Below are 144,179 nucleotides of genomic sequence, written 5' to 3'. Positions count from 1 at the left end.
TTGACTATCCATTCTTGGTGTCATAGGCAATCGAGATTTAGTAGAAGGGAATTAGGGTTAACAATACTAAACTGATTATTGAGTGACAACCTTGCGTTTTTTGTAATCCAAGTACTTAGTTCTCTTTTATCACATCCAAACGCATTTTCAGGAACTATATTTGTATAGTTCATCCCACAAGTAAACGTTAATTTTTTCAACATTGGAAACCTGAAATCGGGAGAGGGCATCTTTATTATATTGTTTAAAACTCGTTTATTGTTTTAGCTATTTTTGTTAATCAAAACCAAACAATCAACTCTTTGAATTTACTTTTGCACTTAGTTTAATATAGATTAATTACAAAGCTACTTAATAACGCATTTTCAAGAAACTCCTTGTGTTTGATACCCGCTTACCACTATCTAATTAGTTGTAATCGGTTTATTTTTGAGTGAGTCTTCGACCTCACGTCAAATTTTGGCGCCGTTGCCGGGGAGTAGTGCGCAACGTGTGTTAGTTTTTGTAGTTATTGTTTGTTATTTTTGGGTTTACACTGGTTGTGTTAGTGTGGAGGTACCTATAGGTGTATGCATACTAGAATATCTAACAGGTCATCACCACTAGTTATCGATCCTGAGATTGACATATCACTTTAGAGAAACCGAGTCCTACTTAGGGAGAACAAGCTTCTTGGTTTTCCAACTGCATCGAACAGCACCATGGAATCACCAGTTCCCACTTCGGGTCAAACATTACCATCCACACCTCCACCAGTTTCACCTACACCTATCACTACTAATATACCTATAGCATCAAGTGAATTGCCACCTCACACAACCGAACCCATCCCTGCTCAATATACCTACGTAACATCATCCACATTGCCATCTATTTCCAACCTTTTTCCTACCTTTGGTGCATCATCATCTCAACAAAACCAACCACTAACCTTTCAACAATCACAATCAAGTTACCAATATCAACCCCAACCTTTCATGCAACATTCAAGATCACAAAGTGGCGGATACGGATATGGGTTTGACAGTGAATTTGAGAGGTATGAAGTGGAAGGTTACTACATGGGAGGTGATGGAAGCAAAAGGGTAAATCCGGGAAATTTTGGTTATGGTCAATGGCAACAACCAGAACCGTTGCAAGAGTGTAATCGACAACAACCACCACCGGTTGTTGTTAATCACGTTCAACTGCCACCGATTATTCAACAACCACAAAGGCAACCTCAAGATCAACAGTTCCAACCACAGATGCCCCAACCCCAGTTTCAACAACAATTTGCGCAGCCAAGGCCCGTTTATAGGCAAATGGGTCAACCAAGAGTACCAATGGGGGTACCAAGAAGGCATGAAAGAGAGATGGTAAGGGGGATTGAAGCCCATTTCCGACCCATAATTACTAATAATCCGTCTTTGGTGGTTATTTCTCACAATCAACAAGGGAGGACATTTGAAGTAAGAACCAATTCCCTTCAAATCTTCCGAAGTACAAGGGTCTAGCAACGGAGGAACCTTATTTCCACTTGGAGGCATATGACTCCATTTGAAACACAATTGGGGGTCAAGGTTTTACATCGGATGAGGTGAAGTTGGATCTATTTCAGTTTTCATTGGAAGACAAGGCAAAGAGATGGTTTTACACTTTGCCTTCCGCGTCTATTTATACTTGGGCCAAAATGCAACAAAGATTTTTGGAAGAATTCTATACGGCCAAAGGACCAACGATGCGAGAACAAGTTTGAGAACTTTCCAACAACAATCGGGGGAAATGTTTCATGAAGCATTCGAGAGGTTCAATATGATGATCAAGAATTGTCCTCATCACGGTATTGCTTTATGGGAATTGTTGAATGCGTTTCATGAGGGTTTGAGTATGGAGGATGAACGGGATTTGAGGTAGATCATGAATGGTACATTTGGTACCAATTATGAACCGGATGATTGGGCATATTTGGAACAAATGGTGGTTACTTCAAAGATAATGGCCCAAACCGGACGAAGAGCAAGACCGGCAATTGGTAGACCTCAAGTGCAAGCCATGGAAGAAGGAAATGTACAAACCACTAATCAGGTAATTGATATTTGTACAAATTGTAACGAGTTGAGTCATGCTTCGGAGGTATGTGGTGTAGGTCAAGCACCGGTGGAGGAGGTTAATGCACTTCAAGGGGGAGGTGGTAGGAATTACAACATGAACTCCAACACCTACCACCCCGGGTTAAAAAATCACCCAAATTTTCGATATGGAAACCCGGCCACTCAATCCAACCCGAACTTTCAAGGAAATCAAGAAAATTATGTTCCTCGCCAACAATATAATAACCAAGGTAATTTTCATGGCGGGAATAATCAAGGGTTTCAAGGTCAAGGTGGTGGCGGTCAAAGTGGGTCAACAAGTCAAAATTCATCAAGTGGAAACGAAGTTATGGACATGTTGAAGTTGATGCAACAAGACATGCAACGAAGGAATCAACTTGATGAAGTGAGAATGCAAAAGAATGAAGTTAGAGATAAGGTCATCCAATAGCTGACCACACAAATTGGTCAACTCGCAAATGAAGTGTCAGACTTGAAGAAGAATAAGGGTCAATTGCCAAGCGACACAAAGGTAAATCCCTCTCATAACTCTTCTCGTAATGTTCCTATTAACCACGTTAGTGTTTTAAGAAGTGGTCAAGAATACAAAAAGGATTTGTCACTGGGTGTGGTTGATGGGGAAGTTGAGGATATTACGGGTAATGAAAGTGATGATGAAATAGTAACAAATAAACTCACTAAACATGTCACTTTTGAAAAACCGTTACAAAATCCGAGTCAAACTTCAAATTTAAAAAAAAAATACGGAAGTAGAACCAAATGCGGTTCCATTTCCCTCGGCTTTACTCGACCCGGGTAAGAAAAACATCATTTCAAGAAGGGGTCCTCAAAAAGAAGAGATGTGGGAAGTTTTTAAGCAAGTAAAGGTAAATTTACCTTTACTTGAGGCAATTAAACAAGTGCCCGCATATGCTAAGTTTTTAAAAGAATTATGCACTCAAAAGAGGCAACAAAAAGTGCCTCTACGAGTGGATTTAACTGAGCGGGTAAGTGCGGTTTTAAAAGGAGATTTTCCTCCTAAGCTTCAAGATCCGGGAACGCCCTAATTAACATTCAAGTAGGCGATTTTCAAATGTCTAAGGCGTTACTAGATCTTGGGGCCGGAGTAAGTATTCTTCCGGGGGGTTTATATGACCAATATGATTTTGGTCCTTTAAAACGAGTTGAGACAACGGTTTTGTTAGCCGATTTGTCCCATAAACTCCCCCGAGGAATTGTGCGGGATGTGATAGTAAAAGTTAAAGAATTTTACTATCCGGTTGAATTTTTGGTCTTAGACTACTCATCGGTTGATTCGACCCAACAACAAAATGTTATATTGGGTCGACCGTTTTTAAACACCGCTCATGCTATTATTGACTTTCGATCGGGTACGGTCGATCTGGCTTTTGGAAATCGGAAAATGAGATTAAACGTGTTCACTAACGGATCTAATTCTTTATGTGGTGATGAGTGTTTCATGGCAGATATTGTTGACATGTGTGAACTGCATGATTATGAGGAAGAAGCTTTGGAAGTATGTGTTTGTGATTTTTCTGAACAGGTACATCTTTGTGCATTGAGGATGGAAGAGAAAAATTAAGATGTGTTGGCAGTAAAAGAGGGACGACCAACATGGACTCATCAAATTGAAAGTCTTCCAGTTGTGATCGATTCGTGTACAAAACCATCATTGGAAAGCCCACCGAAATTGGAATTGAAGGATTTTCCTAGCCACTTGAAGTATGCGTTTATGGGGGATAATGGCACATTATCGTTCATTATTGCATCTAATTTGGAAGAGGCCCAAGAACAAGAATTGTTGAAGGTGTTGAAGACGAATAAAGCGGCCATAGGTTGGACAATTGCAGATTTAAAAGGCATTAGTCCATCTATAGTTATGCACAAAATCATCACCAATGAGGAGGCAAAACCAACCCGAGAGACTCAAAGAAGGTTGAATCCAAATTTGAGAGAAGTTGTGAAGAAAGAGGTTATAAAGTGGTTGGATGCGGGGATTATCTATCCCATCTCGAATAGCGCATGGGTAAGTCCTACACAGGTAGTACCGAAAAAAGCAGGTATACAGGTAATTGAAGATGAAAGCGGTGAACAAATCGCCACCCGACCGGTCACCAGGTGGCAAGTTTGCATTGATTATCGTAAATTAAATGCCGCTACATCTAAAGACCATTTTCCAATACATTTTATTGACCAAATTATTGAAAAATTATCGGGTCAAAAGTATTACTGTTTTTTGGATGGGTACTCGGGTTATAACCAAACTGCTATCCACCCGGATGACCAACACAAGACCACCTTCACCTGTCCGTATGGCTATTTTGCTTTTCGGCGAATTCCATTCGAATTGTGTAATGCCCCGGCCACATTCCAACGTTGTATGATGATTATTTTTTTGGATATGGTTGGGGATTCACTTGAGGTATTTATGGATGACTTTTCAATTTTTGGTCCAACTTTTGAAACTTGTCTCATTGAATTAGAAAAGGTTTTAAAAAGATGTGTTGAGACAAATTTAGTTCTAAGTTGGGAGAAAAGTCACTTCATGGTGCAAGAGGGTATCGTGTTGGGTCACGTGATTTCTGAAAGGGGAATGGAAGTGGATAAGGCAAAGGTCTGGGTAATATCAACTTTACCTCCTCCTAAAAACATTAAAGGGGTAAGGTCATTTTTGGGGCATGCGGGTTTTTATAGAAGATTTATTAAAGGCTTTAGTGTGATTACAAAACCTTAATGTAATTTGTTGTTAAAAGATGCTCCTTTTGATTTTACTAATGAGTGTTAGCAAGCATTTAATGTTTTGAAGGAATAATTGGTGAAAGCTCCCATTCTACAACCACCGGATTGGTCAAAGCCGTTTGAGATCATGTGTGATGCTAGTGATACTACTATCGTAGCGGTGTTGGGTCAACGAGTTGATAAAAAACCGGTGGTCAATTATTATGCGGGTAAAACATTATCCGAAGCGCAACTTAATTATACAACCACCGAAAAAGAATTGCTTGCGGTGGTGTATGCTTTGGATAAGTTTCGCTCGTATATTTGGGGGTGTAAGGTGATCGTTTATTCGGACCATAGTGCGGTTCGATATTTGATGGAGAAGAAGGATGCAAAAGCGCGGTTAATTCGATGGGTATTGCTTTTGCAAGAGTTTGATTTAGAGGTTCGGGATAAAAAGGGGAGTGAAAATGTAGTGGTGGATCACTTATCCCGAATTCCATTGGAGGGTGTTTATGACCCGATGGAGATAAATGAATGGTTTCCCAATGAACAATTGTTAGCCGTGTCAACTACACCATGGTATGCCCACTTTGTGAATTATTTAGCAACAGGGTCTATTCCAAGTCATTGGGTGAAGAAATGAAGACAACGGTTCATGACCCAAGTGAAACAATATATTTGGGATGAACTGAACTTGTTCAAGATTGGTTCGGATCAAATGATAAGGAGGTGTATTCCCGATTCTGAGGTATGGGAGATTTTGACTCATGCACATGCATCGGCGTGTGGGGTCATTTTAGTGGTCAAAAGATGGGCTACCGGGTGCTTAAATGTGGGTTTTATTGGCCCACCATTTTCAAAGATGCAAGTGAGTATGCCCGACATTGTTTGAATTGTCAAAAGTTGGGTAGTATCTCAAAACGGGATGAAATGCCATTGCAACCGATTTTGGTGTTATAGATTTTCCATGTATGGGGAATTGACTTTATGGGCCCGTTTCCAAACTCAAATGGATTTTTATATATCTTGGTTGCGGTTGATTATGTGTCTAAGTGGGTAGAAGCGGTAGCAACAAGAACCAATGACCATTCGGTAGTTTGCAAATTCGTTCAATCAAACATCTTTGCTCGGTTTGGTATCCCATGGGTTATTATTAGTGATGGAGGGTCGCATTTCAAGAATTTCAACTTTGGGAAACTTTTAAAAGGTACAATGTAAATCACCGAATTGCTACTCCTTATCATCCACAAACAAGTGGACAAGTTGAAGTGTCCAATTGCCAGATTAAAGAAATCTTGATGAAGACGGTGCAGGTCGATAGGAAGGATTGGTCATCTATGTTAAATGATGCCTTGTGGGCATATCGGACCGCCTACAAAACTCCTATTGGTACAACTCCTTATCGGTTAGTTTATGGGAAAGGGTTTCATTTACCAATGGAGTTGGCACATAGGGCATTTTGGGCAATCAAGAATGTTAATGTGGATTATAAGGAAGCAGGTGAATTGAGAAAGTTGAAGTTGAATGAGATTGAGGAAATCCGGGATGAAGCGTATGAATGTGCTTCCGCATACAAAGACAAGCTAAAAAAGGTCCATGATGCAAAGTTGAGAAAAAGGACTTTTGAAGTGGGTCAAAAGGTGTGGTTGTATAATTCAAGGTTAAAGTTGTTTTCGGGTAAGTTAAAGAGCAAGTGGATGGGCCCATATATCATCACAAAGGTGGGCCAGTTTGGCAATGTGGAGATAGAAGATGTTCAAGAACAAACGAAACAAGTGGTGAACGGTCAAAGGCTTAAACCTTACTTGGAAGAAAAGGACATCAATATGCTCGGTGTGGATACGGTGATTTACTTGTTAAGCTCACCAAATGATGAAACAAATTAAGAGGCCAAGGTATGTTGTATATTTTAGTATAGGTTAATTTAGTTTTTATTCCAATTGGTTTTCAAAATTACCTTTCTCGCTTTGGAGTTGTCCAAATCAAGTGTGGGGAAGTCTTTATGATTTTTTTACCGTATTGAGGGCAACTCGGGTTTTTCATAGGGGTAGGGTAATTTTAAATTTTAATTTGGTAAATAAGTTTTTAATCATTTTGGTTATTGTTGGTCCTTTTAATTTTGTTTTAAAAAAATTATAGTGAACCATGTACCACGGTGTAGACCGTGGCCCACGAGGGCCAACCGTAAGGCACGGTGATGGTTTGGACCACGGTACGGTCCCTTCTGATCGTTTTGAGACAATCACACCGTGAACCACGGTGTGGATCGTGGGCCACGGTCCACTTCGAGCCAACGACCAGATCTGACTCAACCGTGACCCATGGTTAAAACCGTGGGCCACGGTTCGGCGGCGACTGACGAGGGGAAGCCGTTTTTGGCTTAATAAACAATAAATAATCAAATTTTTAACCAAAAGTAAACCACATAATTCACCTACCTTCATTATTTTCACCAATTTTCATCTTCTTCTCCCTCACAATCATCTCTACAAACCCTAACCCCCAATTTCAAACATTCATAACTTCCTCATATCTCCACCAATTCAACCCGTTTTTTAGCCTATTTTGACTAGAATTTCACAAGGGTTTCGCTTATATCACTGCATTTGAAAGAATATCTTGTTTTGTTGGTCGATTTTGGACAATTAGGTCCGAAAATTTTGTGGGTTTTGGTTTAGTTTGAAGCTTTCTTCATCTTCATCTTCTACAACACCAAGGTATGGAATTTAATTTCATTATTGATGGTATATTGCAATGAAGTTGTAAGTTTGTCATGATTGTTTCTATGTACCCACTTGCTTGTTTGAGTAATTAGTATATGATTATATATTATGGTTGTGGATAGTAGATAAATGTTACGAACATATGATTGTTATATTGATTAATTGGAAATTATGTGTTGAAGCGAGTGTTGAAATTTTTGGTCAATTGATTAACAAGTGATTATCCACAACCATAGTAACAAGCAAGTGTGGGGAGGTGTATGTTGAATTAACTTGGTTTGTTTGGGTTGTTTGTTGTGTGTAGATGGGTAGAACCTCTGACAAGGGTAAGGGAAAGGCATCAACTTCTAGCGGTCGAGCAGCCCAATTAAAGAGGCAGAGAATGCAGGAAGAGCAAGCAAATGTGCAAGTACAAACAGTAAAACCCACGTGGAAAGGTGGGGGATTGTCAAATTACGCATTGGAATGGCAAGTGGAGCTGTTCATTGATAAAATGGTCACGTTGAATAAATGAATTGAAGGATATATGTGTGAGAAGGAGGTAACCGATCCCGGTTTTGAGGCCTTTGGGATAGTTGACAGATATAAGGAATTAGGATGGGAAGCGGCTCTGAAATTATTTGATGAAGAGAGCAAAACTTTGTATGATCGGGAAATTGAGTGGGTGTCTACATTAAGATGTCCCGCGTACAAAAAAGGTAATGACATGAAATTGATTGGGACGGTGGGAGGATAGGAAGGGGTAATGTCATTTGAAACATTTAATCAGATCGCACTTTTTGACACCAAACCAAGCAACTCATATTTGTATCCTTCTGCCAAAGATTTATTTGAATGTCCCGACAAGCATCCTCAATGGCACCACATGCTTGAAAAGGTTCTTAGAAGAGGTGGAGGTTCGGGTGATTAGATTAAGAGGAAGGATTCGAAGATTGAGGAACAGTTATTGATGTCCATTTGCTTGTATAATTTGATGCCTCGAAGGGGAGATATTTCGATAGTGCGGAACTGTGACATTCCTGTGATGTATGCGTTGATGTGTGCGACGCCCCTTATTTCTTACCGATATCTAGTCATGCATAATATTTGGATCAGCCGGGAAAGCAATAAGCGGAAGTTAATTCCGCATTGTCGAATGATCACAGCATTGCTAAAGAATCATGGTGTGATAACTGACGAGTCGGTGGGAATAAACAAGGTGTTCAAGGAGTTTAATTTGTTGGATTTACCGGGTTGGAAATACACACAAACCGATTGGCATCACGTGCTTGTGTGTGATAATTTGAGATGGAGAGTAATACGAGAGGAAGTTGAAGTGGAGGGAGATGATGAGATAGAACAAGTGGAAGAGGTAGGTGAGCCCGATTACATGGATGTGGGCGGGTGGCAGCAGTTCCCAACACGGGGGTTGGGATTATTCAGATGGTTATAACTCTTATTGTAATAATTGGGCCCATGTGGGGTCAATGAATGAGGTGGTGGAGAGGCATAGGCCTTCCACGTATGAAAATTGGTTGGATGAGTCGCGTGCATTATTTGACCATCAGACCTTCATGGGGGCCTATGCTGAACGGGCTGAAAAACAGAGGCACGACAGGTTGGAGATGTGGAACCGTGCCAATGCTTATGGGCGAGAACATGATATGAATATGAGATACTTGGATGATAGGAATGGGAGGATGCATGATCAATGGCATGCAGGTGAACCGGTTGTACCGGATCCACAAATTGTAGATTACACGACTCTACCTCCGTATGACGGTTCGGTACGCTATCCCAAACCACCTCTTCATCACTCCATGTGGATCAACCCGATGCAATCAATGGCACCACCACCACCACAAGAAGAAGAAGGAAGAAGAGGCGGCAATGGGGCGTTTAACTTTGGCCAGTTCTCAGATTTCATGACATCTATATTTGGGTTGGCCCATCCGCCTTACAAGTGATTGAGATTCATGATTCCAGGTGAACTCCATTCTATATATTATTGTATAAGTTATTATCTTTTGTGTTTTTATTTGTTTTTGGGTGGATGGGTGGTGGACAAAATACTTTTAATTAAGTATTATGGGTTGTGTTGAAAAGAAGGTTGTGTTTATGATGTAGTTTGTTTCATTTTTCTCAAAACCGTACATTGGGGACAATGTATCCCAAATGTGGGGATGAGGAAATTTTCGTTTGTTCTAAAAAAATTTGAAAATAAAAATCAAAGAAAAAATTTAAAAATCAGAAAAACTTAAAAAATATATATAAAAAAATGTGTGTTTAATGAAACCGGAAAGTGGTAAGATGGCGGGGTGAAGTTTTGGTCTCTTTTCATGGTCACAATTCCTTAAACAGCATGTGCCTAGTTGTTTTAAAAAAGAAGATTATGTAGTTTTCTAATCAAGGTTAGCATGCTTTTGATGTAATAACTTGCATAACACGTTCGATACACTTGAAAATTGAGAAAGCAAGGATTGGTGAAATGGGTGATATTCTCTGATAGAACTTGTACAATTAGTGCATTTTGAGATCTTAGCGTGGCATGAGTGCAAAAGTGATAGAGGCACTTAGGTTAAGCCTCGTCTGGATGAGCGAGAGTGTGGGTATTGGGGGTTGGGCCTCATACATTAGATATATGAGCGTGGATATGAGAGGGGCGGGGGGTTGGTTCCTTTAGAAAACTTTAATGGGCCTATTCTTTTATTCAATCAAACCCGGTGTTATATTGCGAAACGATCCGACTTAATAGGTTTCCATGTAATTGTTTTAGTATTTATCAATTAGATATGTTAAGCATTATGTTTATCTTACTTTAAAAAAAAGATTATATTGGAGTTTCAAAGTTTAAGTATACAATGTTCAGGTATTATATTAGTTCAAAAAAATGAAAAAAATGATGATGATGTTAGTGATGTATATAGTTGTTTATTTCTTTGTTTACTTAGTTAGTTTGTAATAAGTCGGATCGGATCGCCTGAGCTACTTTCAATATTCCCTTCCATACCCTTACACTTGGCCCCATTACAACCCGTTTTAAGACCTCTTGATTTGTATTCATGTCAAATGCATTTACATAGGTGGAGATTTGATGATTGTACAAGCGTATGCGAGGAGAATTGATTAATTATGAAATGTATGGATGATCCCCAAGAAAAGGTTAATGTGTAAATGTGTTATGTATAGGTAAAAACCAAAAGCATGTTAGGTATGGTTAGAAATCTATTATTTAAATGGAAAGTCAAGTGAACTAGTACAACCAATAAAAACAAGGGAATAGGGTATGACTTGGGACCTTAACTGAACCATATTTGTGGTAAGATTGGTGGATACAAGTATAATGTAATAGAAAGTTGGTGTTGAGATGTTGCTTGGGGGCAAGCAACGATTAAGTGTGGGAATGTGATGGGTGGTCCATTGGACAACCCTTAAGTGATTTAAGACCGTAATAATCATGTATTGAATTGATTTATCTTGTTGAATTAGATAACTACGGTGCTTTTGGTGAATTGTAGGTTCAAAGGAAGTTCCGGGGCTACTATGATATATATGAAGAAACCTAAGGAACCGGGTAGGCGAGAAAGGTCAAAAGAAGTGAAAACAAGAAGGCGGGGTTGAAGTCCACCGTGACCCACGGTTGAGACCGTGGGCCACGGTCCAATATAATCAAAATGGACAGAGGCCACCGTACCGTGGCCTATGTTCCACCGTGAAGACCACCGTGGCCCACGGTGGAGACCGTGGGCCACGGTCCAGCATCGCAAGATGTCCACCGTGACCCACGGTGTAGACCGTGGGCCACGGTTCAGGTCGTAACTGCCTATTTCTTTTGGTTTATTACTCGTTTTTGGGCTGCCTTTTCACATATCTTCCATTCTAAACAACCTAGGGACGAATTTTTGAGAGCAAGAACAATACTTTGGTGATTATAATCATTCGTTTGGGTTTATGATTCGTACGATTATATTAATAGATGTGATGATTAATCAAACGATGTGTGGCTAGTACTCTTTATGTTCTCTCCCGAATTGTAAGGTTTTTAATTGGATATTTGTTAATCATTTATGTTATTTGTGAGATAGTATTTTGATCTTATGATTATATTGCTATGGTAATTGTGAGTTTGTTTTGTAATTGTTAGTATGGTATAAATTCATGTTCTTGACTATCCGTTCTTGGTGCCATAGGCAATCGAGATTTAGTAGAAGAGAATTAGGGTTAACAATACTAAACTGATTATTGAGTGACAACCTTGCGTTTTTTGTAATCCAAGTACTTAGTCCTCTTTTATCACATCCAAATGCATTTTCACGAACTATATTTGTATAGTTCATCCCACAAGTAAACGTTAATTTTATCAACATTGGAAACCTGAAATCGGGAGAAGGCATTCTTTTTTATATTGTTTAAAACTCGTTTATTGTTTTAGCTATTTTTGTTAATCAAAACCAAACAACCAACTCTTTGAATTTACTTGTGCACTTAGTTTAATATAAATTAATTACAATGCTACTTAATAACGCATTTTCAACAAACTTCTTGTGTTCGATACCCGCTTACCACTATCTAATTAGTTGTAATCGGTTTATTTTTGAGTGAGTCTTCGACCTCACGTCAGTGGGTGAAATGATTTTCAAGTGATGCAAGACGCTACGAATGAATTCAAGAATAAATATAAGGGTGGATTTAAACACGTCGAAGCATGGGAGGTTATGAGAAAGCATCCTAAATGGCTTCAAATCCCATTGGTGGGTGAATCGTCTGATACAAACTCGGACAAAAGAAGACAGTCATTGGAAGTCGGTAACTATATCCCGAGCTCCACACCCGATGAGGATTTCAATTCTCATATGTCGAACCTCAATGATGATCCAATGCCTTCAAGATCAACCCGAAAACAAAGAAAAAATACAAGACGTCATGCAAAAACAGTTTCGTTAACACACTTGATTCCTACACATCATTGAGGAGCGAACAGCACAAGGAAGCCATGAAATGAAAAGGAAACAAGGAGAAAAAACTTTGCTCTTAATTAAGGAGCAATAGGTGACGGTGGCGGAGCATCGAGCGGTGGTGGCGCGACAAGAGTTTGACAACGACATGATGGCGTATAGGGAATCACACAAAGGTTTGTTTGGTACGCTATTGGAGTTAATTCTTAACCATAATCGTGAGAGAGCGGAAAAGTACATTGTTTGCCTTGTGATTTTTAGATTATTTTTTTTTTATGTTTGCGTTTGTGAATTATGTAATTTTTAATTTTAAAGGAAGTTTTTTTTTTGTGTTCAAATTATAAAAAATTAAAAAATAGGGTAGTTCGGTGACGTGTCGTCAGCCCTTAGGGTATATCAAAATAATTTAGGGTAAAAATGATGTGGTAGTGCATGATTGGTCGAGGCTTAGAGTAATTTGGATGCCCACAGGATACCACACCCTCCAGGCCTCCAACCTTAGGTCAGTCGGTATACACCCTCACACGAGTGTGGGGTCCGACGTGGGAGTTGATGTGGCCGGCACGCCTCTCTTGTGAGACCCCAAAACACAGCCCCACCCTTCTTCTTCTTGCGCGTGGCCGCATTCCACTGACTGTCGTCAGTCTCGTCACTTGCTTCTCTTTCTCTCTTTCCACCGTTGGCAACGGTCAAATTTAAAAAAAAAACAACAGTTTTTTATATTTTGAAATACATACATATTATTTCATCCATTCTAAAACCATTTTTTTATAACCAAAACAATATAATTTCAACCCAAAAATTCAAAATGAATTACTCTTCTTCGTCTGACGATACAAATTATTTTCTTCACGCAATGGAGTTTACAGCCAAACATGTTTTATTGAGTGATGAGCAAACATCGCCTCCGCTCAAAAGAAAAGCCCGGTTGAATCGAGATCGTAAAGCTGCACACGACCGTTTGGTAGGCGACTACTTTGCCGAAAACGCAACTTTCACAATCAAAGATTTTAGGAGGCGTTTCCGAATGAGTAAACAACTATTTCTAAGAATAGTTGAGGACATAGTGAGAACGGATCTGTGGTTTGAGTTATGTCCGGATGCGATAAGGAGAAGAGGTTTTACTCCTCTAAAAAGTGCACTACAACAATCCAGCATATGGCATACGACACAATTCATGATGCTTTGGACAAGTATATTCAGATGTCCGAAAGAACAGTACATGATAGTGTTTATAAGTTTACCAAAAATATTATTAAGTTATATAACAAGAAATATTTACGTAGCCCTACTTAGAGCGATATTCAAAAATTATATGAATGGCATGAAACAAAACATGGATTTCCTTATATGCTTGGCTATATTGATTGTATGAATTGGGAGTGGACAAATTGACCCAATGCCTGGCGCGGTTAGTATATGCAAGGTGATCATGCACACCCAACTATATCCTTACAAGCAGTTGCTTCACAAGATTTATGGATTTTGATGTCTTCTTTGGTGTTGTCGGTACAAATAATGATTTAACGGTCCTCCATCAGTCAGGCTTTTACAATAATATCATAAAATGTACGATGTTGAATTCAAGTTTTCATGTTTCAGGAATCGAATACAAGAACGACTATTATCTTGGTGGTGGGATATATCTGTCTTGGTCCATGTTTGTAAAATCCTACACGTGCTCACAAGATGATAAACGAATGAAATTGAAGGGGGGCGGCTCAAGAGGCGGCAAGAAAGGATATTGAAAGATGTTTTGGTGTCATAAAAAGAAAGTGGCACGTAGCTGACAACATGACATGAGCATGGGCGCCAAAAAAAATTAGGCAGATGATGTATGCAGTATGTATTTTACATAACATGATTATTGAAGACGAGGGACGTGCAATTTGCGAATACAATGGGGATGAAGACAACTTCCAATATTGATCGATAGATGAAGCACAAAGAGAGTATAACCGATTGGCTTTGGAAAATGAAGATACGCACGACGCGCTACGTTCAGAGTTTTGGTTGAACACATATGGTCTCTACCGCCTCCTTTCGACAGTGAAGACTGGATATTTTTCTAATTAAATTTTTTAATGATAATTTATTTCATAATTTTATTTCCAATGTTTAAATTATATATATATACACATATGTATATGTATATAAGTTACTAGCATATAGCCTGCGTATTGCGACGGGGACACAACGCAGATCCCAATCGGTAAGGGGTTCGGTTCGTTATGATACCAGCATTTATGATGTAAACATTTCTAGCTAATATTTTTAAATCAGACAAAAGTCAAAAAGAAATTTGTATAACATTATAAAAAAAAGGTAATCACAATTTATGTTTTTTAAGTTACTAACATCAATAGAATAGAATCTACTAGATTAAAAAAACTATATGTGTGATATACATGCAATGTTATACCAGTCAAATTAAGGTCACTCTCATATACATTTGAATAAAAAAAATACAACCCACGCTCTTAGGTTCGATATTTTTTTTATTTTTTTTTGGAAACTTTCAATCCTATGGTAAAAAATGCAACATGCATCAATAGTGATAAGATTTGATCTTTTTTTCGGTTTACTTATTCTATATGTTAAAAAATATGTCTTTGTAATAACCAAAGTTACGAAAAGAAAATCAGAAACTAATATAACCACCCATTTCAAATAACATAAAACCAAATCGTCAAGAAAATTGACATACATCTTTATTACAATAATGAAAATTTTATATATACATTTAATCAAGTTAAAGTATCAATATGGGGAAAAAATATTTGTTGAGGTTAAACACATATGGTTCATGTCAGCCCGCAAGTTCGTGTCGTGTTCGAGCACATAAATCTGTCACATTTTCAGTTTCGTGTTGGGTTTGTGTCAGGTCGGGCATGCCAGCATGCGAACACAACCATATATTGACAATAATTATATCACCTGTAACAAGAAAGGTTGTTACTTCTGTATTCCATTTTTCATTATGAAGTACCTAATATATCATTTGTTTATCTTGTCAATTTAATATATAGAAGATGTTAAATGTAATTCCACTGAAAAGTTAATACCTTTGCTTTAGGTGCAAGGGGTGAGATGAGAGATGTAGGTTCATTACCAGCATTGGATAACATTTAGTTGTTATGCATGTAGATAATGATAGTTTGCTCAAAATATTCGTTGCAGTTATACAATAATTAAAAAAAGCCAAAAAAAAAGAAAAAAAAATAGAAAAAAACCAAGCTAACAGACTTGATTAATCTGAAACCCAACCCCAATAAAAGCCAACCCGGTTCACCGTAAACCCTAATAACTCATTCTGAACTGAGTCGGTGTTTGGATCATTCATAGACCCCGAACCCGAATAACCAAAAACCTATAACATGTACCCAAAGTATGGTTACTTTTATCTTATATGTAAAGCTGAAAACTAACCTTTCCACAGATAACCTCAATTCAGAATCCTCCTTTGTTGCATACCGAATGAAGGCAAACACTCTTGGTCTATTAGCAATCTTATTCATCAGTAGCTTAGATTTACTGAAAACTCATACAATATTATTATTATGTTAATACTAACATATTCATCACAAATGTAAATATAATCATAAGTTATTATAATACCAATACATTGTCCATTTATCAACTTTAATTTGAGCCCATTAACAGTTATGATTTCGACATACCTAAAATCGACTATCCAAAAAACAAAACAGGTATATTATGACATTAGTTTTCCTTTACTTATATTATCTAAATAAACATTATGATATATAATAAAACTATTCTTATGCAAAAGTAAAATATACCTTTTTTGTGGACTCGTGTCACTGGCGTCACCGCCTTCTCCACAACTAACAACATTGTGATTGTAAAAGCAACCACATTTATCCAAATTGAACTTGTATTATGTAAAAATATAAAATGGCGTACTCACTCCACTTTGAGGATCAGCAAGCAAGGCAAAAGTAACATCACAAATGTTGCGCTACTTCTGCACGAGATGGTTCAACTCTGCACATACAAAAAAACATATTTTAACCAAACTAATCCAATTCAGCTTAAAAGAAGAAATACCTTGCACCTTGGCTGCAAAGATGTCAAACCCGTAGATTCACCAAATATCCATTTCAATGATCTGCATCATTATAATTATTTTGATATGATGCGTTAGTATAAGTGAGAGTTATGGGGATGCACGTAGTTCCCTTTTCTTTAGCTAAAACCAAAAAATCCTACTCGTCCTCTAAAAAACCTACAGTAACAATTGTATCTATTTTGCATCAAAATCAAAATTCAAACAAACATTGATGCTTAAAAGAATGAAAATAGACGAGATAATATATCTTGATTCTTAAACTCAGTCATACATATACGCTAAAGTTAAAATTTAGTATGACCTAAAGAAAGTACTTAGATTGTTCAACAACTCATTCCATCAAGTTAAAAGCCCTCAAAAAGTCAAAAGGCCTTGAAAAGAAAAACAAATTCACTACATACCATGTTACATATCCTACCAACTCCAATATGATCTAAAAGCTGATAAAATTGCAAACCAGAAAACAAAATTTCACAATATTATTTTGAAGTGTTTTGCTGCAGAAATCCTAGATGCAAATCAACAATCTGTGATCGGTTCAGTAGGAATCGAATTAAAAGAATGAACCTAACAAAAAAAACTTACCTAGGTATGATTAATAAACTTAACAAAGAACTTAGAAACTACCATCAATTAAAGGGAATTGATTAGGACTACACCATAGTATTGATTGTAATTAAAGATCGACAAACATCAATAGTAACATCATTGTGACCAAAATTGAGGAAACTGGATTGCTCTAGACATGCAAATCAAGGGTTACACATTCAATATCACATACATGGTTAGTTTCAGTCTTGGATTTGAGTCATTATCGTTTTTAGGACGTCACTATTTCTGGTTTATGCGTTCGTTTCTCTAAATATAATCTAATCCTATGTTGTTTTTACTTAAATTTTAACCACTAAAGTTAGTATCATATGTATAGATCTTCATAATGGTTTTTGACACAAACATATATTTTGATCATTCCACCTAAACAAACCCCATTAAATTCCTACAAAATTGGGTTAGGCATATTCACAAACAGTTGGTATCAATCAATCAATCATACCCAGTGGAGTCCCACCAATAATAAAACTATAAGTATGGTCTGAGAAGGGTGGGATATAGGCACACCGTACCTCTATCCAATGGGATAGAGATGTGACTTTCAGAGAGACCCTCAGCTCTTGACTACATATGTATGCGGCAATATAAAAGGAAATCAAAGTTCAACTATAGTATCATTGATAGTAGCACATAGTAAAATGATAATACTATATATATATATATAGAGAGAGAGAGAGAGAAAGAAAATACCATAATGGTGTATGACCAAAAATAAGGTAAATAAAGGCCCCTAAGGTATTCATTTCTCTCTAAAAATCCTTAACTTTAATTCTACTTCTCCAAGAATTCATATCCCTAACCATGTCCTCTGAGAGATTTAGGTCTATCAAATCATGCCTAATCCTCTCATCCCACGTCAATTTAGGTCGTCCTCTACCCCTCATCCCCTTTATAGTAATGTTTTCTACGGATCTAACCGGGTTCGTCGTCTGTCTTCTCTTCACATGTCCAAACCATCTCAATCTCCACTCTCTAATCTTGTCTGATATGTTAGCTACCCCTAATATCTCTCGAAACACAACGTTTCTTATTCAGTCTAACCTTGTGTGCCCACACATCCAGCGTAGCATTCTCATCTCTGCTACATTCATCTTCCGCATTTGTTCCTTCTTGATGACCCAACAATCTATTCCATATAGCATTGAAGGTCTAATTGCAACCCTATAAAATTTTCACTTTAGTTTAGTTGGGAAACTCTTGTCCCATAAAATACTTGTGGCTGCTTTCCATCTACACCATCCTATCTGAACTCGATGGGTCACGTCACTGTCTAATTCCCCATCGCTCTGAACAAATGATCCTAGATACTTAAACTTCGTTACCTGCGGAACCGCTTGCCCTTCAATGGTGATCTGGGCGTCCTCATTATCATTTACTCCACCTAAATCACAGTGGAGGTACTCCGTCTTAGAGCGACTAATCCGTAGACCTTTTGTCTATAAGGTTGTTCGCCACTCCTCTAACCTCCTGTTTAGGTCTTGTTTTCTCTCAGCAAGTAACACAATATCGTCTGCGAACATCATGCACCACGGGAGCGTCCCCTGAATCGACTTTGACAACTCATCCAAGACTACTGCAAAAAGAAACGGACTCAACGCTGACCCCTGGTGAAGTCCTAGCTCTACAGGGAAGAAATCAGTATCCCCCACGAGCGCACGGACTCTTGTTGCACTCCTGGTATACATATCCATAATTATCTCTATATATTTTCTCGGGACTCCTCTACCCTCCAAGCACTCCCATAGCACTTGTCGTGGCACGCTGTCGTAGGCCTTTTCTAGGTCAATAAACACCATATGCAGGTTACGCTTCTTCTCCCTATACTTTTCCATCAATCTTCTTAAAAGGTGTATTGCCTCTGTGGTGGAACACCCCCGCATGAAGCCAAATTGGTTCACCGTAACCTGAGTTTCTCGTCTAAGTCTAACCTCAATCACTCTTTCCCATAGCTTCATAGTATGGCTTAGTATTTTGATTCCTCGGTAGTTACCACAGCATTGGGCGTCGCCTTTGTTCTTATAGATAGGAAATACAACGCTGCTCCTCCACTGGTCTGGCATCTTACTATATTTGAGGATAATATTGAACAAAGTAGTTAGCCACATGACTTCTTCCTCTCCCAAACACTTCCACACCTTGATGGGTATGTTGTCTGTGCCAACCGCCTTAGCCCTTCCCATCCTCCTAAGTGCAGTCTGCACCTCTTCCCGAGTGATCCGTCGGCAATAGCAATTATTCGGTTGTTGTCGTTAGAAGGTTGTGTCGTCATATTCTTCTTGGAAAGCTCTCCCATTGTTAAAAAGATTGTGGAAGTAGGTTTGTCATATTAGCTTGATGTCCTGCTCCTTGACCAACACATGCCCATTTGTATCCTTTATGAACTTCACAAGCCCTAGATCTTGCCTTCTACGTTCCCTAGCTTTGGTAATCTTAAACATAGCATGTTCCCCCTCTTTTGTTTCTAAACGTTCATACATCCGTTTATAGGCCGTGTTCTTTGCTTCCACCACTGCATTCTTCACCTCTCTATTTTCCGTTTTGTAGGTCACCCTCAATTCCACTCGCTCCTAAAACATCGTTGTTTGTCCCTTATCTTGACTTGTACGGCCTCATTCCACCACCAAGACTCCTTATGGCCACCTCCATTTCCTGTTGTGACCCCGAGAGTCTCCTTTGCTACTTGAATGATCTTTGTCGCCATAGCCTCCCATATATGAGATGAGTCCCCATTTATTCGATTCAGCGTCTGCAGTATGAGTTTATCCTTAAACAGTGGGACATTTTCGTCCTTCAAATTTCCCCAACGAATTCTAGGTGTACATTTCCTCTCTCGAACAGTCAGCTTATTTCTGAAGCCTATATCTGCCACCAGTAGTCGATGTTGAGACACAACCGTCTCCCCAGGTATGACTTTGCAGTTATTCCACCAATGTCGGTCTCCTTGCCTCATCAAAAGGTAGTCAATTTGCGTGTCGCATCCGCCACTACTAAAAGAGATCAAACAGTTGGTATGCATTACAAACTGAATAGAAAATTACTTGCAAGCAATTCCATTAACCAACACAGAGAAGCTTGGATCTCTTCAAGTTTAGAAGCCATATGGAGTGGAAAATGGTAGAACTTCATATTGTAAGCTAAAAATAACTCAAAAACTTACCTTTGAATTTCGATTGGAACCCAGTTATTTCAATTATCATTGAAGGGAAGAAAATGATATTTCAATAAGCACATTAATTGAATGAAGGTTACAATCCTGGGGATGAACTGGAATAGAAGTCGCCTTGAATGCAATTTAATGTCGCCGGAGAGTCGGGTTTAATGTAGCCTGAGAGACTTGAAAGGTTGCAGCCGGTGAACTCATTAACTTTACAACTGTCTCCTGTGTAAGGGTTAAAAGACAATTTTGTCCATCTAATATGGTTTGTATGTAATATGGATATAGATAATAAGCAAAGAAAATGAAGAAATATCGAGAATTAAGCAAGTGGTGTATCCTTAGGCTACGCGCTATACACCAGTGGGAAACCCCCACTGGTTGACATGGACGTTGACATGGTACCCCTCAACCGAGCGGTCTCACTGAAGCACCCCTATTTTGGTCACATGTGACATGAGGGGATTGACCATGGTCATTCGGGTCATTCATCTAATGGTGGTGGTGCCAACCTTTTTAATGGCTTCATTTCATTTAAAAAAAATCTAATTTAAAAAAAATAATAAAAATGGAACTCCAAAAAAGTGGGGAACTGAGGAACACTCTTCCCAACCCTTGATCATATCCTCACATCCTTATGGTATACCCTCAATCACATACGTCACATTATATTTGTAAGGGAAAAAAACCCTCCAAAAAATAATTATAAAATTATAAAACAAAAAAAATGAAAAAATAAAAAAGTAAAAAAAACCAAAATGTTTATTTAGCATCCCCGTTCAAAAAAATACAAAAATAATAATAAAATCTTGGTTCAGCCCTTCGGGTTTATTTTAAATTTTAGGGGTTTAGGTATTTTCAGATGGTTGGGGGGCAAAATAACACTTTTTATTAACATTTTACTCGTAATGTAACAAATCTCATTAACATTTTACTTGTAAAACAACAGTTTTTTAAGATTTCACATGTAAAATAACACTTTTTATTAAATTTTACACGTAAAACAACAAATCTCATTAACATTCACATGTAAAACAATAGTTCTTTAAGATTTCACATGTAAAATAATACTTTTCATTAAAATTTTACACGTAAAACAATTAATCTCATTAACATTTTACATGTAAAACGGCTATTTTTAAGATTTGGAAAATTGAATTTTAATAATCCCAACTTAGTGCAGTTGGCCGATAATAATCCCAACTTTAAAAATAGCTGTCACTGGTCCAACTTTCACACTATTTATTTTCATTGGACCTCCGTTAAAAAAAATTAACGACGTTAAGTTTTTTTCAAATTTCAGATTGATATTTTGGGGCTTTTGATCAGAATAAGAATATGAATCGACTGATGTAAAACTTAACTCGAAATGACGTTTTAAACACTTTGATTTTTGTTAATTAAAAAGTTTAAGCATCGGAATTGAAGCATCCTTTAGTCGTTTGGACCACTGTTTGATGGTAAGTTTTACATCAATCGACTCATATCCTCATTATGATCAAAAGCCCTAAAATATTAATCTGAAATTTGAAAAAAAACTTAACGCCGTTAAGTTTTTTTTAACGGATGTCCAATGAAAACAAATAGTGTGAAAGTTGGGATCAGTGACAGCTATTTTCAAAGTTGGGATTATTATCGGCCAACTGCACTAAGTTCGGATTATTAAAATCCAATTTTCCTTAATATTTTACATGTAAAAATTAATACTTTACATGTAAAATAACAATTTTCATTAATATTTTACACGTAAAATAACATTTTTCATTAACATTTTACATGTAAAATAACAAATCTTATTAACATTTTACATGTAAAACAACAGTTTCTTAAGATTTTACATATAAAACAACATGTGTTGTTATAATTTGAATATAAATTCAATAGTTTTATATATATCTATATATGTTTAAGTTCATGAGAGAAATGATATTACTGCGAGAAATGCGAGAAATGAATATAAGCCTGTAACATCCTATTTTCGATTATAATAACAAATGAAGTTTCATTTATGTTATAATGTGTCGTTTATCGGTTTAGATAATAAACTATAAGAAGGCAGGCTTGGACTTAGAAGATGGAATAGGAGAATGGAATGGGCCTTAGGTACATGGGCTTAAGGGAGTATAAATACTCCTTAAACCCTAAACCTTTCCATTTTTATTCATCTCTACACCATAGCCTACACCATCAAAGACACACACTAACACCACCATAAATCCCGAGACAAGATCCGAATGCGAAAACCTGAGCTTGTTGGTGTTGGAACATCGTGACAAGCCAAACCAACATCAAGACTTGACTGTGTTCATAGTTTGACTCGTTTAAGGTACGTTTATGACTAGAACTTGTTCGTTTAGGATCGGATTTCGTCTAGAAATCATAGATCTATGTGTAAATGGTAAAAACGAATCCAAATCAACAAAACTTACTGAAATTGATTAACATTCGATAGGTTAATTGTTAACCTAAAAGAACCCGTAATATAGATGCATAAATCGCACCCTATAAACACGGATATATGGATGAATGGATGGTTGGGGTTTGTAGGCGAGGTGATTCCGAGTTCATTGATACCTAAATCATGATGGTTCGTTAAGGATCGAGGGTTTAATTGCAGATTTGATAAACGTTGACTGCGCGTGTATTGTTCATATCGATTTTGACTTTGACCTCTGAGTCAAAGTCTGGATAAAATTGATGCAATTCGTTAAGATAAGGTAACGAATTAGTTAACTAATTCGTCAGGACAAGATAACGAATCAGTTCCCCAGTTCGTTATGATCAGATAACGAATCAAGTGATTTGTTACTCACCAATTCGTTATATTAAGATAACGAATCAACTCACGTCAAGATAACGAATTAGGCTAACGAACTAGGGTAACGAATCAGGTGATTCGTTACTTGCCAATTCGTTATGATAAGATAACAAACCAGATGACGAATCAAGTCATGATAAGGTAACGAATCAGGCTTAATTCGTCATAGAGAATGAGTTAGCGAATTAATTAATAATTTAAAAATCCTAATGGAAAATTTGTAAAGACAGTTAATGAAAATAAAATTTTTCCAAGCTGACCTGGCAGCTTAACCCTAGCCAGGGGCTTTGCCCCTTGGACCCCGTTAGGGGCTGCCTCCCCTAGAACTAAGCTGCCAGGGGCGCTGCCCCCAGACCCCCGTTCGTTGAGGGTAACTAGAAATACGATATGGATAGTGATAGTAATTAATACGTGTAATTTTTATACAGTTAGTCGTGCACAGCTCAAGAAAGGAATAACCATAAACGTTAAACGTAACCACATTCAGGTGAGTTCTAGCCCCATTTCTATGTTATGTTTTCGGGGTTGTGTGCATACTCGATGTGATGTTAATACACTTACCTTAAAAGGTAAGTGTATGCCATGTATGATTTATGTGATAGTTATTATGTTATGAATGTGAATGAAAGCTTATCAGTACGTGAATGATCTTCGGATATTGCATGTATTGACAAGGGAGGTATGTATATGAAAGATGAATTCGTATGATATCTATATGCGTATAACATATGAGTATGTATAAATGATTAAAGAAAGTATATGTATGTTATGGCTATGTAAAGACGGAATGTACGAAGATGAAAAAGTAAGGGATCAGACCCTAATAATATCTAAGATAGAGAATAAAAGAGGGATCAAACCCTAATAATATCAGAGATAGACAAGAAAGGGATCAGACACTAATAATATCTGAGATAGACAAGAAATAGATCAGACCCTAATAATATATGAGATAGACAAGAAAGGGATCAGACCCTAATAATATCTGAGATAGACAAAGGAAAAAGGGATCAAACCCTAATAATATCTGAGATAGAATGGACAGTACTTATATAGTATGAAAGTATTAAATTATGAACGTATGTATGAAATTATGTAATGAAAGTAAATTAGTAAAGTAATTATTATGTATCTTCGGATGCATGATTGAAGATAAGTGTACGTATTGTATGATGTATGATTAACTAGAACTCACTCAGCGTAGCTGACTTTTAGTATGCACGCAGATGAGTAGAATGAGACAGTTGGCTTGAGCAGGGACACGTGGCAGAAGAATAAGAGTCTGGCATCTGAAGACTTGTGACGTTTTATAATTAATGTTTTAACTACTAAAAGACAAGAATGTTTTAAGACAAGTTATGGATTAATATGCTATGTATATTGAAAGTTTATATTCCGCGCAAAGTTTTATTTAACTCTGATGTTTAGAACTGTGTTTATGAGTAAATCCAACGTCCAATGTAGTGCACCGATAACGGGGCCTTACAGAGCCACTAGTTTTATTTTAGGTTTTAAATTATTAAAAATAAATGAAAAAGATATAAATGCAACAATAAATGCAATTTCTCTCTTCAATTAATAAAACTAATATAACCATAATAAATTTCTCTCTAATTAATATACCTAAATAATTTAACTATAATAATTAAAACGATAAAAACATTAATTTAGATCTATAATTTATTTACCTCATATTCATTTTATCTAACAAAAATACAATTTATTCATATAATACTATTTCTTAATATTAAAAAATCAATTTATTTCCACTAAATTTATTAGCATATGTCAACGTGTAATTTTTAACAATAAATATCAAAACATAATATCTCTTTTTTAATTAATTTACCTAGAAAAATTATTGTGATAAACAATAATAAAAAAAATATCATACAAATGTGTCCATTAAATATAAACAATAAATATACAATCTACACAAAATTATATAACCTACACTGTTTTGAGCAATAAAAACGTACAACATACTAAAAAACATACAACTTACATATGTAATTTGATGTCAACAATTATACAAACTACACAAAGATACACATATCCTAAACGTGTGTTATATGTTTTCCGTGTGTAGGTTATATGTTTTCTTATTCTTAGAACAATTGTTTGTTATATGTTTTGTGTAGGTTGTATATTTTTATTGAGATTTAATGCAAACATTTGTAAGATAGTTTTTTGTATTATTAATCACAATGTAACTACGTGTTGATGGATATTGATATATTGAGTTCGAAGATATTGGTTTTTGATAGAAAGAAATTTTAATGTATGAATAAATTGTATTTGTGTAGGATAAAGTTTTTGTGTATAGGTTATATGTATTTGTGTAGGATAATGTATGGTTTATTAGTTATATTAATTGAAAAGAGAGCATGCATTTATACTTTCTTGATTTATTTTCAAACATCTAAAACTTAAAATAAAAATAGTGGCTCATATTCATTTCTCGCATTTCTCACAATATTATCATTTCTCTCTTGAACCATCCCATATATATATATTAGAAACCAACCTACGATTATCTCACGGAATTTAGTGTTCATGAACATTAACAATTTATGTTTTTACGCGTGTACAAAGCAATGAGGGTTTTAAAGTGGTGGTTATAATATATTTATGCACTTTTCTTTTCTTGTTGTCTTTCCACCATCACGTGTACAAGAAAAGTCTCCCCCCCCCCCACCCCCCACCTAAAAAAACATAACCCCCAACCCGAAAAACCTAAAACCCCTAAAAACCTATCCATAAGAGCTAAACTAAACCCGAAGGCTAAACAGAGATTATTTTTTTATTTTATTTTTTTTTTGAATGGGGGGTGCTTAGATAAACATTTTTTTAAATTTTTTTTCGTTTTTTTTTTTGGTTTTATAATCTTTTTAATTATTTTTTTTTTATCTTTTTTGTGGGGTAATTTCCCCTTATAAAAATGATTTGATGTAGTGATTGATGATGTACCATAAGGATGTGGGGAAATGACAAGGGTGACAATGAACCTATATAAGTTATATCAAAAAAGAAAAGAAAATGAAGAATGATGTAGAATGAAGCAAGTGGTGTATCCTTAGGTTATGCGATATACACTAGTGGGAAACCCCAACTGGTTGACGTGGACGCTGACATGACACCCCTCACGTGAGGGGTCTCACTGGAACACCCCCTATTTTGGTCACGCGTGACCTAAGGGGAATGACCATGGTCATTCAGGTCTTGAGGTGAATTGTGTTCAACCTCTTTTTCTTTTTCTGGTTCTCCATCGTCATATTCCTCCTATTTAGACAAGTCTCTCAAGGCACTAATTTGTGGTTCATATTGGTCTACTTTATCACTTTGCACAAACTCTGTTCGGAAGTCTCCATCTTCAACATCTTCAGGTTTGATCATTCTTAATGGTACAGCATGTATATGCTCTTCATATTTCTTTTATTTATCACCTCCTTCATTTGTTTCCTGCCTTTTAGATTTTTTTTATCATCAAGAATATATTTACCATACCTTCCTCTTCCTGTCTTATATTACAAGTTCAACGGGACATTTTTTTCTTCTCTTCCAATTCTTTCAACCAAATTTGAAATTACATCTTCACATACCTTTTGAGTTATTTCTTCTCGAATTCTCTTTCCATCAAGATCAGGAACCAGTTGTTTTTTTTGTATCATCTTTATTGTTTGTTGTTTCAGTTGTTGTATCAACAGTATCTTCATTAATTTGTTCCCTTTCTTGAAATGTTTGAACAACTATTGCAAGGGATTTTTCTACTTCTTCATCATTCTTCAGTTTTAACAGAGTTTCAAGTATTTCTTGATCAACCTCCTCTTCACCATCTTGTCTCAACTGGTTTTGTGTCTCAATTTGTTCCATTATCACCCTTTGCTCATCTAACTCCTTCTCTGTCAACATGTGACTTACCACCTCTTTATCAATCATCTCATATAACATGTGATCATGTAATTTTTCTTTCAAAGCAGATTCATACTTATCAAGGATATGATCATTTGAGTTTGGGGTCTTTTTGTTCAAGGGGTGTAATTAGTTAAAGTTTGATGGGTTAATCGATGGTATAAAGAACTGATTATATGTATTAATCAAACGTACCATTTAAACACGATGTTTGGATGTTTGGAGGATTAGGGTTTGTAGGCGATGGGTATACGAGTTCAATGATACCGATTTCGTGTTATTTCATCAAGATTTGAAGGTTAATTGAAATCTGGTGTCTGTTGACTGATATTGTTCTTGACGATTTTGACTTTGACCATTGAGTCAACGAATGGATAATTCCATATATTCATTCATTATGGTAAAAAAATGGATGATCATTCGTTAAGCGGGCATAGCGAATAAGATACATTCGCGTATCTTTATAATGAATGAACCTCTCATTCGTCTTGCAGAATTAACGAATGGCATTCGTCATTTGTTATCCATACATTCGCCACGAGGAGACAGTGAATGGGACCATTCGTTATAGATGCATTCATGTGTTCTTGTAACGAATGAGTCTCTCATTCGTCTTATAGGAAGCACGAATGGCCTAAGTCATTCGTTATGCGCTCATTCGCCTCAAAACAAGCCATTCGTTATAACAAATGGAACCATTCGTCATAAAGAATGGGATAGCGAATAGTGCTTACCCAGAATAAATTATCTCTTAAATATTTAATGAGAATTGGTTTTGATGAAATTTTAGTAAAGGACCTTTAATGGAAATAAAATTTTTCCAAGCTGACTTGGCAGCTCGACCCTAGCCAGGGGCTCTGCCCCTTAAACCCTGCTAGGGGCTGCCACCCCTAGACCCCGCTGCGAGGGTCGCTGCCCCCGAACCCCGTAGCTAGGGGTTACCATAACTTAGAAGTATGATATAGTTAGAAGTAGTTAATTGATGCATGTAATTGTTGTACAGTTAGCCGCGCCCGGTTAAAGAGAGGAGTTACCATTGATTCGGAAAGGAACCGAACTCAGGTGAGTTTCTAGCCCCACTTCCTTGTTATGTTTTCAGGGTATGTGCATACTCAATGTGAATGTTAATACGCTTACCTTAAATGGTAAGTGTTTGCTATGATGATTGATGTGATAGTATGTATGAATGTTATGAATGAATGATTGTCGGTGCATGAACGATATTAGGATATTGCACGTATCTCCAAGAGAAAGTAATGTGAAGTATGCCTAGTATGAGATATGTATGTATGTATGTATGTATGTATGTATGTATGTATGTATGTATGTATGTATGTATGTATGTATGTATGTATGTATGAAAGTACGTAATGAAATGAGTATGTACGAAAGTATGATTATAATATAAAGGTGTGTATGGTTATGGGATTGTTGGAATGTAGGGTTACAAAAGGGAACATACCCTCATAATATCTGCGAATATAGGGAACAGACCCTAATAATATCTGCGAATGTAAATAACAGACCCTAATTATATATGCGAATGTAGGGAACAGACCCTAATAATATATGCGAATGTAGGGATCAGACCCTATTAATATCTACAAAGGTTATAGAGCGAAATGCTCTTTAAAACATATATGTATGAATGAAAGTATGTAAGTGTGTAAGGAAAGATGAAAATATGTATCTTCGGATACGTATTTATGTAAGTATGTGAATGTAATGTATGTTGCTTGATTAACTAGAACTCACTCAGCGTAGCTGACTTTTAGTATGCACGCAGGTGAATAGGTTGAGGCAGCTCGCTTGAATAAGGACACATGGCATTGGAACGAAGATACTGGCATCTCAAGGATAATGTTATGATGTCATTATGTTTTATGTTTAATTTGAAAGACGAAGGATGTTCAATTTGGAAAGATTTGAATGATTTTGTAATATATGTTTGAAGTTTATAATTCCGCGAAAAGATTTAATTAACTTTGATATTTAGAACTGTGTTAATGAGTAAATCCAACGTCCAATGTAGGGCACAGGGAACGGGGCCTTACATCTTGATCACCTTCCACTTCATTTATAATCAAGGTTTCTACATCATCAAAATCACCATAAAGAATTTCATGATCTGGAACATCTTCCATAATCACATCATCCTCCATAACTTCTTCTTCAATATTCTCCAGAACATCATTCTCAATCACAACCTCTTCATCAAAATTGCTATATTGATTTTAAATTAAATTCAAAGCATTTGATTTCTTACCCTCTTCTTCACTTTCCACATACATCATAATAATCATCTTCAATGAATTTTCAGTCTCATTTTCTGCACTACCATGAATATTCTCCCCATGTTTTGTTGCATCTGAGGTCTTCTCAATCTCAGCGTTTTGTGATTTTAGGGTTTGAGTTTCTTGTAATACCTTAGATAATGCTTCTTCTAGTTCTTTGTTTCTGGTCTTCAACTGTGAGTTTTCCATTAAAAGATCAAATTTTATGGTTAAAGGTGAGGAGATTTGGATGGTGATTGGGGTATTAAAAGGTTGAATGGTCCAGGTTCAGAGTTTGGGGAAATTGGGGATTGGATTGGATGGTCAGGGCTTTGGATAATTGGAGAGTGTTAGTGTGGTAATTGGTTTTGGGTTTTGGGTTTGGATTAGTAAGGTTTGGGTTTGGTTTGGAGATGATGGAGGTGAGGAATGATCAGTTTGTTCAAAGTCTTGTGAGTTGGATAGGGATTGGATGGGAGATTATGGTTGGTTGACTTGGGATGCTTTAAGATATTCAGAAATGTAAGGTTCATCATTTGTAGGTTCAGAAAGTGGATTAATGAATGGCACATGTATGTAAGGTTTATGGATTTGGTCATGTAATGGTGAGTATGGTGGTGAAAGAATATATGGCTCATGTACATGTATATGATCGTGGGAGTTTAGTGGTGTAATGTAATTCATTTGATGGATTCCTTGTTCAAGCACTTCATCATGAGCCACCTCTTTATTCAAATGTGCTTGCACATCAGCCACATTGTCATTCACATTCATTTTATCACCAGGTGCATCATCATCATTTTTATCATCATCACCTTCTTCATCTGAATCATCATCTTTGCTATTCTCATCACTTCTCATATATGGTTCTGGTGAAGCAGGATCCTCCATTATTTGAACATTGTCATTCAACAACCAAGGCAACACATCAAATTCAACTTTCTGATTAAATTGACTTGTGGAAACCAACCTACTAATTCTCCTACATTTGAGTCTTATAGAACATGAGTGACACCAGTAGTTGATAAATTTTGAAGTAACCCATTAAAAATAATCTGGAGAAATCGTGGGTACATCAAAAATTTATCATTCTCCCTTCTCCTTGAATCAATAACCTAGCCTTCAAAAATCATCCTTGAAAAGTTAAAAGTTTAATTGTAAACAATAGCCACTTTTGCAGTAGCTAGCTCTCTACTTAAAAGTGTCCACGTCCCTCTTCTCAAAGATAAGCTTTGAATCACATGGTGGATGAGAAATATGTATATTGACGGTAGGGGTGTGCATGGGTCAGTTTGGGGCGGTTTTAAGCCAAACCCATAACCATAACCGATATGTCGGTTAACGGATAACCATAACCATAACCGACCCGTTATGGCGGATATGGCTAATCGGTTTTGTAGGTTATGGCGAGTCGGCTATGGGTCGGTTAACCGTAACCAAAAAATGTAATTTAGATTAAAAGTTTGGTACCAATTATTATAAAATACAACCTGACATATTCTAACAATGTATATAATCGTTAATATTAATACCAAATATTCAAAAAAAAGAATGACATTATATAATCCAACAATGAAATTCAACTTAATTTGATAAAAATCGTTAAACCAAAAACATAAAAAATGATATAATCCAACAACATGCTTGGTGGAAGTTAATCTCAAGCATATTATTGGTTAAATAAATGGGTCGGTTCGGTTATGGCAGTTTTGGAATTAATTTTAACCAAAACCGACCCGTATTTGACGGTTTTAAAATTTCATTAAACCGACCCACCGGTTATGTCAGTTATCTGTTAAAATCGGTTCAGTTAAGTCGGTTATGATTCGGTTAAACGATTATAACGGTTAAGTTGCTCACCCCTAATTAAAGGAAACATGCCCTTTTGAAATTGGCCTCTATTTATGTTCCCTTGATAACCCATTGTTTCCTGAAAGATTTACGGTAATCTTTGTTGAGAATATGACAACTATTCAGCAAAGTCATCATTCAGCTGTAATCTCGTTCGGATTGTGTGCTCAGTTATTCCAATTTCTTGTCCAAGAACTTTGGCCTCAATCTGTTGCCCGTTTTCATCATCAACGTATTGAGCAGAACCCCAGAAATCAGTATGATTATTTCTGTAAAGAATGGGGTTTTCTGTGAGGGAAAATCTGAGATTTGACCAATTCAACCAATTTATCATAAGCACACATATTATGCTTAGGCTCAAATTTATACGCCGTTTTTTTGCACAGTCGCAAACAGACACATTCAAAAATAAAGATTAGTCATTTGAATAGATATTTGAACATGCATGTAACAATAATCGAAGAAGAAAAGTTGAAAAGATAGTCTTTATGAACTTGTTCTTCGACAATTGTAAACCTACACATCAAACAGAGACATTAGGAAAATTGCAAATTAAAGTCCTAAACCCAGTTAGTGAGTGTCGGAAATCATTAACTTAAAGCTTATCAAGTCGGAATTGCAAAGAAAGATAATAATTAGAGCGATTGTTAGAGCAACGGTTCAATGTCTAGGGCACAAGCAGAGTGAATATAATAGTGAAAAGTGGGAAAAGTGATTGAAAATTTTCTATGTCCCCCTTTTATACTATTCCCTTTGGGTTTGAAAGTTAGTTTTAAATGCATTTTCTCATTTTGTGCAAGAATACTGCCAAAAACCTTTTCAAATTTCAAACACAAAGTCTGCTCGAGCAAGCTATTGAACCGAGTTTGCTCGTTATCAAGTATACTCGAGAAAAAAGTGTACTCGCTTTAATTAATGGTTAGAGAAATAAACTAAGTGAAAATAATGAAAGTAGTATACTCGAAAATACAAGGATACTCGAGAAGCTAATCACAATTATTACAACTAAGTATAAGTTTTCAAGCTACTACTTTACTCGAGATCAATTGGCCCAAGTGTTTCAAGAAGAGGGTGCATGTGGTTCGTGGGGTGAGTGGTTGAAGTCTGAATTAGGGTCCAGTCGGTCAACATAAGCTTCTCGAATCATTGTCAAGCCAAACTGCTGTTGGGGTTGTTTCATGATGGGTACAGGCGGATGAAGTTGCGAGTAATAAGCTTGTTTTGATTTGGAAATCCCGCCGGGTGCTTTCTGTTTCAATTTTGGCATATTCAAAATAGGGGTGGTAGAAATACATGAAATTAAAAACAATTTTCGGCACCACCTGTATCAAAATCCAAGTTTCGCCATTATTTGGGTATAAGGTTGACTCGGGTTTTCAAACTAAAAGAGTTTGTGGTATAATGATAATAGTATTAGCTTGTTAGATAGGCCTTTGTTCTTTTCAAATAGTGAGAGATTGAGTCCCAATAGCTTAAAAAACAAAAAAAAAACAAAAAAAAAGGTATAAGAGCATTCACATCAAATCCCATATCTTCAAATCCAAAATTACAATAAAAATTACTACATTTTCTCTCTCAGTTTTAATTAAATAATATTTTTTATACATTTATCAATATATTTTATCTGTCACTCACAACCACTTTTAATAATTATTAAAAAATTTATAGGGTGTTACAGAAACTTTTCAAATATACAGAAAACTCAATGCATTTTCTCTCTCTTTCACTCACAAGACCATAAACCACTCTCTAAGTTATAAAAACATTTATCACAAAATTTGATGGGTTGAATGACAATGCTCTAAAAGCTAGTTTGCAAATGATAGAAAATATTTAAGAAATACGACAGATATACTACTTATTATACACGGAACTATATATTTATTCAACTTAACAACAAATCCTCAAATATTTTCTATTTTATTTTTGCAACCATAATTAAATGACATAATTAACCTCATTGTAGGTTAATTAACTTATAAATGTTAAATTGTATCTAGTCATCTTCTGCTACAATGATAAATAAAAACTAATTGCACTACAACTGAGTTGATATAAGTTTATTAGAGTATAAATAACATGATGGAAGATTATAACATGATTCATCTTAAGTGTTGAATTTGCGTATTACATATCATAATGGTCACAACTCAAGGTGGATTTTTAAAACATCATTTATTATTTTAAAATTTTAATGAACAATCTAAATTATAAGTAATTTAATTAAATTACTTTTACCACATAACCATTTTCTTACGCAACGACTCGTAATCAAGTTTGGAATATTAAATAAAGAAATAATGAATTAGTTGAAGACAATGTTGTACAAGGATACCGGATGGTAAAGGGTTTTTTTAAAAACAATCACGGTATGAATTTAAAGTTGTGCATTATTGTAATAGGAAAAAAGATGCAATGACTTACAACCTGGCAAAAACTTATAAAGTTGCAGCGTTAGTCGTTGGTGAGATTTGTGATACAATAGATAAGTGCGATATAATTATAACAACTCAAAGCAAATCTCTGGCAAGAGTTGGAAGAATATATACGAGAGACTCGTTTTTACTTAAGGTCAACCATATATTGCTTTATCAAAAGTGAAAAGTAGAGATTGAATTAAGCTACATATTTTGGATAAGCAATATAAATTTACAAACAAAATAACAAATATAGTTTATAAAAAAATATATATATTTTTAATTGACGATTTCTATATTTCTACATGTGTCGTCAATAACTTGGTGTGTCAATAAAACAATTTTTAGAGCCCCGCCTAACGTTGAAAAGAACATGCCCACAATGTTTCATTGATTAAAAGCGACCACCAACCGCCACAATAGTCTCGACTGTGTTCGTAAGCGACAACAAACATTGCAGACGTGGTCAAACCACAATCAAACAAAACCCCATTCACGTCACCCAAAACCCCGATATAAAACCAAACCCACACAAAGGTACAAATACTAACCGCGTCCCAACACAGAATTGACTAATCAATCGAAAAATGGATCCGGAATCAAACAGCAGCAGCAGCAGTATCAAAGTAAATGCTATGCAATTTGGATACAGCGGTGACAACCCTCTGTTTGTCAATTTTAGTCTCAAGATTTCCCCAAGATCTCGTTGTCTTCTTGTTGGCGCCAACGGATCTGGTAATTTATTAATTAATATTCGTAGCAAAATTAAATCATTAACATATCTATGATTAGGTTATATGTCTGTGCCTAAGTATTATATTTCAATTTAAACATTAAGCAGAAAATGTAATTGATCAGGAATATTATTTTGACCTTGCCATTGTGATAAGGGAAAAATTACCAAATTAGACATTGTTCGACCCAATTTTATAGGGGTGATTTGTAGCCTACACCTTTATACACATGACCCCAACTAGACTGACCAATTAGGTTGCGCCACATCGGACTGGTTGGCTAAGACGACTAAGCCTTAGCCGGACCTTTTTTGCATTTAAATTAACAGGTGTATGATGGGACCCACCTTTTGACGAACCGGGAGTTGACACGTGTCACAAGCAGGTTAGAATGATTTAGCCTACAAGTTCACTTAGTTAGCCGTTTATGCCACATTATCTTGTACGCTACAAATACACACCGGCTTAGCTGTCTTTTCTCCTTTTAGCCGGCGAAGTGGAGAGAAGCCGATGTGTCTTTTATATTGTAAGCTGATGTGGCACAGATGGCTAACTAAGCAGATTCGTAGGCTAAACTTAGCCTACGTTGGTGATGTGTGTCAACCCCTGGTTGGTCAGAAGGTGGGTCCCATCGTACTTTTTTATAAATTTCGGTGCAAAAGGGCCGGTGAAGACCGACTGAGCTTAGTTGGTGTGAGATGATTGGTTCAAAACTTTAAATGGAGATGTCTTTGGAGTTGTAGGCTAAAAATATTTAGTCAACATGTCTGTTTTGGTAATTTCCCTTGTAATATTCGACATGTTCTTCATCAAACTAGTAATATTATCATGATCATCATACTTGCTTCCTTTTTGTGGTTCATTTATATGTATTTTACATTGATCTGTATAAGTATCTTAGTATTTTAAATTAAAAAGCAATCTTGCCATGAATCTTTTCAGGGAAAACTACTTTGCTGAAGATTTTGGCTGGAAAACATATGGTTGGAGGGAGAGACGTTGTGCGGGTGCTGGATTGTTCATCTTTTCATGACACACATTTGGTTTGCAGTGGTGATTTGTCCTACTTAGGTGGATCATGGACCAAAACTGTTGGTTCAGCTGTAAGTTCCTTAACCTTAGTGTTACAATATAAGTGTCTCAAATCATTGTACAATTTTCGTTCTAGTCTCCACTTTGTAAGTTATTGTTGTTTTAAATAAATTCAGGGAGAAGTACCACTACAAGGAGACTTCTCTGCAGAACATATGATATTTGGAGGTGAGTTGTGGCGTATGGTTATTTAATACCTTATGTTTATACATGTTTTTATTCTATGTTTTGGTGCAGTTGAAGGTGTTGACCCGGTCAGAAGAGAGAAGTTGGTTGAGCTTTTGGATATTGATCTACAATGGCGGATGCATAAAGTTTCTGATGGGCAAAGACGCAGAGTGCAAATATGCTTAGGCCTCCTTCATCCTTTCCAGGTTAGTTATTGCCTTTTATTATTTACCTTGAACATGCAAATACAAAAGCATAGCTTTGTTAGTTCATTTATTCCAGATTTAGTACAATTTTTTTAGAAAATATTAAGGAAGTCTTTCTGGTTCAGGTTCTTTTGTTAGATGAGGTGACGGTTGACCTGGATGTAGTTGCAAGGATGGATTTATTAGAGTTTTTCAAGGAGGAATGTGAGCAAGTATGGGTTATATACTTATATGATTTCACTTGTCAAATATAGGGTTGTAACTTGTAAACAAACCGAACCGAGCTTGTCTAGGCTCGAGTTCGGTTTGTTTAACTTACGAGAGCTCGAGCTCGGCTCGTGAGTAGTTTTTCAAGCTCAGGCTCGGCTCGTTTATTATATATTAATAAAAATTATATACATTTTATGAGTATTTTTTATATCTATATATAATTATAATTTTTATATATAACATGATATATATTATTTTAGTTTTTCTTTATCATTTTCTAGATATAATAGTTATTATTATTATTCAAATGTATATTATATATCAAATTAAAATAATATAATAAGTAGCCTCGTATAGGCTCAATTTTAGGCTTAAGCTCGTTTAAGCTAGGCTCAATTTGAGCTTTTAGCGAGCTAATGTCAAGTGGCTCACAAGCTGCTTGGCTCGTTTACACCCTTAGTGACGGATTAAAACGTGTTTGGGTCATTGCAGGATGGGTCATTTTTTTAATATGTTAAAATTACTGCAAAAAACTATGTTTTATCAATAAAAATCCAACCTTTTTAGTAAAAAGATTCGGAAGTTTTATGCATTTGAATACACTTTCAACCCATTTGACTCCTATTCTTCATAGTCAAATATTTTACCTTAACCCGTTTGACCCATTAGTTACAAAAATAGCCTGATCAACTCATTTTTTTTTTAAAAAAAAACATTACTAAATAAAAATTTCACAAACGTAACAGAGAGGAGCTACAATCGTATATGCAACACATATATTTGATGGTCTAGAGTCATGGGCAACAGATTTGGCTTACATACAAGACGGGGAGTTAAAAAGATACGAAAAGTTAGCAGATCTTCCTGAAATGAAAAGCTCCTGCAACTTACTATCAGTGGTCGAGTCCTGGCTTCGTTCCGAGACCAAAAATCCTAAAAAGAAACCTGTTAATCCTTCAACTTTAATCCCTAAAACGAGCCCATTTGATTCTTCGCCTTTCAGATCATCACGGCACATGGCATACTACAGATGATTAATAATAATATTATATACTCGAAGTTGCCAATTTATAACTTTTTACAAACTAAAAATGAGTTTTTGTTTGTCAATCATTTGTTCTGTACTTGTAAAGTTGTTTCTTTTTGTCTTTAAAGGGCATTAGGATTCAATTATAGGTACTTGTGGTTACTGGTTGGGTTGGGTTGGGTTGGGTTGGGACTTATATTGCATTCTTGCTTTGATTATTTATGTATCGTCATGTTTTGATGATAATTAATGATGTTAATCGATTTGAAAAGATTCGTTTGATGGTTCGATTAAGTGACCCGTTACTAGTGCTCAAAATGGGTTCCGATTTATTTGTTACGTTCACGATTACGAGCTTGTCCAATACAACTATAAAGTTTTTGAGGTTGTTTCTCAGTTATACAGACATGTGCATTTAGACAAAAGACTATAAATATCATTTTTTTTAAATAAAATAAATTTTAAATATATTGAAATCTACTGTGTATTGTATTCCCATTAATTTATATGATAAATAATAAATAAGTTAAAAAGAGTGTATCATAATTCTCAACACAAACATTTCATTACCTAATCAATCTTGAGTTAAGAAACTTATAATATGCATGTACTATGTGGTGTTTGACATCTATAATAAGTAAAAGAGAGTCGGTGAAAAAAGCTATGCGTCACATTACAACAAAAGCTACACATGTTTATATGTTATTACAATTTTTTATTTGAAGTTGATTTTGTAATGAAGTCAGTATAAACAATTAGGGCTGACATATCGTGTATATCCGTACACGATAAGACACGAACAGGAATTGTGTAGACACGAAAACTTATCGTTTATCTGTATCCCAAACACGAACACGAACACGAACATGTTACTACCTGGTATACACGATAATACACGATAAGAGTTATTTAGAAACACATTTGACAACTTGTTTAGTGAAACAAAAGCCGGAGAGGGAATGTTCGTGAGTGGTGTCGGCTGAGAAATAGAGAGTTGGAATGTTTTAGGAATTTAAGGTTTAGGAAAACTTATAACTATATATATATATATATATTGGGGGGAGGTTAACGCACAAATGAAATTAACGTGCTAAACGTGAGAATCAAGTAGAGTAATTGTGTATTTACATCATAGAGTAATTACATAATTACTCTACTTGTATATATAACTATTCTTCTGATTCTCACGTTTAGCACGTTAATTTCATTTGTATTTGATTCAAACCATATATAGGGGATGGTTCAAGAGAGAAGTCATTTTATTGCGAGAAATGCGAGAAGTAGATCTAAACCATTGATTATGTATAATCAATGGTGTGTATTAACAATGGCAATCTTGTAATAAAATGCAAAAAAAAATCGGGAATAATTTAAAGAAAAAGGGCATATCAGTCTTTGTATAAATAGTCTATATATAGTAAGAAACATATACATTTAATTATCCTTTACAATTCTCCTAAAAAAACCTTCGCATGTTACATTTATTAATTTGGGAAAAATACTAGTGTTTTTCAATATATAAAAAAACAAAATACAAAACAAAACGTTTCTGGGATATCTTTGATTTTGTATAAACTATGGATTTATTTGATTCAATTTTGATATGAAATTGGCGATTTCTTTGTTTTCGATTTTATATTATTACAGGTTGTGTAGGAATATTATGCTAAGTTTGTTTATAGTCATGCTATGTGTAGGTGTTGGGTATATACCATGATTTTATGAAGGTATTTGATGATTTGTTAATATGTTTATTTTATATATGTGATGATTGGTGAATGATTTTAAATTATGCTCTGTGTGAAGGTACGATGATCTTTATAATTATCTATTTGTTTATATTATGATTTGTTAATTTAGATTGTAGGTATTTGATGACCTGTGAAGGTATAAGATGATTTATTCATATGTTCAACCATCTTATATTATTATGAAAAATCATGCAAATAATTATTTTCCTTAGTGATAGGAATTTGATTGTTACTAAGTTAAGAAGCAACAAAGTTTTCAAGTACTAGTCAATAGGTCATTTGAAGTTCTTGTTTATCATTGGATTGTTGAATGGGATGTGTAGGTAATTGATGACATGGTGAAGGTTATTGATGAGTTTATCGTTTTTAATTAATGTTGGTTGTGTAGGTTAACGAGGATTTTTGTAGGTGTTTTATATATATGTAGGGATATGTTGGCGGCTTATATATTATATGTTGCGTAGGTTTTTTTTGGTAAGTGTAGGAACAATGTAAAGATTTGTTTATGTGAAGCATGTATTATGACATGCTTGTGTATATTATTAAGATACATGTAGGTGTTATTATGTATATGTGTAGGATACGCCAACAATGTATATATTATAAGTTGTGTAGGTGTTGTATGTATGTGTAGGAATATTGTCATGATTTTTGTAGGAGTTATATATTCATGACACGCTTGCTTATATCATTATAATATGTGTAGGTGTATGATGATAAAGTGGGATTGTGAAACGACGAGCAACAATGATGAGTTTAAGGATAATAAATGCGGCCGAAATTTCTACTTTTGGACATAAGAAAAGATCATATATCTTAAAATGGTTCTAGTTCAGATCGACTACGTGATGAAGGATTGGACGGAGAACGACTAGTCGTTTTCTTGGTTTTAACTAGTTCATTAGACTTATGAAATGCTTTGTTTAAAATAAATTGTAAGAACCTAATGTTTTGTTATTTGGTTATGACTCTTTTACATGATTTGTAAAATTTGAACTCTTAAGTGCTAATGAAATTTTTTGGTTTAATATCATTGTTTAATGGTTTTGCAAAATTGTGTAGAAAACCAATGACTAAATAGAGTATATAAGATTTATACACTGATACGAAACTTCTTTATTAGGATTTAAAAAGTAATAAAACATAAACAAACTAAAAATAAAAATTAAATTAGTATTTGAAACTTTCAAATTTTAAATAATTACCTAATAAAACAATTTGAAGTTTTACAAGTATACCCTTGGAATAAATTAAATGGAAAATGAAAAAAAAAACTTTTGATTGTTTGAAATGACTTCTCACATTTCTTGCAATAAGATCACTTCTCTCATGAACTTAAACATATATATATATAGGATTGATTTTCTTTTGAGAACCGCTTTGAGCTTTAAGAACTCGAAAGAACTCAACATAAAAAAATTTGTTTTTGAATTTTTTTTACACATGTGTAATACGTAAGTGTAAGTAATGTGTAAAAAATTACCGTAATTTTTTACACACCGAATCGACTTATTACACATGTGTAACGAACATTAACTTGTGTAATTATCAAAAATACTTATTCTCTCTCCTGATTCATTTTTTAATCAAATTTAATCTCAGCCACATATTCAAACTCATTTAATTAAATGTGTGGTTCAAAATTGAGTTCTTAAAGTTCTTACAACTCATTAAGTTCTCAAAATATCCCTCCCCTACATATATATATATATATATATATATAATTATAAAAATCTAACCATGTACTTAACAGGTTTACCTGTTTAGACACGAAAATTAGCAGGTCAATTCGTGCCTACATGTTTAGTACACGAAACTTGTTAAGGTCTTACCTGTTAAAGTCGTGTAGGTACGTGTCGTGTCTAGTGTATAAACTGTCAGCCCTATAAACAATGAGATCCACATAACACACTTGTGCATAACACTTGATAGATAAAATCGCGAGTTACATAACTACCTTATACAACAAGGTTGTAGGGCCAAATATATAGACTCGTGTAATGGGTTACTTATCGTATTTGAGTATGTACCAACATTTATTTGGTAATAGGCCTTGAGTCAAGTCAACCTAGCCCCTTGGCACTCCACCTTTGATATTACGGAATGATCTGTCTTATTGTCTAGATCAGGTTTTAGAACCTACAGAGGTTGAAGTAAAAAGGTAATAGTGTTTATGCGGTTATCATTGTTTTCTACTTAAAAGTTTTAAGTAAGGAACATCAAGAACTCTATGAACATATGCACTTATTGTTTTAGTCGACGAGTCAAGTCAGGCACCAACATGGCAACATAGCATATGGTTTGTGATGTACGACTTATTCAAAATTTAAATGCTTTAACTTGGATTTGTGGCAACCAGCAATACAGCTATACAAGTAAACAAGCTTTCACGCATTTGCTCCATTAACACGTGAAACATATTGATTGAGATATGTCACCATAAACTAATAAAAAAATTAAATGCCGGCCAGATTTTTTAAAAAGTGTCCCATCAAAAGCTTTCAAAGTGTTTTTAAAGTATTACGGTTTATAACTTTATGATATTAATATTTTGAGGCATTAAATCTTCTAGTATTTGCCAATAAGAGCAATAGAGATTGTTGAAGATGATTGTATAGATTAGGGTTTGTACACAAGTTTAAATACTATCTAGATATTTACACAAACTATCCCAAACTATACTATTTTACATTCGTGTATAATATTCCCCGGCAAGCGAATGTCGGGGAGCAATTTGTGGCTTGGAACGTAAAAATGTAAATCCTTGTGTTGGTAGCGATTTTGTATACGTAGGTTTCTTTAAACAATTGTTTCTCATACAAAGTGAAAATCAACTTCAACATGCTTTGTTCGTACGTGAAATACTAGATTGGCAGTAAGATGGGCCGCACTAAGATTATCACACCAGCGAATTGGTAAAAAAGTTGCGTAAGCCCCAAGTTCATGTAGTAGAACCTCTAACCAGATTAATTCATCTACGGCTAGGGCCTTGTAAGCGGATTATGTAGATGACAAGATAATATTTTTTTTGTTTCGTACGATCCAGGATATAAGATTTGAACCCATGTATATGGAAAATCACCCCCCTCCCCTCGGGATCGATGGTAATCTGAATAACCAACCCGGTCAACATACGAGAAGGCACAAATGGAAGAGAATCCCTACCGATGAACGTCAATGTAAGGTAAAAGATGGGAGACTAAGTTGTGACGAATAAGAAACTCATTTAGATCCACATTAGAGAATAAGAGGATCCTTGCCAATGAGCGTTAATGTAAGCTTGAAGAGCATAGCCCGAGTTGTGATGAATAAGGGTGAAAATCAGAGCACTAGAGAATGTTGAAAATCAGGGCCGGCACTAGGGTAGGGCGAGCCGGACAACCGGCCGAGGCACATAATTTTGGGGCTCATGTTATTTTTATATATTTTTTAATCTTTTATGTACCGATAGATCGAAGTTTTCCCGGAAGAAGTGAGTTGCAAAGACAAAATGAGAAAGAAGATGGTTGTTGAAGAAACATAATAATTTTTTTATTTGATCTCTGTATTCTTTTTTTTCCTGACACCACCAATGAACAACCAATCACTTTATAGTTTATATGCATACTTTTTTTCTCTTTTATTTAAGATGTAAATTTATTTTTATTTTTTATTTATTACTAAGATGTAAATCTATTTTTAGTTTTATTTCTTACTAAATGAGTAAATGATTTGAATTACTAACAATTTTTTACTTTTATTTTTTTTCTAATTCTATATAATTATTATATTTCTATATCAAGCTATTAACTTTGCTTACTATAAATTTATACGACTTGCTCTAATTTTTAATCTAATAATACATGTTTATTTCTTTTAAAATATTTCTCTAGAAGAATATGTTGTAAAAGAAACCTTAAACAATAGTTTGGTTCTATCCTCTCTTTTAAATACCAATGAAATCAATACTCAAAGAAGTTAGAAAAACTTTTTGAAGAACGTAAACCGATTAATGATTATTAATTTATCTAGTAAACGAGAAAAAGCAAAGAAGTAATACTTAATCATATGGCCTTGTTGTTTTACATATGGATGTAAAATGACCATTAGTGTGTTTGTGACCCTCTAATTAAAAATGTTCTAGTTACATCACTCACTCAAATTTTAGACCATGTAGTTTTAGTAATATTATGTGTTTGAGTGTATCTAGTTGGTCAGTTAGGCTTCTAATAAATCCAAAAATGAACTTGATTTTTTTAAGAAATATTTATTTGGTGTTCTTTTTTTGTTTTTTTATGTCTAATATTTGTCAGCCCCCTTAAATCTAAATTGTTCAAGTTTCGTCATTGTAGGTATGGATGTTAATCATTTTAAATATATTCATCTTAAAAAAATTTTATAACCGAAACTTGTTTAAACTATACGGACCCTTTTTTTTCAGCTCGGCGAAGATATATAAATCATCAGGGACGGCCCTATTGAAAATGATTGTATTAATTAAAAATATGAATGCGAAATGATTAGGGTTTGTACGCAAGTTCAAATACTATCTAGATGTTTACATAAACTATCCCAAACTATACATATCTAGCTTTGCTAAGGATATTTGATGTATGATTCATAAGAGAAAGTTTGTTACTTGATGGTAAAAGAAAATTATGACCAATATGGGTTATTGTGAAGTTTTTCATGCATTGCTTAGGGGGGGGGGGGGGGGGGGGTAGGGTGGTTGTTTTACCATCACTTGCAACACCCAATGAGGGTGTGCCACCTCATCCCACCACATTCTATCACTAGTGATGGAATTTAGTAGGGGTGGTGGTAGTGTGATGGGTTTTGGTGTATATATATATATATATATATATAGGTTTTTGTGTGAGTGAAAGGAGTATATATATATATATATAGAGAGAGAGAGAGTGTGTGTGTTCCATCACGAAATCCCCATCACTCGTGATCACCATCACGGAATCCCCCTCATCACGCGTGATAAGAGGAGTGACAGCGGTGTTCATGATCCATCACCTGTGATGGATGGTCCATCACAGACCACCCCGAGTCCCCTTATGCTTGTAATGACAGATAGCTCTTCAACTTATTCTTTACGAATTATCAATACATCACATTTAAAAAGGGCTTTTATTTTATCAAACAATGTGAAGTTCTAAGTTGGCCTAGGTTAAGGTTTCTCCTTATTAATAATAGTATTGATGACATGTAAATGATCATAGTAATAAATGTTGACTAGTAGATGCCCCGGCGCGTTGCGCCGAGGCTAAGTTATGCATTTTCTTTCGTTCTATTTCATATTTTCATAGTAGTAGCATTCGTTGTTTCTTACAAACGCTCTAGTCATTATATCTACATTAACATTTTCAAATTTTGAATATCGCGCATACAAAAGATGTTTACTTCTTCATAGAGATTCCGTTTTTCAAACTAATATGTGGGTCCTTTGTTTTGGGCGGGTTGCTAGTCTGGATATCAGAAAAACTAATATGCTGGTCCTTTGTTTTGGGCGGGTTGCTAGTCTGGATATCTGGACGTCTCTCGTGTCACACTGTCGCTTATACCTACAAATGTGTTGACTGAGGTTATCAACTGGATTATATTAGTTGCTATATATTTTGAAGTTTTATGCCCTGGACCCTCAAATGTGAGTGACTCTGGCTTTGTGATTGATAGTGTTATAGGTGATCTGCCTTTCGTAATAAAGGAAAAGAAGTAACACTAATTATCCATAGTTATGATTTTCTACATCATCAAGCTTGATTAAAATAAAAAAAAAGTAAAGTTTTTACAATAACATGAATATTAAAAAAATATGAAATTAACCAAAATTGACAATCAACCAAAATTAGGGGTGTTCACGGTTCGGTTTCAAACCGTGAAACCGCACAAACCGGTCATCGGTTTGGTTTCACGGTCGGTTTTTACGCTAACTTATTGTCGGTCGGTTCCAATATATTCAAACCGTAACTAACGGTTTGGTTGACGGTTTATATTAAAAACCAATCGTATAAAACCAGACCGAACCGTAAGAAATTCTTATATTAAAGTTTTGAAATATTTCATATATGTATTAGACAAATGAATAAATATAATTGCTTTAACTCTACTTAAGTTAAAGTAAATTTAAAGTAAGAAAACCTGTTTTTCATTCTCAATTATCAATACAGTAAGTAGACCTCCTCAATATGTTTTTTAATTTGCAGGTTTCTAACATTGTAAATCCTATATGCTCATGTTATAAAATCTTTATAATCTGTTTATACTCGTAGATTTTGATTTATGTCACTAATGTTGAGATCATCTATGTTTCTTTTCAAATCCCTTATGTATCTAGGTTTTGTTGATTATTATGTTAAAATCGCTTATTTTGAACATCTTGGATAAAATCCCAGCAAGTCTAAACCGTGAAACCAAACCGTTACTAACGGTTTGGTTTTGGTTTGGTTTAAAGGTTCAACGGTTTGGTTTTGGTTTACAAAAATAAAACCGTTACTAATGGTTTGGTTTACGGTTTGACCTAAAAAATGCGAAAATCGGATCCTGAACACCCCTAACCAAAACCGTATTTGGTTTCCAATAACTGTTGAAGAAACTAAAAGTAATTTTTCATGGAGAAGAAGAGTTTATTTGTTGAAACTTTGCATCAAACAACAAATAACATAAAGTCTTGCCTTTGCAGATAAACAAAATTAACTGGAAACAGATATCTAATCAGGTGAAACATGCCGCAGTTGAACTCTACTTAACCTCAAACACCATCAAATTAATAGAAATTGCTAAACCTAGCGATCTAATTAAATGCAGTTAGAGACTAATTGAGTTACCTGGTGTTGAAATTGGAGGTGGAGCCATCCGGTGATGACATAAAGAAATCAACCAAAGCCATGGAAGCGTCAACAATCAACCCCATCGAAGGAAGGTGACATCGATTGGTGTTCAAAGGGGGGAAATCAGAAACCCTGGAGATTACGAAAATGCCCTAGTACACATCGGAAATTACGAAAATGCCCTGCTCCTCTAGAGTTCGTCTCCTTTAATATATAGTATAATTATAAAATTATTCAGAGTTTTGACATAAGTTACTTAGATAGTCCGTCCATTAAATTTAGGGAGTGAAGTTTTTATAATATAGGGAATGGTTTATGGTGTTATGAGTGGATAATAAATTTAAAAATCCAAATTCAAAATTACAATAAAAATATCTCTACATTTTCTCTCTCATTTTAATTAAATAATATTTTTTATACCTTTATCATTATCATTTCTCTTTCTTACACTTTCAAAATATATTAAAAAATTATGTTGTGTGAACAGTAACTTTTCACATATACAGAAAATCACTACATTTATCTTTCCTCCGCTCACAACACCTAAACCACTTCCTACATTATAAACTTCACTCACAATTTTTGATGTATTGAGAGCATTCCCAACCCATCCCCTGAGGTTATGTGAAGAGAGTTTGAAAATTATATAGTGGGATTTTGAGTGGTTGTGAGTGTAAATTAGAGAGTGTAGAAAAAAAATGTAGTGATTATTTGTAAATTTGGGAAAACTTTGTTTGTCTTTATTTATTTTTTAATATTTATTGAATTGGTTGTGAGTAGTAGAGAGATAAAACTTTCATGACAAATGTATAAAAAATATTATTTAATTGAACATGAGAGAGAAATTTGTGTTTTGTAGTGTAATTATAGAGATAGAGATGTGAGACGGACAACATCCCCATTTATCATCCACTTAGAGCATTCTCATTCGATCCACAATTTTATAATTTAGAGAGTGATTTAGAGTGTTATGAGTGATAGTTTTTATATTTTAGAAAACATAATGATTGTTTTGTATGTTTGAAAAACTATCGTTCACCCCATATAATTATTTAATATATTTTGAAAGTGGCTGTGAGTGAAGAAAAAAGAAATAGTAATGACAAAGGTATAAAAAAGTATTATTCAATCGAAAATGAGAGAGAATATGTAATGTGTTTTTGTGTAATTTTGGATTTAGGGATATGAAATAGGTTGGGAATGCTCTTTAGGGCTATTCACGAACCGAGCCAAACCGAACGCAGACTTGCTTATACTTGGTTTGGTTTGAAAGTGAGCCGAACTGAGCGGATTTAATTTAAATAAACAAGCGATATTTTGATGCTTGAACTTGGTTTGGTTTGAAACTGAGTGGCTTGGTTCGGCTTGGTTTTGCTTTATTTCATACAAAATTTTCAATTTTAGATTTATAAAACTTCAAAATAACATTAGTTTAAGACTTTTTACTTTAAAATGTCTAAAACTCAAAGTTAACAATAAAACATATATAAAACGCGCGGCTAGGGTTTAAATTTAAACTCTGAAGTCAGCACAAAAGAGAGAAATTTAAAAAACTTAAAAAAATAACATAGTTTATATATATACATAAAATTTATATATAAAACTAATAAATAAAAAATAATTCGAGCAAAATGAACCGAACGAAACCGAGCAAGGCTTTGCTCATGCTTGGCTTGGTTTTAAATCGAGCCAAGCCGAACGACTCACTTCCAAACCGAACCGAAATCAGACGAGCATTTTTCGAGTGAGCGAGTGACAAACGAGTGGCGAGTGACGAGCAGTTTGAACGGCCCTAATGATCTTAACATCCAAATTGAGGATTCAACTGTTCGGCCCCACATAATTATTTATTATATTCGTTAAAGTGCTTTGTGAGGTGAATAGAAAATAAATGTAATAAAAGTATAATAAATAACTATTATTTAATTAAATAGGAGATAGATATGGGAGATGAGGTGTGATATTTTTTTAGAAAAATTAGAGATAAATTTAGAGTATTGTGATTTTTAGTTAAATTGTATGTATGAAAATCAGGTGACTACTACAAATGTGAATGCTCTAACATGTGCATCCAATAATCTATACTTTTAAACCTAACACATGTTTAGCTCTTAAAACAAATAGTGTGTTACCACATATGTTATATTTATCACAATGATAATTTTATCATCGTATATAACACTGTGATCCTTAAACTTTTGATTAAATATTAAATTACTATTATAAAATACAACTCACTATCACATTACACCCACATGCCACCATAACCCACCGCTTTGCTCAATGAAAACCTCGCACCATTGTAACCACAATTCCATTTGTTTTCATTATTTTTGCATTCCTTTGATCAATCACGATCCATAAAACTCATAAACCATAACGTCAAGACTACCATAGGCACACAACTCCATAATCAACAGCCAACAACTCACACCAAGGTAACCATATCCTTCCATCACATTCACCATCACACATAACATCATTCATCCTCATTGCCACATCTATCATCTCTCACCCTTCACCACCACTTTAATCTTCCATTAAAAACCACCCAAATCTCTAGTCACACATCCTATTACCCATTCCCCTACACTTATAATAAAAATCTGTTTATATAAATTATCTCGTTATCTAAACAACCCTGATCAATATCTTTGTCAACTATATTTAAAACTCCCCATAACTCATACATTCAAGATCTAAAAAAGAACATCCAAACATTGTGGTATGTTTTTTTTAGAACGACGACTTTCTTTTTGTGTTCAGACAATCACACTCTTCAATTTAGAGAGCCAATTGCCCTACTCTATCCAAACCATGTTGTTTTAACGCGGTCACACTAACTTCAGATTGGGTGTTTCCTCGAGAAACCATACCGTCGGTTGCCACTCGACAGTTGTGCTACCACAAGAGCATAACTCTTTGGCATAACACAAGGTGGGATGAAAACTTGAATGGGCTCGGGATCCGAACTGACAAACTCGCATAACCTAGCTTAAATCTTTCATTGTCAATATCCACCCAAAGTGACACAAGTAAAGATCGAATTTAAATCTATATTAAAAAACTTAAACTTTCCTACCACTAGGCCACAAATAAGGATATATGCTAGTGGTATGTATACCATTAACTTTGATTTATATAATTATTCTTGCTCTTTATAATCATATTCAATATCACATCAAAACTAATGGGTGTATGAATCATCCACCTAATAATATCGAAAGTACTAGCACTAATAATAACAATACTATACTTATATCAAGAAATACTAATATCAACATAATTTCTAAAAAATAATACTTTTTAAAAGATGGCCATTGAGTTGGTGAGGGAGTGAAAAGGGAGTCGCTCAGTGTTTATCATAATTTGTAACAAAGGTTGATTCCTATCCTTATTAATTAGTTTCGGCGACATCAGGCAATGATGAGAGACTAAGCTAGTTTATCATATCGTATTGTTGTCCGTGCCTCCGGGCCAGTATTCACAGATGTTGACCTTAGGTGAGAGTTTTCTTCATAACAAAGACTAGTATACCGTAATACGGTAGCCCTTTTAAAGAATCTTACTATACTATTAAAACATTACAATGTGTATACATGGCATCATTCTAGGGTGTTCACCTCAATGTCATGTCATTGCTAAGTCACATGTTTCCTTTCCTAATAATGTCATATCATCTCATTCACATTATATAAACCTTAAGATTGGAAACCATATTAATCATTTTAATATCTCTCTCTGTTTCGGATTACTACATCCACCATCGCCTATTCCGGTAAGTGAGATTAATCATTTTTCGATAAGGTTTTATTTGATACTTTAATGGCTTATTATCATATTATCTATTATTTTATTGACAATTCTTTTTTTTTTTCGTTTTTGTTTGTATTAATTTTAATTATCATTGATTTTCTTATAATCTCTTTAGGTTCTATATCAAAATCCAATATTCAATGGAGATATTGAACAATTATTGTTTTCCGGTAAGGTTTTATTTGATACTCTAATTGTCGATTCTCATGTTATTCATTATCTTTGTCATCATTTCATATTATTCATTATTTCCGGCTATTGGTAATTATCTCTGGTTATAATATATACATTAATTTTACATTTGTTCATATTATTGGTGATTATTCTAGTTACTAACCAAAATTTCGTTTACTCCAAATAATATATTGTTAATTTTATCAAAATAATTCTATATTAATACAATTTACCTTATATCATAATAATATTACAAAAAATCAAACGATTTGAATATTAATGTTTTCTAAAATAGTTATAAAATAAATTGATTTGACTATATTCATGATTTTCATGGCAGTTATAAAATTAATTTATTTGATATTAATGTTTTCCAAAACACTTATAAATATAACTGATTTGACTATGTTAATGCTTTCCAAAGCACTTATAAAATTAATTTATTTGATATTAATGTTTTTCAAAACACTTATAAATATAACTGATTTGACTATGTTAATGCTTTCCAAAGCATTTATAAATTTAATAGAGTTGACTACTTTAATGCCTTACAAAACACCCAAGTTATTTCTTTATAATTATAGAGTAATAGAAGGCGAATTAAATCACCCATTACTAATTATGGTTAATTTTGAGGCGCTACGATTCATGATATGTTGTGTTTGTAAACTATTAATTTGGTTTGATGAACTTAAGACCACTTTAACAGACAAACAACGTCTAAAATACCATTTTAGTTAAAGGAACCAGTCAAGTTCATAATTTTTTACTTAACCGGTCATGATTAACATTTTTAATAAAATTTCAGAATTACCATTTTTATATTGAAATTTGACTTTAGTTTCAGATTGTTACTATTTGAATATATTTTTTGAATTGTATATTTATGTTAACTATGTATTTTTATAATAAAATATACATTTATTTATCTCAGTTTTTATATATTTTTATGCTTAAATTTCAAATGAAGTTAGTTATTATAAACAATCTTCTAATTGAAATTTAAATTAATTATTATTCAAATTAATTAACATAATCATTTTAATTACTTTAAATCTCAACTAACATTATTTGACCAATCTCAACGGAATTTAAAAACTTTCCATATTTTTCAATGTCAACCAACTTTCTATTTTTTTATATTTAACCAACTTTAATTACACTTAAATGTTAAAATTAATGTCTAAAAATAAACCCCTCAATTAATAATTTCAATCTTCTGTTCAAAATTCAAATTAACATACTCATTTAACGTTATTAAAAATAGAATAAGTTGTTTCTTAAATACGAAATTTGAAATTAATCATTTCAAATTTATATTTAAATTTCAAATTTTAAATAGTCACTGTAACTGCTTAATTTATGGTTGATACTCATAACATATTTAAACCCGATTAAATACAAAATTTTACAATTCAATATCAACAAACTTTCCATTTTCTTATATTTGACCATTTTTTAATTATATCTAAATGAAAATTATAATATTTCAAGAATCAAAACCCTCTACATAATTTTTTGAAATTGACTAATTAACCAACTTTTTTTATATTTTGTAATTATGACAAAATTATTTAGTACAATTAGTACAATACAACTGTATTGTTTTGATTTTTTTTAATTCATAAATTTGAACTATTATCTAACTACAAATTTAATGTCTATAAAACAAAAGCTAAATTATAAATTCATTTATAATAACTTGTACATTTATTTATTACGGTTTTTGTATAGTTATATGTTTTTGTTCATATACAAATCATGTATGTATGTGTGAACTTCATTCCAAATTATATTAAGAAATGCTATAATTCTCATTTGTCAATTAATAATCATATAATATAATTGTTGTCGTATCACAATCTCAGCAAACATTATTTGACCAATTTTTAACAAAAATTAAAAGATTCTTATACTTTCCAATCTCAGGAACTTTCCATTTTTTATTTGACCAATTTATAAACTTTATAATTATGTTTAAATTCAAGATGAATGCCTAAAATAAAACCCACATATTTTTTATAACCGATTATAGATCATTTTTTTGATATTCCAAATAAGTTCCATATTATAAAATATTATATACTGGTTTATTTTGTTTTTTCAGGTTGTGAAGCAAAATGACTTTCTTTTGATGTATTGTTAAAGAAGTTGGTGATGGCTAATATGATTACAACATGTTTATGCATTCGTTTGTTTTTTTATTTTGTTTTTAGGTATATTAAGTTTGTTTGTTATTGTATGTTATTTTGTTGTAATAAAAATAACAATGTAATATCTTCGAATGAATGTAGAAATTATTTGTTTTTATAAATACTACACTATCAATTATTATTATTATCATCATCATCATCATCATCATCATCATTGTCACTATGTATATTTATATACAATTTTCACGCGTATGAGACACATGTTACTAGCCATTGAAAGATATTGAAATTTTACATTATTGTTTGAGTCGTCGTCTCCAATTCTTCCAACGTTATAGTTATAGAAAGACATTTTTTAATATGTGACAACATTCTGTTCTAAAAATCATTTTTATACACATAAAATGTATAATAATAATATTGGTATGAATGTTTTGTTTTAAAATAAATCAAACACCAAGATTTGGTTTGCAAATTATAATTTATAATTAAGAGTGTATAAATATATCCAAAACTTATTATAAAAGTCATAAAGAAAAATCATTATATAATATAACTCAATTTACGTATTAAATGTAATTTTTTTTTTACTTTTATTATAACTTTCATCCGTGTGTAACTCGGACTTTCATTATTAAACATGTTATTATTTTAATGATATATTTAGTTTGGATGATATTGTTTTTTTAAATTTCATGTGGTGAAACAAAATGAGTTTCTTTTGTTAAAATATTTGAATAAGTTGACGGCGGTTTAATATTAAAGACCATGTTTAGATCTTTTGTTGATGTTTTTTGGTGGTCTGGTGTACACTAACTTATTGTAACTTTAAACTTTTTATATATAGACATTATAAATGATTAACGTTTTGGTCCGAAAATTGTAGAAGTTTGACATATTTTTTCACCCGTGTGTAACACCGGCTTGTACCCTGGTTTTTTTATAATAAAATATTACAAAACAATATCAACACCACCTGCCTTTCTCTTAATTTTCTTCTTCTCCTTCATCTTCCTCACGTATCCATCCTTTCTCTCTCTCTACTCTCTCTCATCATTCAACGCAATCTTTTCTCTTTTTCTCATTCTCTTCTTCAATCAACCCATCAAACAAACAAAACCCAGATTCTAAACACACCTGTTTCCTCAATCAATCACCACCGTCCGATGATTTTCTTGATTATTATGCTGTTTCCAAATTAGGGTTTGCTAGATTATCAAAAAAATCAAAACTTTTTTATTCAATTCATTGAATTTTCAATATTGTATAGTGGGTTTAGGTGCCCGGACCAGAAAAGATTGTTAATTTGGATCGATTCTGATTAGGGTTTGATTTGATTTGATTAATTGTTAACTAGGGTTGAGTTTTTACAAACCCTAATTGTTAGGTGCATATAGATAGATCTGGGTGTGTGTGTATATTAGCTGTTTTATGTTGACTTAATTGAACCGATTATTATTATTATTATATTATGGATCGTGTTGTTGGTGGTAAGTTTAAGCTTGGAAGGAAGATTGGGAGTGGATCTTTTGGTGAACTATATTTGGGTATGTTTTTTTTTATTAATTTTCATTTTGGGTATTAAATTTATGTTTTTTTAGTAAATTTTTAATTTTTTTTTATCATATGCAGGTGTTAATCTTCAAACTGGAGAAGAATGTGCTGTTAAGCTGGTATTGATCTAATTTCTTGATGATGATTTTGATGTTAAACTAGTTGGCTTGTTGATTGATACATGATATGTTTGGTGTGGTATCGAACAATTAGGTTTAGACTTTAGATACTGATTTATCAATAGTTTGTGAATACGACCATCTCGTGTTTTAAAAGTTGCCTTTTTTTTTTGGTTTCTAGTCAGGGCTGCATAAATTTGTAAGCTTTCTACTTTTTTATGATGATTTTGATGTTAAACTGGTTAATTAGTTTATTGGCTGGTTGATTGTTACATCTAATATCGAACAATTAGGTTTGGATTATTTAATAAGTGGGAGTATGTTTTTAGAAGCTGAAAACCGAACAATTAGGTTTAGATTATGATTTGTCAACAGTTTATGAATACGGCTATCTCGTGTTTTTAAAGTTGCCTTTTTTGTTTTTGTTTATTTGTTAGCTTTCTACGTGTTTACTTAAAAAGTACAAACCGCCATCGATTTTTACCGTATTTGAATAGCATTTTCAATCTTTAGCACGTGTATGCGTTTTTTATCGAGTTCACATGTATTTTCTCTTGAATACGTGTCATTTTGAATGCAAATGAACTTATATTCTTATTTCATTTATATATTCAACCTAATATTTTTTAGTTTGATACTGTAACGTTTTAATCTTTTTTACATTTGAATCGGCATAATTGCCAGGAACCCACCAAGACAAAGCATCCCCAGCTTCATTATGAATCAAAGATATATATGCTTCTTCAAGGAGGAAGTGAGTCTTTTAATCTAGGTTTTTTATAATCATGTTTTTTATTATCATGTCTCGTCATGTCGTATCATTGTATGATGATATGTGATAAGTGAATACTAATATACTGTTAGAAATAATTTAATACAACCGTTTATTTATCTTTCTATAATGAAGCTGGAGTACCTGGCCTTAAGTGGTTTGGAGTTGAGGGTGAGTACAATGCAATGGCCATTGACTTACTTGGACCGAGTCTTGAAGACCTTTTTAACTATTGCAATAGAAAGTTCTCCTTGAAGACAGTTTTAATGCTTGCAGACCAATTAGTAAGTGCCATTAATCTCGTCTTTTTATACTGTTATTATTGACTTTCAGTCTGCTTATAATTTATAAAACTTTTGCAGATAAACAGAGTCGAGTACATGCATGCAAGAAGTTTCCTTCATCGTGACCTAAAGCCTGATAATTTTTTAACGGGTCTGGGCCTCAAGGCAAATCAGGTTTGCACTTCTCTTTCTTTTTGCAAAAATGATAAGGAGACATTTTGAATTATTAAATTTACAAATTTGGATTGTTAACTTTTAATAATCACGATCGAACATTACCTTCTTGATGTATGTTAATATATATATACACAAATAGTCCTCTAACTATTAGATAATTGAGTAAACTACACGAATAGTCTCTATAAAATTCTAGCATTGTTAAGTGTTTGGATTTAATTGAAACAAGATTACGAGAATGAAACCTACGTGACTGAAAAGGCCAAATTAGAACTTTTGTACTAAAAGGGTTATTTTGGCTGATCCGCAAGGACTAAAACCGTATTTTACTTTACATATTTTGATGGTTCTTTTTATGGCAGGTGTATATAATTGATTTTGGCCTTGCAAAAAAGTATAGAGATCTCCAAACTCACAAACACATACCATACAGGTAACTTGATTAGTCTCAAAACGTATTTTTTTAATTTATTATTTCTATATTTCTAATTTTTGTAACCGTAACTATATTATTTTCATCAGGGAAAACAAGAATCTCACGGGCACGGCTCGTTATGCTAGTGTCAACACACACCTTGGCGTTGGTGAGTGGCTTTTCATACTAGTGATTTTTTGTGGTATGATAAATACGATAAAGATTTTTTTTAAAATTGTAAATACCTATGATAATGCAGAACAAAGTAGACGTGATGATCTGGAATCACTTGGTTATGTTCTTATGTATTTCCTAAGAGGAAGGTGAGTAATTGCTTTGGTTTGATATTTTCAACTTTGCGTTAATATACTTTCTTTCTTAATCTACAATATATTTGTGTTTTTTTTGGGTTAGTCTTCCATGGCAGGGACTGAAAGCAGGGACTAAAAAGCAGAAGTATGATAGGATTAGTGAAAAGAAGATGTTGACTTCAATAGAGGTGTATATATATTACTTTTTAATTTCTGTAGTTACGTTTTTATTTGTATAAAACTTACATGGCACTAAATTTATTTCAACAGGTGTTATGCAAGTCATATCCATCAGAGTTCATGTCATACTTCCATTATTGTCGATCACTGAAATTTGAAGATAAACCTGACTATTCGTATCTAAAGAGGCTTTTCCGTGACTTATTTATTCGCGAAGGTGCCAAATTCTTGATATTTTCATGTTCTTTTACATTAGTTTAGCATTATATACACGTGTGTGATATATACATACTGAAAGGTTCACTTTTTCAGGCTATCAGTTTGACTATGTTTTTGATTGGACCATGTTGAAGTATCCACAAATTGGTGCCAGCTCAAGAGGAAGAGTAAGTGAAAATATTGACCTGTATTACTTGTATATTTATGTGATTTTTCTAGAACACGTATTTATCAGGTGTGTGTGTGTTTTGCAGATCCAAAGCGGGATTGCTGGTCAAAATGTTGGTACATCTGCAGAAAGACCAGGAAGAATCTCAGGTGAGGTCTAGAAGTAAAGGTGTCTATTTTCTGATGTTTATTTATTAACGGGTCGATGCAGGTTATGTTTTAACCTATATAGGGTCAATGGGTAAAACTAAAATAGATAAAACTTAAGATAGAACTCATAGAAGTGACCCAAAGTGTGGTAAGAATGCGAAAAATATGATTATAAATAAAGATATTTTTTTAGATATTCTTAAGTTAGTCTATATTATTTTCTCTAGCCTGCTTACAATTATTGTTTGCTTCTTTTTCGTAGCCGTACAAGATGTTCGTGAAACGCTCCCTAGAAGAAGCCCTGTAGGTGGACCCCGCCTTGAACTTTCTAGAAACAGGATTTCAGACGATGTACCTTCATCAAAAGATGTGGTAAGTTTCTAATTTTTATGTGTTTAATTTCCACATTCAAGAAATATAAAACACTTGTATATTAATATAACAATGATGTTACCATGCACAGCAACCTGATTCAGAAAAGGTCCGATCTTCAAGAAACGGGAGCTCATCAAAACGGGCATCCTTTTTAAGCAGCAGTAAACCAACTTCTTCAGTAGAAGTGACAGATGGCAGAACAAGCCGACACATGTCAAGTAGCGGGGCCCGCGTATCTAGGGCGTATGATAACAAACAATTGGCGGCGGGCTTGTCTAAGGGTGGCCCTGAAGATCATCTCAGGAGCTTTGAGTTGCTGCATATCAGGAAGTAAAACGATATAAGGTGTTAAAAGTTATACATTAAAGAAAATTCTAAAACCTGCAATTTTAAGTTGTGTTTTAGGGGAACTTGCGGTCTATGTATTAGTATCTGATAAGACTACTGTGTCTTCGTTTATTTGCTTCGAAACAAATGAGTTTGTTTTTTATGAATAATTTCGTATACTTTTGGAAATCCGTTTAAACTGGTTGCCTGATTGGTTATTTATAGAGTTATTCGGTTAATTCTTAATCTTAGGGTACCCTCCTAGTGCCTTATATGAAGTTGGTGACGCAACAAGTGGTTTTAAGCTCGGCTTATGGGTAGTTTGTCAACTTCTATAGGCTTGGTTGCCTTCTACAGAGATGAGCAAGCAGTTTGCTATCCCTGTTATTATCGTAGCTATCATTTAGCAGTTTTGTTATCATCTATCATTTCGACGGGAAGTGAGATCATCTGCTACTTGTCAGAGTTCGTCTAACACTATAGATGAGTTGGGTATCATACCGGTACCAAAACTGAATACGATTGAAAGGATCAAAGGATAAACTGAATAGTGAATACCATACCGATTTTGTCAGTTTGGTATTGGTTGTTATCAGTATCATTAAAAATACCGAGCGAAACAAAAAACATGAAAAGAGAATATTGGTATTGGTGGTGGTGTTTGTTTGGATTTGCTTGGTACAGTACATCTATTCGGAAAAAAAATGGCCATCTCTAATAAATGCCAACCCACACACCCTTGTTATGAGGTTGTTGCACATTTTTGCCATTAGGATGCTATTCGATGAAAACCGAAAGCGTGAAAATTTGAAGAGAGAAAGAGAAGCCTAGAGAGAAATCGATATATTATTACATGAAAAAAAAACTTAAGCCATTTAATGTGGGATTCTAAATCTTTTATATTGCCAAATATTCAAAATTAAAAATTAACTAGCGTAATCAATGACACTGATAAACTGTAAACATAAATTTAGACAACCAAATGATTAGAAGTTGTTAAGGTTAGGTAAAAACCGTCAACTTTTTAAATTGGAGCTCTAGATTGTGGAATTTGGGTCTTGTTTATTGAGATGTTTTCGTCCACTACTTATGGCCCGGGTCATTTTCTAACAAGTTTGCTTCTCTTTAGTGTAAGTGTGACTTGTGTTACATGTGGTTAATTTATTAATTACTAAATTCTTGTAATTACATATATTTATAATTATTTTTAAATATCTATGGTTATAATTTTACATATAACATAATATATAATACTTTATTAGTTATTTTTATCCTACTATAGATATAAATATAATAGGGCAACGGGACAACAATGTTCTTCAAATTAGAGAGTGTAATGCGCTTGAACACACAAAAAAAAGTCATGGTTCTAAAAGAAAAGATATAAATATTTTTATTATTAAGTATACGTTTAATATAGTATATTATATTACACAAATATTAGGTCCTTCATGCATTAAACTTGATATGTGAAGCTTATTAATGACTAGTGAGCTCTAATATAAGCTCTAGCTCATGCTCAAGCTTTTTAAGTTCAGATCGGTTGAGCTTGTTTATAATTTTTGGTAATGAGTTAAATTTGAGGTGTATTGAGTCAAGTTGTGATGGAGAGGTACTTGTGAGGTATGAGCACGTTCTCTTTGCATTCAAGTGCTAAAATGATTAGAAACAAAGTGCCTTTCATTTCGTTTAGTAGTGTTTACAAAACGATAACAATCTAAGTTTTTTGTCTCTTGGATTTTAAATTTTATGATGAGATATAAAAGTCTAGTAAGATCAGTTTTTCTAAAACCTTTTCTTTTGCAAGGGTTGGTGTTTAGTGTAGTATGTAAGTATTGGGTTATAAGTTATAACTATATAATCGAAAACTGTAATCTTATAATACATCAAACTTCACTCACATAGGAAAATATGTTAAAATCTTTTTGGCATGTTCTTTAATGTTTCAATCAACCAACCATTTGTAATACTTGTTGAAGCATTGTTTTATCTAACTTTGTAGACTTCAGACTTATTATCTGTTCTACAAAAATTTATTCAATAAAAAGTTTCAAAAGAGCTTAATTTGTTTTATACAAATATTTAAAAGAGTTTAATTTTTTTCTAATACATTTTTTATTTATTCTTTCCACCAACCATTTATTTTACTTACAAGTGTCAAGTATTATTTTTACAGGCTTTTATAAACCTCTCATTTGTTATATAGAAGTTTGAAGAATTCAATTTGCAATCCAAAATCTTCATTTTTATAAAGAACAACTTGAGTGATATCACATCTTGTACTTGACTTGACTTTGTGAATCTCCTATTGATCTTGTATCAAAATTTAATATCCTATAATCGAGTTTATCATTTTTGTATTTGAACGATGATCTAGTCAGCGAGTGTATCATGTTTTTCATTTCGCTTTTATTGGTCTTGTATAGAGGATTAGAAATGGAGAGAGGGAGATAAACCTCTCCTTGATATATGATCAAACAAGTTGTGAATTAGTATATATGAGTTATGACATAATACAACCACAACACCACCCACCCCCAACCCCACCAAGTAGTACATTAATGATACAATCTTTTACGGAATCGATCCACTTTTGAGCGCGAGCATATATTTAATATTGAATAGTGCCAAACCCAATCCCAAGCAATAAGTCAAGAAGAAAAACTCGGTACTAGGAAAGAAAGCCAACATCTAGGCGCCAAACCTTCCCGTGATCAGATTGTTATCCCTAGAATAACTTTTATCCGTTAAGTGACAGTACAATAAGTACATACATAATTTGACAATTTGGCCAAAAAAGTTGCAACCAATCATGGTATAAACTCTCAACAATCAAGTACACAACTTGCCAATTGGCCAAAATATAACACTCAAAACCAAACCTACTTATGATGGATTTGTAAGTACTAAGTAACATCAAATGATGGATACATGTACAAAAGTGCACACACCTGTGTGGATGAAGTCATGACTAGTTGACCATATTGAGTATGTATGGTCAAATCATTTCTAACCTCTTAGGGCTGCCAATCTCTTCTCCAACTCATCTATTCCAGAACTGCATACATCACAAAAACCAACATGTTTTTAATATAATTACTTGGAAATCTTGTGAACCAAATTAATGCAAATCTACAACTATAATTGGTCAAAAAGTGTAGCAATAAATAAAAATAATATAAATAAACTTCACCTGCCAGCATCCTCGGTATTTTTCCCGGCGATTTTTCCTTTGGGGGCTGATGATAACTGTGAAAAGTTTAACCAAATCAGCCAACCAACTTATACATAAAGACAGTTAGAATCAGAGTAAATTGTAATAGTTACAAACCTGTGAAGCCACATCAACACCAATCTCATCTAGCACCTGCAACATAACAAATAGTAAATAAACTTGAAAAAACAAAATTCATTCACAAACCATCTCTACTTTTGTAACAAAAATAGGTTCTTTTTGGTCATTTGGTCCTACTATAATCTTAATTATCTGATTTGATCATTCAAAATTCGGTCCACTGATTAAGCTAAAAATTTGTTATTGTTATTTGTAATTATTACTTGGGACATAATTAAGATTAACGGTTAAACATCAACTACCAAACTTCCATTTACCGTTAAACGACTAGCGGGAAGTTGACGCCAAATCGTCCCTATATATATGAATTTATGTTGTTTGTATTATGATTTACCAAGACTATCGATCAAATTATTATTACATTGATCATCCAAACTGTTCTATAATTCGAGTTTCAAAATTCAAATTTGGTTGCTTTACTTGTTCATTCGTGAGAGTATAATCAACTAATCAAGTGTGAGTGATTTAATTCTATCTATTACCATGACACCAATATCACTTAATCACTTAAAAAACACCCAGAATCAACCATTCATGCTAAAAAGAACAGCTTTATGAAGATTACCTGGTTTGTTAGCTCATCAGTTTCATCTTCAGCTTCATCATCATCAAGAACATCATCTATGGCCTCTGACATCATCCCAGTCTGCAGAACGAGAGAGAATAAGTCATTCTAACTATACATCCAAAAATGATCATTTATGATATGAGAATAAGTCATTCTAACTATACATCCAAAAATGATCATTTGTGATATATATTGGATGTGTGAAGTATCTTACAGTCATATCCATTTGTGCAGATTGTTTCTGGAAATCTTGCATCACTTTCATTTGTTTTGCAGGAGCCATTTCCTGCGCAGAAACAACACATTTACAAGATTATATGTTTTTATGCATCATAAAGATATTCATGAAAACTGAACATTATTGAACGGTTACTTATTACCTTATTCATTGCTGACATTGCTTTAGTAGCACCTTTCATTCCAACAGCCACAGAAGAGTGTGCAGCTAACGCCTGAAAAAAGATATAAACATAAAACAAACCATCATATAATATAACTTATGTCAATATACACACGCGCGCGCGTGCACACACCTGTGTATGGGTCGCGATGCCTCTCATTTGAGCTCGACTGCTTTGTAGGTTGGCAATCTGTTGTCTAAGCCTGACCAATTGTCGTGCTAGAATCTTTGTAGCTGCCTATACAAGCCAGCAATGTATATGATTAAAAGATGTATGTTTTTTAATAAATATACGACACGCGAACTTAAAATAAACAAGTTACCTCATTTCCCGTTTTAGCTGTTCTCTTTATCTCAGCAACAAGCTTCTTTTCCTGTTGCAGCCATAAATAAAAGATACAATATTCTTTGACAAATGTAGCTGATTATGCATCAAACCGAATGCGCTCGTTATCATTGTTCTAATGTCATTAAGCTGAAAACATACCTCTAATTGTAATGCTGTGATTTCCCTCTCTATGCCTGCATGACAATAGCAAACTCATTTAGGTGAATTCGATTGTATGATTCTTTATACATGGTGATAGTAAAGGACAGCCTCTGCATACAACATACAGTCTTAACATTCTCATAAAATTTGATTGATCATATGTTACTCGGTATACAGCTTTTCCGAAAAACAGAACGGGTTATGATCAAATTATAGCATCATATTCCATGTTACAATTGATTGATTGTTAATCATATATAATAAGTTATTAGATGGTAATAATAATAATAATAAAGTTATAATAATAAGAAAGGTGACCTCTAGTAGCATTGGACATTTCTCGTTTACTCTCCCGGAGTGCTTCTGCATCACACGAGAATATAAATAAAATATATATGTTAGCAAATGATTAGAAGGAAATGAAGATGATCAATACTAAAAAGTGAATGAACAGGCATATTATTATTAACAATAAGAAATTGATTTCGGTGGAGTTGATCATACTTGAATCCGACCGAAAATAGGAATTAATAAGTTAAAAAAAGCGTGAATTTAGGGAATTAAAGATGAATGGGTGAAGTAAAAAGGATTAATTTGATTATAGAAATGAATAATTGGACCTTTAGGGGTGGGTTTCTTCTTGAAGATGTTCATGATTGGATTGATCACTCACTGATCCGATTGTATACGAAGACGTAGATGGTATGATCAGATGCAGACAGACAGAAATAAAAACAAATAATAATATCAGTCGGCCGATAAAGATAAATCCAACAGGGGAGATGGTTTTGTATGGTGATCTATCTTGATTGATTTAAGGAAAACCCTCGGAAAATCATTTGCTTTTGCTTGCTTGCTTCTAAATCACACACGACTCGTTGACGTTCATAGATATATATGGTTTCTTAGGGTTATTATTATTATTATTATTATTATTATATTTCATTTAAACTACTAGTATTTCTCATCATTTTAAGCATCATCATGCTTTCTATAAACTACTACAACTACAAATAGCAAGTCCGGAATCTCCATTTGACACACCAAACTCAGCTTACAATCCTCTCTCTACACATCTCACTAAGCCTCGAAATTCGTGCCAACGATCCACCTCGAAAACCGTGCCCCGATTCCTCGATAAACGTGCCATACCTCGATATTCGTACCACTTCCCGACGACGTTCCGAACAAGAAGGTGGTGCTGTTTTTACAACCCGACAATCATCTCGAAGTGCGTACCGAGAAGATTGGGTGTCTCGTTTTGCGTGCCAAAATGAAGTGGCGATCAAGGCGAGTATTGAAAGGACTTAAGCGGTGTAGAAGTAATGCTCGAGTATCTAGGGAATTATAAGCCGAGAAAAGGTAAGGCTTACTACCCGACTAAAATAATAATAAAATATTATAAAAGCTTAATGTCTTAAGTCGGAATTATACTCGATGCTTATGAAAAGAAAATATATAACAAATAAAAGAAAAGAAAAGAAATATAAAAGTATAGGTATATATATATGTGTGTGATTATATATATATATATATATAATTCTTTGTTATGATTATTATTTAAGTAATAAGGGTATTCTTAAATAATAAAAGAAAAAGAATACGTTTCTTAGAAAAGAAGAAACGTCGGGTTTTTATAATAAACTAAAGGTTTATAAATATTGCTTTTAAAACTAAAGGTTTTAAAGTAAAGATTATTGAACTAATGGTTCATCGAGATAAATAAGACTAAAGGTCTTAAGCCGGTTTGTATATTCGACTAATAAAAGTTATAATCGTACTATAGGTGCGAGATAGCAAGAAAGAGAACGCAAGGACGGTGTTGGAAACCGATCCCGATCAAAGGTGAATACGCCCAACTTTTACAAACTTGTTTTCAAATAAATAAACGTGTTATGTGTAAAACTTTACATGAGACTAAGTGTCTCTAAAAATATTATGAATAAGAGTAAAAGCCTAGCCCTCAGGCTGTAGTATACGTTTGTCTGGGTCCTTTCATATGTGGTAAAATGCGGTGGGCACATCGCACCACTCCTGGTCACGACCTCCAGCCACGATGGGCCGAAACAAAGTATGTTCGAGTGAGAATGACCTTGTGTATATTTATGGTACTTAAGTACGTCGAGACGCTGCGGTGTTTTGCTGGGGTGACCTAGGTAGAGGCTCGAGTTTATAATGATATTGTTTAACTTTGTTATTCCTAAGCCAATATGAGCCGAGGCACGCATAACCCTCGAGGGGTAACAGAGTAAAAGAAAATGTTTTCGCGTCAGCATATTCACCAGCATTCGTTGCTGACGTATTTTTATAACATTTTGCAGGTAATCAAGATTAGAGATTAAAGGACGAAGGCTCAAGAATCCGATGGCTCGGATAATTTTTGTTAGACTTAATTATGAATTAAAAGGTGATTTTGTAAACATAAAACAAGTAAACGTAAATGGAACTTTCGTTCCATCCTTTTGTATTGTAAATATTTTACAACTTTAATCCTTATGTTTCATAAAGTCTTCCGCAAAAAATTCGTAACTCTGATTTATTTACAAATGTGATACCAACTATCGAGTCACACGCCTAGACCTAAGATGGGGGTGTGACTGGTTGGTATCAGAGCCATCGATCTTAGCGAATTGGGTATCATAAAACAATACCCAAGCTTCGATCCAAGCATAGGAAATATTTTATTTGTTTATTTGAATAGGGATAAGATTGGTTGGTAACCTTTTCTTTCCCTCTCTACATTCTAAACCACCCGAAGATGTCTTATGAGAAATTAATGGAGTATTATGATCGTGAAGCAAGAAGAGCCAGAAAATAATTACAAGTTCCCAAAGGACGTCATGGATGAAGATTACTTTGAGGCCTTCTTTAGCCGCAACCAATACATTGAACGTCCCAAACCGATATACTTCCCCGGGACTGAGCAATGCCCAATTAAATTACCCGATAGTCCGCCACCACCAAGAATCGAACCCTCAAGACACTCGATCTATCATCCACCCACAATGCCTCTATATCATCCATCTGAAATACCGTCGTACCACCCAACGGAGATCCCTACCTACCAAGCATCGGAGGTTCCACAATACTTTCCCACCGAATATTTCCCAAATGCACACACATCCTATACCTTCCTCTCAAACCGACCAATCAAGGAAGATCCAAGATCCCCATCCTCCGATTGGATGCAATGCCACTTTGACCCACGAAGATGGCTAACTGGAAGCTCCACCATGAACGAAGTCCAATCACAACCCAACAATGGCGAAGGATCATCCCGCAAACCAAGAATGAGGGTGACGATGCCTTACGAGAGTTTCAAGATGCCCGCGATGATCAACGAAACCACTCAGTATATGGAAGAGGAGGAAGAGCCTATGGAGGAAGAAGAGGAGGATCCTGAAGAGGAGGATCCTATGGAAGAATCCGAACCGGAAGAAGAGCATCCCGACAACCCTAATGAGATATCAATGAGTGGATCACTCACTTCCCACGACCCAAGTTACGGTTCCGTCGATCCGTATGTTCAATATCTGGAGCAACTAAAGAACCAGGCTTCATCAAGCTTCCCGCCATTTCAAGGAAGGATTCCTTCACTTCAAGAACAAGCTGATGAGATTCGCGAGCAAAATCAAGCCGCTAAGACATACCTCTACCTTGCATCTGATCAGACTTACGTCCCGTATCCTGAACCGAGAAACCATTTCGAGATGGTGACGCTGGGTTACTGTGACCCACCGCCACAATATGGATACCCTGACGTTATTCCGCAGTCATATGAAGAACACCTGGATCGCGCGTTGCACGAGATTGATGACTGGAGGAAGAAGGTGGTTGAAGAAGGGAACAAGAAGAAGAAGATAGGAGAGAAGCTTCTTCACAAATGCAACAAACTGACGAGGGTTGTTAAGAAGTTTTTGAAGGACTGAGATGATGATGGTGATGACGTGTTTCAAGAGACGAAGCGTTTGTGTGTAATCTAGTTTATGTGTAATGTGTTAAGTAATGTATGGATAAGAATATATATACATCGAGTATGAATGTATATATATGGCGTTGTAATAATCCTTGTTTATACCTTGTATGGTATATACAAATGATGAAATAAAATGTGTGTTTAATAAAGAACATTTGTTAAATTTCAGATATAAAAGAATAAAAAGAAAAGATAATATGTCTCAACAAAGTAATAACTTTGAGGCTTCCCGAAAGGAAGCCGAAAAACAAAAAGAAAAAGGACAGGGACTCGAAAAGAACAAGAAGATCCGATTCCCGAAAAATTTATGGATCGAATTCAAAAGATGATTAAAGACGCGGTTAGGGAAGTATCCATGGCTAGATCTCAATCTAGATAAACAAAACATTCTCACTCGGGTAATCCTTCCCGAAAATCTGTTTCCAAACCCCGCTCTAGACCTTCTCGTATGGAAGATAGTGTACATGAATCGAACGCTGATGGTGGGGTCCGTCAAGAATTTAAAAGGCTTAAGATTGGTGGATGTTCGTTCAAAGACTTTAAGTACTATGGGCCAAAAGAATTCCACGGCGATAAGGGAGCCATCGTGACTGCAAGGTGGCTTGAAGAGATGGAGACAATTGTAATTACTAGAAAGTGTTCGGAAGAAGAGAAGATTCAATACTCTGCCCTGATGTTTAGAGGCGAGGCCTTAGAATGGTGGAATACGTTGATCTTGAGTAGAGGAAGGGAGGTTATGTACAACAGGGCATGGAGCGATTTCAAGGAGTTGATATTGTCTAAATTATGTCCGATGCATGAAACGGACCAAATCCAAACCAAGTTCCTATCTCACAAGGTTTTCGGAACAAACCTTCGTGAGTATAATACCAAATTCCACGAATATTGTCGCTTGGTGCCCCAGCTGGTTACCCCGGAATCCAGCAAAGTTACACGATTTATATGGGGGCTACCACGGGAAATTCGTGACATGGTAAGGTCGCACTTGCCTCAAACCGCCGACTCCGCGATGGAGTTGGCTGGATATTTAATAGGCGGATTGATCCGCAACAGAGAAGAAGATAAGAGGGTAGTGTCGACGCAAGATACGAAGAAGGAAGGAAATACCCGTTTCAAGGGTAAGGGAGTTGACCAACGAAGGTCTGGCTTCAACTCCGACATTACACAATGCAAAACTTGCAAGAAATATCATAGGGGTCGATTCCATCTAACTCCCCGACCTTGTGAATCATGCCACAAACTCGGCCACGCCACGGCCGATTGTTGGAAGAAGAATATGACTTGCTATAATTGCAAGGATATGGGACATCTTAGCTTTGAATGCCCCAAGAATAAACCCGCGGCTGGTGGTGCGGGTGGTAGCGGTCAGAAGAGTGAGCCCAAGAAGGGCAATGCAAGAGTGTTCGTCCTTGATACGAAGAAAGCGGCTGACACACCGGAAACCATTACCGGTACGTTTCTTGTTAACAATGCCTATGCTAGAGTCTTGTTTGATTCAGGAGCCAATAAAAGTTTTATAGATTATAAGTTTTGTAGTCTATTAAACAAACCCTTAATCAAACTTAATAAAACTCTAAGCGTTGAGACCGTTAGTGGTGAAATTGTTAAAATCTCGAAGCTTTAGAAAACGGAAAAATTTTATTAGCCGGTTACGTTTTACCTATTCAATTGTTGCCCATGACTCTTGCTGGTTTTGATGTTGTGTTGGGCATGGATTGGTTATCCGACAACCATGCCCGTATCCTTTGCAATAGCAAGACCATTGAACTCCGAGCCCCTGATAAACGTACCATACGAATTGAAGGGGATAAAGATGCTGGTCAAGTTAGCCTAATCTCCATGGTAATGGCTAACAAATGTTTAAATCAAGGATGCTTTGCACTCATGGCCTACGTCACCGAAGAATCTAAACCCAAAGAAATCAAAGACGTTCCTGTAGTTTCCGATTTTGCCGATGTTTTTCCCGACGAACTCCCCGGCATTCCTCCCGATCGCGAGGTAGAATTTAGAATCGATCTCATTCCCGGCACTGCTCCGATCGCCAAAGCTCCATATCGCGCTGCGCCAATCGAGATGAAGGAACTGAAGAAACAACTTGACGAGCTTCTCGAGAAAGGATTTATACGACCAAGTTCATCGCCATGGGGAGCGTCGATACTTTTTGTCAAGAAGAAGGATGGATCCATGCGAATGTGCATCGATTACCGAGCTCTCAACAAGGTTACCATCAAGAACCGATATCCACTTCCTCGAATTGACGATCTCTTTGACCAACTCCAAGGTTCTAGCTTCTTTTCCAATATCGATCTCTGCTCCGGCTATTACCAACTTAAGGTTCAATCCGAAGACATTCCAAAGACCGCGTTTTGAACAAGGTACGGCCATTATGAGTTCACCGTTATGCCATTTGGACTTACTAATGCGCCGGCTGCGTTCATGGATATGATGAATCGTATCTGTAAGCCTTACTTAGATAAGTTTGTGATCGTATTCATCGACGACATATTAATTTATTCTAAGACTAAGGCCGATCACGAAAATCACCTTCGAACGTTACTTGAAATTCTAAGCACCGAGAAATTGTACGCCAAGTTCTCGAAATGCGAGTTCTGGTTGCACGAGCTGCAATTTCTTGGTCACATCATCAGCGTTAACGGAATTCAAGTAGACCCCGCTAAGATTGAAGCTATCTCAAAGTGGGAGATCCCAAAGTCGCCAACCGAGATTCGAAGCTTCTTGGGATTGGCCGGCTATTATCGAAGGTTCATCGAGAACTTTTCACGAATCGCTGTTCCCTTAACCTCCTTGACTCGAAAGAACATCAAATACGAATGGGGGACAAAGCAACAAGAGGCGTTCGATAGACTTAAACAAAAGCTTACCCAAGCTCCTATACTGGCCTTGCCAGAAGGTATTGAAGATTTCGTTGTCTTTTGCGATGCATCTCATTCCGGCTTGGGATGTGTATTGATGCAACGAAAGAAAGTAATCGCTTACGCCTCTCGTCAATTGAAAGTACACGAGAAGAATTACACGACTCACGATCTAGAGTTAGGCGCCATAATCTTTGCACTTAAGATATGGAGGCACTATCTCTACGGAGTAAGATTTACCGTGTACATTGATCATAAGAGCTTAAAGTATATCTTTGATCAAAAGGAGCTCAACATGCGCCAACGACGCTGGATGGAGACTCTCAACGACTATGACTGCGAAATAGTTTATCATGAAGGTAAAGCCAACGTTGTGGCTGATGCCTTAAGTCGTAAAGAGCACGAAAAGCCAAAAAGAGTCCGAGAGTTAAGGCTAGAACTTCAAATCGATCTTATTGACCAAATCAAATCCGCTCAAATTCAAGCGATCAACGAGAACCAAACCTCTGATGAAAAACGTAATGGCACCATTGACTCGTTAGTCAAAGGTGATGATGGTATTCTTAGAATGGGAAACCGAATTTGGGTACCAATTGTTGGAGGATTGTGTGAGAAGATCTTAAACGAAGCCCATAAGTCTAAATATACGATGCATCCCGGGAGCGACAAAATGTATCATAACCTTAAAACGAACTATTGGTGGAATGGAATGAAGAGAGATGACGCGTCACATGTGGCGAAATGTTTGACGTGTTTGAAAGTCAAGGATGAACACCAAAAGCCTTCGGGATTGCTTCAGCAACCCGAACTTCTCGTATGGAAGTGGGAGTTAATTACCATGGATTTCATTACCAAACTCCCTAAAACGACTCGACAACATAATGCAATATGGGTGATTGTGGATCGATTAACAAAGTCCGCACACTTCATACCCATCAATGAGTCGTACTCAATGGACAAATAACTCGTATCTATGTTAACAACATTGTGGCTTTACATGAAGTACCACTGTCCATTATTTCTGATCGAGACAGTCGTTTCACGTCTCACTTCTGGAAAAGCTTCCAACAAGCGCTTGGTACGAAGTTAAACCTTAGCAATGCCTATCATCCGCAAACCGATGGGCAAAGCGAAAGGACAATTCAAACGTTAGAAGATATGCTCCGAGCTTGTGTGATAGACTTAGGTGGAAGTTGGGATGACCACTTACCCCTAATGGAATTTTCATATAACAATAACTATCATGCAAGTATTCAAGCCGCACAGTTCGAGGCGTTGTATGGTCGAAAATGTAGAACGCCAGTGTGTTGGTCTGAAACTGGAGATAATCAATTATCCGGACCCGAGATAGTCCAAGAAACTACCGACAAAGTTATCCAAATCCGTGAACGACTTAAGACGGCACGTGATCGCTAAAAGAGTTACGCCGATATCCGTCGTAAGCCGTTAGAATTCAAAGTCGGTGATAAAGTTCTTTTGAAAGTCTCGCCATGGAAAGGCGTAGTTCGCTTCGGCAAGAAAGGAAAGTTAAGCCCTCGATTCGTTGGACCCTTCGAGGTACTTGAACGAATTGGTACCGTCGCATATCGATTGCGACTACTCGAGGAAATGCAAGGGATACACGACGTATTCCATATCTCGAATCTGCGTAAATGTTTAGCCGATGAATCTCTCTCGATGTCGTTAAAAGATGTTGAGATCAACGAAAACTTAAACTTTGTTGAACACCTAATTCAAATCGAAGATTCAAAATTAAAGAAACTTAAAAAACGAACCTTGAAGATTATGAAGGTAAAATGGGATTCCCGACGAGGACCCGAGTATACTTGGGAACTCGAGTCCGAAATGAGAAAGAAATACCCCCACTTGTTTTCGTGAAGCAATCTCGAGGACGAGATTTATTTCAAGGTGGGGAGGATGTAACATCATGGGAATTTTGGGCCAAAAATGACAAGTTTCAAAAGTTAAGGGATCAATTCTGCTAATTTCCAAACTCCAAGGACTAAAATGAAAAACTATGTTTTCTTGTCTGATCGCGATACGCGACCGGTCAATGAATGAGCCCATCGCGTACCTCGATGGGTCTTGGTCAAATATTCTAGAAGAAGTCAACGGCGATACGCGATCGCCGTTGAGCCTACGTCATCGGGTACCGCGATGACGTGGCCGACACGCCTGACACCTTTTCACCACGTGTCCCGACACGTGGCATGTCGTCCGCCACGTGTTAACACGTGGCACACTTTCTGCCACGTGACGACACGTGGCATACCTACTGTTTGCGTCATCAGAGTTACGTCGCGGTACGCGACGGGTTCCCTGATGGCGGGCGCGTACCGCGATGGGACACCAGAATTTGCCTATAAATAGCAAGTCTGGGATCTCCATTTGACACACCAAACTCAACTTACAATCCTCTCTCTACACATCTCTACACATCTCCATTTGACACACCTCGAAAACCGTGCCCCGATTCCTCGATAAACGTGCCATACCTCGATATTCGTACCACTTCCCGACGACGTTCCGAACAAGAAGGTGGTGCTGTTTTTACAACCCGACAATCATCTCGAAGTGCGTACCGAGAAGATTGGGTGTCTCGTTTTGCGTGCCAAAATGAAGTGGCGATCAAGGCGAGTGTTGAAAGGACTTAAGTGGTGTAGAAGTGATGCTCGAGTATCTAGGGAATTATAAGCCGAGAAAAGGTAAGGCTTACTACCCGACTAAAATAATAATAAAATATTATAAAGGCTTAATGCCTTAAGTCGGAATTATACTCGATGCTTATGAAAAGAAAATTTATAACAAATAAAAGAAAAGAAAAGAATATAAAAGTATAGGTATATATATATGTGTGTGATTATATATATATATATATATATATATATATATAATTCTTTGTTATGATTATTATTTAAGTAATAAGGGTATTCTTAAATAATAAAAGAAAAAGAATACGTTTCTTAGAAAAGAAGAAACGTCGGGTTTTTATAATAAACTAAAGGTTTATAAATATTGCTTTTAAAACTAAAGGTTTTAAAGTAAAGATTATTGAACTAATGGTTCATCGAGATAAATAAGACTAAAGGTCTTAAGCCGGTTTGTATATTCGACTAATAAAAGTTATAATCGTACTATAGGTGCGAGATAGCAAGAAAGAGAACGCAAGGACGGTGTTGGAAACCGATCCCGATCAAAGGTGAATACGCCCCACTTTTATAAACTTGTTTTCAATAAATAAACGTGTTATGTGTAAAACTTTACATGAGACTAAGTGTCTCTAAAAACATTATGAATAAGAGTAAAAGCCTAGCTCTCAGGCTGTAGTATACGTTTGTCTGGATCTTTTCATATGTGGTAAAATGCGGTGGGCACATCGCACCACTCCTGGTCATGACCTCCAGCCACGATAGGCCGAAACAAAGTATGTTCGAGTGAGAATGACCTTGTGTATATTTATGGTACTTAAGTACGTCGAGACGCTGCGGTGTTTTGCTGGGGTGACCTAGGTAGAGGCTCGAGTTTATAATGATATTGTTTAACTTTGTTATTCCTAAGCCAATATGAGCCGAGGCACGCATAACCCTCGAGAGGTAACAAAGTAAAAGAAAATGTTTTCGCGTCAGCATATTCACCAGCATTCGCTACTGACGTATTTTTATAACATTTTGCAGGTAATTAAGATTAGAGCTTAAAGGACGAAGGCTCAAGAATCCGATGGCTCGGATAATTTTTGTTAGACTTAATTATGAATTAAAAGGTGGTTTTGTAAACATAAAACAAGTAAACGTAAATGGAACTTTCGTTCCATCTTTTTGTATTGTAAATTATTTTACAACTTTAATCCTTATGTTTCATAAAGTCTTCCGCTAAAAATTCGTAACTCTGATTTATTTACAAATGTGGTACCAACTATCGAGTCACACGCCTAGGCCTATGATGGGGGTGTCATATGTCATCTGTTTAAAGGTTTTATATTTGTTAATTTGTGTTCATTTATGTGTTTTCAGATTTAAGTTTGTTTATGTTTGTTTGTGTTCATTCACATTGGTTCGTATATGTTTAGTTATGTTTGTTTATAGTTTAAGCAAACGAACATAAACTAACACAAATGTACATTTTTAAATAAACGCACATGAAAATAAATATTTGTTCGATTACTTATAAAGTTAAATGAACGAACACGAATATGCCATTGTTCGTGTTCATTCGATTCATTTACGGGCTTTCAATATTCACATTGATGAATACATCGGTCTTATTCTCTAGCCTCTACCGATTTTATTTTTGTTCGTTTGTGTTCGTGAACCGTTCTTGAACACATTAATTTTTTTAATGAACGAACACGAACATAAAATCTCATTCGGTAAGTGTTCGTGAACCGTTCGTGAACACAATATTTTCTTAACGAACGAACATGAACAAGGCCTTGCTCGTGTTCGATCGGTTCGCTTACAACCCTGATTTTTAGTGTAGTTGTAGGGATATGGATGGGGACCTGCCGGGAATGCTCTAAGAAACACTCTTTAGTTATAATGATATTGATGGTGATGCTTAGGGTGAGATCGGTACCGTACCGGTACATAAATGTTTGGTTCGGTATCGGTACCGGTACCGGTATTTAAGGTAAAATTCAGGAAATACCGGTACAATAAACTCAAAAATTTACCGATTCAGTACCAGTGGTACCAAATCAGTACCGGTATTTAAGGTAAAATTCAGGAAATACCGATACCGTAAACTCAAAAATTTACCGATTCAGTACCAATGGTACCAAATCAGTACCGATTTTGATACCGACACAAAATGATACTAATATCAAATTTGCTCATCCTTAGTGATTTTGGGTTATTGAGGCGCCACTCCCTCATGTGGCTTCTTGATGGGGGCCCGCTTCACATGGTGTGTAGCAAGGATGTACAAGTAGTACAAGGTACCATTCATATAAACTTGTTATTGATTTTTTGTGGTTTTAGGATCGGTACAATATTTGTGTTTTCCTAACTTTTTGCCTCCAACACTAGTACCGTATCAAGTATTTTCCTTATATTTAAGGATTTTCGGTAGCAATACTTTTGTTACTAGTAACGAGCTCATCCCTAGTATGTAGTGATGTTTAGCGTCCACTTTGCTTGCGTGGTAGGTGAGTGACCCGCAAACAATCACCACAACACTTGTTCTAACTAACTGTTTTACTGTCTTTTTGTTTATGCTCAAGTTCTTCACAAGACTAAACATGTTTTAATATTGTAGTAAAAGTATTTTGTTTTGTTCAGATGATGGTCATGTTGGTACATTTTAAACCATTTTTATTGATACGTGAATGTTAAGTGAATATGTAAACTGATTTATGTATTTTATTACTGATTTAGTTCTGCCTAATGCAAATATTTCGAATTTTTGTTGGCGATAGAATAGTTTTATTTGCTACGAACTAGCAGTTTTAGTTGTTCACATAACATTTATTTATTTCTTGTGTTATTGAAACAAAGACATTGAGAACTAATGTAAATGCGATTCTTAAATTTGTTTATTATTTTTCTATACAAGGTTTCCTGTGATAAAATAGTTATTTCAAGTTTGCTTAATTGCATATCGGTGGTTGCTACCATCAAATCAAAAGTGTTCACATTATGATCATATAAAAATTCAAGTTGTAATTTCGTGACATATACCGGTAAACATGTAGAGACTAAGGCAATTAATATAAAGATAAAATAATAATATAATAAAGAATACACATATATTTAGGTCAACGCAAGTCAAACATGGGTTCTTGCCAAACCGCGTCGGGCTTTGAGGGTGTTGGGAGGGTGGTGATCGGGTTTGTTCGTTTGGAACCTGGTTTTATATGTTTCGTTTAATACCTAACTGGTTCAAGTCGATTTCAACCCTACCGGCATGTTCGGTTCCTAACTAGTTCTTACTGAACCGGTTCGCGTTTCCGACCATTTGTTTAACCTCTAGAGTATTAACTGTATTCCATATATGGGCCGGAACCGTGAGTGCAGTGTAAGTAAGGCCCATATAAAAGTTGAAAAGAAAGCCCAAGTCTTATTGTTACAAACCCTAGCTTCATATCTTCTTCTCTCTCGGCGCAGCACATACAGAGCTACGAAAATGGTAAACTCGAAACCCTAATTCACACCACATCACTTCAATTCATATCTTAACAACTGTGTATGTATTTTCTTATTATTATTATTGTAGCCATTCAAGAGGTACGTCGAGATCGGAAGAATCGCTCTTGTCAACTATGGAAACGATTACGGAAAGCTTGTCGTCATTGTTGACGTCATCGACCAAAATCGGGTATTTGCATTTGTTATTGTGTTTTATAGTAATGAATTTGGTTTATTTGAAATCTCATTTGGTCATAGTTAGGTTAGATAGTTTGCTTGAATTAAACTCTGATTAGGGCTTCGTTATCAGATAGATTTCGGTTGTTAAATCAAAGTAACATTATGTGTTGAATTAGCTTCAATTGTGGCTTGTTGCAAATTGGATAGATAAAAAGCTCTAAACGAGCCGAGTTTTATCGAGCCCTAGCCAAAGCTTGTTTAGTTTTTGTGTTTGAGCTTCAGGCTTGCATATGTAGATGAGCCTAATGTGTTTTTAAGTTTTAATTCATTTGGGCATCTATTTTTTACAATTGAGCTCAAGCCGAGCTTGTTTAAGTTTTTTTTTTTTCAAAATATATAAAATAAATAAATAAAAATGTATATAAATTAAGAGAGCTAAGCTTGAGTTTGAAGGACTTACGAGACTTCTAGAAAAAGAGCTCTATACGAGACGAGCTTAAGCTTTTGCAAGTCAAAATGAGCCGGGGGTGAGGTTGTTTGCATTCCAAGATTTTGAAGTTGATTTTGGCCAATTTTGATTTAATCAAGGCGTGATTAGCTGTTGATTTATTTGCTAATTGATGCTTGGTTTTAAGTTTTAATCTTGAATTTTTAAGGTGAATTGCATTACAAGACAAAAAGTGACTTCATCTTCATTTGTTTTACGAAAAAAAATGATTTTGTTGTTATATAGCAGGTATGGTTTTTTATGTGGTGGAAGTTATTTTTTGTATCGTTGTATACATATCATTGTAAATACTGTAGAGTCGAAGTTTCTTTTTTCTGAAACTTTTATTTTTTTTTTCATGCAGGCTCTTGTTGATGCACCCGATATGGTGAGGGGTCAAATGAACTTCAAGAGGCTAACACTCACAGACATCACAATTGACATCAAGAGAGTCCCAAACAAGAAAACTCTTATTGCTGCCATGGAGGCTGCTGGTAGGTGTCAAATTGTTTGTTATGCGTACTCAAGTTTTTGTGGCTTGTTATTAGATTAACTGGAAACTATAATTATTTACAGATGTCAAGAACAAGTGGGAGAACAGTTCTTGGGGAAGAAAGTTTATTGTGCAGAAGCAGAGAGCTTCGCTTAATGATTTTGATAGGTTCAAGATCATGTTGGCAAAGATTAAGGTAACTTAACAAAAATCCTCATATTGTACTTGTAAACATTGTGTCTATTGAATGTTTTTGTCATTAATCATTGTTACACTTTGATTCTAAGACGTGCGACTGATCTTGTTGCAATTTGTGATCTTGCAGAAAGCTGGAGTTGTAAGGCAAGAGTTAGCAAAGCTTAAGAAGGAAACCACAGCCTAATGATTGGCATTTTGTTTTTATTATTAAAGATTTTGCTGAACGTTTGATGAAGCTTTTGTTATATCTGTTTTTTGTTCTTTTTTAATGTATCAAAAGAAACCTTGTGACAAGCTTTTTGCTTATGTTTTGGTTACATTTGTTATGACAATGCTATTTCTTATGTTGTTTTTACAAATTTTTTACTTTACAACAAATGATTTAACCGTTGCACATCAAAAGACAATGTTTGGATCTTACATGAACATACTTGCTAAAACATTAACAAAAAGCTGTATTGCAATGCATTGAGTAATTACTTTGCTTAGTTGTAGTTTCAACTTTCAACTAGGGATTAGCTCGCTATTGTTCTTACTGAGCCTAACGTACCAATTCCGAAAATTGCCTTAAAATTGGGTACTGGTACTTGGTATCATTTACTCATCATCCTACCTGACCTACAATACACTAAAGTTTAATATAGGAATTACTAATCTGAATTGGTAAAACTCAAAATCAAAGGTGGTACATCATTTAACTCCTATTATTTCTCTTTGTCACCCATTATGATTTCTGATTTCTTTCTTCATTCTTGTTTTATATACCTATATTTATTCTCCCCCTTCTTCCACCCAATGTCTTCTTTTGGTTCAACTGATTCTCTCCAGAATTGTTCCTACATATTACGGGGTCGCCTGACCCCACTCATATTCGGAGCGCGCATACCGGTTCTTGAAGCTATATGGGTACTAGGGTGAAAGGCTTTTTTAGAGGCTTCAAAAACATCTCAAATATTTTCGGTAATTAATCACCCTCTATTCATTCTACACACACACACACACACACACCATTCATGATCATCCTCTTATTATATATGCACACTGACATGATTGTGAACTTTTTTTGGGATTTGAAGATGATGAAGAAGAACCAGAAATACAAATCGGTATGCCCACGGATGTGAAGCATGTTTCTCATATTGGTGCTGATGGATCTGCCAACGAATCTCCTAGTTGGGTACGTGCTTCGCCTCTCTATCAGAAACGTCTTTTTCTGGGTAGTTTTCGAATAATTTATTTATATAACCTATACATATGTATGCACAGCAAAAAAAATATGAACAAATTAGTTTGATGATTTTTTTTATGTACAACCATATATTAAAAAGTTAGAAGATTTAAATTTGTTATTTTGGTTTTGACATTATTTTAGTGTTTTTGTCGCATGGAATGTAGATGAGGGGGTTTGATGGCGCACACAGCCAGTCAGGATCATTGGAGAGTCATGATAACAGCGAAGGTTCTCGATGCTTAGAATATTTGAAACTTCGAAATAGTTATAATGAAATAATGTTTTATTTAACATAACTCATATCGTTTTAACCATACAAAATGCACATACCACATGTGTAGGTTTAAAAAGCCACAGGAGTACTCGAAGTGAAGAATTAAATAGAGACATTCCAGATGTGCCCAGGGCATCTAGACACCGTCATCATCGCTCAATGGACAATTCTGATCCTGATTCCCAGTCATCAGCCAAGCCGAGACACAGGAGACGTCACAGGATCATTCGACGGTCACAAGATAAAGGGGACGTGCCAGACATTCCCAAAAGGATTAGACGAAGGAGACCAAAGGACGATGAGGAGTCATGATAGTGAATCTTTGAGCCATGAACCTTGTTTGGTTTGATAAACCGGAACTAGGATCATCCTACACTAAAACTCAACAACGTAGTATACCAACAGGGAAGAAGTACGGACGCCTTGAAGTTTGGATCCTCACCGGTTTATGAAACATGACCAAAAATGTTTGGTTACTTTTGGATGTACCATTTCCAATCCTCCCTTTTCCTATCTAAGTATGAACTTCGAATTTTATTATATTCATATAATTAATATTAGCTATCAAAATGCAAAATAAACCAAGAAAAGTCTGTTTCTTATGGATGTGTTTGGTATACCACATTACCATTTCATGGAAGTTCAGATGAAATTAAGAGCAATTATAGATTCTTGTAAAATTTAATCGTCTTTAATTTGGTGAAAATCTGAAATGTTCTTTATAATCGTTTAATGATTTCATCAAATTCGATCTGATCCTCAAGACTTAAGAGAAAAAGATAGGGTGTGTTTATGGAACTTATTGTGTTATCATACACTAACACACACACACTATAGAGATCAGAATATGTGAATCATAAAAAGAATAAATAATGTTAAATGCGTCACTACTACCATCTTAGTGGAACTTTTGTAAAGGTGCGCACTACCCACTTAATGAAACGTTGAATGAATGATCACTACATGCTTAGTGAGACATTGAAAGAGTGATAACTACTCGTCGGTGAGAAGTTCAATGGGTGATCATATCAGTATCCGATTAGTGAGACAATTTGTAAAGGTGATCACTCGTTGCTGATTAAAAAAGTTTTATAGCAAAAAGAAATTCTTGGTGGGACCAAGGAATGAATGCGGGGCGGATTCGTTACCATTCATCCCACTCATTACAAAAAAAATGATGGTTTTGTGCTGATCTCTATCTTACTTCTAACCACTTAGTGTTTTGTTTATCTCACACAAGAAAGATTTTGACAACTATTTTTAAAACAAAGAAGTTTATCCAAACATTGGTCACTAATTGCAAAAGAATGCACTAACCTCTCTACACATTGGACAAAGTGATATTGGTGGTGAAGGAAGAAGTTGGAGGGTCTAGGTGTAGGAGAAGAAGATGAAGATGGTGTGATGAATGGAATATAATACGATGTATATAGAGTGTGAAGATCATAACACGAATATTCTTTGATAATTCGGTGGAGTTATAACCCCTTTTGTTCATGAACAAGAGATACAATAATTAAGAAGTACTAGGATTAGAAAGAAGCTTGTGTTCATGGAGTTACATATATATGAGCTCATGCCTCATGACCCACCATCGCACTATAAATGTTTGATGGTGCACGGAAACAAGTTTTTAACAAGCTGTGTAAAGTGACGAAAAGAATCAACTAATGAATGATTAGTTATTATGATACAACCAGATAAAACGACTATAGTCATCAATGAAAGTAATGTAATAATGATAACTAGACGGAGAAAGTGAAGGAGTTGGTCCCCATATATCACAATATTATGATATGAATTTTGAAGTGAAGAAGAAAATGGTAATCTAATGGATTTAGAAATTAAACAAGCGTTGCAAATTGCAATTGTTATCAATGGTTTATTTGAAAAATAACCAAAAATAGAAAAACAAATACCGGTATCGGAATATTCAGTACATATATATACTAAAATAACGCTCATATTAAAATTTGAAAGAATTGTATTAATTTTGGAAAGGAATGAAGAATATATTAGTTAGAAGAATATATTAGTTTCCATTTATTGATTATTGACAATTGGTTGCATTGCGGATTTTTCGCTCCAAATCGTGTGGAAATTAATAATAATATTATTATTACAAGCTCTCACCATATATGGTTGGTTGTACGTACATATATACGAGCAGCCATAGTTGACATCTTAGACCACTTCATTCGATCAGTAATATTAATATTAATATTAATGGCCAATGCAACTATATACAGACGAGTTCTTCCATGTCCTCCTGCCATTGATTTTGTTTCTTCCGAAGGGAAGGTCAGTTTCTTTCTTTATTTTGCTCAGTGATCATGTTAAATTAAAATATATATTAGCGCGCTCTCGTTGAACTTGTTACGCACCAGTCGGGCGTTGGGTACCAACTAGCAAATGGGATTAATTGGATTGAAATTTTATATGTAACTTTTCAATATACAACATTTTGAAAAATTTTGTATATGTTTTTTCAAACTTATTAATCGCTTTGGATTAATAAGTATTATTTTTCGAATACTTTTGACCAATTTCGACAAATTTTAACCAGCTTTGACCAATTTTGACAATTTTTTTTACCGATATTTGTCCTGATATTTGAATGATTTTGGCTGATTTGGACCGACAGCTGAAATCAAATGGGCCACTCACTCATCAATTACCTACTGATCGGCGACTAGTAGCGATTTTTATAACACTGTATATTAAAGATTATGCTTTATTTGGTCAAGAGCATTTTTTTAATTAACAAAAGGTCTTTTGAATTTGCAGGAGTTGTTCATGGAAGCCACTCAAGGTGGAACAATGGAAAGCTTCTTTAAGTTAATCTCTTACTTTCAAACACAATCAGAGCCTGCTTATTGTGGATTAGCTTCCCTAGCTATGGTCTTAAATGCGCTTTCTATTGATCCCGGTAGAAAATGGAAAGGTGCTTTTGATTATCTTATATAATGTGATTTACTTTTCTTTATACATTATGATGGTCGTGCTTTGACGTGAACCATTAACTGAATGTAGGTCCTTGGAGGTGGATTGATGAATCTATGCTGGATTGTTGTGAGCCTCTGGAAAAGGTTAAAGCCGAAGGCATATCCTTTGGGAAAGTTGTGTGTTTGGCTCATTGTGCGGGTGCAAAAGTTGAAGCGTTTCGCACAAATCAGACGAGTATTGATGAGTTTCGCAAGCATGTTTTAGCATGCTCTACTTCTGATACTTGTCATGTGATTACATCTTATAACCGAGCCACTTTTAAACAGTCACGTGTCGTTTCTTGAATTTCCATTCCAATTTCTGTTGGATATTTTGGAAGTTACATATCTATCAAACTACATTTGACATGAATAATGTTGGTTTCTTTTAATCTCTATGTCCATTGCAGACAGGTACGGGCCACTTTTCGCCTATTGGTGGATATCATGCTGGAAGGGATATGGTGTTGATTTTAGATGTTGCGCGCTTTAAGTATCCTCCTCACTGGGTCCCGCTTAAGTTACTTTGGGAAGCCATGGACACTGTGGATGAAGCTAGTGGATTTAACAGAGGGTAAATTTTGTGGATTTGTTTCAGTCGATCACTTCCATTTGACCCGTTATTGACTTGATTTTGACTCCTTTCTTTCAGTTTCATGCTAATATCCAGGCTTCAAAGGCCACCAGCATTACTTTATACCCTGGTACATTTAAGCATTAACCGTATAATATATATTAATATATACACATGTTTTGATATTGTATGTTGTCATTATTTGCAGAGTTGTAAGAATGAGAGTTGGGTTAATATTGCAAAGTACTTGTTGGAAGATGTTCGGGAATTATTGAGTTCGAAGAATGTGAAACATGTGAAAGATGTTCTGTCCATTGTTTTTAGTTCTATGCCATCAAAGTTTCTTGAGTTTATTAAGCGGGTCCCAGAAGATAGGATAACAGAGGAGGGTGATGAAAGTTTAAGCCCGGAAGAGCGAGAAAGGCTTTCAATCAAGGTAATTTATAATATTACAGTGTTTTGGTCAGCTTGTTTTTGACCCTTTTTCAATCAAGATTCATATTACAACTTTTATCGGTTTCATGTAGGGGAAGATACTGAAACAGGTTCGGGATACTGAACTATACAAACACGTTGCAGATTTTCTGTTACCTGAAAAACCAGGTTGCTGGGGCCCACCTCGTTCGGGCCAAGAAGCCCGTTTGACTGATACTGTAGCAAGCAAGTGTTGTCAGGGAGCAGGATATTTAAAACAAAGTGAATCCTCTAATGGTTTTTACTATCGGGAAACATGTGTTCGTTGCATAAAAGCCGATGAAGACACGCAACCTGTTACAGTAGTGTCTGGGATAGTGACCGATGAAGACATGCCACCTATTACAGCACTTTTACTAGCTTTACCACCGCAGACTTGGTCTGGTATCAAAGATAATATCTTGTTTCAGGAAATTGACACACTTGTTTCTATGGTTAACCTTCCTACTTTGCTTCAAGAAGAGGTATAGTTAATACTGCCATTGTTTCACTTTGGGTTGAATACACATGTGTTTTTTAATGTTATAAATGTTATAAATTGCAGCTTGTGCATTTGCGTGGGCAGCTGTACGTTCTCAAGCGATGCAAAGATCATAACGTAGAGGAAGATCTTTTTGCACCCCTCTAGCAACCTAATATTATACAAAGGTTCACGGTCCGTATTTTGTTTTAATTAATATACAAAGATTCAAGGTTCAAGGTTCAGGCTATGATTGTAGGCGTTTCAGGTTAGGGCCAACATACCACAAGTAAGCTTACAAACTGTTCAATTTTGATTATTTAAAAGTAAAAAGAGCGCATAACTCATTCCGGGAACTTTTTACATGATGTCTAGATTGATTCAATCTTCTATTGTATTTATTTTTCAAGAGAAGTAAAATATGTGTGTCAAGTGACATATATCGGATTTAAGTGCTTTAACTGCTTTCTCGGCTGCATCATCCGGATCTTCAGCTGTAATCATTGTCATCCCACTTTCCTGTATCCTCTTTCCTTGAGCAATATTTACGACTTCAAGACGAATCACAATTGGCACCTTTGAAGCAACCTGAGAGTTGAGACCAACAAAAAAGTTGGATCTTAAGTATACTTTTAATGTATAAATGATACAGCCTTCTAAATCAGTTTATTCAATAACTTATACTGTCATTGAGTTAATATTTTTTCTAATCAAGTACTACATACTACTGACATACTATAAAAAAAATAATATTTACACATTTTGATCTTTTATCCAACCCAACCCACCCATTTTGCCACAACTAACTAAGGTGGTGTTTTGTTTGAAGGGAGGTATTAGTGTATTACTATGGGCATGGGTTTGATAATATATAGTGGAATAACAAAGGTTTGGATTTCTATGTTTAGAATTGAGTTTAAAAACACCTTATTGGCTAGCTTATTCTTTTTTCCAAAAAGTAATAGACAGAATTACAAATTTTGTCCTTTAAAAAAAGCCAAATTACGTTTAGTGTCCTTTTTTTAGTTTCTTTGCAGGCGGTGTACTTTAAACTTTTTTTTTCTACACGTTATGTCCTTTACGCTAACTGAGTTAGAAAAACTCAGTTAAGTATGACATGTGCCAGACATGTGATGAGTATAATTGTAATTTTAATTTATCCTTAAATTGTAAAAAAAGAAAAGAAAATATATTAAATACATTCCCCCCCCCTTCTCTCTTCTTTCTCTCTAAGCCACCACAATCACCATAGATTCCGGCCACCTCGTTGCAGATTCCATTCAACCCACCACCACCACCACCACCACCTCCTCTCCATACCCCTACCTACTCTCCTCCCTAATATCCAACCTCCCACTCCCCACCATCGCCGTCAACAACCCATCTCCAACCACCACCACCACCACCACCTCCTCTCTATCTCACAAACCGCCGCCACACTTTCCGTTCACATTTAATGATAATTCCTTAATCGGTACAAATATTAAAATACTACAACGTTGCCGGCAATGATGTGGACTATTTGTGTCACACCCCCCATCTAGGGCCTAGGAGTGCGACACAATAGTTGACATCATGTTTGTAAATAAATCAGAGTTGCGTTATATTGCGTAAGACTTATAAAACTTTAAGGATCAAAAATGTAATTTATATAAACATTCAAAAGGCGGGAATTATAAAATACCCGTTTAGAGTTGTTAACAAAAGATTTCTTGTTTTATAATTACAAACCACCATGTTAAACTTATACAAAAAAGAATCCGAGCCATCGGATATTAGTACTTCATCATTTCCAAGCTCTAACTTTGTTCACCTGCAAAATGTAATAAAATACGTCAGCAACGAATGCTGGTGAACACGCTGACGCAAAAATAACTCTTTTACTTTATTACTCCTCGAGACTACGCCTGTCTCGGCCCAACGTGGCTTAGGAATATCAAAGTCAAATAACACATTATAAATACGAGCCTCTACGCTAGGTCACCTCAGCAAACACCGCAGCGTTCGACTTAGTTAAGTACCCGTAAATATACACATAAGGTCGTACTCCCTGCAGGAGAGCGTCCTACGACCAAGGGTGGTGCGATCATGCCCATACATCGCATAGTACCACCTATGTAAGGATCCAGACATACGTATACCACAGCCTGAGGGCTTGGTTTATACCCTTTATTTATAACGGTTTGGGGGCGTATTCACCTTGTCTCTTTAGGATCGGCTTCACTCACCGTCCAAGGGTCTTTCCCTTTCTTTATCTCGCACATATAGTACGAGTATAAATATTTGTTAGTCGGATACACGATCCGGCTTAAGACCTTTAGTCTTATATCTCAATCCTCGATTGAACCTTTAGTTCTATTCTTGTTTACTTGAAAACCTTTAGATTAAAAGTAAGTTTATAAACCTTTAGTTTATAATAAAAACCCGACGTTTCTTCTTCTCCAAGAAACGTAATCTTTTTATTTATTATTTAAGAATACTCTTATTCATTAAATAATGATTTCATAACAAAGAATATTTACATATATACTTACACACATATATATGTTATCACAACATTAAATATTCATTCTTTTATTCATATCTTTGTTATGTTATCTTTCTTTTCTTTTATCGAGGTATCGAGTATAACCTCGACTTAAGGCTTAAGCCTTGAATATAATATTAAATTATATTGAATTCATCATTACGCATAACCTTAATGGCGTATAGAAACTCTAGGGACTTGAGCAGCACTCCAACGTCGCTTAAATCTTCTCGACACACAAATCGAGGAACGCCAAATCTTTAATACTCGTTGACACGCTTTACGAGATCTTTCGCCATTATAACACCTTTGCTCGAATGTGGGTGGTGGGTGGCACGAACTCCAAGGAAATGTTGGTACATAAACGAAGGTTCGGGACACGCTTAACGATGGATTATGGCACACTTATCGAGGTAAGGCTAGAGAGAGAGTAGTGAGATGTTAGAGCAATGTTGGTGTGCAGAAATGAGCTGCCCATGGCCGCTATTTATAGGCAATGTTTTGGATCCTATCGCGTACCGCGATGGGTCCTTTGGGCACCCCGTCGCGTACAGGGTTGATGACGCAGAGGGTAGGTCTGCCACGTGTCGACACGTGGCAGTCACCGCTCCACGTGGCAACACGTGGCAGCAGGCGTTGTTATAGAATACGACTTTGGAATTTGGCAAATTAGACCCTCAACTTTGGAATTTGGCAATTTTAGTCCCTATACTTTGGAAAGTTGATACTTTGAACTCGAAATTTTCACGTTGTTACATCCTCCCCACCTTGAAACAAATCTCGTCCTCGAGATTGCTTTACTCGAACAAGTGGGGGTATTTCTTTCTCATTTCCGATTTGAGTTCCCAAGTATATTCGGGCCCTCTACGCGAGTCCCATTTTACTTTCACAATTTTCAACGTTCTTCTCTTTAATTTCTTTGTTTTAGAATCTTTAATTTGAATTGGACGTTCTACAAATTTTAAGTTCTCATTTATTTTAACGTCTTTTAATGGCATAGCCAACGATTCATCGGTCAAACACTTACGCAGATCCGAAACATGGAATACATTGTGTATCCCTTGCATTTCCTCAGGCAGTCGCAAACGGTATGCAACAGTGCCGATTCGTTCGAGTACCTCAAAAGGTCCAACGAATCGATGACTTAATTTTCCTTTCTTACTGAAGTGAACAACGCCTTTCCAAGGCGAGACTTTCAATAACACTTTGTCACCGACATTGAACTCTAACGGCTTACGATGGACATCGGCGTAACTCTTTTGGCGATCACGTGCCGTCTTAAGTCGTTCTCGGATTTGGATAACCTTGTCGGTGGTTTCTTGGACAATCTCGGGTCCAGACAATTGATTGTCTCCGGTTTCAGACCAACACACAGGCGTTCTACATTTTCGACCATATAACGCCTCGAACGGTGCGGTTTGAATACTTGCGTGATAACTATTATTGTACGAGAATTCCATTAGGGGTAAGTGGTTATCCCAACTTCCACCTAGATCGATCACACAAGCGCGGAGCATGTGTTCCAACGTTTGAATCGTCCTTTCGCTTTGCCCATCGGTTTGTGGATGATAAGCAGTGCTAAGGTTCAACTTTGTACCGAGGGCTTGTTGGAAGCTTTTCCAAAAGTGAGATGTAAAACGACTGTCTCGATTAGATATTATAGACAACGGTACTCCATGCAAGGCAACAATGTTGTTTACATAAATACGCGCTAGTCTATCCATAGAATACGACTCATTGATGGGTATAAAGTGTGCGGATTTGGTCAAACGATCCACAATTACCCTTATTGCATTGTGTTGTCGAGTCGTCTTCGGGAGTTTGGTAATAAAATTCATAGTAATCAACTTCCACTTCCATATGGGAAGTTCGGGTTGCTGTAGCAATCCCGAAGGCCTTTGATGTTCGGCCTTGACTTTCAAACAAGTCAAACATTTCGCAACATGCGAAGCGACATGTCTTTTCATCCCATTCCACCAATAGTTCGCCTTTAGGCTGTGGTACATCTTATTACTTCCGGGATGCATCATGTATTTCGACTTGTGAGCTTCATTTAAGATTTTCTCACGCAAACCTCCAACGATTGGTACCCAAATCCTATTACCGAGTCTTAGGATATCATCGTTACCCTTGACTAGCGAGTCAATGGTGCCATTGCGTTTTTCATCAGAGATTTGATTTTCATTGATTGCTTGCGTTTGCGCGGACTTTATTTGCTCAAAAAGATCAATTTGAAGTTCTAGGCGCAAAGCTCGAACCTTTTTGGGTTTTTCATGCTCTTTGCGACTTAAGGCATCGGCCACAACGTTGGCCTTGCCTTCATGATACATAATCTCACAATCATAGTCGTTAAGAGTCTCCATCCATCGCCGTTGGCGCATGTTGAGCTCTTTTTGATCAAAGATGTGTTTCGAACTCTTATGATCAGTGTACACAGTAAATCGTACTCCATAGGGATAGTGCCTCCAAATCTTAAGTGCAAAGATTATGGCGCCTAACTCTAAATCGTGAGTTGTGTAATTCTTTTCATGTACTTTCAGTTGACGAGAGGCGTAAGCAATTACCTTCTTGCGTTGCATTAGTACGCATCCCAAACCAGAGTGGGACGTGTCACTAAAGACTACAAAATCCTCAGTACCTTCTGGCAAAGCCAAGATAGGTGTTTGGGTGAGTTTCTGTTTGAGTATATCGAACGCGTCTTGTTGCTTCGTTCCCCATTCATACTTGATATTCTTTTGAGTTAAAGAAGTTAAAGGAACGGCGATACGAGAAAAGTTTTCGATGAACCTACGGTAGTAGCCGACCAAACCTAAGAAACTTCGGATCTCAGTTGGCGATTTCAGGATCTCCCATTTAGAGATGGCTTCAATCTTAGCGGGGTCCACTTGAATACCGTTAACATTGATAATGTGACCAAGAAATTGCACCTCGTGCAACCAGAACTCGCAATTTCAGAACTTGGCGTACAACTTCTCGGTTCTTAGAATTTCCAGCAAAGTACGAAGGTGAATTTCATGATCGGTCTTAGACTTAGAGTAAATGAATATGTCGTCGATGAACACAATAACAAATTTATCTAAGTAAGGCTTGCAAATACGGTTCATCATATCCATGAATGCGGCCGGAGCATTAGTAAGTCCAAACGGCATAACCGTGAACTCATAATGTCCATACCTCATTCGGAAAGCAGTCTTTGGAATGTTTTCAGATTGAACTTTAAGTTGGTGATAGCCAGAACGAAGATCGAATTTTGAAAAGAAGCTAGCACCTTGAAGTTGGTCGAAAAGATCGTCAATACGAGGGAGTGGATATCGATTTTTGATTGTTACTTTGTTTAACACACGATAGTCAATACACATCCTCATGGAAACCGTCCTTATTCTTGACGAATAGAATTGGTGCTCCCCAAGGCGACGAGCTCGGTCGAAAAAACCTTTTTCAAGAAGTTCATCGAGTTGTTTCTTTAACTCCTTCATTTCGGTTGGCGCTAAGCGATGTGGTTCTTTTGCGATCGGAGCAGTACCGGGACTTAGTTCGATCCTAAACTCTACTTCACGATCGGGAGGAATACCAGGGAGTTCATCAGGAAAGACGTTAGAAAATTCGGAAACGATAGGAACGTATTTAATTTTTTTTGGCTTAGACTCTTCAGTGACGTAGGCCATGAATGGGAGGCATCCTTGATTTAAACATTTGTTAGCCTTAATCATAGAAATTAAGCTAACTTGGCCAGCGTCTTTGTCCCCTTCAATTCGAATTGTTCGTTTATCGGGGGATTGAAGTTCAACAGTTTTGCTATTGCAGATGATACGGGCTTGGTTATCGGATAACCAGTCCATACCAAGTACAATATCAAAACCAGCCAATCTCATGGGTAACAAACAAATAGGTAACAAATAACCAGCTAGAAGGATTTTTCCGTTTTCAAGAGCTTCGGAGATCTTAACGATTTCACCGCTAGCAGTCTCGACGCTTAGAGTTTTATCTAATTTAGTTAATGGTTCGTTTAATAGACTACAGAATCTATAATCTATAAAACTCAAATTCGCACCCGAATCAAACAAAACTCTAGCATAGGTGTCGTTAACTAGAAACGTACCGGTTATGGTTTCTGGTACGTCAGCGGCCCTTTTTGTGTCGAGTACAAAGACTCGAGCGTTTCCCTTTTTGTCCTTGCCACTACCACCCGCACCACCAGCAGCGGGCTTGTTCTTTGGGCATTCAAAACTTAGATGGCCCATCTCCTTGCAGTTAAAGCAAGTCATCCTCTTCTTCCAGCAATCAGCAGCATCGTGACCCGTGCGATTGCATGATTCACACACCTTAGGAGGCGGGGCAAAGTTGCAACGTCCTTTGTGATACCTCCTACATGTCTTGCATTGCGGGGCGTTTGAATTAAATCGACTTTGGTTAACGCCCTTACCCTTGAAGCGATTATTTCCTCCACCTGTTCTTCCTTGAGTTGTTGGTGTCGTAACCTTCTTGTCTTCTTCTCTGTTACGAACCATGCCGCCCATTAGATAGCCTGCCAACTCTATTGCAGAGTCAGCGGTTTGTGGTAGGTGAGACCTTACCATATCGTGGATTTCCCGCGGAAGTCCCCAAATATATCTTGTGACCTTGCTGGATTCATGGTGAACCAGCAGGGGAACAAGGCGACAATACTCATGGAACTTGGTATTGTATTCGCGGAGGTTTGTCCCAATGACCTTGAGATTCAAAAATTTCATTTGAATCTGACCAGTCTCGTGCATGGGACAGAACTTAGCCTTCAGCAAGGCTTTAAAATCTTCCCAACTCAAACCATACATAACATCTCTCCCTTTGCTCATCAACAGAGTATTCCACCACTCCAACACTTCACCTTTGAACATAAGGGCTGAATACTGAAGCTTCTCAACTTCGGAACACTTACTTGTGATTACGATTGTTTCATCTCCTCGAGCCACCTCAGGGTTGAAATGGCTCCCTTGTCACCATGGAACTCTTTCGGTCCATAGTACTTGAAATCTTTAAACGAACAACCGCTTATCTTGAGTTTCTTGAACTCATGTCTAACTCCGCCGTCGGCGTTAGACTCATGCACACTCTCTTCAACTCGAGGGGGATTAGGACGGGATTTAACAAGATTAGAAGGATTGATAGATTGAGAATTTCGAGATTGCCTAGAATGAGATCTATTCATAGATTCTTCCCTCACGGCATCTTTTATCATCTTTTGGATTTTATTCATATATTTCTCGGGAATTTCTTCCTCTCGCTCGTTTTCGGGGCCTCTCCCTTTGTCTTTCATTTCTTTTTCTTTACGAGCATTTTCATTATTATTACTTTGTTCAGACATTTTCTTTTTCTTTTTCAATTCAGTCTGAAATTTGTAGCAACATTTCTTTTATTAAACAAGCGTTTATTTATTACACATCAATATATATATCCAAGGATATATATATTTTACAATACACATACATATATATATCGTTTCCACGATATATATTGTTGAACCTATCATTACGTAAGAACGTTTCAGACGTTCTTTTATTCATATATCATACAATACTAGTTTACACATAAAAGTTTTCATCACACACCACCGTCTTCAGTCCTTCAAGAACTTCTTCACAACCTTCGTGAGTTTGTTGCATTTACGAAGGAGTGCTTTTCCAACTTTTTCTTTTCCTTCTCTGTCTCATCTACCTTCTTCCTCCAGTCGTCGGTCTCATGCAATGCACGATCCAGATGTTCTTCATATGACTGCGGGACTATGTTGGGATATCCGTACTGCGGAGGTGGGTCGCGATAACCCAGTGTTACCATATCGTAATGGTTCCGCGGTTCAGGATATGGCACATAAGTCTGATCGGATGCAAGGTAGAGATATGTCTTGGCAGCTTGGTTCTGCTCGTGAATTTCATCGGCTTGTTCTTAAATGGAAGGAATTCTCCCTTGAAATGGCGGGAAGCTTGACGAAGCTTGGTTCCTTAATTGCTCCAAGTACTGGACATACGGGTCCACAGAACCATAGCTTGCATTATTGGAAGTGAGTGATCCATTCATCGGGCTTGATATTTCGTTCGGGTTTTCCGGATGCTCTTCTTCCATCTCTTCCTCGGACTCCTCCACTGGGTCCTCCTCACTATCTTCTTCGGGATCTTCTTCATTATCAGAATCCTCCTCTTCTTCCTCCATAGGTTCCTCCTCTTCTTCTGGTTTGTCTTCCTCCATAGGTTGTAGAGTTTCAATGTTCATGGAGGGCATCTTGAAACTTTCGAAAGGCATCATGATCCTCATCTTGGGCTTTCGGGATGGCCCTTCGTTATTCTTTGGTTGGGAGCTAACTTCATTCATGGTGGAGCTTCCGGCAAACCATCGACATAGGTCGGAATGACACTGCTTCCAGTCGGAGGATGGGCTTCGTGGTTCCTCCTTGATAGGTAAGTTTGACAGAAAGGCGTATGACGGATGTGGATTTGGCGGTACATAACCAGTTGGGAAATATTGTGATACCTCCGTGGGTTGATAAATTGGGACCTCCGTTGGGTGGTATGTTGGTACTTCTGACGTTTGATACATGGGTATAGTTGGTAGATGATAGCTTGAATGCCTCGGTGCCTCGACACTTGGCTTCGGTGGACTATCGGGGATGTCGATCGGGTAGTGCTTACTTCCGGGGTAATACAAGGGTTTGGACAAGTCTCGTTCCACGTCTTGATCAAAGAACGCTTCATAATATCCATCGCTCATGTTATCTTCAGGGTAGGGTTCAGCTATACCGGCTTCCTTGACCTTGCGAACAAAATTTTCCATCATAGCTTTGAATGACATCTATTAATTCGGATGGTTTAGAATGTCGAGAGGGATAGAAAGGTTACCAGCCTATCTTATCCTTAAAACAAATAATCAAATAATTTCCTATACTTGGATCGAAGCTTGGGTATTGTTTTATGATACCCAATTCGCTAATATCGATGGCTTTGATACCAAGCCTGTCACACCCCCAATCTAGGGCCTAGGAGTGCGACACAATAGTTGGCAATCGTGTTTGTAAATAAACCAGAGTTGCATTATATTACGGAAAACTTATAAAACTTTAAGGATCAAAAATGTAATTTATATAAACATTCAAAAGGCGGGAATTACAAAATATCCGTTTAGAGTTGTTAACAAAAGATTTCTTGTTTTATAATTACAAACCACCATGTTAAACTTATACCAAAAAGAATCCGAGCCATCGGATATTAGTACTTCATCATTTCCAAGCTCTAACTTTGTTCACCTGCAAAATGTAATAAAATACGTCAGCAACGAATGCTGGTGAACACGCTGACGCAAAAATAACTCTTTTACTTTATTACTCCTCGAGACTATGCCTGTCTCGGCCCAACGTGGCTTAGGAATATCAAAGTCAAATAACACATTATAAATATGAGCCTCTACTCTAGGTCACCTCAGCAAACACCGCAGCGTTCGACTTAGTTAAGTACCCGTAAATATACACATAAGGGCGTACTCCCTGCAGGAGAGCGTCCTACGACCTAGGGTGCTGCGATCATGCCCATACATCGCATAGTACCACCTATGTAAGGATCTAGACATACGTATACCACAGCCTGAGGGCTAGGTTTATACCCTTTATTTATAACGGTTTTAGGAACACATAGTTCCTTGTAAACAATTTCAAATAACAAGTTGACTCATTTTAAATAAGTAAAAGTTTGGGGGCGTATTCACCTTGTCTCTTTAGGATCGGCTTCACTCACCGTCCAAGGGGTCTTTCCCTTTCTTTATCTCGCACATATAGTACGAGTATAAATATTTGTTAGTCGGATACACGATCCGGCTTAAGACCTTTAGTCTTATATCTCAATCCTCGATTGAAGCTTTAGTTCAATTCTTGTTTACTTGAAAACCATTAGATTAAAAGTAAGTTTATAAACCTTTAGTTTATAATAAAAACCCGACGTTTCTTCTTCTCCAAGAAACGTAATCTTTTCTTTTATTATTTAAGAATACTTTTATTCATTAAATAATGATTTCATAACAAAGAATATTTACATATATACTTACACACATATATATGTTATCACAACATTAAATATTCATTCTTTTATTCATATCTTTGTTATGTTATCTTTCTTTTCTTTTATCGAGATATCGAGCATAACCTCGACTTAAGGCTTAAACCTTGAATATAATATTAAATTATATTGAATTCATCATTACGCCTAACCTTAATGGCGTATAGAAACCCTAGGGACTTGAGCAGCACTCCAACGCCGCTTAAATCTTCTCGACACACGAATCGAGGAACGCCAAATCTTTAATACTCGTTGACACGCTTTACGAGATCTTTCGCCATTATAACAACACCTTTGCTCGAATGTGGGTGGCGGGTGGCACGAACTCCAAGGAACTGTTGGTACATAAACGAAGGTTCGGGACACGCTTAACGATGGATTATGGCACGCTTATCGAGGTAAGGCTAGAGGGAGTAGTGAGATGTGAGAGCAATGTTGGTGTGAAGAAATGAGCGGCCCATGGCTGCTATTTATAGGCAATGTTTTGGATCCCATCGCGTACCGCGATGGGTCCTTTGGGCACCTCGTCGCGTACCGCGACGTAGGGTTGATGACGCAGAGGGTAGGTCTGCCACGTTTCGACACGTGGCAGTCACCGCTCCACGTGGCAACACGTGGCAGCACATAGTGCCACAGTGTGCCACGTGGCACACGTGTCACACTGTGTCAGACTCCCCATCGCGTATCGCGATGGGAGTCTCTTCTGACCTGACGCGTACCGCGATGGGTCAGGGAAATCAGATTTTACAAATTAGACCCTCAACTTTGGAATTTGGCAATTTTAGTCCCTATCCTTTGGAAAGTTGATACTTTGAACTCGAAATTTTCACGTTGTTACAATTTGGAAGCCATAGAACACCATACCTCATCTTCATTGCCACTACAACCACTGTCCGTATATCTCCACACACACCACTTATACCTTCCGCTTCAATACTTGTACCATGCTTACTCAAACTCACCCTCACACTCACTCCACCCCAGTAATCTCCTACAACTACCCACAAACCCATAAACTCAAACCCCACTATTTAAACCCATCAATTCACACTCGTTTTTCACAAATTAACAACACTAGAATCAAATTCACGCAATTAAACAAGTGGGCTTGCCTTTAAATTTGCAAGAGTTCATTGGATACTCGGGAATCAGAAAACCCTAATTTGGATCAAGAAAGTAGTATAAAAATTGACGGTGAGATGGGAAGTAATGGTGGTGGTGGTGGGGCGACGTCGCCGTTTCTTCTCATCCACAACAACAACCATCCTTCTTCTTGTTCGCTAGATCTGGGATGTTTTTTTCTCTTTGCTAGATCTGAGACAAATCGAAACAGTGGCAGTGGATGGGTTGGAGGTGGCCGGATCCGGTGGTGGTGGATGGGTTGGAGGTGGCCGGAATCAATGGTGGTGGTGATGGTGGTGGCGTAGAGAGAGAAAGAAGTGGGAGATCTTATAAATTTGCAAGTGTTTAATCAATGAATTGAATTGAAGATTGGAGAATTGGAATTAAGGTTCTTGTGTAGATCACAAAATACCTCTTTTTTAGGGTTTTAATTTCTGATTTTGAAATGAAGAAGAAGAAGATGAAGTTGTAGGTACAGACGAAAAGACAAAAATGCCCTCACATGCGTCTCACGTGAGGGTATTTAACTGAGTTTTCTAACCCAGTTAGCGTAAAGGACATAACGTGTAAGTAAAAAATGTTTAAAGGATACCGGCTGCAAGGAAACTAAAAAAGGACACGAACCGTAATTTGGCTTTTTTTAAAGGACAAAATTTGTAATTCTGTCAAAGCAATAAGTTAAAAAAAGTGTTTAACAATCGCATCAAATCTTCTTATTTTAGCTTTTTGAAAGAGTTAAAAAGTTGTTTTTAAAGCCAAAAATACTGGCTTTTCAAAATGACTTTTTAAAAAAAGCCAATAAGTCAATAAGTTATTTTGAAACTTACAAATCCTACCTATATTAGTGAAATAAACATACCCACATTGTTAAATCCATACCCCCAAGACTGAAAAAAACACCCTGATTATAAATAAACCGGAATCTTTCATACTTATTTGAAACACAATGTACTTGCTATAACTCAAGTGGATCTTCTTGTGCAAATAGCTCTTCTTGATGAAAAGGAACATTATCCTCGGTGGAGGACCTAGGATTTTTCAACGGGTTTGTCAATCCTACATGATACATTAAGAAGTAAGATAGTTAAATCACAAATTACCTTCACTTGTGGTTACCTAAACAGTAAGCATCCTAATATAAACCTCGGGCGAAATGAAACCCGTGACTTTCACAGCTCTTGACGTTTCTAGAACTTGCGAACGTTGTCGGGGCGCCACCATGATGGGGTTGGGGGGGGGGGGGGGTTGACTGTAATTGTGGTTGCTTTTAAGTATGGAACAAAACTTTAGAACATGTATGCAACAATGCGTCTAAACCTTTAGAACAACGTGACAAAGATTGCAAGGTTACTTGAGTATCATAGTTACTCTTGATGCACAAGTTATTTATTAATAAACTTTAGGTCTAAACGTTTGGATTGTTCGTATGATATTGTAATTAATGGTGATCACTGATCACTACTAACTTGGTAAGAAGAGCAAATTATGTGGTCGATACCTATACTAGTGAGAAGATAAAATACGACCACTTCGTTGAAAGCGAGAAGCATGTGATGATTGATTCCACACTGTGACAAGGAAGAAGTGATGCTGGCCTCTATTTTCTTGAAGAAAAGTTTCTACATTCTGATCTCTTCCTATATATCTAGTGAGAAGACTAGTGAAATAAAATAAAAGTCTTGGTGGTTGACCAAGGAGTAGAAGACATAAGGTGAGTTTGTTAACACACACCTGAATCACTTTGAATCATTGTGTCTATGTTATCATATCTCTCTAAATGTTAAAGTTACTTATATATCATCACTCATTCAACGCACTTGTATATGTCAATAAAACCCTGGTATCGTACCGAAACTTGTTTGGCATATACATACTTGTGACAAAAAATTAACCTACTGACATGTTAACTCGACTAGTTAAAATTTCACGAAATGACATGTTCCAAGGGTTGATGTGTATATATATTTTTCACATAAGATATAATAATACTAATATGATAATGATATAATAACCATATGATAATGATAATGATAATAATAATAATCATATTATGTTTATGATTTTCATCCACAGTTATATTTTTGCTGAAAAAAAATAAAATTCTTTGAAACATCAACCGTATTTATTTCAAGATAGTTTTGTTAAGAAAAACCGATTCAAGATTTTGTCGAGCCAGTCCCATGTTTTTAGCTTTGACCGACCACATAATATTATTTACCCCAAGGAATCATTGTTTGGCATCCAAATCTTGCAACGCCAATAGTTTCTGCAGTTTCAAATGTCCCAACATGAAAATTGTAATCATTAGGCGTTGATCAAAGGCATTTAATTTTAGAGCAGTTTCAACACGTAACAAAGAATTAAAGGTTATTTAATATCCTTTTTATGTGTAATTTCTGTTTTTGCAATGATCAATTAGTAATGCTGAATATGATGATTCCGTTTAAAGTAATTCATTAACAGTGTTACAAATAATTAATTTGGATGCTTGTTTCGTATGGTAGTCGATCATTCTAGTTAGGGTTGTATTACATTGAATTGGTAGTTTATATGATTATGTTTTTATTTATTAATTTTTTTTGGTAGCCAATAGGTAAATAGCAATTTGTGCTGAGCACGTGACCTTTAAAAGGTTATGGTAGAAAACTAATGAAAACAAGATTCGAATCCGGGATCTCTGATGACAAAGGGAAATCAGGTGCTTACCACTGCACCACCCTTTGGTTTTATATAATCATGTTGAAGCTATATCATTGGATTTTATAAATTTAGTAACACAGATTTCAACATATATATGAACTTCTTAGAGATTTTTTTTTCATGATTCATGTGGAGTGTGATAAAAGTTATAAACTCACATAAGTTTGTGTTAATTCATGTTTTTATAACATATATATATTGTGTGAATTTATCTCCATGATCATCATAATATCTGTTATCTGAATGGTTCCGTGATCGTCATGATATGAGTTTAAGTCTCTCATATATTCGTGTTTGTTTTAAAAGTGATGCAGCCTGCAGATGAAGAGAATACAAATCCAACAAACACGCATGCTCAAGCTACGGCATATTTTTCAGCAACTACTTATTCTCAACCTATCATTGAGAATCAAAACAAGTCAGATGAGTGTAATATTAAAGAAGCAGAATCATCAATTCAAGGGAGTGATCCGTTGAACTTCGAGGTAAATTCTCTAACATTTGTGCATCAAATTAATTGACTCAAACAAGTCTTAACATAAGTTAAATCTTTGCTTTGGTTAAGAACATACAAGGGGTTCTTTTATGATATTTAACTGTAAATATTATGGATTATACAGGAAGCAAGAGCAGTGTTAGGAAGATATGAATATCAGATAGGGAACATAGAAGAGGCTCTTCGTGTATTTGATGGGATAAATATAGCTGCAATTACTCCCAAGATTAAAATTAGTCTTGCTGATATACGTAAACCTGAACATACACGCTCAAATAGCTATGGTGCTCCACCATTCTCTATACATACTGTGAGTTTACTCCTTGAAGCAGCTTATTTGAAGTCAAAATCGTTGCAGATTTTTGGAAGGTATAGAGGTATTCTCTTTAATTATATGGTAATTATAGCTTACTTTAGGTGCTTATAAGTTATAATCTGATTACTGCGCTTTCAAGGCGCTGATAATCAGTATTTAGTTTTTTGGATACTGATTTTGATTATCTAGTATTTCAAATAACTTAATCATTTTTGTATTATTAATTGCAGAAGCGGCTGAATCATGCAAAGTTATTCTCGACATCATGCAATCATCTTTACCAGATGGCTTGCCTGAAAACATTGATTTTGATTCTGAGCATAAATTACAAGACACACTAATTAACGCACTCGAATTACTTCCATATTTATGGCAACTTGCTAACATGCACCACAAAGCAATCTTGTCGTACCGGCAGGCCCTACTTCACCACTGGAACTTCAACAAACAAACAATAGCAAAATTTCAAAAGGAGTTTGCCGTTTATCTTCTCTACAGTGGAGGAGAAGAAGCTTATCCACCTAATTTAGTGATCAAAACCGATGCTTCATTCGTACCCAAAAGTAACATAGAAGAGGCTATTCTACTTTTAATGATTCTGCTAAGAAAAGTTTCTTTAAAGAATATCGAGCCGGATCCATCTGTTTTAGATCATCTTTCTTACGCGTTATCCATTTGTGGTGGACTCGGGTTTTTGGGTAAACAACTGGAAGAAATGCTTCCAGCCGTTATTGATGATAATGAAAAGAACCTACTTTTAGCTTTTTGTTATTATGAACAAGGTGACAGTTCGTCCGCTTTAAATTTGCTGAAACATATATACGAAAACGCGAATCCAAATTGTGCGTTGGCTTTATTAATGGCTTCAAAAATCCATGGGGAAAATAGTAATTATTCAGAAGGTGTAGTTACTGCCAAGAGAGCTATTGAAGTTTTAGAAGATAAACACGACGAAATGGTTAGTGTTGGTTATTATCGTTTGGGCGTTTCACTTTCGGCTTATTCAAGGTTGGCACTGACAGATCTTGAAAGAGTTGATAGACAAAATGAAGCACTAGAGTGTTTAGAAACAGCTGCGAGGTTGACTAGAATGGTTGACTCGAGAGTTCTTTATGATCTTAGTTTAGAAAATGCTGAGCAACGGAATCTAGATGTTGCTTTCAGTTATTCGAATCGTATGCTTAGTTTGGAAGGCGGGTCCCACCTTAAAGGGTGGATGCTATTGGCTAGAATATTGTCTGCACAAAAACGGTTTGGAGATGGTGAGAGTATTATCAATGCTGCTTTAGATCAGACTGAATATTGGGATCAGGGTGAACTGCTAAGAACTAAGGCTAAGCTCCGACTTGCACAAGGAGAAGTAAAATGTGCTATTCAGACATACGGTCGCGTTCTTGCGGTTCTTCAAGTAAAGTGTAAAAGTTTTGGATCGCCAGAAAAGCGTCATGAGGTACTTTTAATGATTCATTCTTTAAATTTCATAGATAACTTCTCAATCATTCTTTAAATTACATACATTATAACTGTAACAAAAAACTGCAACATTTCATATTTGATATATATTTTGATAATGAGTTATCTATAATTGCTAGCTTGGTGATAGAAGATTGGAATCAGAAATATGGAATGATCTTGCTAAAGTCTATATAAGTTTATCTCAATGGCCTGATGCCGACGCATGCCTAGTGAATTCAAAGGCTATTAGTGACTACTCGGTTTCTACACGACATACCATAGGTTCGTTTTTGATAATCCCTTTATCTAATTACAAATTTACCCTTTCTTACAATACTATAATTAGCCTACTAGTTCAACAGAAACTTGTTTAGAACCCCCCCTCCCCCCCTCTCTTTCTAGGGACAATTTTGTCCAAAAATATTGAAGTCCATTATTTGTTAATCAATATGATTACTGTTGCAGGTTTGCTCTATGAAGCTAAAGGTCTCCACAAACAAGCTCTAAAAGCTTATAAACGCGCGTTAGACGTGGATCCTGCTCATGTGCAGAGTCTTGTTTCCATAGCTGGTGTGTTCAGGAAGCTCGGTGGGCAGTCTGGGCCTGTGGCCCGAAGCTTCTTAAATGAGGCGTTACGGGTCGATAAGATGCACTCTCCCGCATGGTATAATCTAGGCCTGCTTCTTAAAGATGAGGGTCCAGCTGGCCTAACAGAAGCTGTTGATTGCTTTGAGGCTGCAGGTGTACTAATGGAAACTGAACCTATTGAACCGTTCAGATAAGCAATGGTAACCATTGGTCCAACTCAACCTAGTAGTTGAAAGATAAGTGATGACGGGGTCTTGTTACCAGGCCCACTTAGCCGCTCGATTGTTGTGACGTCACTTGGTTTAATGACTCAAGGATTTTTCTATTGAAGATTTTATTTATATTATTCAACAAGAAGCTAATAATATAAGTATTCAGATCTTGAACATCGAGCAAGTCTTCAGTTTTTAAATATATATGCTTTGAGTAAGATTGCATCAATATATGTTATAGCTTGGGAATGCAATTTTTTTTTTGTTGTTGACAAATTTGAATCAGTATATGGGACATGATACATGTTTTTGATATATGGGTTTTTAATATTTTTGACAACGAAAACAATATAGTTTACACTGATTTTAGATCCCTTTAAAACAAATAATAGCTTTCTAAGAGAAACATATGTTAAAAACTAATATATTAAATCTAAATTCTCAATAATTAACTAAGAACAGAGAAACATATTGCAAACCTAGCTTTAACTGTGAATAGCAAACTGACATGGTTACCTAAGTTAACTGCGAATAGCTAACTGACATGGCAACCAAAATTAGCATTTAGCAAACCTAACAAGAACATAAAAAATGTATCAATTAGGTTCATAATAATCAATAAATTGATCTCAATATTATTGGTTCCAAACCATTTGTTTATGGATCCTTATCATGCTGTTTAACAAGGGAATAATGTGTTTTTAACATAAATATTTGAATTGAAAACAGTAAATGTTTAGCCAAATATAACCTTTTACAGTTTCCAAACTCCAAAGCCCTATATAATAAGTAGCATTCCAGTTTCCAGATAACACACAAATCATAAAACATATCAGTAGATAAATACCGAGATATACTGAAGCGGAGATACTGTTTGGATGGCTTATGTATGCGCACGATTGGTAATATGTTTTCTCCTAGCCATTCTTGTCTTCCATGACTTATGTTTCGCTGAAATGCGTATGTACTCTTTCTTATTCAATAACTGGTTTGGTATTATATATTTTTTTACTTTGATTCTGTATCAACTTACCGAAGCTAATGTTATTAGTTAAACCACAGCTCCGGATTATACCTTCATGTATGAAGCAACAAAAGCTCCAAAGATTTCATTCTATGATTACATTATCATTGGCGGTGGCACCAGCGGAATCCCATTAGCCACCACATTATCTGCTAACTACAAAGTTTTACTTCTTGAACGCGGCGGCTCACCTTATGAAAATCCCAACATCACTAGTCTATCAAATTTTGGATCCTACTTCTCGGATACATCTCCAGATTCTCCCTCTCAGCAATTTATTATTACCAAGGGTGTTGTAAATGCACGCCCACGAGTCTTGGGTGGTGGTACTTCGATTAATGCTAGTTTATATTCTCGTGGCGAACCGAAATTCAATATGGAAGCAAGATTAATGGATGAAAGTTTGGTTAACAAGTCTTACGAATGGGTAGAAAAAGTAATGGTTTTTAAGCCTGAATTGCAGAGGTGGCAGTCGGCAGTTCGAGCCGCACTGGTGGAAGCTGGGGTCACACCAGACAATGGCTTTATCTATGTGATGCAGTTTCGGAAGCGATCAATGGCTCGAGAGACTCATGATTAATCAAAAGACAATAAAACGAACCAAAGGTTCAAAGAACAATGTTCTTATATTTAATATTCAACCAAAAAACTCTCTTAACAAAGAACCTTACATCCTAATATATAGAAACCATAAATTATAAAACTTGGAAACTAAATAAGATAAACTAGGAAATTTGAAATTTAAATATATAAAAGATATGACTGCATCATACTCCCTCTTCAAAAAAAAAAAAACTCGTCCTCGAGTTTTGCCCCTGGGATCAAATGGAACATCAACGCGCTCCTTATTTATTAACTTCATGACATACCCAAACAATTCAACTTTGCAAAACGCCTCACGCGACTCTGAACGTATACCACCTAGGTCTACCGGGTTGCCAGTTCTCCCCACCTCCTTCTCCCCATCTTCGGAAAAGACTCGTCCTCGAGTCTTGAGAACGTCGAAAAAATCATTGACTACCCGAGATAAAAAATCGGCTCCATTGTTCTTTTTCATGGACAACTTGAAAATCTTTAAAAGAAAACTTGAAAATATCAAAGGCAATCTACAGGGTTCAAAAGAAAAATCAACCCGGTTCTTATTAAGTATCATTACGACCCACCTAAACATTTCAACTTCAGGTTTCATCCCATGCTTCCATCCATGATCCAGATTAGCATCTTTATTTTGTGGCACCACTTCATTTGAAAAAACACCACCCATGGAATAAAGTAAAGGACTTAAAAGACATTGCTGTAGAATAGTTTTTTCAACGTGGTTTTCACATAATTTTCGATGCATGAGCCTTATATTCTCAATTAATGTACCCTTCATATCAATATGAAGATCCTTATTATTATTAAAACCTGACATACTTTTCTTCATTTGAATATTTTTTCCATTTTGAAAGTCCGTAATTATCGGTTGATTAGGCCTATCACCATTATTTTTTCCCAATACTAGCTGCTGCACCGTCTAGAACCACCATCAGCCACCACATCAGTCTTCAAATTATCCTCATCTCCATACTCGTCATATACGGGCGGAGACGCATACATAAAACCAACGACAAAAGGTTTCTCCTCCTCCCCTCCAACTTCATCGAACCTCGTCCTGTCTTCTCTCGATAAAATCTCCTGACCAGACTTCTCCTCATACATCGGTTCAAAGGTGGATGACGATGCTCCTCTCCGTCGTCACCTTCGTCCCAGACGATGGTGCTCGACTCGGTTTCCGCCTTGCGTATCTCCCGTTGTAACTCGAGATCGCGGACTCGTTTTCGGAGCCGTTTGATCTCTTCAAGATGTCGGACTCGTTTTCGGAGTCGTTTGATCTCCTCAAGATCGCGGACTCGTTGTTGGAGTTGTTTGATCTTCTTAAGATCCCGTGGGTCGAAATAGACTCCACCGCTGCCTCGGTCGGCGACTTTGCGAGTAGGTAGTCGATCTTCTCCACGAGCACGTGAATAGAAAACACTTATGTCGTTGCCTCTGCCGGCGACTCTACGATCAAGAAAGTATTCACCCCCACGTCGAGCCATTTGAGAACCAAAAGCTCTGATACCAACTGATGCAGTTTCGGAAGCAATCAATGGCTCGAGAGACTCATGATTAATAAAAAGACGATAAATCGAACCGAAGTTCCAAGAACAATGTTCTTATATTTAATATTCAACCAAAAAACTCTCTTAACAAAGAACCTTACATCCTAATATATAGAAACCATAAATTATAAAACTTGGAAACTAAATAAGATAAACTAGGAAATTTGAAATTTAAATATATAAAAGATATGACTGCATCACTATGATCATATCATTGGGACTAAATTGGCTGCTACACTTTTTGATAAAGATGGGACACGACATAGCGCTGCAGATTTGCTTCAGTATGCAAATCCCAAAGGGTTGTCTGTTTTGCTACATGCAACTGCTGGAAAAGTCTTATTTAAGACCATAGGTAGTAGGCATATTATATCCATTCTTATGCTAACAACTTTAAATCTCTTGTGATTATTTGCAGGAAGATCAAGGCCGTTGGCTTATGGAGTCGTGTTTGAAGATTCTGCCAAGAATAAGCATATGGCTTTTCTAAAGGGTAGAGAAAAGGATGAAACCATATTATGTGCTGGTGCTCTTGGAACCCCACAACTTTTGGTGTTGAGTGGCATCGGTCCGAAGGAACAACTTGATACCTATAATATTAAAGCCGTCCTTGAGCAACCTTTCGTCGGTCAAGGCATGGCAGATAACCCACAAAACTCCATCTTCATTCCTTCTCCCATTCCAGTTGAGGCATCCATATTCCAAGTTGTTGGCATCACTTTGTTTGGTAGCTACATCGAGGAAGCTGGCGGCCTTAATTTGATCTTTGCGAACCCTTCAGCCTATCAGGGATTTTCCCCTCAGGTAACTAGAATTTGTATATCAAATAGATCAAATTTGGCGATATACGTAACAAAAAGGCAGTAAATCAATATGGTGGTGATCTTTGTTATTTGCAGATGGGTGGTTTTATATTCGAGAAAATTAATGGTCCTCTATCGATGGGTGAACTAAGGATTGAAACTCTTGATCCAGCTGATAACCCATCCGTAACATTCAACTACTTCAAGGAACCCGAAGATTTACAGAAATGTGTTGATGGGATTAGAACAATTCTAAAAGTGGTTGAATCAAAAGCATTCTCGAACTACAAGTATGCGAATATGACCGTCAAAGATATTCTTGATCTAAACATGAAATTACCGGTGAACCTACGTGTACATGGTAATACAAGTTCTTCATTGGAACAATATTGCAAGGACACTGTAAAGACTATTTGGCACTACCATGGTGGTTGCCATATTGGAAAAGTAGTTGGTCCGGATTATAAGGTTTTTGGTGTTGCCTCCCTACGAGTAATTGACGTATCAACGCTACTTAACTCTCCCGGAACTAATCCTCAAGCAAGCCTTTTGATGCTTGGAAGGTAATTAAATTCGAATGTTAAAAGAGAAAATCGTGCCGGCTTAAAATTTTGATATGATTTTTGAAGGTCATGTGCCAACAAGTAAATGATGATAATTTGGTTTTAAATGGATTTAGGTACATGGGAGTTACAATACTAGGCCAACGGCTTGCAAGTGCAAATACCAAGAATAAGTGAACTTTGTACACCAAGTTGAAGTTTGTTGTATTCTTTAACTTTGTATGAAATATTAAGTTTGGCGCTAGGTTTAAATTATTTTACTTTTTATAAAAGTTATATAGATCCAATTATTTCTATTCCTATTAATATATCAGCCGGTAATTCCAATTTCCAAACCATATTAATTGTACCACAAAACCCGGTTTTTCAAACCGTAAACCGAACCTTATGACCCCTAACGTAATCAAAGTGACCGGTTTTGCTTGGTTTGGGTGGTTTAGGGTCTGTTTAGTTCATTCAGATCTGAATGAGCCAGATCAGTCCCATTCAACAACAATATTGAGTCTGAATGTTTCAGACTCAATTTTGACCATTCAGAGTGTTTTTCTGTTTGGAACCAAACTGAAGCCTGAATGAATCATATGTAAACAAACAACCTTTTAGTCTGTTTAAACGGTTTTTGGGCATTCCTACCCAATATAAACACCAATGTATTCTTAGATTACATGACAAACACTTGATATATGTCTAATAGATCTTGAGTTCAAGTTTACCATCTTGAAAAATGTGTTTTACCCCCCTCAGTCTCAGTCACTGAACCTATTAATGGTAATTGTTAGGGGGAAGGGGCGTCTTCAATGTACCTTTGATTGGGTGGTGGTAGCCGAAGCAGGTACACCGTCGCCACCATTGCGGGTAACGACTGAAATTAGCATTTTTGGTTAGAATACTGATGACGAAGAAGCGCCCTTGGCGGGAACTTTGATGAATGTTTCAGATATCCACACTATGGTAAATGGGGGATTTTGAATGAAAATTTAACGGAGTTTCATCAAAATTTTGGTGTGGTATATTTTACGGAACACCAAGTCAGTTTAAAGTGGAGGGATTTGAAACCCAAGATTACTATGTTCAACAAACTCTATAACTGCGCACTTGACGGACGAATGAAGGCTAAAGCAAGTGCGAGGCTCTTCGAGAGTACGGATGCTGCCATAGAAATGGATTTAACCATTTGCTAGTGTGGAGCATTCTAAAAAATCTATCAGATTATTCAACCAGTGCGACTTGATGATTCAGACGAAATTCCCATCTCCTGCGCACCTCGCATTCTGATGCCTTCATATCCTTTATACGATAACTCTCATTTTTACAGTAACTGATTTGAATTGTGAGAACTCGATAGAACTCCATTTAACAATTATATTTTAAAATGTTTTTTCATATGTATTAAAAGTAAGTTACATCCAAAAAAAAATAATAAAAAAATATGTGGATCGACTACTAAAATAATTGTAATGGAAGTTTATATGTGAAGAATGTAATTTGTATAAGTGTAACGAATGTTTGCATATACATTACATCTATGCCCGAAGTTGATCCACACATGTTTTATTTTTTATTTTTTTTAGATGTAACTTATAATACATTTGATAACTTTTTTAGAAAATTGTTTCATTAGAGTTATTTCGAGTTCTCAAATAATTTAAGTGAGTTCACAAAGTATCCATCGTATGCGTATGTGTGTGCGTTTATATGTGCGAGTGTGTAGAATTGGGTTAATGCGAGTATATTAGTAACAAGTGTGCTGTTATTTATGGTAAATAATAATCATTTGGGCATTTGGATAATAATTTGGATAACTAGATTGACATATTCCTATATAAAATTTATATGTATTTGAATAATCAGATTAACATACCTACATGTAATATTGTAAAAAACTAAACTGACATTGTCAATACTTATAATTTATTAAAAGTATAATATTTTATAAATAAAAAATAGTCTAAGTGATGCATCCTCCTACTAATTCAAATTAAAATTTTCATATAATCATTGTTACAAACAATACACCCTCTTTCTCAAACTTCATAGTTTTTGTTGTTGCTACAATCAGCTGAAATCAACAATCTCAATTATTTACTTATGTGTGTCATGTAGGTCTTAAACTTTTTTTTTCATTTGCACGTAAAACAAAACTAGAAATAATGAAACAAACGAATCTACAAAGAAGTATGTATATTAAAAATATGTTTAATGAGTAAATACATTGTGATGACATTGATTGTGTAAAATGGACACATGGTAACCGGAATTTTTGATAAAAATGTTTTTTTTTTTTGGGGGGGGGGGGGGGGGGGGGGGGTAAAAAGACGAACTGATTATTTGATTTTATCGGTCCAACACACAAAACATGAATATCCTTTTTCTCATAAAAACATTTTACAATTAGGTGTTGGTTACTACATGATTGTCATTTATATTGTGTGTTATTGATTATACATGTTCAATGCATGGCATGGTTATGGTTATGATCCATTTCTCGCACTTTTCACTAAATTTTTCACATGATCCTCCCCCGCGCGTAGAGGTGCACAAATCGGTTTTTTTAAAAAAACCGGTTCGGTTATTAACCGGACCGGTTTTTTTCGTCCAGGAAAAAAACCGGTTCGGTTAATAACCGGACCGGTTAATAACCGGTTTTTGTGTATGAAAACCATAACCGGTCAAACCGGTTAGGACCGGTTTGGGAACCGGTTAGAACCGGTTAATAAACCGGTTTTTTTATTAACCGGTTTTTTAATAACCGGTCTAACCGGTTAACCGGTTTTTTTTTTTTTTTTTTTAAATAACCATTATTTTTTCACAGTATAAACAAACCGGTAACTACAAGGCAAAACGGTAACTACAAGCATTAAATCGTTATCGCATATTCGTAACTCAAAAATACATAACTTTCATTTATAGCTTTTACATTAAAAATACAAACATTAAATCGTTATCGCATATTCGTAACTCAAAAATACAAACATTAAAGAATGCTTAGACACGATTACATTAACAACTTGCTGTTTCTTACTCATTATTTTCATCGCTACCCGATCCCGAGCTATTCCTTAGGTAATCGTCGTACGCGGCTTCTTCATCGGTCATTGGTTGAGTGTGTCCTTGATTGACCTCGTCTTCATACAAGCCCGCCTCATAGTCCATTTCCCCCTCGAGTGAGCGTTGATGTTGTGCCCTATCTAAAGAGTCCAAGTAATCCTTGTAGCAAATAGACATCTCTACAGCTGGTGGAGTGAGTCGAGTCCTCCTAATCGATATAACCCTGCCTGAAACAGAAAAAGCAGACTCCGAAGCTACAGTGGAAGCTTGGACCGTTAGTAAATCTTTGGCCATGGCGGCGAGGATCGGAAACTCATCCTCCTTACCTCTCCACCAAGCCAGCAAATCAAGACTTCTAAATTCATCTGGAGTCATGTGTTTCACAAAGTTGGTACCACCATACCTTCCAAGTTCACTGCTTGGGGTGTTTACCTTTTGACGTTTACCGGCGTCTTCCCAAATCATGTAGTACATCCCCATTTCAAGGTCGGTTTGGGATTGGGATTGGGCAACAGCTCTTAACGAGTCATGAATTTGGGAAGACGACCCGTATTTTGTAAGGTAAACATCATACATGTTAGACAAGGTGGTGTTGAAAGCATTCTTTAAAGTTTGGTTATAATAGGGGTTTTGATCGTCGTTTAACTCTAGCTCATCACAAATTTTTTCTATTAAAGCTTCAACACCACCAACATTTATGCAAGGGTTTAACGCAGCAGCACATGTCAAAACAGCGGGTAGTTGTTGAAAATATTTTCTAAATTTTTCTTTCATTTTTACACCCATATCAAAATAAGGTGCACCCCTACAATGAAGTTCACTCAACTTTGTGCACATGACAGCAATTTTTGGTAAAGCAATGGGGCTTGTTGGATAGTAAACCCCGGATAAACTAGTTGTGCAAGATTTAAAAATTTGAAGGACCTCCGTAACGATCTCAATCAATAACCAGTTTCTAGGATCGTACGGTGCACATTTACCCCTACTTGACATTATTTGATGAAACGCAATTAGTGATTCTTTTTGTTGGATGACTTTCTCAAACATATCACAAGTCGAGTTCCATCTTGTTGGACAATCCCAATTGGGCCCCAACCATTGACAATTAGCTTCATCACAAAATTTTTTGTATCTTGAAAATGTTTTATTATTGCTAAAAACATCTCGTAACATTCTTTTAAAATTGTTTCTTTGCGTTTCGATCACGTTTAACCCATCTTGCACGGCCAAGTTGATAATATGTGCAATGCATCGGCTATGAAAAAACGCTCCATCACAAATAGGTTTATACTTTAATTTTAAATGGCCAACCGCGGCCGTATTGTTGGACGCGTTATCAAACGAAATTGAAAAGATTTTATCTTCAATCTTGTATTGTCGAATGACTTTATCCAAGAGTTTAAAAATATTTCTACCCGTGTGCGGGTAATCAAACAATTGAAACGCAACGGTTCGTTTCATCATTTGCCACGACCCGGGGTCAACCCAATGAGCCGTCACACAAATGTATGAGTCGGGCGAACCATTAGGTACCGACCACACATCCGTTGTTAAGTTTACACCAGTTTGTAAGTTTGAAAAGTATGAAATTAGTTCGGATTTAGCGTTTTTCCAAGCTTTAAGACAATCTCTTCTAAGGGTCGAACGACTTACGTGTTGGTAGCGTGGTTGAACATACTTTTGCATCATCTCCGTGAATTGAGGGTTGTCGAAGTGGTTGAAAGGAAGTGTATTTTGAATCACAAAGTTTGAAAACTTTTGACGTACCGCTTCAAGGTCGTACGTAAACACCGTTCCTTGATTCGTCATCTCCGGCTGCGAACTACTTCCCGATTCGTCCTTCAAGGCCTTGCAAAAGGGCCTTTGTACATGCGCTCTTAAAGTGGAGTTTGCATCTTTGCCATAAAACTTCAAACAATGTTTGCATCGAGCTTTTTGGGTACCGTTAGACATTTCGCATAGGTCGAAATGTTGCCAAACATCTTGGTTTCGTTTCGTGGGGATGACCCGAACGACCGTTTCTCCCGTGTTCGAGGCACCCATGTTGACGGATGAAGTAGCACTTTGGGAGGCCATGATAATCGACTACGAAATAAGAGCGTATGGAGTGGTAATGTGGTATAATTGAGCGTGAGATAACAAAATAATCGCGTATGTAATAAACGTTTAGAGCGTTTGGAGTTGTATAATCGAGTGTGATCTAACCAATACCCAACCTAAGCTATATATAGATGTTTGTGGGGGTAAAATGGGGAAAAAAAAAAACGGTCAAAAATTATAAAAAACGGCTATATGGCCGTTACTCAACGGGAAAAAAACTGGTTTTTAACCGGTTAACCGGTTTTTTTATAACGGTCAAAAACCGGTTTATAAAAAAACCGGTTAACCGGTTTTTTAAAAACCGGTTATTAAAAAAACCGGTTTTTTAATAACCGGTTATTAAAAAAAACCGGTTTTTTTTATAACCGGTTATAAAACCGGTTTTGGCTCCAAATTGTGTAACCGATATATAAACCGCCGGTTTGTAAACCGGTTTTCTTAAAAACCGGTTTCCGGTTTAAACCGGCAAACCGGTTCGAGGACCGGTTTTTTTGATCACCTCTACCCGCGCGTGTGTTTATACATATCAACATAACTAGATTAGCAAACCTAACTTAACTGTGAATAGCATACCTGAATCAAATCAGATATATAGCAACGTACCTAAACTAAAGTACATTAAAAAAGCCTAATCAACTTAATTAGCAAACAAAATTGGACCCTATATATAATAGCAACCTTAATTGACATAAAACAAATTCAAGAGTGAATAGCAAGCCCGATTCATGGTTGATGATAGCAACCAAAACTAACATAAGACAATGTAAAAATCTAAATTAGCAAACCTAACTTAAAACGTGAATAGCATACCTGAATCAAATAACATAGCAACCTAAATTAACATAAAAATACTAAACAACTAAATTAGAAAAAAAAAAAAAATTCTAGCAGAAATCTTTTTAGCACCCTAGTTTTAATAATATTAAAAACTATAGACAAGATGTGGAAATGCAAGCCCCTGAAAATGTTCTTTTATTGTTAAAACATAACGAATTAACGTGCCCATTAAGTTTGTTATTCAAATCCACCGTTTTCCTTATTTAGCTGCATTATCCAAGTTTCAAAAACAATACTATACATTTGATTAATTACAAAAGACAATTCTTAGAGATGCTATGTTTTTCATTCATCCAAGTCTCGATCATTCATCCTTCATAATAGAGCTTTATCTTGTGAAAACAAAATTAAGGGTCCAGCTAGGGCTGTAAACGAGCCGAGTCGAGTCGAGCCAGAGTGTGCTCGAGCTTGAACTCGAACTTAATCGAGTTGGCTCGAGCTCGGCTCATTTTCTTTATCGGGCGGAAAAATCGAGCTCAAGCTCGTCCAGCCGGACTCCTTTAATTTTTTTATTTTTTATTTATTATTTATTATTTATTTATTTTATATTTTACAAATTTTGATATATAAAATACAAAAAATATAATTTTAACATACATATTATATAAAATTTATAAACTAGAGAATTTATAAATTTATTTGTTTTATTTTCGTTATTCTTTTATAATGTTTTAGGTATCGAGTGACATAATCTATGTATAATTTTTATTTATTTATTTCTTGGTATGATATTAGTATATATAGATATTAAAATTAAGGGTTTAATCTAAATGAGCCAACGAGCCGAGTTAGAGCTACAAGCCAAGCTGACCCTAGCTCGAGCTCGGCTCGTTTAGAAATCGAGCCGAGTCGAGTCGAGCTCATTTAGAATCGAGCTTTTTCAAGCCGAGCTTTTTTCGAGCGAGCCACAAGCCGCGAACTTTTTGAACAGCCCTAGGTCCGGCTAAACGTACCCTCCTCTCTTGCTAACCATACACCCTCCTGAACTTTCATTTCCCTCATAATTGACATGTTAGTCTCTCTTATTTTATTTTATAATTCTCTCAAAATATCAAATAAAAAACTATTAAGTTTTTATTTTTGTTTTACATGTTAAACATAAGTTAGAAAAAATTTGCTTTTATAAACATAATTAATGATAATAAAGGATAAGAAAATAACAAAAACAACAACAAAAAGGTCTAAATCGTATTAATGTAAAACTTGAGGGAGGGTATGTTTAGTAATAATGGATGGGAGGGGGTAGAGGTGGGAAAATAAACCGGTTAACTGAACCGACCCGAAAATTGAACCGAAACTGAACCGGTTTGAAACCGATTATGTAGAAACTGGTTCGGAATACGATTGAAGCCATAAGTTCGGAACCGGTTTGTAATTTTTTACACCAAAACCGGTTAACCGAACCGAATCCGGTCAAAACCCGAACCGAAGCCTATCGTAACATGGTAAGAAACCAGTTTCAACCCGAACCAAAACCGATCATAAACCGGTTTTGACTTTTGTTGATCAAACCGAACTGGTTTTAACCCAAACCGGTTTTGGGTTTTTAAACCGGTTTGTGCACCTGTTGGAGGAGGACGGAGGTACGTTTTAGCACCCAAAAATAATTATTAGTATAACATGTGCCTATAATCATGTATTTAATTCACATACGAGTCCCAATTTAAAAAAGAAAATTGGTTTTGATTGGTCCCAACTATTGCCTTTTGATCATTGTCGGTCCCAACTAACGAATTGGTCACTGATGGTCCCAATTTTTAATGTTTTTAATGTATTTGTTTCTAACGGTCCGCGACTAACAGAATCCTAACTCCGTTAGTTTTAAGTCGCCGGAAAAACGTTTTTGGCTGGGAAAGTCAATTTTTTTGCCGGAAAACACCACCTGAACACCGCCACCACCACCAATTAACTCACCGCCAACCAACCACCATCACTTAAGCACTATCAACTGATTCCAACAATGGTTCTAGGTTCCGGCGACCTCAATAATTAGGGCTTTTACTAGAAAAATGTTCATAAATGTACGATACAAAGTTACCATGATGTTTGAGACAAAATTGTTGAGTTTTTGGGAAAAAATGTGTTTTTTCCAGGCAAAACCGTTTTTCCGGCGACCTGAAACTAACGACGTTAGAATTCTGTTAGTCGCGGACTGTCAGGAACAAATGCGTTAAAAGTTGGGACCGTCAGCAACCAATTCGTTAGTTGGGACCGACAGTGACCAAAAGACGATAGTTAAGAAAAAAAAACAATTTTCCATTTAAAAATGTGCAAAACCTTTAAAATTGGTAAGTCGGTGTGAGCTAAGCTGGCTTGGGGTAATGGTCAGCGTAGCTCTAAAATAAATGAGTGACACTTTGTCTAGGTAGGTTATGGCCGGGTCAACATAGTCTACGCTGACACCCGGTAAAAATGTCGTTTTTGTTCAAACCAAATATGTAGGAACTACATACTCACTCTTGAACCATATTGTACATGTTTAACCATAAGAGTTTTCACTGGCATACATCAAATCAAATCAAATCAAATCAAATCAAATCTTTTAATTAAAGACTAACAGGTCAAGATCAATAAATTGGATCAACTATTGGCAATGTAAACAATTCAATACAACTTTTAACATATTACCCTTGAAGTCTATGGTTTCACCTTTAACCTTGTAATCTACCATGACCCGTCACTAGCGTATATTTTCAACAAGAAGATCACAACCTGCATCTGATTCTTGTTTACTAAAGAGGCCAACGTACACAACTAATTTACCTCTTGTTCGACGTTACTACTTTAACTAGTTTCTACAATTTCAATTTCTCATGTAAGATTAACAAACCTAACAAATTAGGAAATTGGTGATCAGTGTTCCCAGCTTGTCCTTAAATGTTTGTACCAGCCTGTTGACCACCTATAGCCAACATACAATCCTCTTACAAATCCTTCAGATTATAAACATACCACATCAACTTAATTATTGATACATCAAAGCATATAGTATTAAACTAACATATTCACTAACACTCAACTTAATAATATGTAATAGTCCCTTTCCAACTTCAAATATATATCTATCAATTTCATTACTTATCATTGACCAATGAGGATTATTATCAATTCTTTCAACTACGTGTATCATCAAACACTTGGAGTGCATATCATATCTCTAGTTTTCCTAGCTTTCTAAAATACCAGAGTTTCGTACTACACTCACAACCCATTTATAGATTCAACCTAAAGGTTATGGAACCTGCTTTTATATTAAATGTTCATCATTAACTTAACACAAGGCATGAATCATGACATACTTTTATTTTGTTTCCATTCAATCATTTGACCGTTTATTTTCATTTACATATTCAGGGTAAAGGTAAAATACAAAGGGAGACAAAAATGGGAAGTGTGAGAAGGATTTACAGTCACACAAAAAACTCTCCAACAAAAAATAATTAAAAAATCATAGCTCAAATATGAATAAAAAATGAAAAAAAAACAAATTGTTTCCCGTCATTCCCGCTCCAAAAAAACGACGAAAAGACACAATGTCGAGAAAAAGACATGATGTCGAAAATGAACAAACAACACAATGATAAATAAAAAAAAGACACACCAGGTCGCAAAATTTAACACAATGCCGAACAAAATATAACACAATGTTGAGTAATATAACACAACATCAAATAAAAAAAAGACACAATCAATGACGAAAATAAACACAAAACACAATGATAAATAAAAAGACACAATGATGTTTTTTCCTCAATATTGTGTCTTTTTCGAGTTTTATTTTTTGAGAATGAGAAAGACGGTGAAACATTTTCGCGTTTTTACATTTTTTATTTTTTTTTATTGAATTTTAAGTTATGATTTTTTAATTAATTTTTCATTATTTTTTGAGGTTTTTTTTGTTAGAAATCTTTTCATTTTTCCTCCCCTTCGTAGAATAACTTGACCCTACATGTTCATTAGTTATTAATAAGACTAATCGGCTAATCTTATATCAACCATCAATTTTACTACCAAATATGAAAGTTTCTTACAATGTTGTAATTGGTTTTGACAATCAAGTTTTCAATGGTGCCTCTAATTAACACACTCCATGGCATAATCACATGACAATTCGTGATAGTTTTCACATAATATGCAAACATATATCATATTACAATTGCTTCCATTTCAAAGTTTTGTTCACCTATATATTTTGCCCTCAAGAAGAGGGCATGTGAGGCTAGAATCCGTTCATATTCCCTATATAAGTAATAAGTTGCATTCCAGTTTCAGTATGCGGTCGAGCCTTTTATGTGACCATTGACTCATCCTTCGTACTCTAACTTCGCAAAGAGGATACTTTAACATTCAACCGGAAACAGTTTTGTGCATTTGCATAACTAAGCGAAACTGAAATATATACTGTTCATATGGCTTATGTGTTGCCAAGACTGATGATAAAACTTTTCTTAGCCATCCTTTTCTTCCATGAGTCGTGTGTCGCTGAAATACGTATGCACTCTTTCTATCTTCTTCAATTCGACAACTTGTTTTGGATTGCATATTATAAATTTTAATATTTTATCAACTTATCAAACCTATATATGTTATTGAACTACAGCTCCAGACTATACTTTCATGTATGAAGCAACAAAAGCTCCGAAGATTTCATTCTATGATTACATTGTCATAGGTGGAGGCACCACTGGAATTCCATTAGCCGCCACATTATCTGTGAACTACAAAGTTTTACTTCTTGAACGTGGCGGCTCGCCTTATGGAAATCCAACATCACCAGTTTATCAAATTTTGGCTATGACTTATTGGATACATCTCCAAATTCTCCCTCCCAACAATTTATTTCCGAGGGTGTCGTACTTTCACGCCCACGGGTCTTGGGCTGTGGTACTTGTATCAACGCTGGTTTCTATTCTCGCGGCGAACAAAATTCAATATGGAAGCTAGATTAATGGACGAAGGTTTGGTTAACAAGTCTTACGAATGGACAGAAAAGTAATGGTTTTCAAGCCTCAAATGCAGCCTTTCGTTGGTAAAGGCATGGCGGATAATCCACTGAACTCAATCTTCGTTCCTTCTCCCATTGCAGTCGAGTTATCTGTTGTCCAAAGTGTTGGTATTACTCGGTTTGGTAGCTACATCAAGGGAACTGGTGGCTATAAGCCTATAATTTGATCAATGCTAACCCTTCAGCTTATCAAGGATTTTCCCCTCAGGTAACTACAATACGTCTATCGTATTTAAAATTTTACTTGCAACTATTAATAACAAGAAAATAACAAGTAAATTTCATGAACTTTGTTGTCTGCAGATGGGCGGGTTTATAATTGAGAAAATTAACGGTCCTCTATCAATGGGTGAACTAAGGCTTGAAAACCTTAATCCAGTTGACAACCCATCGGTAACATTCAACTACTTTATTGTTCCAAAACGTGTTGTTCCGGACACGCAAACCGGCCAACGTCAGACCGTCCCAGGTCCATCACGTGAGAGGTAAATCAGCCTCACTCAGCAGCAAGGTGATTGGCACTTAGGATCGGTTTCGAACCCACGACCTCTATGTTATTGTTCCAAGTCTTACGACCCCTTAACCAACTGAGCTACACGGCACCCGAAGATCTGGAGAAATGTGTTAATGCGATTAAGACAAAATATTAAACGTGGTTGAATCTAAAGCATTCTCGAACTACAAGTATTGCAATATGACGGTCAAAGATATTCTTGATCTAAACATGAAATTACCATGGAACCTGCGCGAACGTAGCAACACATGTTTATCATTGGAACAATATTGCAAAGACACTGTAAGGACTATTTATCACTACCATGGTGGTTGCCATATTGGAAAAGTAGTTGGTCCGGATTATAAGGTCTTTGGCGTGGATGCTCTAAGAGTAACCGATGGTTCATCGCTAATAAACTCCGGAACTAATCCTCGAGCTAGCCTTTTGATGCTTGGAAGGTAATTAAGTTTTAAAATATGTCATCTAAACAATTACCGTATGATTTTTTAAGATGTTATAATCTTGATGCAGGTACATGGGTGTTACAATACTAGGCCAGCGACTTGCAAGTGGAATTTACAAGAATAAGTGAACCGTGTGTTAATTTCGTGAGAAGATATTATATATTTACACCAAGTTGTTATCTATAACTTAGTAATTAGTACAACACATTAAAATCGACTCTTGGTTATTGTTGTATTTCGAGGATATGTAGAAATAAGGCACAATATATATCAAACATAAGTAGTTTAACGTGTTCTTGTTCCTTTTTACACTTTTCATTACCTTTTTTCTGTTAATTTGTAATGTTTTTTGTTTAGTTAAATCTAAATATGCAATTGCATGCATGTTTTGTTTCTAACTTAAATCCCACGCTTCTATTGCATGTGGTCAATCACGGATAGGATTTAATTTCATCTCTTCTTTATTCTTTAAATTTTTAGTTGTTTTGAAAAAAAAATTAGAAGTAGGGTGTTTTTCATGATGACAATCATTTGGAGTTTGGAAGATGACTTTTTCTTTTAATCATAAATGGTGCAGTAGCAATTAGTATTGCACTTAGTATTGACGAATAAGTATTTTTGTTTAGGTGTGCAAGTGATATAGCATGTTCAAAGAATGTAATATATGATGTCAGTGAATACTCTTAAACTTTTAATTTTATATAATATTGACAAAAATGTTAATTCTATTTAGTATCGGCAAATAAGGATGAAGTAGTAGCATGTTGTCACGTGAGTTTTTGCCAACTCGCCCTTATTTGTTAATACCAAATAGAATTAATCATTATTCACTAATATCATATAGAATTAAGGTTTTTGATTGACAACCTTTCTTACATTTTTTTTAAACCATCACTCACACACCTAAGAAAATATTTATTGGCTAATTGATACTATCTCATTTGTGATAAAAAAAAATGGTTAGCCCCAAGTGATTACCTAGTTGAAAAAGACACTACTTCTAAAAAAAAGTTCCTTTCTTTCTTTGTTTTTTTTCCATCTTACCCTGACTAATCAGGGAGGAAAGCTCAAGAGCCCATACTTCCAAATTCAATTGAATTATTTTTTCTAAAAGAGAAGGATTAACTCAATAATTTTAACTATACTTAAAATATTTTTCATTTTTCTTAAATAAAAATTAATTCAATAACCTGAGTGTATACACTAGTTCTCAGTTGTGAATAAAATTGTTTCGAGTTTAGAATATTAAATTTCAACATTCTATTAGTTATGGGACTCATTTTTTCGATCACAAGTAGGATAATATATGAACATTATAATTATAAATGACCATGTTGAAAATGTCCAATGTAAGTGGGTTATCCACAAGACGTTTTTCAATATCTTCCAATCAAGTTACCTTCAATTGGTGTTTCAACACATTTATATTTTGTTAGGTTTCTTTTAAGAAGCAAATCTAAAATTGTCATGTACTAGCTTAGGTTATAAATATAGAGTGCCCAATGAGAAATAGAACTATTTCAGTTTCATATTTAACTTATTCATCTGATTAAATGTAAAGCGGAATAAATAAAAAATCAAAAAATACGAATCCTTTTTTTTCTTATTTGAATAAGGCCCTAAATTTTTATATGCATTAGGCCATCAAAATGGTTAGGCTGTCCCTATCCAACCCGCACACAACTTTTCTTGTCTTTATAAGTTAATCCTTAGTATTTCACTTCTATTTAAACAAGACCAACAGATCACTAAAATCTATAGTTTTTGATAGATTTACTGAAACTGAGATACTATGGAATATATGTTGCTGAGACCCATGATATATGTTGTCGTAACCATTATTTTCTTAAATCATATATGCATCGGTGAAATACGTACGTACCCTTTCATCAACAACTTGTTCCTCTTTATATTTATGTGTGACTCGTATATTAATGAAGCTAATGTCAATTAAATACAGCTACAGACTATGCCTTCATGCATGAAGCAACAAAAGCTCCCAAAATTTCATTTTATGACTATATTGTCATTGGGGGCGGCGCTGCTGGGATCCCATTAGCCACCACGTACTCGATTTTACTTCTTGAACGTGGTGGCTCACCTTATGGAAATCCCAACATCACCCTCTTATCAAATTTTGGTTCCTACTTCTCGGATACATCTCCAAATTCTCCGTCTCAGCGATTTATTTCAGAAGGTGTTGTAAATGCACGTGCGCGAGTCTTGGGTGGCTATTAATGCTGGTTTTTATTCTCGTGGCGAACAGAAGTACAATAAGGAAGCTAGATTAATGAATGATAGTTTGATTCGCGAGTGTTACGAGTGGATAGAAAAAGTAATGGTCTATAAGCCCACCCTGCATAAATGGGAGTTGGCACTAAAAGCTGCACTAGTGGAAGCTGGAGTCAAACCTGATAATGGATTTAGTCTTGATCATGTCATTGGAACTAAAGTTGGTGGTTCAATTTTTGACCAAAATGGGACGAGGCATACGGCTGCAAATTTGCTGCAGTATGCGAATCCCAAAGGCCTGTCGGTTCTTCTACACGCAACTGTTGAAAAAATCTTATTTAAGATTAAAGGTAGGCATGTATATATCCATTTCTATGCAAGCATTCTATTGTTCCATGTCATAAATTGTGATTCTTTACAGGAAAATCAAGGCCGTTGGCTTATGGCGTCATGTTTGAAGACTCATTCGGGAATAAGCACAAGGCATATCTAAAAGGTACAAAAAAGGATGAAATCATATTATCTGCTGGTGCTCTCGGAAGCCCACAACTTTTGGTGTTGAGTGGCATCGGCCCAAAAGAACAACTCCGTGCACACAAGATTAAAGTCGTGCTTGAGCAACCTTTCGTTGGTAAAGGCATGGCGGATAACCCAATGAACTCAATCTTCATTCCTTCTCCCATTGCGGTCAAGTCAACCATAGTCCAACTTGTTGGTATTACTCGGTTTGGTAGTTACATCGAAGATGCAGGAGGTAGTAATTTTATCTCCGCAAACGCTTCAGCATATCAGGGATTTTCCCCTCAGGTAAGTACTAGAATCTGCAACATTAAAAGAAAATTTGGAGATGTTGGATTGATCTACCTATGCGTTGTTTGCAGATGGGTGGGTTTATACTTGATAAAATTAACGGTCCTCTATCAAATGGTGAGCTAAGGATTAAAAACCGTAACCCAACAGACAACCCATCAGTAACATTCAACTACTTCAAGGAACCTGAAGATGTGCATAAATGTGTTCACGGGATTCGAACCGTTCTAAAAGCAGTAGAATCAAAAGCATTCTCGAACTACACGTATGCCAATATGACAAGCAAAGATATTCTTGATCTAAACATGAAATTACCAATGAATCTGCGCGTACACGGTAATACTAGTTCGTCACTGGAACAATATTGCAAAGACACAGTAAGGACTTTATGGCACTATCATGGTGGCTGTCATATTGGAAAAGTAGTTGATCATGAGTATAAAGTTTTTGGTGTGGACGCGGTAAGGGTAATCGATGGATCAACGTTGCTTAACTCGCCAGGAACTAATCCTCAAGCTAGTGTTTTAATGCTTGGAAGGTTATTACTTATAATTATCATTTTATTCTATGATTTTTTAAGATTATTTGCCAACTAGTAAATAATGATAAGTTGGTTTTAAACTGATCAATGCAGGTACATGGGAGTTACGATACTAGGCCAACGGCTTGCAAGTTGAAATCAACAAAGTGACTGTCACATTTAAGTTTAATTATAAGATAGTAGCTATTCATTTACCAAGTCCAAGTCTGTTCCTTGTAAGGAAATATTAAGTATGGCACTTGTTATTGATGTATTTTGACATGGTGTTCATCTCTTTATACGGGTTATTTGGTTTATTTGAATTGGGTTATTTGAATTAAAAGTTTAAACAGAATTCAAATAAGGTTCCAAAACTGATTTGAATAGGAACTGAATCACCAAAAACAATACAAAATTCTTATATAAAATTCAAGAAGCTTCAAGAAAATAAAAAATAAAAAATAAAAAAGAAAACATTATATATTATTCGAATTCAACGTTTTAGATTGTTCTCATTCTCATCTACGGATATATTACCTTTACCGGTAGTTGACTTAATTGCTCGTGTAGGGATTTGTTGACTCGATTTCAATCTTTATACCAAACTCCATTTTGTTGTTGATCAATTTAGCATATATCAGTTTTGCATTGTGGCATGTATTGCCCATTAAATTCCTCATCACATCTTGATGTCTTGGCATTAATTGGCATAATCTTGTAGTATATATATTTTATGACTTGAGTGTGTAGGGACTTGTATGTTGTGGCATATATGATTATCTTCTATTAAGCAATTCATATAACATGTTGCTTTATCTTTAACATTATCAAAGTTAAGGGTTCATGATTCTCAATTTAAACTAATATTGTTATCCTGACAAAATGGAAAACGTTTAAATAATCTTAACCCCATGTGCTGCGGTTAAGTCTCTCAATTGCCTTTTCATATGAATGAGATATTTGATCGACATGCTAATATTAACAATTCCATTCTTTATGGAGGTCGATCCACCTAAGATTGTGTACGTGTGTGTCACGTGCTCCTAGCTTTGTTGATTTGCTTCATTATCATGCTTGCTTGTTGAGGAGGGCCATTTATAGCCTTAAGCAGGCCTAGAGCTTGGTTCTTCATGATGTTGCTTTTGAATTTGCTCAATGTGACTCCAAGACGTATTAATTTGTGTATTCTAGAGATTCATATGTACGTGTTATGTTCTTGTTTGTGTGGTTGATATGTTATTACAGGTGACTCAATGATTTTTGCAACCGATTTGATTGGGTTCTTACATGTGCAATTTGCCCTCGAGGATCTGGTTATTGTTGGGTTATTTTTTGGGAACATACTAATCCACTTATTATTTACTTGTCTCATCATGAGTATGTATCACCTAATCGTCAGCCTTCCCATATTAAGATACGTGTATGTCTCTTATGATATGACTTTGAAAAACAACCCTACGGAAAATTGTCTATTCAAGATTTAAAGCTATAAGAGATTAGTGTTAACCACAAAATTAAAATTGCTGTTTTCAGAATATTTTTCTAAATTTTACAATGAGTAAGCAACACAGTTTGAATCGTTTTCTAATACCTTGTAACATTCAACACGTAAAGAAAATCTATTATGCCATTGCCATCTTAATCAAGGCTAGTGTCTAGCAATATCAAAAAAGTTGATTAGCCTCCAATAAGCTTTGGTGCTAAAGTTAATTTTGTTGAGGGTGTAAAGACGCAATTGATCATATCACCACTCCACTTAGTAGCTCCTGAAGGAGTGAACGGGCTAGCACAATGGGGGTGTGGCGGCCGACATGGATGGTGATGGCGCCCGCGGTGCTAATCCACAATGGACGACGGTCTTGTAAGTCAAAAGACAATGCCATTATGGGGGGGCACACTCTAGTTATCTATATTAAGAGCCTAATTATCATCAAACAAAAATATCTACATTTTGTTTCCATGGGCGTCCCGTCATAACCTCTTAAAAGGCCACCACATTCGGCATGTCTAGCAAAGCCATGATTCACATTATCTGTTGGATAGCGAGGTATTGACGATGTCCCATAAGATAACCGATAAGAGGTTCTCATGGCTCAAAATGAAGTTTCAATAAAAGGAGTTCTTTCATGTTTTACGCCATGTTCTTGAGTTTTTTTAAAGGAGAGAAAGAAAAGGAAAACTAAGGATAATTAAAAAATGGATGTTCTTGAGTTTTTTTTAGGATGGAAAGGAAAGGAGTATGAGGGTTTAAATTAATGTATTTTTCCAATAAGTTATCCTCCCAAAAATGGGATGATTACTAAGGATAACTATTTTTTAACATAGTTATCCTTTCCTTTCCTCTAATTTCCTTCCAACTCAACAACACACCTAATTAAAAAAAATTTCCTTCCCTTCCCTTCCCTTCCCTTTCTTATCCTTCCCTCTCATTTCCTTTTCTTTCCTTGGTTAAAAAACTCAAAAACAAGCCGTTAAAGAGGGGGCATGAGACATCCCTCTGATAACAAACCAAAAACCAAACGGTCAGTGCTAAAGAAACATGGTGGGCTTGAAGCCTTGAAGACCAGATTTTGAAATGACCTTGTCCAGTAGCTCTGGGACTTTGTTTCACAGCTATATATTACAAGCCCAAAATGGCCATATGAGTCTCAAGGAGTCCAGGTCATTATGTTAGTTCAATTTGTATAAATAATGCCAATTTATTTGAACCAGGCAGTCTCAAAACTTACATTCTTCAAGCACCTGAAAGACGACGACGACTCTCTTAGAAGTCTTTTTCAATACTTGAAATAAGAATCTTGAAGACGATATGATATATAATTATTCGAACCAGAAATTATTAACCAACATAAGCGCATAGACCCAAGACACCATCATTACTTCAAAGATAGCAATATCCATCCAACCCACTAATGATGTTTCAAACGTTTAGAAATAAGCTAATATAACATATTTAGGTTGTGTGGGATGCTGGGAATCACGATTAACGGCTGTTTTCACGACGCCTGACATATCGAGTCCGATCATTGTATCTGGGTCTATCTTGCGCTCTTTGTGGAACCGGTTCCACCCTCCTTTGCCTCTCGGGTGACCTTTGAACTATCTCTCCATTCACATACAACTCAGCTGAATATGAAACCAGGAACATAGCAATAACACTTAACACATGACCAAAAAAAAACATATTCAAATAGAAAGCCCTAAAATGCAGCTGATGTTAATCATACAGTAAGCATACCTCCATAATCTTTGTTTTCAGCATCCACATATGAATCTGGTAACACAAAGAGCACACCAGGCAGCCCTGTACAAAATACAAGTTTGTGACCAACGATTTTTATAAAATAAACAATCATAGTTGTGAAAATATATATATAAAATCAGACATAGACATACCTTCTAGCTTATTTGATGTTTCTTCATCAATTTCACAGCCAAATCCAAAGTACCTCTCACAAGACACGTTATAAATCTTCTTCTTTGCTTCTTCCTCACTAGCACAATTGATCACATTGATAGACAGAATATTATTATACATTGTAATTATATATTTATAACCAAACAGCCATGATTTCAGGACATGCCTAATTGTTAAAAAACAAGATCGGTATGCCAAATTAGGGCTATGAAAATAAGAGTGCAAACGAGCCGAGCCGAGCCGAGCAGCTAGCGAGCTATTTGAGATCAGATTGATAAAAAGCATGAAAAAAGCAGTCTTTTTTTAGCTGGAGCCAAGCCCAAGCCACATAAAAAGCCCGTCTAGTTATCTAGCTTGAGCCACGAGTAATTTTAAGTTTTACATATTTTGGACTTCTACGTATTATTTCACGCCGCACCACCAAGCTTTGGCTCATTTAAGATACTACACAAGCTCGAGCAAAGCTTAGGCTCGTTTAAGGTTTTTCTCAAAATATATAACAATAATTAAAAAACATACACAAATTGAATAACAAACGAGCTGAGCCAGAGTTTAAAAACGACTCAAGTGGAGCTCAAGCTCGAGCTTTAGAAAAAGAGCTCAAAACAAGCCGAGTTCGAGCTCTCATAAGTCAACAAGCCGAGCTCATGCTCAGCCTGACTCATTTACACCTGAAAACTGATAACGTTCATTGTAAAGGAACCCAACATTTAGTGAACAGTTCCCCGATAAGTTCCTTTACATTCGTTTGTTTGATAAATGTACGAACACAAACAAGAAATTTGTTCGTTTAGTTATTTGAACAAACTGAACAGAGGTTGCGCTCGTTCATCTGTGTTCGTGGAATTCAGTAACATATTCATTTATGTTCGTTTGTTTATGTTGTTTGTTTTATATTTTATAATATTTAATTTGTAATAACCAACCTAACATTTATTATTATAATTTTATTATTTGAGTTCCGTTCGTTTCGTTAATTTGCTTTAACTAACAACAAATCTAACTTGTGGTTTTGTTGACATTATCAAAAACAAACCACTTTTGGGGATGATTATATTTGATTATTATTATTATTGTTATTACAACTTTATAATTTATATATTATTAAAATGATTATGTCAAATGTTTTGAATAAAAAATGTTGCTTTTTTTTAAAAATTTTTAAATTTTTTAAATTTTCTTTTTCTACATGTTGGATTGAACCATTCGTGAACAATTTTAATGCTTTATGAACAAACATAAACAATACGTCATTAGGTTCAGTTCATTTACAGCCCTAATTACATAAGAATACGCAATGAATCTCAAATTACGAATTGAAAAGGTTAGGGTTTAGGCGGTACCTTCCGAGAACCTTAGCTAGGGTTTCAACATAACAATCAATCATTTGCTGCTTGGTAGCTCCCTCACCACCAGGCTTATCCATCACAATCAGCCAATGCTCATAATCACATCCAGGGAACAACGGCGCCATCTCCGTGGGCGGCCGGTCACTGAAGTTCGAACCGGAGTTGAGAGGCGAGTAGGCGCCTCCGGACCGGTTCACGCGGCATCGGATGAGGTTGAGCCGGACGGGTGCGGTGGCACGGAGAGAGTGTGAAATGGATATTGTGGATCGGGTGAATACGGGTAGAGGTGGAGGTTTGGTTATTAAAGAGAATAGGCGCGTGGAAATGAGAGACGATGATCGTACGGTTAGGAGTGATCGGCTGATTGCCGTTGCGGTTGACGCCGCCATGGTTGAGATACGATGGGAAGCTGGTGGAAGGGTTTATGGATAGAGAGAGAGAGAGAGACAGAGATGTGTAGAAAAACCCAATTTTAAAATAGACAAAATGGCAAAACAGGTACTTTATATTTTCATGGTTTTTTAATAGTCGTCGTTTCGAAACTTAATGACAGAAACGTATTTCATGTTTCAAATTCTGTTCACGTTACATCCTTTGGTACAAATCCAGTTAAATTTTTTTGTTAAATATGGTCATATGCATTGCACATGAGGATAGTGTGGTCATTTTACTCCTTTAAGGACTGTTTGTATAATTAGACTAAAGATTTTGCCTTTTAAAAAAAATACTCTCTCTCTCTCCCTCTCTCTCTCTCTCTCTCTCTCTCTCATCTAACTACCCAAAACACACAGTGTCTACCACCAGATAAATTTCCACTCAATCACATCCACCCTAAACCCTAGCCCAATGGATCCCCGTCGTGTCACCTGCACCGTCATCGACCCTAAAGTCCGCCATGTCGGATTCTTCACCCCAACCGTTTCCTCATCACACTCCCCTCCCTCTGCCAACTCCCTCTCTCCGATCATCATTCCACCACCACAATTACCGCAACCACCATACCAACAGTACCGTCGCCACCATACCAACAATACCGCCGCACCTCTGCATCTCAATCGCCAGTACCGCCTCCACAAAAGCGAAACCCGATTCCCAACCGTCACCAAAACCACATCCTCAATGCCCTTTACTTGAACCAATTTAGCCATAACATTATAATCCAACACAAAATCATCTGAACCAAACCCTAAATTAATATTATTATGAAACCCAGTTTGGGAATCGGATTCGTAACCTGAATAATCCTCCCATCGGAATTGGGTCGGCTTCTTCTAGGAGGGGATCAAAGAGGAGGAGGACGGCGGAGTTGTGGTGATTCATTTATGATGACAATTGATGGTGGTGAATGAAGTGCAGTAGAGGGAGAGAGAGAGAGAGAGGGGGAGAGAAATGTATTTATTTTTAAGGGTGGTGGTGGCCGGAGTTGGTGGTGGCCGGAGACAAGGGTGGTGGTGGTGGCGTGAGACAGGGGGAGGAGAGAGAGAGTGTGAGAGTTGGGGAGAGAGAGAGTGAGAGAGATGAAGTGAGAGAAAGAGAGTTATTTTTTTAAATATATTTATTTATTTAATTCTAAATTTTTAATTATTAAATAAACACATTAATTTACAAAACTACCCTGAGCTGGACCATGAAATTACGCATTTACCCTCACGTGCAGGTCATGTGATCAGAGTTAACGAAAAAATTTAACTGAGTTAGTGAAAAAGAACGTATGTGAAACATTTTGTAAACACAGAATATGAATTCTGTCATTAAGTTTTCGAAAGGACGACTATTGAAAAACCATGAAAACATAAAGGACCTGTTTTGCCATTTTGTCTTTAAAATATATATGATACATCTTAGGAGGATTATGATGGTTTACCCCCAATTTAAACCCGGGAATATGGTAAATAAGACTTAGGTTAGGGCAGCGTACAAAGCTCGCGACTAAGTTTAACTTTGATCTCGAGCTCGAGCTAAGCCAAACGATCTCATTTAATTTCGTGCTCGAAGAACTCATGCTGCTTCGACTACCCTGCATGAGTGGGATTCACACCCATGACATCAAATAGAAGAAAACCCTAGAATGAATTTAAGATTAAATATATGACCATCCCATCAAAATGATTACAGTATGACATCGTATAAATAAAACTCATTGCATTTTTCTTATAGCTAACTTTTATATTCTTCATCTTTTGCCTCTTATGAGACTCGAACCTTAGCCTTTATTGGGTAATTCCAACATTTTTACCACCACACCACAAATGATTAGGCTTAAAAAAAACTTCATCATAGTTAATTTTATCATATTTATTTTTATAGTAAATAAATATTCATAATGTATTTCTTACAATTTTTTATTTACTAATTTACAAGAAAGAAAAGTAAAGTTTAACATTTTGAAAACTACAAATTCTGTTCTATAATATTAGAGTTAAAATCTTTTTCTTTTGTGTCATCAAATACATTGGATGTAATGTGTATAAAATAGTTGTAAATTATTTGATTTAAACATTTCTGTTTAAATTTAGAGTATCTAAACTAGGAGGATTTAAATTTGAAAAGTATCATATTAAACCATTTTTATTTTACTTCAAAGCTGTTTAAATGTAAATCACAACTTTTCAGACCAAATACAAAAAATCTTAGTTTCTATTCCACATTTTTGTTGCCGATGATCACATTGCTTGCTATTTTAATCTCCGAGACTAACATTGTCACATTATGTTACCCATCCCCACCTATACCCGTTTCTTTGTTATTTGTCGCAGCCGCCACCATCTCTGGTGATTCAAGCTCCCATCTCCACTAAATGTTGGACACGTCACCATTGATATCAATAACCAATCTCCTCCGTCTCCCCTCTCAACAACAAATCCATTGTCTAGATCCATCGTCTTTGTGACATAATGTATAACTCTATAAAAATCCTAGCCACATTCTTCCTATGTTCTTTGACATAATGCTTGCCCTCTAAAGAACCTAGCCTCATTCCTATGTTCTTTGAAGATGCCGCCTAAAGGCATCAGTGTCACAACAGCATTATTCTCTTAATGACGTGAAATTGCTGATGGAGATGTGAAGTTTCTTCAGGATTGATCAATTTCTCAAAGATTGTATAAAGAAAGTATAAAAGGCTCCTGTTTAACAGCAAAGTTTACTGTGCTAGTCTCAGAAATTGAAATCCTTTATTGTTGTAGGCAGAGAAAGAAGTGCATGGACCAAAATCAAGATTTTCAAGGCACCACAAAAGTAATTATGTCTATGAATTATTTTATTTATTCTTGTGTTTCAAGTCACCCAAGGTGTAAACCGGGTTAAATGATTGTAGATACATGTCACATTTGAGATAACTCGATAAGGATGGAGCGCAAGTAAAAGAACATATTAAGTGACAACAAAACACTAAAGATTTGATCTAAATACAAAGACGGATCCTGGAATTTTTTCAAAAGGTTCACTGTTTTCAGATGCTCCAATAGTTCGGGTCAGTAAGGTCCATCACCCAGGTGATCCAACCTTTTCGGAGGCCTAAAGCTTACATTAAAAGAGAGGCATTTTTTCAGAATTGCATTAGACGTTCTAAGAACTCTAAACCGATTGAACCAAAATATTATTGGAGACTGACACCACACTTACCAAGAACTGTTGGTAATCTAAGTACCTTTGGTTTAACTGAAATCTGTGACTAAAATTATCTTTTGAATGTTCCTTTTCATTCATAATTACTACTAGCATCCATTAAATGCTTTCTTCATAATGCATCGCGGGTGTAAACTACAGTCAAATACCTACTGAACACCTTTAGATGGTCATATGGTTTAGTGATGAGTACGAACATCCATCCAAGTACCAACCCAATTATAAATGTTAGAAACTTAGAAAAATATTAGTAGGCATAAACCACCTGGACAAGTAACTTCATAGTTCGTGTCTTCTTTAATTGGCACTACAAGCCACATTACTTTTTGTTGCAATTTGGTGAACTGATGGTTGATATTCATAAACTAAAAACAAAAGGTCTAGTTCAGATCAAGGTTAAGGGATGATGACTTATTACTGTAACTAATTATTTTGTGAAAAGGCATAACTATATCTTAAGTAAACTTAGACAACAAATAAACAATAGATCATACTTCTCATTTTACAGAAAACCCCCACAGCTAATAAAACATTCCGGTTGATACTAATAAAACACAATGTAAACAAGATAAACTTAATATGCCAAAATGACCTACCAATGGTAATTCAACAAATACATCTCAACTCAGCTCATTTCAGATTAACAAATAAAGCTAACATTATTTTGTGAAAGGGCATAACTATATCTTAAGTTACTTCAACAATCACATTTAAACTAACAAATCGTGGCTTAAAGAAATTAGCAATCGTATCTTAAACAGATTAACATGTAAACAAACTAAAAATATTAACAATATAAATAAACAAATAAAAAGATTTAAAAAAACATCAAAATTGCTATGCAAAAGAGTGGAGGACCAAATTAACAGTGGAGAAGGCAGACTCTCAGGTCTATAGAAGTGGTTGTAAGTGTAACTGGGTGAAGTTTATGGAAACCCTAAAAACATTAACTATTAAATCGAACCTGCGACATCAAATATAACAACCCACTCAATACCACTACACTACTTCTCTGGTTGTGTTAGATCATAGATGGTTCACTTAAACTTTATAAGGGGGTTCACTCCACTACATCTAGCTCAACGTTACACTATAATTTCAAAACTCGAGGGGTCCCTGTGAACCCCTTGCCATCAACGTAGATACCCCCCCTCCCCCGGTCTATATGGATTTATTTTTTCTGTTGCGCTTCAGTCGTTTCGATTTGAATACCACAGTTTTTGGACATTGTCGATTGTAATGTTAAAATGCAGCCATGGGCAACTTGAGATCGAGATATTAAATTATCAATGGCAACCATGGTCAATTTTTATGATTAAAAGAAAGATCAAAGCTTATGCATAACAATCTTGTGCGTGGATTGCAAAACAATTTGATAAGTTCAGATTGGGCTCGTAACGGACTGCTAATTGTAATGTGCATTTCGGTTAGGCACGGTTTCAATAAATAAACACCCTAAAGTTCCAAAACTTTTCAACTTGAATGTTTATGTTACTAGAGAAGCTGTATAAGCTTTCAAAACCAAACTCCTACACCATGTTGAGCAAACTAACAAGAACAATGGTCAAATATATGCAGTTCACTGTTCACATAATATTATGCATCACAGTGAGTTTGAATATAAAGTTTACACTAAGCTGAAACTCTGCAATAAAAGATATTAACACAGAAAGGTGCTTAGAATCTAGATCTATAACAAGATAACTAATATTTCATCCCGCGTAAACACAAAGATGAAGTGACTAACAGAGGACTAAAACTCAAAGATTCAGCACTACTGTTGTATCGAACGCCCTGCTTGCGGTGCGCGCATATAATGTATATATGTGTGAACCCTCGGGTGGGCAAAAGTAAAAGTGCACTAATTTTGACGTTATTTTACTAATCTCGTGAAAATAACGTTAAAAGTGGCGGAAGGTTAATCAGGCATCATGTGGTGGCGTTGATAGCCGAAAGACAAGGGCACATGCACCAATCAGCCGGTGTCCCTGATGATTGAGTGCTATGTGCCTTATGTCCAAGGCTTGATGCAAAACTACTATCGAGCCGGGGGTCTCACCGGAAGCAGCCTCTCCATCCCTATGGGATAGAGATAAGACTGTCTACATCTTACCCTCCTCAGACCCTACCATAGCATTGCTATTGGTGGGATATACTGAGTACGATGATGATGATGATACTGTTGTATCGAATTACTAATTTTCTTGATTAAACCTTAGTTTGCGATCGAAAATAACCAACAGATTTAGTTACTTTATACCGCTGGTCAAAACAGGGTCAGGTCAAAAAATCTTTCACTTCTAATCAAGAGTCAAAACATTCATTCCAACCTTATCAAAATCAGACAATCATATAATTATTAGCAAATATCCGCCCCGTAAACCTCACAATTCATAAACCATTTAAGTCTAATCAAAAACATATAAAACCAAACATACCAGCATTCCAAACCGCTTCACCGAACCCCAATCTCCTTCACATTCGGATCCCGAATAATCGACCTCGTCAATATTGGCATCTTCGACCCGGCGATCTGAATCGCCCTCTTGGCCAAACTCTCGGTGACACCTCCCATCTCATACAAAATCTGCCCGGCCTTGACCGGGGCCACCCAATACGAAATGGCACCCTTCCCCCTCCCCATACGGGTTTCGGCCGGTTTCGAGGTGACAGACTTGTACGGAAAGACCCTAACCCAGACCTTCCCACCTTTGCCACCACGGCGAACGTTCATCTGCAACGCCCGTCGTCCAGCCTCGATCTGCTTAGCTGAGATTCTTGCCGGTTCCAGTGCCTGCAAAGCGTATTTGCCGAAACAGATCTCGTTGCCGCCGTCTCGGACGCCTTCGATTCGGCCTTTGCGGTATTTGGGGAACTTCATTTTTTGGATGTTGGGGCTGATGTAGAAACGGGTTTGGGTGAATCCGGTTCGGGTTTGGGTTAGGGTTTGGAGTGATCGTGCGAGCTTTGCTGCTAAGGTTTGCATCGCCATTGTTGTGAAAGAAGAAGAAGAAGAAGAAGAAGAAGAAGAAATGAGAGCTAGGGTTTGGATTCTGGTTAATTGGTTATTGAACGCCAAGGCTGAGTTAACTCATAACTCGAATAGGAAAATAATTTTATTATATATTTTTTTATTATTTTAAGTTTGTAGTAAGAAATGAAACAAAAACGATAAAAACATATGCGGGTGAAAAGGAGTCGAATGTAGTCCGAGCTTGAATGTGTTGGGTTCGTAGGCTTTGTTGGCCCGGTTTATTATATGAAGTCAAAAGAGGAGACGGGTGTGGGCGGTCGGGCCCAAGCCCGGCCCGGTTTAGATTTCTTGCATAATAATTTACTTACCCTAGTTCAGTCTCTATATAAACAACATTATGTACTTGTAATATTGGTCACTCAATAAAGATATACCTAGTTGCCACCCGTGGACGTAGGTCAGTTTAGACCGAACCACGTTAAATCCTCGTGTTCGTTTACTGCTTTCGTGTGTGTGTTCAATTTCGTGTGTGCGTTTAATCCTAACAAGTGGTATCTAGAGCTTAGGTTTGTTTCACACGAAGAACTCGTTGAACCGTTTCTTACGCCGTCACGTCACCGCTAGCAGTCGCTAGGGTTCCGCCGTCGCCGTCGTTATTTCTTATTGCCGCAGTAGCGCCGCTAGAAGAAATCGCCGAAGATCGTTATTATCAGTTAGGCCTTTTATATTTTATTTGGGGGTCGAGATTCTATTTTGCAAAGTACGAGTCAAGAATAGTTGAATCAAGATCCTATTTTTCGTTGAAGAACAGTTTTAAGTCAGAAGAAGCGTTAAAGAAACGGAGAACCAGTGCCAACCGCGTTTGTCAGGTTTTATCGTTTCAGTTTAAAGTTTCAGTTTCTGATTTTCAGTTCGTATTTCCGCTGCGTATAAATAGGTTGATTTTTTAACAGAGTTCAGTAGAACAGTCGTTAAGTTCAGGCTCGTGCCATTGCGTGTTTGTCTGTGTTTTATCTAGTTTTTCGTTTTAGTCATTGTCATGGCAGAAGACGGAAAGGTTTCGATACAGAAGTTTGACGGACAGAAGTTCGGTTGGTGGAAGATGCAGATTGAGGCACTACTTTGTCAGAAAGACTTGGATATAGTGCTTGAGGATGAAAAACCAGAAAAGTTGTCAGAAGCAGATTGGAAGAAGTTAGACAAGAAAGCTAGGGCTTGTGTATTACATTGTCGTTGTCGGAAGATGTGGCGTTTAACGTCATGAAAGAAACCACAGCCCGTGGTATGATGGACGCACTATCCAACATGTATGAGAAGCCTTCGGCAGCGAATAAAGTCTATCTTATCCGAGAGCTAGTGACAACAAGAATGAAAGAAGGTGGGTCAGTTACAACTCATATCAATAATCTTAATTCGATCTTGTCCCGCTTAGTGTCAGTTGACATTAAGTTTGATGATGAAGTTCAAGGCCTCTTGTTATTATCCTCTTTGCCCGACAGTTGGTCGCAAACAGTGACTGCAGTTTGTAGTTCGTCTACAAATATTACTTTCGATGGGATTCGAGATCTGATTCTGGGAGAAGATTCAAGACGCAGAAGTTCAGGTGAATCATCAGGCAATATGCTAGTCACAGAAGGTAGAGGTAGGGGAAAACAGCGAGGCAGTGGGAGCAGGAAGAGGAGTCAGTCTAAGACTCGTAAGGATATTGAATGTTGGGGTTGTAAAGAGAAAGGACACTTCAGGAATCAGTGTCCGAATGGTAAGAAAGAGGTGAACATTACAGAAGACGACACAGATGACGGGGTCAGTAGTGATGAGGCTTTGGTTTGTAGTGTTGAGAGTAGCGTTGATGCTTGGGTGATGGATTCTGGTGCATCGTTTCATGCCACTCACTGTAGTGAAACGATGAAGAATCTTAAATTTGGGGATTTTGGAAAGGTTCGACTAGCGAATGATGATATTTTAGAGGTTACGGGTATGGGAGACGTTGATTTGATAACTTCAGCCGGTACTTCTTGGACTTTGAAAGATGTGAGGGTTATTCCAAGTTTGAAGAAACGTTTGATTTCAGTTGGGCAGTTGGATGACCAGGGGCACGATGTTAAGTTCGGGAATGGGCAGTGGAAAGTAGTCAAAGGGAATCTCGTTGTTGCTCGTGGAAAGAAAATGGGTTCATTGTATATGGTCGGCATGTCACCGAAAGGAGTGGATCCAGTTTTGGTGAAAGACAAAGTCCGGTTCACAGAATCTCGTGGGCAGAAGAAGGTTCGTTTTGCAAGTAACAAACCCAGAGCCAAAGTGAAGATTCAGGATGAACGAGCTAGGAAGGTTAAATCAGTTGGGGGACATCGTGACAGTGGGAGCACAGGTCGTGTTTCAGTTACAGTTCCAGGTCGACAGTGGATTAAGAAAACCAGTATTCCAGCTGTAAAAGTCTCTCCAATGAATTACTTGCTGAATATGGAGAGTGTTTGTTCTCAGGTTATCTTAGGATCCGGTAGTTCGTTACAGTGGGAGTCGGTAGGGACAGAGAATGGGTCAGGGGCAGTTTCAGCCGTGACTGACGTGTTGGAGCTCCGGGGAGCTTCAACGGGCCTTCAGGTTAATTGATGAGGAGGCGGTGGCAACTAGAAGAAGTTTAATGTTCAGATTACAGAAGTACAATCAGGAGTGCAGACGAGAGTACTCAAGGCCTCCGAGTGGGAGATTGTTGGGTTCGTAGGCCTTGTTGGCCCGGTTTATTATATGAAGTCAAAAGAGGAGACGGGTGTGGGCGGTCGGGCCCAAGCCCGGCCCGGTTTAGATTTCTTGCATAATAATTTACTAACCCTAGTTCAGTCTCTATATAAACAACATTATGTACTTGTAATATTGGTCACTCAATAAAGATATACCTAGTTGCCACCAGTGGACGTAGGTCAGTTTAGACCGAACCACGTTAAATCCTCGTGTTCGTTTACTGCTTTCGTGTGTGTGTTCAGTTTCGTGTGTGCGTTTAATCCTAACAGAATGGACTTGAGCTTGGCTTGTTTTGACTTGCAAGAGCCCAGGCACTTTTTCTAAGATTGAGCTCGGCTCGTGAGTTGTTTTTATAAGCTCGGGTTCAACTCAAGTTCAATTCATTTTGTTTTTTATTAATAAATTTATATGGGTTTTAATTATTTTTATATATTTTGGGAAAAACCTTTAATAAGTCTAAGTTTTGCTCGAGCTCGTGTATTACCTTAAACAAGCCAAAGTTCGGTTATGCAGTGTGAAATTAATACATAAAAGTACAAAGATGTAAAACTTTAAAATACACAAGGCTCCACGAGCCTAACGGCTTCCTATGCAAGGTTTAAGTTCGGGCTCGATAACTAAACAAGCTTTATTTGAGGCTCGAGCCAAAAAACGCCCGGCTCAATTGGAGGTATTTATTGATCCGAGATTAAATAGCTCACGGACGGCTCGGCTCGTTTACACCCCTGAAAACATCCAATCTACTCAAAATAAAGAGTGTTGCTAAATTAAAATTACATAATATCTTGTTCGAAGTTTAGAGTTGTTATTCACCCATAAGAGTCTATTCGTTTTGACGTGTACAATTATTATCTTGAAGAAAGATGATGGTTTGTTGTTGTATATCTTCTTGTTATGAGCTAGTCATATACACCACCGTGTGGTTAGGATTATGTCTGTAATATTTCTTGTGAAAAGTCTATATTTGCATTTGATATGGATATCTCTAACCGAGCAAACATATATGGGTGGCAACTTCCATCTTAGACTAATTTAATGCCAAAGTTAAATTTGTAATATCACCTGTACGCTTGTTTCGCGCTCTTACGACGTGCAAGTTGCTCGCTTCTTTTTTAATTCATATAGGCCTTTTAAAAATTCTCCACCATCATCAAAGAAGATGGGATTGGAAGTTCTTAAGTTTTTGACTCCAAGGCATCCTACAGCCAGGCTTCTGGGGTCACAACTTTTTCTCCAGCCACACAGTGAATTTTGAAGTTATGCAAAAAAAGCAAAACCGATTTATACATGTACTTCAATGACATGTTTCTGATTCTTACGCAGTAAAAATGCATTAAATTTGATATACAATTTTTATGTATACCTGCACTCTTAGCATGTATATCAAAATAAATTATACCGGTGCATTAAACAAAAGTTTGGTGCACCATTGCAACTTGCAAAGGCAGTGAATCTGACAATGGTTAGTACTTGTAACTAAGTTTATAACTATATTAACAATCCCACCAAAAGCCCAACACATAATAAGCAAAAGGTTGTAGAGTTTATAGTTGGGTTTTTGCAACTTTAAAAAGACCCAAAAGAACTGAGTGAAGTCATTAATGCAGTAAGTCCTTAATCTTCAGCACACTTTCTTTTCCTAAAACCTGTAACAAAACATATAACATATACAAATCAGCAACAATATAGTCACCTGCAATAATGTTTCTTGTATATTCCAAACTTTAGTATTATCCCACTTACCACTTGAACCTTTTATGTTTCTACAAAATGAGCTACCACACTGGCATTCAAATGCCTTGACGAGATCATCATCATCGAAATTTATACCATAATCCTACAAGATACACACACACATAAGCATCGTGATAAATAAAAATGACAAATGATACGCCAACTCACCCGGGTTAACTCTTCAAGGGCTTTCACCTTTCTTGTAGTAAAGAAGGCAACCTGTCAATTAAACCAAATTAAGATTCAAATGTATTTTAAAGGTTAAATCAAATGTAAAGTATGCGCATAAATTATATTACATGATAGTAGTGACGATCGGGATTCTCCACTTCCACTGGGATATCAACCAAATTTGGATCAAAACACCTAGCAAAATAAGAAAAAACAAAAATTAGAAACTTTTGGTCATTCAATCGTCATAAACCCGAGTTTTTTATACCTGTGATTGATGAATCTAGCTACATTTCCAAAATATGTGGCATCCAAACAAAGAGCTTCATCTTCCTTCAATTCATTATTCTCTTCCCCCCATTCAGCATCAAGAAATACTGGATATGCATATTCATCATCGTTGGAACTTTGTGAAACTCTATTAAAAAGTTCTTTACAGGTTAGCACTTCCCCAACAAACTCACAAACAAATGCACCTATCGGTAAATCCTCAAGGGCGCGTAGACCCCACCCTTTACTGTTAGGTGTCATGAAAACTTGCAACTTATATCTAATGCCACTTTGCACGACTCGATTACCACATTTCTTATAACAGCCACACTTTAACCAACACTCTTTAATAAAACTTCTGTCCAAGTGACCTTTGCAGTTACCTAAAACCCCCTCATTTTTTAGTTTTTCAAGTGGGCATTCTTTGCAATATAAGAGCTGACACTTTTGAGGGTCGCGGTTTGTTTGTATACAGTTGTCTAGAATATCCTCCTTGATCGTTCCTTCATCTGAGTAAGCAAATTCACCGCCGGTTTGTAGTGCACATTGGCACGGTGTTGATGACGTAAGACAGTTACCAGAACAAGTAGAACAACAATTTTTGTTTGTAATACAAGCGAGTGAAAAGTTAACGTAGGCGTTTTGGAAAACTGCATTTTTAGGGATGTAAGTGAAAGATGGAGGACGCTCGGTGTTGACTTCATTGACCAATGAGATTATCACACCTTCTTCCCCTTTAGCTATGTCAATGGTTTTATCAGAACTGAAATGAATATTTTCATCAACCCCGTTTTCTGTTCCTTTCTCAAAATCATTCACGGTTTTTAACGAACTAGTAGGTGATATATTATCTGTGTTTACAAAGCTTTCTTGCTCTTTATCCATGTCAACGGTTTCATCAGTAATGAAATGATTGTTTTCATCAATCTTGTTTTCTGTATCTTTCTCAAAATCATTCGCGGTTGTCAACGAATCAGTAGGTGATATATTATCTGTGTTTACAACACTTTCTTGCTCTTTATCCATGTCAGCATTTTCATCAGAAACAAAATGATTGTCTTCCTCAAACCCATTTTCTGTAGGTGATGTGGCATCTGTGTTTACTGGTGGTTGGCCATTGTGATCAGGTGCAAGATCTATAAAACATTCACAAGAGTCTTTAATCAGTTTCTTCAAGGAAAAGTTTAGATCAAGAAACTTGTAAGATTTCAGACATATATCTTCCATTCTTTACAAAACAGAATCCTCACATTTGAAAAATAAAAATAACAATTAGAGTTAGTTGCTGTTAAAAGTAATCTTGATCTCACCTGATGATGATAAAGCAATGTCTATTTTAGCAGTTGACACGTTTGTTTCATTTGATGTTTCTTGAACACGGTTTCTTAAATTCATGGTCTTTGTGGGCTCAGGTTCTTTAACCAAATTGTCTTCTGTTGAAGTATCTTCATCGGTCAATGATTCTGTAAATATTACAAGAAACCCTTTTTGTAAATATTAAAACTTATAATTCAAAATCACCAGATTTGCTAATAAATACCTGTCATATTCGATGCAATAGGAAACTCAACACTCGGTGGATCATCTGTAAGTGGCTCATCTACTAGTTTCATTATAATTCTTGGTAAATCAGCTTGTTTCAGAGGGGAAACTGGGTGTGAGTCGGTTCTTAATAACGGTCCGGTTTCTGCAATTTCAACTGGTGACAGAGGCTCGGGTCGAGATTCAGGAAGTTCATTAACCTCTAACTTTGGCACTTTTAGTAAACTTCCACTTGAACTTGTGTTCGGGTTGATACAAGAGGCTGAAGCTTGATCATCTAGATGTCTTACACGCAGTCGTTTTAAAGGCTTTTCGGGTTCTTCTGGAATTTGAGGTTCCTCTTCAATAGCTTTCATTCGCTGATGTAATAAAAAGTGCCAGCAAGAAAATAAAATTATGAAATAATCAAACTAAAAATTAAAAGGAACATAGCCCTTAGAGTAAAAACCGAAGACCATTAATAATTTCTAATAAGAAGTAAAAAGACCCCTTACTTCAGCTAGCTCAATTCTTTTCTTTTCAGCTGCCTGAAAGTGACCAGTCATGAAGAGGATAAAAACATTAGATACTCATGATGCAAAGTTACAAACCATTATAAAAAATAATATAAATATTACGCACTTCAGCGTCATCGAGTTTCTTCTTCGGTTGTGTTACCTGCAAAAAAGATACCACTCTCAGAATGTTTGATTCATATCAGATGAATAGAAGAAAATTTAACAGAATAACAAGTTTAGGAGCAGAATAACATGCCTCTGATTCATCGTCAAAAATAGCATCCGCGAGGACTCTATAGTTTTCGTGTTCAATAAGCTCCCAATTCTTTTCATAAAGTAAGAAGATTTTTCAAAACAGGCTTGGTCCTTTCATCAGGGATCCCCAATTCTCTCATGGCACGGAACGCCCTAGTAACCCTGGGATTGGGAGCCATCACTTACACAGAAAAAGTTGATAGTAAATTCAGATCACCTACATTTTGAAAGAATAGAATAATTATGATTCAAATATATGATTATGCTTGATACCTTTGATATATGACATTAAGAACTCTGTAGCAATAATAACTACTAAGAACTTTCATCTAAACCATCTTGAAAGTCACTAATATTCTAGTGTAGCTTCATAAAGCTCCAAATGATTGGGCAAATGCTTTATCATCACAATATATAAGCGAAGAGATAACTATTAACTAATTTAACAACTATACAACAACCATGCCTAGTACATCCCACCCATAGCAAAGCTATTGGTAGGGTCTGGCAAGCGTGAGATGTAGGCAAACCATACCTCTATCCTGTGAGGATAGAGAGGTTGCTTCCAATGAAACCCTTGGCTCTAGACAACACATGCATACAAAGCATAGTACCAAAATACACAATGCTAGTATCCAGGAACTCCTAATCCTGGACCATGTCCTCATAAATGTTTACTAAGCTATGATCAACAAACTCCAATACATACATTAATAATTACAACAGATAAAACTAGTAATAATAATCTTACCAACTAAAGCCCCTTGCAGGTCGATTTAAACCTAAATTCTATAACCGAAGTTATTTCCAACGATAGACAAAAACGCCACCCGATTTTCAACTTCAATTACATGCGATTCGCCAAATTACAGCTACCGTGTCTAACGTTGCATCTATAATCGTAAAAACAACTCAAAAGGCCAAAACCTAATTTATCATACCACAGAGTAAACTAAACTCAACGCGGATGAATCCGGTTTCGCTAAAAACGTGACATAATCAAACCGACTGCATGTAAGCAACACAATTTACCAAATCAACTAACGGTGTACAGAAAACACTAAAAGAAGGTATTTAAACGGTTAAAAAGGTGGATTTTAAGTTACGCGATTGCTTACAGAGTTACAGTACGATCAAACAACGGGACGATCAAAATTAAGAGAATGTAGTTGCTTACTGTCAATGCTTGAAGAAGAATTTGCAAAGAAGATGATGAATCGAGAGTGTACGTACGTTTTGTGTGTGCTGATATAATATTAATAGGGCACGAGTAATGTGACGAAAACGTACTACGAGAAAGCGTAATGGGCGATTAAAAGGGCGAGAATGGGGCGACAAAGACCGACCCCCGGGCGATTAAAAGGGCGATATAGGGCGGGAGCGAGGAGAATTTGTCGCCCGAGAAGAAGAAGAAGAAGAAAGTATTATTATTATATTAATATGTGTGTTATATATACATATATGTATATATTATTATTATATTAATATTATAGTCCCTACACTATTACACCACAAAAACAAATTTTCACCCCTTGTTGACTAGGCGTCACACAGCGCAAAACGCTCCAATTTGTAGCCCCTCCACTACACATAGCGTTAGGAACTGATTGTGTAATTTCCTGGAAGCTGGGCAGCAAAGGCGCGTGAGGTGAACGCGCATTGGTGACTGTGATGGCCTATATTACACTATGTTATAAGTGTACTCTTTTTTCTCTTCTCATTTTTTAAGAATTATTTTCTTGTCCAAGTTTTTAGTCTCATTTTAGTTAGACTATGTTGTTTTAATCAGACTTACGCTAGCTTCAGAGTTTAATTCCGGCGTTCCCTCGGGTTACATGTTGTTGGCTGTCACTTAACGTTCGTTGTGCCACCACCATAACAGAACTATATGGCGTAACACACGGTGGGACAAAACCAGGGATGGACTCGAAATACGAATTGATAACCTTGTACAAGGCTTAGCTCAAATTTGTCATTGTCAATATCAACCCATATTGACACAAGTAGAAATCGAACTTATATCTTCACTTGGAAAAGCCAATTATTTCTGCCACTAGCCACATATGAGGGATTTGAGTAAACAAAGACATGTACTATTTGTATAAATATATATATATATATATATAAAGGTATGTGTACATACTATTTGATATCATGCTTTATCACCTAAAGAAAATCTTTATATGTGTCATATCTATTATTATAACAAACAAAAATATTGTTGTGCTACATGACACCTAATTGTCCTATTTTTGTGCCATGTGACATAATTATTGTTCAACATTGAAATTCAAAACTATCTAATTAAAACATTTAATAAGTATTTTAAGCATTCCATATTAATGATTTATCTAAGATTTAATAGTAGTAAATAAAGTAAAAAAAATAAATAAAAGAATGTATGTAGAACTTTTGAAATTCATTTTAGTGTGTGTAAATTCGTGTTGTATGTTTTTAGTTTATTAGTGACCAATTTAGAAGGTGTCACTATTTGTCTTTACTCTGAGCAATACGAGAAAATGGTTCATCTCACTTGATTGCGTTTTTACTTTTAATTCTATATAATAAACTTTTTTATATGTATTGACAACTTTTGCTATAGTGACATAATTCAAAACTCAAGGAGAATAATTTATTGATGGTAGAACATATTAGTGTTCTTTCTTTTATATCTAATTATTATGTGAATTTTTTATGTCACATGTTAACTGGTAGTGAAATTCATTGTGTTTATTATACTTCATTTGCTGGTAAGGTATTATACAAACTTGCATTAGCAAGAGTTTCGGGCCAAACTGATATAAAAATAGAGCTTTTTCGATCCCCGTAATACAGTGGTACCATAGTGAGTTTTTGTTTATATTCATGAAGCAAAATTCATATCTTCTTGCCTTCTTGGATGACTATCATTGTGTTGTCTATTACTGGAACAACACTCATTTTTTTTTGTTTTTTTTTATTTCAAATATTGCAAGTTGAGACCATAAAGTATAGTTGACTACTATAAATGATAGGGAAATTGTTGTTATTATGGGTGTTGCAAACCGATTCTATACAAATCATTGTAAGATCATAAATATGGCGATTAAAATAATAATTTGTTTATTTTAAGTTGGTTGTTTAATATTATGATTTATTTGTGTTGCATCTTTTATACAAGAATCTCGAAATTGTTTGATATAAGGGAGGAATAATGGTTTGGATTTTAGTGAGATACTTATTTGTTGTGAATAAAACATTTGCAACATTTACTCTGATTTACGTATTGGGTCACAACAAGTTCCACTTGAAACAGACCCACTATTAGTATGACTTGGAACATGTTGGGCAAGTTCAACTTATATTTGAAAGTAATATTATTAGTCTTAGGAAAGCAACAGAAAGTGGTTGTGATATTCGTATGAAAGACGATTACTTGTTGATGTATGATGATCAAGGAAAATTGTTGATGCGCGTTACTCGATCCAAGAATCGTCTTTATACGATTAAGTTAAAGACGGGGAAACCCGTGTGTTTACAAGCCCAGATTGATAACGAGAATGAGCTTTGGCACGCGAGACTAGGACACCTAAATTTCGAGTCTATGAAACAAGTGGAGAAAAATAATATGGTCGTTGAAATGCCAAAATTTGATCAAGAAAATCAAATCTGTGACTCGTGCTTAGTCGGGAAGCAAACGAGAAAACCGTTTCCGAAGTCGGCGACTTTCAGAGCAACCCGAGCCTTGGAACTAATCCATGGAGATTTATGCGGGCTCATTACTCCTAGTACCATAGCCGGAAATAGGTACGTGTTCGTCTTTATAGATGAGTTTTCACGTTTCATGTGGACTTTTTTGTTGAAAGAAAAAAGTGAAGCGTTTGATACCTTCAAACGATTTAAAGTCATGGTGGAAGCGGAAAATAGTGAGAAAATTAAGACGTTTCGAACCGATAAAGGGGGAGAATTTACGTCTCGTGATTTCAATCGGTTCTCTGAAAACGAGGGTTTATTCGACATTTAACCGCTCCATATACACCTCAACAAAACGGTGTTGTGGAGAGGCGGAACTGCACGATATTGGATATGACTCGGAGCATACTAAAAGCGAGACAAGTTCCGAATTATATGTGGGGTGAAGCGGTGAGACATTCAACCGATGTGATTAATAAAATTCCAACTCGAGCGTTAAAAGACAAAACACCGTATGAGATGTTAAAACGAAAGAAACCGGATCTTAAATTTATTAAAGTATTTTGGATGTGTTGCGTATTCAAAAATAGTTGCGGGAAATATTAAGAAGTTAGACGATTGTTCGACTCGTTTAGTTTATCTCGAGAGTGAGAAAGGTTCGGCGGGGTATCGTTTATACAATCCATCGACTAAGAAAATTGTTGTGATTCGAGCGGGTAACACGATGTTTGATGAAAAGCAAAGTTTGAATTGGGGTAAAAGTACCGAAACAATCGACGAAAAGGATCGAGCACCTAGTATGTTTTGGGTTAACTTTGGTGATGAAATTGACACCGGAGAAGGAACCGTTAATACCAAAAACATCGGGTCGAGCCCTGAGTCAAACTCTACGAGTTCAAGTGGTGATGGGGGTGAAGAATACAATGAAGAACCGATAGTCTAAAATGCTCCAACAAGCCCGGCTGGTACAAGCAACACGGATACACCTGAGCCGGCTGTCAGGAGATTTTCTCAAGCCACAGTTACCCCGGTACATTTTAATGATTATGTCTTGAACTCGAGTATGATTGATGAAGATATTTTATTGCTTGCTGATGATGAACCGGTTTGTTTTGATGATGCAAAATTGAAACCAGAGTGGGTGAAAGTAATGGGTGTCGAAATTGAGTCGATTAATAAAAATAATACGTGAACGTTGACCGAGTTACCACGTGGTGCAAAGGCGATTGGTTTAAATTGGGTTTTCAAGGTTAAAAGAAATGCGGATGGCTCGCTTAATAAACACAAGGCGAGACTCGTGGCAAAGAGTTATGTTCAGCAGCCCGGAGTCGATTTTGACGAGGTTTTCGCACCAGTGGCTAGACTCGAAACGGTTCATTTATTGTTATCTCTCGCAGCGAATGGAGGTTGGGAATTGCATCACCTCGATGTCAAATCCGCGTTCCTACATGGCGAGTTAAAAGAACAAGTTTTTGTTTCTCAACCGCGTGGTTTTGTTAAAAAGGGTGAAGAACACAAAGTATACAAATTATCCAAAGCGTTGTACGACTTAAGGCAAGCTCCGAGGGCATGGAATACAAAGTTGAACGGTATTTTGTTAAATTGAAGTTTCACCGGTGCATAGAAGAACAAGCGGTATACCGAAAAAATTGGAGCTGATCTTTTAATAGTCGGTGTGTACGTTGCACCTTAATCGTGACGGGTTCCAGTTTAAACTTAATAATGGAGTTTAAGCGCGAGATGACTTTAAACTTTGAGATGTCATATTTGGGAAAGCTAACTTATTATCTCGGAACTGAAGTTCGTGTTCCATACCTGGTACCAATTCCATTAATTGGTATCAGAGCAAGAATGGAATAAAAATTAAGCAAGAAGCGTATGCGAAGAAAATTTTAGCTGAAGCTGGAATGGAGGTTTGCAATCCTGCTCAAATTCCATTGCATCCGAGTATAAAAGTTTCTAAATTTGAAGATGAAGAAAACTTTGATGCTACGAGATATCGAAAGATTGTCGGGTGTCTCCGGTAACTTTTACAAACTCGTCCCGACTTGGCGTATTCGGTCGGAGTCGTAAGCCGGTACATGCAAAGCCCAAAGCAATCTCATGCAACTCTTATAAAGCAAATTCTTCGTTATAATCAAGGTACTCTTGGTTTTGGTATTTCTTACACTCGTGGGAAAAACGTGTTAGTTGGACATAGTGATAGTAGCCATAACATTGACCAAGACGATGGCAGAAGCACTACGGGGCACGTATTTTATCTTGGGTCTTCACCAATTACTTGGTGTTCTCAGAAACAATGTACAGTTGTACTCTCATCGTGTGAAGCAGAGTACATGGCGGCAAGCGCAGCCGCGTGTCATGTGGTTTGGCTAAGAGACTTGATAAGTGAGTTATTCGACACGGAAATTCAAGCAGTGGTGTTACGTATCGATAATATATCAGCGATGGCACTCG

General features: G+C 36.0%; 6 protein-coding genes and 6 pseudogenes across 8 annotated transcripts; 8 read left to right on the top strand and 4 right to left on the bottom strand.

Annotated features, from left to right (window-relative positions):
* Positions 1 to 34,141: 34,141 nt before the first annotated feature.
* LOC143562624 (ABC transporter I family member 19-like) lies at positions 34,142 to 37,208 on the top strand. The gene is made up of 6 exons (XM_077050377.1): positions 34,142 to 34,336; positions 35,278 to 35,438; positions 35,544 to 35,595; positions 35,665 to 35,801; positions 35,927 to 36,013; positions 36,758 to 37,208. Exons 1-6 carry the CDS (start codon positions 34,189 to 34,191, stop codon positions 37,043 to 37,045), a joined length of 873 nt encoding a protein of 290 aa, XP_076906492.1. The 5' UTR covers positions 34,142 to 34,188; the 3' UTR covers positions 37,046 to 37,208.
* A 15,500-nt stretch (positions 37,209 to 52,708) lies between these two features.
* On the top strand, positions 52,709 to 57,086 carry LOC143563195 (casein kinase 1-like protein 11). 2 transcript variants are annotated; one of them, XM_077050798.1, is made up of 14 exons: positions 52,709 to 53,297; positions 53,383 to 53,423; positions 54,108 to 54,177; positions 54,331 to 54,479; positions 54,558 to 54,653; positions 55,019 to 55,089; positions 55,179 to 55,240; positions 55,331 to 55,394; positions 55,486 to 55,570; positions 55,653 to 55,779; positions 55,875 to 55,948; positions 56,036 to 56,099; positions 56,362 to 56,471; positions 56,563 to 57,086. In XM_077050798.1, exons 1-14 carry the CDS (start codon positions 53,222 to 53,224, stop codon positions 56,806 to 56,808), a joined length of 1,335 nt encoding a protein of 444 aa, XP_076906913.1. In that variant the 5' UTR covers positions 52,709 to 53,221; the 3' UTR covers positions 56,809 to 57,086. The 2 variants fall into 2 exon arrangements, with proteins under 2 accessions (XP_076906913.1, XP_076906917.1); XM_077050802.1 differs by lacking the exon at positions 54,558 to 54,653 and having other exon boundaries at positions 52,710 to 53,297.
* A 2,027-nt stretch (positions 57,087 to 59,113) lies between these two features.
* Positions 59,114 to 62,374, bottom strand: LOC143562614 (vacuolar protein sorting-associated protein 2 homolog 3-like). Its single transcript, XM_077050369.1, has 11 exons — positions 62,235 to 62,374; positions 61,933 to 61,977; positions 61,612 to 61,646; positions 61,448 to 61,498; positions 61,258 to 61,362; positions 61,105 to 61,176; positions 60,939 to 61,010; positions 60,722 to 60,802; positions 60,133 to 60,168; positions 59,995 to 60,050; positions 59,114 to 59,859 (listed from the first exon to the last, which is right to left on the bottom strand). The coding sequence occupies exons 1-11, from the start codon at positions 62,266 to 62,268 to the stop codon at positions 59,811 to 59,813; spliced, it is 636 nt and encodes a 211-aa protein (XP_076906484.1). The 5' UTR covers positions 62,269 to 62,374; the 3' UTR covers positions 59,114 to 59,810.
* A 12,144-nt stretch (positions 62,375 to 74,518) lies between these two features.
* LOC143562603 (large ribosomal subunit protein eL14y-like) lies at positions 74,519 to 76,287 on the top strand. Its single transcript, XM_077050364.1, has 5 exons — positions 74,519 to 74,586; positions 74,674 to 74,775; positions 75,617 to 75,746; positions 75,829 to 75,941; positions 76,071 to 76,287. The coding sequence occupies exons 1-5, from the start codon at positions 74,584 to 74,586 to the stop codon at positions 76,125 to 76,127; spliced, it is 405 nt and encodes a 134-aa protein (XP_076906479.1). The 5' UTR covers positions 74,519 to 74,583; the 3' UTR covers positions 76,128 to 76,287.
* Positions 76,288 to 79,674: 3,387 nt separating this feature from the next.
* LOC143562593 (glutathione gamma-glutamylcysteinyltransferase 1-like) lies at positions 79,675 to 82,480 on the top strand. Its single transcript, XM_077050355.1, has 9 exons — positions 79,675 to 79,749; positions 80,236 to 80,392; positions 80,482 to 80,724; positions 80,847 to 81,006; positions 81,085 to 81,136; positions 81,215 to 81,442; positions 81,534 to 81,944; positions 82,025 to 82,128; positions 82,174 to 82,480. Exons 1-8 carry the CDS (start codon positions 79,675 to 79,677, stop codon positions 82,106 to 82,108), a joined length of 1,410 nt encoding a protein of 469 aa, XP_076906470.1. The 3' UTR covers positions 82,109 to 82,128; positions 82,174 to 82,480.
* Positions 82,481 to 96,669: 14,189 nt separating this feature from the next.
* LOC143561973 (protein NPGR2 pseudogene) lies at positions 96,670 to 98,680 on the top strand (annotated as a pseudogene).
* A 1,505-nt stretch (positions 98,681 to 100,185) lies between these two features.
* On the top strand, positions 100,186 to 104,139 carry LOC143561962 (protein HOTHEAD-like; annotated as a pseudogene).
* An 11,507-nt stretch (positions 104,140 to 115,646) lies between these two features.
* Positions 115,647 to 116,040, top strand: LOC143561952 (protein HOTHEAD pseudogene; annotated as a pseudogene).
* A 1,346-nt stretch (positions 116,041 to 117,386) lies between these two features.
* LOC143561941 (protein HOTHEAD-like) lies at positions 117,387 to 119,631 on the top strand (annotated as a pseudogene).
* A 2,644-nt stretch (positions 119,632 to 122,275) lies between these two features.
* Positions 122,276 to 124,630, bottom strand: LOC143563185 (multiple organellar RNA editing factor 2, chloroplastic-like). The gene is made up of 4 exons (XM_077050790.1): positions 124,236 to 124,630; positions 122,871 to 122,968; positions 122,713 to 122,778; positions 122,276 to 122,600 (listed from the first exon to the last, which is right to left on the bottom strand). Exons 1-4 carry the CDS (start codon positions 124,628 to 124,630, stop codon positions 122,458 to 122,460), a joined length of 702 nt encoding a protein of 233 aa, XP_076906905.1. The 3' UTR covers positions 122,276 to 122,457.
* Positions 124,631 to 130,323: 5,693 nt separating this feature from the next.
* On the bottom strand, positions 130,324 to 130,860 carry LOC143561930 (large ribosomal subunit protein uL16c pseudogene; annotated as a pseudogene).
* A 4,157-nt stretch (positions 130,861 to 135,017) lies between these two features.
* On the bottom strand, positions 135,018 to 138,229 carry LOC143561919 (putative inactive histone-lysine N-methyltransferase SUVR2; annotated as a pseudogene). The gene is made up of 11 exons (XR_013140392.1): positions 138,052 to 138,229; positions 137,920 to 137,955; positions 137,793 to 137,825; positions 137,506 to 137,657; positions 137,297 to 137,376; positions 137,067 to 137,219; positions 135,755 to 136,892; positions 135,615 to 135,681; positions 135,484 to 135,534; positions 135,325 to 135,418; positions 135,018 to 135,227 (listed from the first exon to the last, which is right to left on the bottom strand). The product of XR_013140392.1 is annotated as a putative inactive histone-lysine N-methyltransferase SUVR2 (transcript).
* Positions 138,230 to 144,179: the final 5,950 nt, after the last annotated feature.

This window comes from Bidens hawaiensis, unplaced genomic scaffold (assembly GCF_021521415.1).
Source record: "Bidens hawaiensis isolate Kalapana, Puna unplaced genomic scaffold, B.hawaiensis_p1.1 tig00001179_1, whole genome shotgun sequence".
NCBI classification, from domain to species: Eukaryota; Viridiplantae; Streptophyta; class Magnoliopsida; order Asterales; family Asteraceae; genus Bidens; species Bidens hawaiensis.
Note: the sequence above shows the minus strand (reverse complement) of the source record. Positions and strands in the feature narration are given on the sequence as shown.

Bases quoted from the DNA above. Each gene is read 5' to 3' on its own strand.
- LOC143563185 (XM_077050790.1), bottom strand. From the start codon at position 124,630: ATGGCGGCGTCAACCGCAACGGCAATCAGCCGATCACTCCTAACCGTA. The intron at 122,779-122,870 runs GTATGTCTATGT...TATTTTGTACAG, and splicing joins AACATCAAATAAGCTAGAAG to GGCTGCCTGGTGTGCTCTTT. The intron at 122,601-122,712 runs GTATGCTTACTG...TTTCATATTCAG, and splicing joins TGAAAACAAAGATTATGGAG to CTGAGTTGTATGTGAATGGA.
- LOC143563195 (XM_077050798.1), top strand. From the start codon at position 53,222: ATGGATCGTGTTGTTGGTGGTAAGTTTAAGCTTGGAAGGAAGATTGGG. The intron at 55,571-55,652 runs GTGTATATATAT...TTATTTCAACAG, and splicing joins AGATGTTGACTTCAATAGAG to GTGTTATGCAAGTCATATCC. The intron at 56,100-56,361 runs GTGAGGTCTAGA...TCTTTTTCGTAG, and splicing joins AAGACCAGGAAGAATCTCAG to CCGTACAAGATGTTCGTGAA.
- LOC143562624 (XM_077050377.1), top strand. From the start codon at position 34,189: ATGGATCCGGAATCAAACAGCAGCAGCAGCAGTATCAAAGTAAATGCT. The intron at 34,337-35,277 runs GTAATTTATTAA...GAATCTTTTCAG, and splicing joins TGTTGGCGCCAACGGATCTG to GGAAAACTACTTTGCTGAAG. The intron at 35,802-35,926 runs GTTAGTTATTGC...TTTCTGGTTCAG, and splicing joins GCCTCCTTCATCCTTTCCAG to GTTCTTTTGTTAGATGAGGT.
- LOC143562614 (XM_077050369.1), bottom strand. From the start codon at position 62,268: ATGAACATCTTCAAGAAGAAACCCACCCCTAAAG. The intron at 61,363-61,447 runs GTAACTTGTTTA...TGGCTTGTATAG, and splicing joins CAGCTAAAACGGGAAATGAG to GCAGCTACAAAGATTCTAGC. The intron at 60,169-60,721 runs GTAATCTTCATA...GTTATGTTGCAG, and splicing joins CTGATGAGCTAACAAACCAG to GTGCTAGATGAGATTGGTGT.
- LOC143562603 (XM_077050364.1), top strand. The intron at 75,747-75,828 runs GTAGGTGTCAAA...AATTATTTACAG, and splicing joins TGCTGCCATGGAGGCTGCTG to ATGTCAAGAACAAGTGGGAG. The intron at 75,942-76,070 runs GTAACTTAACAA...GTGATCTTGCAG, and splicing joins TCATGTTGGCAAAGATTAAG to AAAGCTGGAGTTGTAAGGCA.
- LOC143562593 (XM_077050355.1), top strand. From the start codon at position 79,675: ATGGCCAATGCAACTATATACAGACGAGTTCTTCCATGTCCTCCTGCC. The intron at 81,443-81,533 runs GTAATTTATAAT...GGTTTCATGTAG, and splicing joins GAGAAAGGCTTTCAATCAAG to GGGAAGATACTGAAACAGGT. The intron at 81,945-82,024 runs GTATAGTTAATA...TATAAATTGCAG, and splicing joins CTACTTTGCTTCAAGAAGAG to CTTGTGCATTTGCGTGGGCA.